The sequence below is a fragment of the Globicephala melas genome, chromosome 7 (genome assembly GCF_963455315.2).
Source record: "Globicephala melas chromosome 7, mGloMel1.2, whole genome shotgun sequence".
In the NCBI taxonomy this organism is placed as follows: Eukaryota; Metazoa; Chordata; class Mammalia; order Artiodactyla; family Delphinidae; genus Globicephala; species Globicephala melas.
In genome coordinates, this window is record NC_083320.1 from 20,745,345 (window position 1) to 20,889,523 (window position 144,179).

Below are 144,179 nucleotides of genomic sequence, written 5' to 3' on the forward strand. Positions count from 1 at the left end.
TGGAGAACGAGAGCCTTTGGTATCCCCTATTCTGCTGTTCGAGTCATCAACCCTCCCCGGCTCTTCCCCGGGGATCCTGAAGCCCGTGGCTCCACTGTTAGCATCTACTTGTCTGGGTGCCACCTGCCCTGCAGCCCCTCGGCCCTGGATAAACCTCCCCTTGTCACTCCTGCACAGCCCCACTGTGCCCTGCTGGAGAAAGTCCCAGCATCGTGTGGGCTGACACCGCCACAGAATCCCCAACCTCCAGATCCTGCCTGGGGAACCTCCCAGGTTCCCCAACACACTCTCACGTTCCTCCTCATACTGCCTTCTCGCTATCAGAGAAAACCAAGACCCGCCTCTGAGAGCGTCCTATCTTCTCATCCCAACCCCTATGGAGTCAACCTCCGTCATGTTCTCTCCCACCTCCCCCATCAGTCCTCCTCTGTTTCCAAGGGACAGTCCCCTTCCTTCTCTCTCCCTGCCTGCTGCTTCCCCATCTCCTCCATCAACCATCCCCTCTCCTGCTGTGTAGGCAACAGAGGAGAGGGAGAGAAGGGGATGGGTAGGAAAAGTATCTCTTTTTTTTTTTCACACACACACACTGTATTTTTTTTTTTTTTGCAGTACGCGGGCCTCTCACTGCTGTGGCCTCTCCCTCTGCGGAGCACAGGCTCCTGACGCGCAGGCTCAGCAGCCATGACTCACGGGCCCAGGCGCTCCGCGGCACGTGGGATCTTCCCAGACTGGGGCATGAACCCGCGTCCCCTGCATCGGCAGGCGGACTCTCAACCACTTCGCCACCAGGGAAGCCCTGTATTTTATTTTTACAAGAGGTAAGTGAACTGACACCAAGCATTGTAAATGGATGACCACAACAGAAGCAGCAATGATTGCAATTACCAAACACGAAACACACTCATACTATGTCATGATATTGACATTCAGTCCAGGGATCCTCCACTGTAACAGCTCCTTTACTTTGCAGTGAAAATTGATTTGTATATTTTTTGCCTCTGAGTCCTTGTGGGATTTTTTTTTTAATTCAAACAGAAAGTCACAAAAATTATAATCATCCTCATCAGTTCACTCAGTAATTAATTGTTTTTTCATCTTGATCTTTTGTTAGCACTTTTATGAATTCATCAGTTTTCCATTAGAGTTCTGAGAATACTTATTCATTCAGTTCAGCAGTATACTCAGTTACCAGAAACCTGTACTTGTCAGAGTCTGGAAGAGTATCTTGTGCTTAGAGCCGATGGGACTTGTTCATGAACTGGATGTCGGGATGAGGGGAAAGTTGAGGATATCTTCTCCACTCAAAGTCCCCCAGACAACTCAAGTTCAAGGTGTCCAAAACTGAACTCGTACTGTAAGCTCAGATACTTCACCTGTCTTATTTCACTTTATACCTTAAAAGCACCAGTTCAAAACCACGAACAAAATTTGAACTCATCTTCCCTCTTAAACTCTCCCCTCTTCATCTCCCCTCTCCATCTCTCGCCTCCCTTTGCTCTCTCAGAGAATGGCATCTACCCGATTGCCAAACCCAGCCCTCCTTAACCCCCAATGTCTAATAAGTCCCCACATCTCAGGAATAAGCGACTTCACCGACAGCTCTCCAATCTGACCGTTCTCAGCACCTGCCCTGCCCGGTTCAGACCACGCTCCCTTCTCACCTGGATCACTACAGTTTCTTCCTGCCGGGACCTTCCATCCCCACCCGTGTCCTCCATGCTAGACATCGCAGTCAGAGTTCACTTTCTAAAACACAGATCCAGTCATGTCGTCCTCTTCCTAAACTCCTTCCTTGACTCTTGAGAGCGTTTGGTCTTAAAATCCTTCATCAAGACACCCAAGGTCCTTCCTGGTGGGCCCTCCTCGCCCTGCACCTCCCATACCATAGGCAACCTCAGCCATCGGCAGGTCTCCACGTTTATTGTGTAGCTCATGCTGGCCCCTCTGTCTGAACCCCACCACACATGCGCCAGCGCGCGCGCGCACACACACACACACACACACACACACACACACAACACGCCTTTCCCCGAATTCCTATTTCCTCTTACAGTTCTGTCCTTACGTGCCTCCTGAGACAATTGTTCTCCTAATTGCACCAGGCATACCTCCGTTGTACGGCTGCTTCCCTTTACTAGAATGTCAGCCCCTTCAGGACAGGGACCATCATCTTTTTCACCTTCATATCCTAAAACCCTAACACTGAGCCCAGGATACAGTAGTAATTGCCTGTAGGCAGCACTTATCATACAACAGAAATGAGTTTATATTCTCAAAGCAATTCTTTGAGAGAGACATTATCTCAACATTTAAGGATGAAAACAAATGAGGTTCAGAGGTGAGAAATGTGTCCAGAGTCACATGTCACAAGCAGCAGCCTCCAGATTCTGTTCCAAGGCTGCCTCACCTCCTCCAAGCCCATGCTCCCAACTCTCCCATCACAGGTAGCCAGTATTCCAGACACATCTGACAAATGCGGTCGCTACAGCGGTGATTCTCCACATTCGGAAGGCATGAGAACAGGCAACCTAGGATAGGTCCCGTGGTGCGCAAGTTCAACAAGCATCCCCAGTTGACGCATTCTGGACTCTGGGACCACCTCTTAAGCAAATGACGCTTTGAGACAGTGTAAACTCAGTTTCCCATGCTGCCACACAGTGGCAGTAGAGCCGCAGTGTTTGTCCACGGCCCGTCCTAAACTAAAATTTAAACAGTTCCAGAAGGCGAGCCATCAGCTTGACATCGTCAAGATCCCTGCCCAGCCAACCATCATCCCACATGGGTGCAATTAAGCTTTGCCTCAGAAAAGGTTTCTAGGTCACAGTATACATCAGTCAGTGCGGTTCCTGTAGCCAGAGCCACAGCAGAAGTACTGATCACATACCCGGAAAATCCACCTCTTCAGAGGGCTTAGAGTACAAGAAGGCTGCAGGCAAGCGACATGGAAATGGGCAGGGAGACTGTGGCATCCTCAGGAGTACGCTGCAAAAATATTACAGAAAGGACTCAAGTGAGTTAGCAACCTTGGGGCATGGGGGTTGGCATGAGGGCTGACCCCAGCAGTGGCCCCATGATAATAGCCCCTTTCATTTGGTACACTCCTGTCGTTCTCAAAGCACATTCACATCTATTGTCTCACATTAATAATCACCCTGTTATCAATTGGGTGATATATCAACCCTGTTGAGGCTGAAATCATCCCCATTAAACAGATGAGGAAAACTGAGGCTCAGCGGCGAGTAACCTACCTCCAGGGCAATGGAATAGTAAGGGACAGAATTCAAACCCAGGTGTTCCGACTTCAGTATTCATTGCCTTACTCCTTGGCTTTGCACTAGAACCTTAATCAATCAATTAATGTTAGGAGAAAAAAAAAGAAAGAAAAAACGCCTGCAGTCCACTCCAGACCAATGAGATCAGAATTCCTGATGGTGGGGCATCAGCGTCAGCATGAAAATTGTTTTTAGTGCCCCAGTCAATTCAAATGTTAGCCAAGTTGAAAAGCACTGCCCTTGCTGGGAAAGGCAGCACAGCTGCCCCACCCAGGACAGCAGCCACCGGCTGCCGACTACGGCTGAGGGGATAGGAGAGGGACGGTGGGAATACCCATCAGTAGACAAAAGGAAATTCGTGTAGGGACTGGTGACCCCCAGGCTGCAGATCCAACCAGCGCCCAAAGCCCTCCAGGCTCTCCCCGAGCACCCGCCCTGCTTCCGCCCACAGGGGGCAGTGTAACTCAGGGCTGAGCAGCACCCCCTCTCTGGAGTTAGGGGCCCCAGCCCTGGGCGGTGGAGGTGGGGCACTTCCAGGGACCATTTCCTCATCTGTGAAGTGGAGCTAATAATAGCACCTCATTTGTGGATTCATGACCATTAACTGAATTAATGTACTTCCGGAGCGGCCAGCCACTAGCTACTGGCCCAGCCTAGATACTCTGAAAGGGGATGTCTGCTTTGGGGGACCTGCTTTTCTTCTTCAAGGAGTGAAACTCATCTCACCCCTGGTCCAGGCCCCAGGTATCCCTCTGCCTCTCCTGAGATGCTAAATGGACGGTCAGGAGGGAGGTGGACCAGGCAGAGCTGCCTCCGGTCCCCTCCTCCATGGCAGGAAGGGGTCAGATGCTACAGAAGAGGGGTGGCACCGTGAAACATGGGGCCAATGGGGCCGTGTGTGGACAGTGGGTCTGAAAGCACTGCACACTCCTTCCCCCATGCCCCCCCCCCGCAAAGTGAGGAGCCCCCTGGAATTGGCCAGGGCTGAAGGGGCCAACAGAACCAAGCGGGCAGAGCTCTCACACAGAACTGTGCTTCAGACCCACATCTGTGCCTCGTTCCCTAGTCCCTCCGCATTGGTCAACACGTGCTATTCTGGGGCCAGACAACTCCTCAGGCCCATCGGCGAGCAGGCCTGGATTCTCAGAGGTCACAACAGCCCCACTCCTTTTCCTTGGGGGCTGAGTAGATGTCTCCCCCTGGGCAAGGGAGTTCTCCTTGTTTCCCTGCTCCCTTTCTTCCTCTGCAGTGTCTTCTGATTGTGAGAGAGAGAAAGAGACACGGGCTCCACCCTTCCTCCCCCAGGGCCCACCCAAGGGCGGGAAGGTCGCTAGAGCCTCAGCTGGGAGTCCAGACTCCTAGGGCTGCAGTGGAGGCTTCCACCTGGATTCAGGACTTTTGAGTTTCCATAGCCCCTCTTCCTACCCCATCCATCTCATTGCTGTGTTATGAATGGAAAACCGAGACCATGCCTGTCCCACTTTCCCGTGAGTCCAGTCAAGGCTGGAGGGAAGGAGGCTGGTGAGCCTCGAGATCTCTTTCCCACGGGGGCCCCAAAGACTCAGGCAAAAGACACGTGCTTGATTTTTCCTTCCTTTAATCTTAAGCAAAAGAGACACAGGGGTTCAAAAATAAAAATTTCTTTTTTCCCTCTCCCAAACCTTTACCCCAGCTCCGCACTGCAACCACCCGCTTCCTGCCCAGCAGGGACTCGAGGAGGGAGGGTGCAGGCATCTCCAGCTGGGGAGGGGGAAGGCGGGGAGTGGGGGGGTTAGGGGGGGCGGGGGGGTGTGCTGAGCTCGGTGCTGGTCTCTTTCCAAATATAAATACACGTGTCAGAACTCCTGGAAAATCCTCCCTCCACCCACCACGCAAGCGCTCTCCTTGCTCTGCCAGCTTTGGAGAGGGGTGGGGGGCGGTGCCAGGCACCGGCGGCTGGCTGTAGGTTTACTGCATCCTCTGGGTGTGTAGCCCGCGAGCCCCCTGCTGCTCGTTGTAGAAGAGATGACACTCGGGGTCCCCCCGGATGGTTGGGGCCCCCTGGATCAGCTTCCCGGTGTTGGGGTTCACACACCAGCACTCCCCACGCTGCCCGTTCAGAGACATCTTGCACTGAGGAGAGAGAAGAGGACATAGAGGACACCCCGATAAAACGGAGGTCCCACCAAAATGCAGGCTCCGTTCATGAGGTCTGGGTGTGCCTGCAATTCTGCATGGCTAATAAGCTCCAACATGACTCACGCTGGTGCTGCTGGCCCAGGGACGTGCTCTGGCTATCAGCAAGGCTGCTGGGGATGCCTCGCGATGGAAAGACTCAGCCCCCATCCACGGGGAGGTCCCATCCAGCCAGGGACCCAGTGTACTGGAGTTCACTCGTAGTGTGAGGCGGAAAACGCACATGAAAGTCAGCGTTAGCTCGGGTCCTATTATGTGCTGGGCGTGGCGTGAGCAGTCATATACACTGCTCATTTACACTTCATATCTAACATACGCTCTTTTTTTTTTTTTTTTTTTTTTTTTTGTGGTACGCGGGCCTCTCACTGTTGTGGCCTCTTCCATTGCGGAGCACAGGTTCCGGACGCGCAGGCTCAGTGGCCATGGCTCATGGGCCCAGCTGCTCCGCGGCATGCGGGATCTTCCCAGCCCGGGGCACGAACCCGTGTCCCCTGCATCGGCAGGCGAACTCTCAACCACTGCGCCACCAGGGAAGCCCCTAACATACACTCATTTAATCCTCTCAACCACCTTGTGAAGTAGGTACCATTACTTTACCATTTTAAGGACGATCGGAAGGAAGTCCAGGTGGGTTCAGTAACTTGCCCAACATCACAGAGCTAGTAAGAGCCACAGCTGAGATGCCAAGCCAGGCATTCCCCTCCCAGGATCCCTGATCTTACCCATGAGCCAATTCCTCTTGCAAATCCCCGTTTACCCATAAGCTTCAGTAGAAAAGAAGATCACTATTTCTTCTTTTGAACTCCAAACGAAGTAGCTGGCTACATCTAGAGGGCAGGTGTACGAACCAATAGCTTTTAACGCTAGACTGCTATTTCAAAGGGCAAGATGCCTGGGCTGTGAAGGAGATGGGGAAGTGAGACCCCCACCCCCACCCCGGGGGATCAGCAGAGCCCCGTACCCCATCTCCTGGCTCTGCACACCCACCCTTTAAAAGTCAGTTCTGACTTCCCACTAGGACCACCAGGGGAGCCTCTGAAAAATCTGGTGCCCAGAAAGCACCCTAGACTCACAAAATCTGGATCTCTGGGGGTGAGCCCCAGGCATCTGTATTCTTTAAAGCTCCCTAGAGAAGCCCAGTGTGCAGCTGGGCTCAGACCCTCTGCTGGAGAACAGAATGGCCGGTGGAGTCCACACCATCTCAATCCTTCTCTCTGCCTTACATGAAATGCACACAGACTTTTTCTCCCTATACCAGGGATGAGCTGGAGGAAGTGAGCAGTGCACTAGGTGAAAGGACAACTGACCATGTTAAACAGCCACTAACAATCATCACTACAAACTCTATGTGGTTAGGTGAACAATATTAATAATAAGGGGAAATACGCATACACAGAATGGAAAGGGGAGGAAAAAGGACTCCCGGGTGTTTCACTTACACTTTCTACATTTTCTCTAATGTACTGATAACACTGTTCTGTTAACCGTTTCTAGAAATATTTCAAGTGGCGTTTCTCCACCCGATTCTCCATTCCCTGAGATACTTGAAAACCAGAGAGTCTACTTGGTCAACAATGGTTTAAATCAGTGATTCTGGAAATGCCGTCCACGGATCATCTGCGTCCTCTGAGAGCTGGTTAGAAACGCGAACTCTCAGATCCCGCTCGACCGTCTGAATGACAGTCTCTGGGGACGAGGTCCCAGAATCACCTGCAGGTGATTCTAACGCTCAATAAAATCAAGAAGCACTGGTGTGAGGCGCTATTTGTCCTCCAAGAGGCTCCCTCCTATCCTGGACACCAGGCGCTGCTGGCAGGTAAGCTGGGTACATGGAGTCAGGCTCTGACAAGCCTGAAGCCAAGAAGAGAAGCCCCGCCCCTGCCTTCCCTGGCCTGGCAGCTGGCATCCCCTCCCCTCTTGGCTGGCATCGCCACCCGCCTCCTCACAGAAGACTAGGTCTCCCGCTCAGAGGCTTACAGGTGATGGGGCAAGAACAAGACACACCCAGGGTCCGGGGCCAAGGAGATCCTCGCTCACCTGTTTGAGGTTGTACAGGCCATGCTTGTCACAGTTGGGGATGTGCAAGGAGTAGAGGTGCTCCAGGGGCCCCCGCTCGTCGGGAAGGCGCATGGTGGAGATCCGTTCCAGCACCTGGTCCAGTTCCTGCTGGCAGGGGGTCTGTGGGCACAGGCACGCAGAGAGGATGCTTAAGAGTGGGAACAGGCCCGTGATTCTTCTGAAGGGACTTTCCCAAGGCCACACAGCTAGCTAGTGGCACCAGGAACTTCTGACACCCAGCCCAGCAATCTACCTACCATATGGTTATGCTCCACCGCACCCCTAAAGAAAGCCACCTGCATATGAGTATTCCCTCCTCTCCTCCATCTGTGTCAACGGCTTTCAGGGGTCAAAATGGGAGCTACTTGCAAATACTGAATTCAAGTGGCTGCCTCTGGAGTATCTCTACACCCACCCGGTGGCCCAACCTCCATTCCCTTCCGTCAACCCAACCAGGGCCTAGACAGCAAAGCTGAGCTGGAAAGAAGAAGTGGGGTAGCTGAGTGAGGGCAGCTGCAACGCGAGTGGGCAACCTCGAGCGGATCCATCTATATCTCTAGCATCCATTGCTTTGCCTGTGTCCCAAAGCCAAGCAGAAACGTGGAGATTTTAGAAGGGACTTCAAGAACCCGTATGCAGAGCCCATTTCACAGTCAAAGATACTGAGCTCCCCCCACAAAGAGAAATTGATCAACCTGAAGGTCCCTGAATATGTCAGTGGCAGAATCAGAAAGGGAAGTGCTTTGCCCGCAGGCACACAGGACATGGATCTCATCGGGGGGCCCACATCCCCGCTTGCTGGGACACTCCCTTTACACGTCCTCCCACCCCTCCAACCAGACCCGACCCGTTCTGACCCTGGCAGGTGGCGGCCGCAGCTTCTTGGGCTCCTCCAGGCCGAGGTGATGTTTGCCACCCTTGCCCATCTGCCGGTGCTGTTCCGTGACCTTCTCCCGGAACACGGCCAGCTCCTTCATGCCCGACTTGAGGGGCTTCCGGCCAGCACCACCTCCACCTCCCAACAAGTTCATGTTCCCGTCCACGTGGTTCTCGACCAGGCCTCCCTCAGAGTGGTCCTCGCCATTGTCTGCAGAGAGAGGGAGGGAGGAAGAGCTGCAGGTCCAGTTTCCAGAGAGGTGGGCCCTCCAGGGACTATCTGGACCCCTGATAATGACAAGGAAGGAGATGACTAACATCTAAGCAGTGGTGCTAAGGGACTTATGTGGATGATCCATTTCGGTTTCACAGCAATGACGAGCACAACTAGTAACGTCCCCCAACTTCTAGACAGAGAAGCTGAGGCTCACGGAGGTCAATTTCTTGACCAAGATCACAATCCAGGATCTGAACGCAGGCTCTCTGACTCCAGAAAGATGCCTGGGTCACCTACTCTGCTCTGCCTCCACCCCAGGAGGTCAAGGGGGAGGATGCACGTGGGGGAGCAGAGGGGCACAAACGAAGGATGACCATGTAGGCAAGGCTCTCACCGGGGAACGGGGAACGTCCACCACTCTTCCTTGAAAGACCTCTGAGATTCACCCACCAATAACTCCCCCCCCCGTTTAAAGTCTTCATGATGTCTGGTCGGAAAAGGCATGGATCGGATGAGCTTTTAAAACTCATGCCGCAGAGATCACTGGGCCGTGCTGTGTCTGGCAGGGAAGTGAGGTGGAGAGCCGCGCTGACACCGGAACACAGCGTCCAGCCCCCGCCGCCATCACTCTTCATCTGCCCGTCTGCTTCCTCCTCTTGTTGCCCTGACGCTCCACTCCTATGGCCGCTACAGCACCATCCCGGGACCCTGATTTGTGTCCTGTCTATGCATGCTGCCCCACCCCCCATTACATCGAGAGCCCCCAGAACAGGAACGATGACCACGCTGTAGTTTCATCTTATCGCAGGGCGCGTAGCCTCACCCAGATGTCTGTCCACGGACCATCCACTGAGTCTTTCGACTTTCTTAAACCTCCAGCCAGCCGGCAATAGGGAACGGCTCCTACGGTGCACACAGCTCAGGTGGAGGGGCCCTGAGAGCACTCCTCCCCTCCCACGGTCTCATGCAGGCTTAGGCACGTCCAGCCAGGGAACAGAGTCAATGGTATGGAAGGGTCCTAACCAGGGAGACAATTTCTGGCAAGCTCTAGGTGGGCCGGGGTGCAAACAGCCCCCCGCAGACACGGCAGGGCCAACAGGGTCTCAGACCACACTGCCTGGGGCGGCCCCCTGCAGGGCTCAGGGAGCAGGCAGTGGGAGTTTCCAAACAAATCTTGCACATTTTCTCTTCCCCTCTAATGCACCTCCGAAAACTTACAGCCTGGATAACATACCCGAATGGCTTTTACAATATTTCTACACAAGGGTTTCAGGCGAGGCACCTAGTACTTGGCAGTCCTTTCAGAATTCAGGCAGTGTGGTAGGCTCTGGGGGTCGCTGTCCTGGGCATGCTATACGGTGTAAAGAGTTGGCCCTGACCTGTAAAAGGGGGGCCATGACACCCCCTCTGGATTGTGAGTTTCGGCGTTCACTCCCCCACCAGCGAAGGTGTGGGACCCTCTTCCGTGCCTTGGGGAGCCAGCGCCTGCATCCTCGGAGCACGCTCCAGCAGACTCTGGGGGACCAGGCACCAACGGGGTCCCTGGAAACGGAGGAGTTCAATAGAGGTTTACTCCCATCCCTTCCCTTTGCACTAGGCCTGATGCCTGGTCGGTTCTCACTAGCTGGAGCATCCTTTAGAACCAGGCACGTAATCTCCAGCCTGGCAAGTGCTGGATAGGAGGGCGGACTCGAATGGAATTCCAGCTCTGCCACTTTTTATACCAGCTGTATTTCTCCTACATATATATCCGCACTGTGCCTCTGTTTTGCTTAACCGTAAACTACTGGATAATAATAGTTCCTACTTTACAGAACTGCTGAGAGTATGTTATAGGTAAAGCCGTGAAGATACAGTGTGGAACGCAGAAACTCTATGTCCTGTTGGTGGTGATTACTTTGACGATGATGATGATGATGACGACAGCTGCCTCAGTGATCTGCTACCCCTGCCGTGTGGAACCCAATCAAGAAGCAGGAAGCAGAGGAAGATAAGCTTCTGAGCATCAGAACAGCAGACACCACATCCACGCATTGTGAAGCCGCGATGCTTTCCTCACAAGTCAAGGGAAGTCAGTGCACGAAGAACCTTGACGGTTCGCAGTAGCACTGGTCAGATAAGCCTGGTTTCTGCATGTCTGGTTTCCAAGGCCACCACAGAATAAAATCAACAAAATTAAAAGGAGAAAAAGGAAGGCACGTGGTCAGTGGCGAGGAGTATCAAATGGCAGAGACGAAAGAGGACAGTAAAAAAAACCAAACATAAGAGCTCCGGGGACATTTGGTGCACAGCAAACAACTCCACAGCCATTGATGACCCCTGAAAACTTCCACGTTGTGTGGCCTGAAACAAGACTAGTGTTGATAATACGACTTTGGGGCATCCAACAAGGAAAGGGGTAAACATGACAAGTATTCAGTATTAAGAAAGATATCTATCCAAAATTGCTAAACTTTAGAAAAATAATGGAAATATTTAAATGAGTAAGCCCTGTGAAACCCGGAAAATTTTTCTCTAGAATGGCTATTTCTCCAGGGGCTCCGGGTAGCCCAGATTTTATCATAAATAAACCAAGCGCAGATTAGATCCCGTTCCAGAAGCCCCAGCACCACCTGCAGGGGAAGGCTGATTTGAAGCATCTGCCACCGACTTGGGTGGGAGTCCTGATCTACCATGTTCTACATTCACCCGCCCCAAACTTCCCTCACCCACCCTGCCCTCCCCTTTCCGTCCCTGAAGCTGAAACAGCAGAAACCCAGAGGCCCCAAGAGAAGCAGTCCGGGTTCCCCGGCTCCGCTACCGGCCCGGTTCCCCTGAATGGGGACCAGCTGCAGCTTTCCCCTGGGACTGGTCAGGCAGCTGAGGCCAACCACGAAGATGATCCCACCTTCCCGGTTCAGATGCCAGAGGTAGAGGGCAGAAGGCTGAAGGAGAGGCTTGCGAGAGTCTGAGACAGACCTGGCAAATAAATAGGATGGGCTGATTCAGGTAACCCTCCATTCTGCTTAACATTAACCTTGAAGCATAAGGCAGATGTTGGCACAAATGGGTGGGGCGGGGGGGACTCATCTCCATCCTCACCATCAGTTCTGCCATTTCCATTTCTACAGGCTTCTCTGCTTCTCTGCACCTGGACCTGGTGACACAATTTCAGGCTCCCTGTCTTCATCCCTGCAGGTGCTGGCCCGGGGAACACAGGAGGAAGAGAGCAAGACGCCTAGAAAAGTCCTGCTTCCCCGGCTGCACTGGGAACCATGCAGGATCAAAGGGGGAAAACAATGGGGACCTCTGGGTTGCCCTCGCCCAGCCCCTCGTACCCGAGTTCACCCTGGGCACAACAAACCCATCCTCATCGTGCCCTGCTCAGCCTGCTTCCTGCCCACAGTGACAGAGAGCATCTATGGAGACCTCAACACCACTTCTGCACCCGACGCCCTGAGTTCTGCTCACAAAGTAATTAGACAAGGGCTCTGGGAATTTCCCACCATTTCTGGAACCATCCGCTCTGCTGTCACGAAGCCTGTGACTCTCAGAAGTTCACCGGGTTCCTCTCTTTTGGGGGCAGGTTTGCCCGCCTGCCCCGAGGCTTAAATTAAGACAGCCCGTCTCCACTGTGGCTGCAATTCCACGTTCTCAGGTTGAAACACAGCAGGATGGCCCACATTTAGTCCTCTTCAGGAACGTCTGGGAAGGCTCCACTCACCAGAACCCAATGCCTGGGACATTCTCAGGATCAGGGTCTCCCAACCCCAGCACTACTGTCTTTGGGACCAGAAGATTCTTTGTTAGGAGCTGTCCTGTGTAAGACGCTGTGTAAGACATCCTGGGCCTCTACCCACCAGATGCCAGCGGCACCCTCCCCGAGTTGCAACGATCGAACACGTCTCTGAACATTGCCAAATGGTCTCCAGTTGAAGACCACTGTTCGCAGTTAGGATTGATCCAGAGGCCTGAAGTTCCCGGCCCAGTGCTGAAGACTCCCAGCCTCACATAAAGCAGATCTGAGCTTTACTGTATCCCCCCCTCGGCTAAGACCCCTCCACCACTGTTCCATCACAAGGAACACTTCTGGCCTATGAGCCTTCCTTCTTGGTGGTGGTGGTGGGGACCCCAGAGGACTCTTAGCCTGCTGACCCCTCTTCCCTAACTCTCCCGGGCACTCGTACCACTGACAGGGGCCAAAGAAGCAGCCTTTGGATGAGCCCTAGAGGTCAGTCCACAGTTAACACTCAGAACCAGGCCCTCTGCAAGCTCTGGAAACACTGGATGGAAGAGAGGGGCACACAGATTCGTGCACGTTCAGGACGGCAGGCTCCAGGCAGGGCTGGTCTGTTCATCAGGCACAGAGGGCACGGTGCCCAGGGCCCTAGGAAATGTTTTCATTTCTTTTAAAATCAGAAGAAAAAAATAAACTTTTAGGTCAAAGCAAACGTCTTCATATAACACTGATACGTTTGCAGTTATAAAATACGATTTTCTAATTCTTCTGTGTTTGCCCCCAAAGACAAACATGTCTGCCCCCAAAAGTCATAATGCAGCCCCACTCCAGGTCCCAGAAGACAGGGCTCAAGTGGGCAGTCCTATCCCAGAAGGACAAAGGTGGCTTCCTGTCCTGAGATGTCCCTGACGGCTCTGAGCGGAAGGTCAGTTCGTCCACCCTCACGGAAGCCACCTGGGTTCAAGGGTATGTTTCATTCCATTCCTTTATCGATCTCATCGTTGCCGACGAAAGTGCCAATAAGATGAGGAAATCCATGGGCCTGGTCTGCTGACGCAGGTGCTGACACCCCACATCTTGAAGTCGAAGCGCAGGACAGGGAAACACAACTGTTGACTGGGTGGAGATCAGAAAGGACTGTAGGCTGAGAAGAGCCTCGATTCCTTGACTGATCCTATCCCCAGCCAAAGAGGTTCAGGGATTCAGCCTCCAAAGTCTGACTGCCTGGCTGAATCCTAGCTTTACCACTGAGCTGTGCAGCCCTGGATAACTTACTTAAGCTCTCTGTGCCTTCACTGCTCGTCCGTAAAACACGCACAAACAGGATCCACCTCCAGTGGGCGGCAGAGAGGATTCCGAGGGCTGCTGCGTGCATACGCAGTGCCGGCACGAGGGGCTCGCCCTCAGCTGCCTCGGGGAAGCACCCTCACGCTCTGCTGGACAAGGACATTATCACACGTTACCAAGCTCTGCCCATACGTTCCCTTATAGGTGTGACAGCGCAGTCCGCAGGAAAACATTCCACATGGAGAACTCCAGCTAGAGATGGAATTTGCCCTCAGAACAAAAATACCAAGTTGCATTTTTTTTTCTGCCTAGAAGAGTTCGGTGCAGAATAATATTTATTAAGCAACCACTTATGTATGCAGCTCCATGGGCTACAGTGCAAAGGTCACTCTAAGAGATGGTTCTTAGCAACCCAAATCACATAACTGGAAAAGCCTGCGGGCTTAGAGGTGACTGACAGGGACCTCCAAGATGCCTGAAGAGATGTCCCTGTAAGGATCAGTAAGCAGTAGCTGTTCCCTGCCTAGTGACCCAGGAAATGGGTCAACGCTGAAGAAGGGAGTTTCCCAATTATGTACAGAAGGTCAAGCTTTTCCAAAGACAAGTAGGGGAGATGATAGAGGGAGAGTAGAGTCTCCCTTGTGGGAGGCTTGAAGGGCGGGGAGAAGGCCCATCCTGCCGTAGGGGCACTGCCACACCTTCCCACCTTACACACCTGGAGGAGAGCTGAATGCGAGACAGATGGACCGAGAGGACACGGACGAGGTGTCCTATTTTACAGACAGCAAACCCAAGGCCCAGAAGGACCAGCACCTGGGTCCAAGAGGAGCACGCACAACCTCTCTGCTGTCATCAGAGGTGCTCCACGACTGGCCTGGGGTCCCTGCGCCGCCCTGTGACCCGGTCTTACTAAGCTAGCCAAGCAGGGCAGCTGGAGGGGGACAGTCGAGAGCAGAAAGATGCCTACTTCTGTGCACTGACACTCTGGCTTTAAAACTTAACTTTGGCACAGTCCTTTCCCCCGCAGTGTCACGTGGCTTGATTGTAGCACTGACAACCTTACTCAACGGATGAAGACCCTTTCTCTCATGAAACTTCACTTTCTCCTATTGCGATGCTCCGACCTCTGCTCCATTTGACAGTTGGCAACTCCTGATCTACCGGAGACCTTAGAGCACTCTGGGGAAAACAAGCCTTAAGAATCTAACAGCAACCACCTACCCCTTCCTGCTTATGGTGTGAAGCATCTGTCCTCATGCAGGCCTGGTGAGAAAAGGAGACCTCTTCCCAAAAGCATCACACATCTTCGTAAGAAGTTAATACATCTTTCTTTCTTCTTTTCTTTATTCTGAAGAAAGCCTAGCCATTTTCCAACCTTCTCCTCAGTCTATCTCATGATTATTTGGAAATCTAAGAGCTGAGGGCAACACAGAGATGATCTAACCCAACCCTAAACCCATCACTCCCTCCAGTGAACTCACCTCCTTCTTCCACAGGTAATAGCATTCCAGGCCCTCTGAGAATGGATTCCAAGTAACAGGCCAGGGGAATGCCAGCTGCTTTCCTGGTTCCACCCTGGCTGGGCACAGAACTCACATGGCTCCTTCTTTGTTGATTTCTCCCAAAATGCACTTAACCTTGACATATGTTGGGCAAAAGAATACATACTACCTACCATCTTCCTCCTCCCTCCAGGACGACTTCTCCACTAATATCCATGGCAGTGGGCAATTCATTCACAGACTCAAATGGGCAAAGAACCCCAGGAGTCAAGAGCCCTGAATTCCAATCCTGGCTTTGCCCCTGACAATTCACCCGTGATTCTGGCCAGACCCTTTAACCTTTCTGAGCTCTAACATCTTATGTCTGAAAAATGAGAATCATCACCCCACTGAGGTGAAGGCTGCTACTTAAATAGGCTACAGCATCAGTACCACTCCAACTCCCAATGTGCACAGAATCAGGCTTTAAAGAAATGTGCAGATGATCTAGTTCTTGAAAGAGTAACGAAAGGTGCATTTGTTTGGTAGAGGGGAAGGGCGGGTGATGCCTGGTCTGCAGAACGGCCAATGCATGGGGGGAAAGTGAGTTACAAAAGAGCTCTGCAGCTACATCTTCCGACATCTTTCTTCTAAAGCTTGATTCTGTTGATTGTATAAATGCCACATGTTGCTAAACATCAAAGCTCTCTGCCATCTGATGAAGTCCTTGGGCAAGGGTGGATTTGCCAAAATTACTTTAACTTTGCTTATAGAATTTAGGCAAAGGAAAGATGGGAGGAAGGAAGGCAAGAGAGAAGGGGGAGAGGGAAGGAGGAGAGAGGGAGGAAAGATAGGTAGAGTCTCATAACCGCCGTGCACGCATAGGTGAGGCAGGGTTCACGGGTAAGCGCACCAACACACAGGGGAAGCAGATGTTGTTGGAGAGGCTCTGAAGCCAGTCCCCTTGTGTGGCTGACTGCTCACTTAACTTCACCCGGCATATGGCCACTTTGGTCAACAGCACAAGCCACCCAGAAGCCAGGGTGGGTGATTCAGGCCTTGCTGGGAGGTGGGGGAGCGGGAGGACGTCGTCGGGGGCAGAAGTTAGAAACGGGTGGGGTAGGAAGGGGGCCTATTGGTTAATTTTCAGCTAAGGTTAAACCTGGAGTCCTTAGTCTTTCTGGGTGAGAGACATCATGTGCCCTCCTCCACCTGTTTTTAGCCTGTCACAGGCGGGCAGGCAGCAGGGGCCTCTTACACTGGAATCCTGAGTAGTACGTGCGTGGATGTCTCACGTGGTGGCATTCCAGCCCACCTAATGGCACTCCTGGACGGGCCATCTACGCCCTGCTGACACCCAGCTTCACTCCAAACTCCCTTCCCATTCTCTGAGCCCCTGCTCCCTGCTACGGAGCCAGCTAAGCAAACCTGACATCTCTCAGATGCCACCTCGTTCTGGGAAAAAACCCTTCGGCAACAGACCAGTAGCTCCTCAGTATGGTTTCTGAACAAAAGGTCTCCTCTCTGATGACACCCGCCGCCCACCCGTACGTAAGGAAATGGCTGCAAACAAGCGGCCTCCTCTGATGTTCTAGACCCATAGGTCCCACAGGTGATCACATCACACAAGGGCGGGAACTGGCCTTTCTCACCTTGAGACCATCTCCCTGCACCGACAGCTACCACGAGCCCATCACCTAGCTAAGGGCTGCAGAAGTGGGTAAAGTCTGTGGAGTGGGATGGCCAGTAGGCACCCAGCCCCATCCTCATACAGGGAAGGAACCGCTACTGGAGATAACGGCGACGGTGGACAACAGGAGGGCAGAGGGCCAACTACCTGCCACGCCACTCTGAGCCCTTTTTGGATTTCCTTTGGAACACAGGCTCTGGAGCTCAAAGCCTTGGCCATCCGGTTCTAGTGTGGCAAGAAGGGCATCACTGGCCGGAAAGCCAGAGGCCCAAGGTTCTGATCCTGACGTTACCGCCAGGTCTGGGATTCTGAATGATGCCAGGCTGGGTGTTTCAGATGTGCAGGCCCCGGTGTGCTCAGCTGTAAATTCAGAGAGTTAGACCAGGCAAACAGTTCCCAATTGTAGCTGTTCATCAGAAATCATCTGAAGAGCCTACGAAAAATAAAGTCCTACACTCCAGCCCCAGAGCTCCGGAGACAGCAAGCCTTGGGGCGGAGCGGGCAGGAGGGGTCAAGCACTCTGTACTTTTAACAACCACCTTCCAGCTCAGGGCCCCATTCCTCTGTGATTCCTGACTCGGTTTCCTGAAGAATTTCTTGGTGATGGGAGAAAAGGCTTCTATTCAAGAGATACGCCTTCACGTGTACACTTTGCAAAGACGAAGCCTCGTGAGCTCCTTGCACCCACTGACGTGCGGGTTCAGAAACAGACACATGTATATGCTTAGATGCACATACAGGGGCCCTCCTCGGCCAAGCATCATGGAGGTTTTCTAGAGCATCTCTCATCGCGGGGTCCCCCTCGAGTGACCAGAAAGTGCAGGGCCTCCCTGCCTCTGCACTCTCCAAAGGAGTGCTTCATAAAACACCAGGGTCATTCCTGGAATCGCCAAGACCTGGGAAGGGTCAGGGCTGAGGCAGACAGTTTGAGAAAACAAAAACATGCTCAAATTCAGCCACGGTCCTCTGGGGTTCTGCGAGCCAGTCTGTCCTTGAAGAGCCAGAGAAATTGATATCAAGATGGTCAACAGTACTATCAGCTTTTCCCTCCTTCCCGTGAGTCCCCAGCGTTTCTCGTCTGGTTCAGCTAAAGCCATCTGAGAACCTGGCAAGGGGACCTACCTGCCGAAGGCCCAAGTGAGTGGAGAGAGTGCTTTGGTGCAAACGTGGACCAAAGGCTTATGGGAAGAGTGTGCCTGACCCAGTAATTCTACTTCTCTCTGACATGTGCACAAAAACGTTCATTACAGGGCCTTCCCTGGTGGCGCAGTGGTTGAGAGTCCGCCTGCCGATGCAGGGGACGCGGGTTCGTGCCCCGGTCCGGGAAGATCCCACATGCCGCGGAGCGGCTGGGCCCGTGAGCCATGGCCGCTGAGCCTGCGCGTCCGGAGCCTGTGCTCTGTAACGGGAGGGGCCGCAACAGTGACAGGCCAACATACCGCCAAAAAAAAAAATATATATATAGCTCTGACCTGTGTCTATCAACATGGGTAGATCTCAAAACCTAAAGTGGACGGGGGAAAAAGTTGCAGAATGAAACCTTTTATGTACATTTTCCATTATCTCAGAGAATGACTCTGAAATATTGGTCATTCATTAGCAAACCTGTTTAGCTAAGAAAGAGAAACACTAAATAATGCTAGTGGTTGTTTCTGGGGAGGAGGGACAGGGAACAGGTGGCTGGTGGGGAGGGCCATCAGCGGAAGCTTAAAAAAAAGACTTGAAGTAAATATGACGACGAAATATTAACGTTCCCAGCTGTGGGCGGTAGACTGGCATTATTATGTCATTCTTAGTATTTCTTTGCATTTTTAAAGTTTTCTTTTAAAAGAAACTCCCTCCATCCACCTCTCACCCTCCTTGTCAAGCAGGGGTATCAGTAAATACGGGTGCCCCTTGAACCCCACTGGCTGGAGGACCAAATCACAGTGACATGGCCAACTTCAGTGGCACTCTCAGAGGCCAGGGTCACAAGAGCCACCTGCTGCCAGTCGGAGACTGACCACGGGCTCCCGGCCAGGTCTGTGCAGCATGAAGAACTGAGAAATGAGTCAGAGGAAAGACTCGAAGAGAGTGGAAGCGGGTCACAGGGTCAAGGAGGAGAAGATGCAGGAATCAATACTCAAGGGCCACTCATGCCCAAAGGAAGGGAAACAGCTGTTCTGGCTTCCTAAGGAGCAGGGAGGTAGCAGCCTTAAACCGAAATGGGAGAGATCCACGTTAGAAGCCACCCGAGTTTCAGAGGAAGAACTAAAATGAGTAACAAATTGCAGGTGGAAAAAAATTACACATCTTCCTCTGGTATCGTTCGGGAGGAAGGAGGATGGACAATATGGCCTCCAAGTGTCCAAAGGCCACTTGATTGAGTGGATGACGGGCATCCCTGGGCCAAGCACTCTTGTCATTGGACTCAGCTTCCTTCACAGCCCTGTAGCCTGAGTGCACTGGCACAAAGCCATGGGTCCATGCTTTTCCTTCCTCCTCCAAAGGAGGGAGCTTCTTGAAGACACAAACTTGTACTTAGCTTCCATAGAGTGTAAAACAAAGTACACATCATGAAAGGAGGGCAGGAAGGGAGACATTTTGTGTGCTCAATTTGCCTTTTTGGAAGAAAGAGATTGCGCTTTCGTCTTCCAAGACTGGAGATTCTTTTCCTTCTGTAACTTTATCCACCAGAGAGGGGTCCCATGATTTCACATCAAGATCTTCCCAAGAGCCTTGGTCAAAAGGCTAAAACAGCACCCGTTTACTTACATGACATGTATATACATCTCTACTGACTTGGTTTCTTCTTAGATAATATCCAACTTTTTCAAATGCTTTTCTTGCTCCCCTCCACGATCAAACAGCATGTGCTGTGGGAGAGGGATAGCTTGGGAGTTTGGGACTGACGTGTACACACTGATCTATTTAAAATAGATAACCAGGACTTCCCCGGTGACTCAGTGGTCAAGAATCCACCTGCTTATGCAGGGGACACAGGTTCAATCCCTGGTCGGGGAAGATCCCACATGCCATGGAGCAACTAAGCCCATGCGCCACAACTACTGAACCCACATGCCACAACTACTGAAGCTCGCGTGCCTAGAGCCCGTGCTCCGCAACAAGAGAAGCCACCGCAATGAGAAGTCTGCGCACTGCAACGAAGAGTAGCCCCCGCTCGCCGCAACTAGAGAAAGTCCGCTCGCAGCAACGAAGACCCAACACAGCCAAAAATTAATTAATTAATTAATTTTTGAAAAGGCTATCTGTATAAAAAAAAAATAGATAACCAGATTTCCCTGGCGGTCCAGTGGTTAAGACTCCATGTTTTCAATGCAGGGGGCGTGGGTTAGATCCCTGGTCGGGGAACTAAGCTCCCACATGCTGCATGGCACAGACAAAAAAGAAAATAGATAACCAACAAGGACCTACTGTATATGTACAGCACAGGGAACTCTGCTCAATACCCTGTAATAACCTAAATGGGAAAAGAATTTGGAAAAGAATAGATACATGTATATGTATAACTGAATCACTTTGCTGTACACCTGAAACTAATACAATATTGTTAATCGACTATACTCCAATATAAAATAAAAATTTTAAAAAAAAAGCATGTGCTACAGGTGGTATGATAACTGTATCTGTATAGAGTCAGTCTCATAGCTTGTACCTGTGCTCAATCAGTGTTTAAACATTAGAAAAGTTGACTATCCAAAGAGCATTCCACCGCTCCCTGGCCTAGAGTATCCTGTTATATTACTTCTTTTTTTTCATGTTTCTGGTCTCTCCCTCACCATCTAAGCCCCAGAGCAGCAAGAGTGGTTAGGAGAGAAGAAAGGCACTGAGCGAACAGAAGCATGAATTGGAGAGGAAGGCTACTTCCCTCTACCAGGACCCACATTCAAACAACTGTCCCTGCACTCAGCTCTGATGTCACCACGCAGACCAGCTCCCATGGACCATAAACACTGGGTCCCACTCACCTCTCTCCTTCCACCCTCTCCTTCTGCCAATTCTTCTCCATCCCCAGACGTCTCCCAGCTATCCCAGGCCTGACAAATGGAACCCAAAGGATGCAAAAAGAAACTGAAAACCTGCAAAGATGTCCAGGATTGCCGGCCACACTCTCAAACCAGCACAAGAAGTGTCTTGAATATAAATAAGTGTCTTTAAATAGGTCACCATGCTTTCTTTTCCTTCCACTAAAGGTTCACTAATTTTGTATGATATAAACCTGCAGCACATCAGTTGTCTTCCTTGGTTATGCTCTATTGGTTTAGAGGCAGCAAAGGAACCAGAGCTAACTAGCAGGGCCTCAAGTAAGAATCCTCCCCTCAAGGGGCATGCATGGACCTTGTTCCGAGGTCAGCCATGGCAGAACCACAATGAGGTCACGACTGCCCTCTGGAAATCCCTCCACCACTGACTCCATTCTGGGCTTTCCAAAGCAAAGGGCAGCTGTCCAGGTAAGCCACACCCTGTGGAAGCAGCCACACTTCCTTGCAGGATTCTTAAGTGCCCCTTCTTAATAAACCTGGCCAATCAGCAAACAGCTAAAAAACAAGCATTTGCCTTCTTCTGTTCTGTGTGTTGACATCAGAGGGAGAAGAGAGGGGAGAGGTATCACCATCAGTACGACTCACCTGATTCTCTGAGTTTCTAACCCTGTGCTAAGTGGTTTGCGTACAGAACGTTGTTTTATCATCAAGCAATCACACGAGGTTGATAATTTCTTATCTCCTCTCATGCTTGGCTAAGAAGCCATAGGGTATGAGGCCAGTGGCACAAAATCAAGCAGCAACAGCAGAGCCAAAACCAAATCCCAGGTGGTTTAACTCCATCGCTCTTAACCAACCAGAATGGCATTTGGGCATTTGGTATCCTGGTAAACTCCTGACCAAGACCTTGTAACCCCAGGGCTTCCTTTCTACTGTTCCCCATCACCTTGTCTCTCTTCCCATCTCCACAGGACCCTCCCTCATCTTCCCAGGGAAGGAAGCCATCAGTCATAAGCCAGCGGGCCCCCACCCAACCCCAAAAGCCCTTAGGATCCAGTAAACCCATTCCTCCCCCACCCCCCTTTATCTTGCCTGACACACCTCCTGCCGGTGTCTCTATAGAAACCACCCAGCCTTATCAGGCAATTGCAAGGGCAGGGCCCAGGGGAACTGTCATTTTCATTTTATCTTGGCCTCAGGCACTTTAGAAAGTAAGTTCCCAAAAAAAAAAAAAAAGAAAGAAAGAAAGTAAGTTCCCCATCCACAGGCAACTTGGCACCTCCATCCAGAAGTGGAGACAATAGACCTAAAAGAGACTTCCCGGGGAGTTGCATAAAGGAACATTTTTGAGAAGTTATGCCTTAATTACTACCTCCCAGGGAAAAGGAGCTTTTCCAAGCAGCAGTGTATAATTCACTGCTTCTCTGCATGTTTGAGTCTGATGGAATGGAGCTCTGGAACGAGAATCTGGAGACCCAGACTCCGTTCTGGTCCGTCCATTCTGGTCTGCACTTGCCTTGGCATTTGAACCTGAATACGGCCTTGATTTCTTCACCTGTCAAGTGGGGAGAATCTTGAGGCTAAAACAGCTAGAAAAAGCAAAAACCCTCAGTCAGACTTCCCTGGCGGTCCAGTGGTGAAGACTCCATGCTTCCAACGCAGGGGGCGCGGGTTAGATCCATGCTCAGGGAACTAAGATCCCACATGCCGCTCGGTGTGGCCAAAATATTTTAAAACAAAACAAAAAACGACAGGCATTTGGGTAGAAGTAGACAATATCTAGAAAAAAAGCAATTTTAATTATGCTTATGTATTTTGTCATTTACCCTTCGAGGCAGACCCTTTGCTCACTGCACCCCTACAATCCAACTCAGATCACTCCAGGTAGAAGGTCCCCATCTCCTCAACCCCTATCAGGAAGGAACCCCTGAGCCTCCCCCCTCCTCCCCAACTTACCAAGGCCTCCCCAGGCCAGTGCCCCTCCCCTCAGGGCTTCCTCACCCGCAGAGCTCAGTTCCTTGAATGAACACAGGCTGACACACCTACACCCGTCCACTAATTAGAAACCTCCCCAGGCTCTGCTCGGGGCCAACTTAACCAGGGCCTGTGGGCCAATTCCCCAGGCAGCAGCTGGAGGTTTGCCAGGCCCTGCTCCCTTCTCCCCAAACTTCACTCCTGCCCTGCCTCCCAAGAGCCAGGAAGAGATGTGGGGCTGGCGGCCAGAAGGGGCCCCAAGGGTTGCCAAATGCCCCCCTCCCCCCCACAAAAAAAAAGGGGAAAGGAAACAATTCCTCACTACAGTCGACTCTGTATTTCTTTCCGGGGGAGCCGGCTTTCTGAGCAAGGTCTCCCTCTGCGTCCTGACTGACACACAGGAGCTGAGCCAGCCCAGATCTTCCTTGGCTTTGTTAAGGAACAGGAGTGGCCCCAGAGGGGGAGGGGAGGGTCGAGGATCAGAAGCCAAGCAGGGGGAGGGACAGAGGGAGATGGTACATTTTCCAGTAGGAAAAAAAATCTCCTAGAGTCCATCCACTCTATTCGGAGTCCGGGAGAGGGTAAGGGAGGGGGCAGTTACTCTGGAACCTGAAAGCCAACACACTTCTCTGGACCCACCAACCCCTCTGTAAGGAGAGCTTTGCCTCTCCTCCCCCCTCTTCCCCCCACCACCAAGGTCCCCGGAGTTTACCGTCCACCCCAGATGCCCAGTGGCAAACGCTGTGCTTTGTCCCTATTGTCCCTGGTTTCACCACAAGCATCTGCTGACCCCTGAAGACTCAAGCATCCAGCTTCTCTGCTTCCTGGGGCCTCAACTCCATCAGATGCTTGACAACAGACAGTGTCATGTCATCGTGGCCGACGGGCCATTCAGAGGGCTTTCCGGGACCACAGGTGGAATCAGACATCAGGAAGAACCCCAGGGCCCAGAAGACACTTCCCCATGCCTGTTAAGAACCCCTCAGGCCCCACCCCACTGGGGAGTGAGGTCAACGCTGGAGACGGCGTAGTAAGAAAACATCGCTTTTTTGGATAGAACATCCAGTTTCTTTGCCAGGATCATGTTCAACTTTCTGGCACCCTAGGCCCAGACAGGATGGACCCGAAAGCCCACTTTCCTGGGGCAGGAAACGGGCACCATGGGGTCTTCACTGGCTGCACTGACAATACGACACAGCTCACCCGGCACATGCCGTGTACCAAACGTGTGAGTACACACTGGTTCTGACCCTCTTCTGCTAAAGCCTGGGTCCTAGCAGGTGTCCCGTGGAGGCCATCGGTGGAGGAAGGCGCTGCCCACCCCTGAAATGTGGCCTCAGGGATTCCCCAGTCCTCTGAGCTCCAGCAACTGGAGAGCTGGGTCCTAGAGGTCGGCTGGCAGGTGAGGGCAGGACTCAACTTCTGGGTGCCGGTGTTCCTCCTAATGTCCAATTCAACCTGTCCCATTTCTCAGTAGCAAGGCCAGCAAGAGTACCCAGGGTCAAACTCTGGGGCCCCCTCTGCCCCCTACAGTCCCTCCACCCCCGTTTGGCACTACAGTGAAGCTGCCAGAAGAATCTTGGTCAGCTCCAGATCCTCGCGCACGAGCCCTAAAGAGCATCACCTAACTTATCCGTAAAAAGTGCAAGCCCTGGACCTCAGGCCATCCGTTTATTGTCAACTGGGTTTATTCTGCATTGAAAATAGTTTCATTACCTTTTCCACAAACAGCTCCACTACAGTCTGTCTGTGAAAATGGGTCAGAGGTATGGATGCTGGAAATCAAGTGGCTTGTTACAGAAAAAAACAAAAAAACACCCAAGTGCGTAGACTTTTTACGTATTATCTACCTGTACACACACCACACGCACGCACACACACGCACAGATGTGACCCTATGAAGCTGGTGCTATCGATTCCTCATTTACAGATAAGGAAACTGAGGCTCAGAGAGAATTATCTCTTGCCTCAGGTGGCAAGTACGCGGTAGGAAACTGGGTTTTGAACCAAAGCCACTTCACACCAGGATGAGGCCCCTTAGCGCCTGGTACAACCTTCAGAGACAGGTGGCCCGCCTGACACAGCCAGTTCGGCCTTTGTTTTAAAGGCCGCCTAAGTGTCTGAGAGGAGACGTCGCTTGCCAAGATTAAGGCAGCTAAGAGAACCTACTACGTGCCAGGCATTCTGCTTTATCATAGCTGACCTCACATGTACCCCATTTGAGAAATACAATCACCCCGTTTCACCAAAAGATAAGACCCTGGCCCATCATCACTCAGGTTCTCAGAGACGGGCCTGCATTGGAACCCAGGTCAATCTTCCAGCAAAGGCCAGGCTGCTTCCACATTCATCCACTGCCCACCAGCTCCTCTCTCTAGAGGCCTGTCCTGGAACCCTTCTGCCCCTCCTGACTACTGCACGCTGGCCACTTCCATTTCTGAATTCCCCAAGTTCTAGGACTTGGGCCTCTCCAAAGAGTCAAGGGAATGCAAATAACTGAACGGTGGCCCAAGCATCACCTGCACGTGGCAGGTGTCCAGGAATAAACCTTCTGGCTGACGGGGATCAAAGGTTTTTTCTGCCAACAGCCCGCACTCACTTGCTTGGTCACAGAGGCAGAGGGGTACAGAGGAAAGGCGGCCAGGTTAGCCTCTCACCTCAGTACTTAGCTGCTCAGGTGGCCCCTCCATTGAGCCCCAGGGTCCACACCTGCGGAATGGAGGTAAATAGCCTCCCTTGCAGGGATGCTGTAAGACAGGAGACAAAGCAGGCAAAGAAGCAGTTCATACCAGGATGAGGACAGGCGGGAGGCTGCCTGCCACCTCAGCGAAATGCTGGCCAGAGACAGCAAGGAGAAGCAGAGGGGCTCCAAACATCTGCCAACCAGATCGCCAGCACCCTGGCACATTAGAAGTATAACCTCGCTCCCCTGCGCCTTGGTTTTGGCAGAAGCAGCCCTAGCAGGCACCCCCGCCCACGAAGCCCAGTCCCTACACTGCCAATCAACTGCCCTCCTCATTTAAGGGTCAGATTTGGTTCAAACACGCCAATCCCCAATCATCTACGTGGTCTCCATCTACTTGGATCCCTGAGGAAGGCCGGGCCAATCTACTTCCCATGTCACTTTCTCGAGCCCTGTCCACCTGCTTAGCAACCAGCCAGGTGTGCTAGAATTATAGTGGGAGAAGCATGGGAAAGAGAGAACGGTCCAGAGTGGGTTGTGAAGACAGGATGGAGAAAGCAGAGAAGGAAAAGGGGAGCTGGGAACACAGAGAAGAGAGAGACTAAAACTAAATGCAGTCCCTGGATATGCAGTCTCTTTAAAAAATAATGATAATGATAACCGAGCCTTGTTTTTTTTGGTACGGTTTTGTAGTATGTGAGGAGGACCAATAACAAAACCAAACATGGGCACAGCCTGTTCATTTTCTACTTCTCCCTCATTCCCTTTAGCAGCCCCTGCCCTGCCCACCCCTCCCCGCCTCGGATACTCCTGTCCTGCATTTCATTAGAACCACGAATTTTTGGAACCTGCTCATATCAGAACTTAGCAATTGTGTGTCCCATTTTCTACAGCAGAGAATAGCTAATCTAAGAACCGAGAAGCTAACCTGATAAATGGGCTAGAGAACAGTGATGCTCTCAAAGTCACCCTCAGTGTCTGACAGCTGGTGATTGAACACATCCCGACTCTGAGGCACCTTGCAGGCATTTCTGTAGAAATTCTTTCCCCCAAAGGAATGATGTGTCTGAAAAGTTTATTTTAAAGCTCACTGCTAAGGTAAGCTAATAATGAGAACCATCTAACCCTCCCTTTTCCCTTTGCCTGCCAGGAAACTCAAGGGTCCAATTAGGCCAAGAACCACTGCATAGATAGACCCTCATGTCCACAATAGATGGGTTTTTCTTTCCCCCTCTCCTCCACCACCTATTCTAATTCAGAGACTCCTTACCTCTGGTTTTGTTTTGGTAAGATCTTTTGACACTGTCAATAGGATTTTTTTTTTCTCAAAGCTTCCTCAAATATCTCATCAAAGGAACAGATGGGGTCATTATCACTACACACTGGGAACGATCTCCGTGAGCACTCTGGATGGGAGTGGAAGGTGAGCGGGGAGACTGCGGGCAAAGACTCCAACACTGCCTGCCTCTGCCTAGCTGGTTCGGGACCTGTGGAGTAACACCCTCCAGACCAGCCCTGCTTCCAAGGCCACAGCGCACAGAGCCACACCCTGCTTAATTCCTGTAGTCAAGGAACTACAGATCTCCGGTCTCCCCAGAGGGACCCAGAAGCAGCAGCCCTCCAGTCCCCCATCTCCCCTTCCAACACACTCAGGCAGAGCAGCTTAGCAGAGCTAGTTCTGGGTATTCTGTCTAGGGTGGGGGGTGGGGGAAGGTAGTGACGCTAGCAATCAGTGACAGTAGGTCCCACTCATTCCCCAAGACTATTTTACGACTTTGAACTCAGTATGCAAATTTATGCAAGACAAGATGCAAAGCAGCGCTCTGAGCCAGAAGTCCCGTTGCTTTTTCTCCCCCTTCTTTGAAGCTGCACTGAACCACTGTAAATCAGCCCTCGCCTCTGCCCCCCTTTATGCTCCCCCAGCAACTGCAGATGCAAAGCCTCCCCAGGCCCGCCCGCCCGCCCGCCCGCCGGCCGGCCCTGGGACTTTGAATGACTGCACATTTCTATAGCACCTTTATAAGTGCAGCGGGCCAGACGGCCACTTGGGCAGCTCCGCCCCTCGGCATAATCCCCGGCATTGTACACGGAAGGGAAGGAGGCAGGGGAGATGCTTGAGGGAGCCAGTCCGGCCCGGCCGAGGCCCTGAATTCTGAAAGGGCCCGGACTGGCCCAGGCCTGCTTCCTTCCCTTTCCCTAACATTTCTAGGCACTTCTGCTCACGCCACCACCCAACACACCCATGCATTTCTCAGGTCCAGACTTCACGCAGATCTTAGGGTCCCCCTCCTGTTTTTCTTCCAGGCCCACCCACTCTAAGCCCCCACCCCACAATCCGCGCCTCCGTCTGACTTCTGGGTTTCTTTGAACCACCAAGTCCCAGCCCATCACCCCCATGGGATGCAGGCTCAGCACCCGCTGATGTGCCCACCCCCACCCCCTGCATCCCAGCCATCCCCAGGAAGCCAGCAACACAGCCCCTGAGTCCAGGGAACAAAGACAAAAGAGCTAACAGCAAAGCCGGAACTGCTGGGGTTTGCTGCCTCGAAATAAGAGGGTATGTTTAAAATTCTCAAAAGCAACCTGCTCAAAGAGGAATGCAGGCTGGGATGGGGCTGGGGGGGGGGGGTCATTCTTCAGAGGGGGGAGGAGAAATGGGAGACGGGGAGGAGGCGGCAGCATTCAGTGCTAAGGTTCCATCGGGGCCACGTTCTTGTCGGCACACCCCACCCAACTCGGACCCCCGCAGTCCCCACGCAGCACCCCGATCCCCGCCCTGGCTCAAGACCCTCTCCTGCACAGGAGCCTCAAAACCCGCCCCTCTCTCTCTCCCCTGCACCCCAGCAAGCCCAGGCTTCTCTCCTCTTCACAGTGCCCCCGTCCCCTCAGCCCTCTTCACGCCTCCAACACCCCGCTCTTAGCACGTCTTTCCAGGGCACCCGCTCAGCTTCCGCCCACCCCCAACCTTGGTGTCCCCTCTTCCCAGTCTGGAGCACAGGAGAAAAATGCGGAAGGCGGCTGTCTGGCCGCTGGGAGCAGGCTGTGGAGGCAGCTGGGGCTGGCTGGCGGAAAGGAGTCCCATAACCAGGCAGAAAATCCACAGTGACATTCTTCCCATGAACTCACCCCATTGTCCCCGAGCTCCCCTGGCGACTCCAGGGAGGAGTGAATGGGAGAATTCCCAGCATCTGTTCCCTTCTGAAGACCCTAACCTGCCTCTGGGGGCTGGGAGGCAGGACAGTTGGTTTTCAGGCAGAGAGTGAGAGGAATGAAGAATGACAAAATGCCCCCAAACAAGTTTTTGGAGGGACACAGCCAGGCTAGGAAGGTTAGGAAGGACATGTGCTACGCACTTGGTTAAAACAGTCAGAATCCAAACGCTTCTATGAACGTGGAGGCCTTTTGAACAAAAGTTCACCCTGCTGAGGGAGATGTTTAGTTTGTCAGAGTTCAGCTCAGAAACCACAGTACCTTCCCGGTGGACCACGGGGTGCTGGGGGGCGAAGGAGGAGGAACGTGGGACTGGGGGGATGGGCACCCACAGTGAAAGGACCTTTGCTGAGTCTTTTCCCTTTTACTATTACTTTCTAAGAGAAGCTGGAGGAAAGGGTTAACTTCGAGGCAGGCTAGGGAGGGAAGCAAGCCGGAGTGAGAAGAAAGGGACTTGAGGGGTTCCGCTCAGAGGAAGCCCTAACTTGCTGTGCACTCAAGGTCAAAATGCGACAAAGAAAAGATTTCAACTCTGACCCCTAATTGTATTCCCAAGGAGAACAGGGAAAAAAAACAATAGCAGGCTGAAGGAAGGGGGGGCGGGGGGTGTCCGGGGCGGGAGGGGGCCAAGGACCGCAGAAGCTGACGAGCAAGCACGAATTTTTCACTTTTTCTTTTCTTTCTTTCCTTCTTTTTCTTTTTCCCTCTAAGTTTGAGAAACTTGCTTTTTAATCAACAGCAGCAGGCAGTGGACACATTTCACCACCGTCTCCAAGAGGAAAGAAAATAATTACAGCTTCCTCCAGACCACTGGGGCAGGAGGCTTTTGTAATTTAAAAAACAAAAGCGACAACAAAACAACAACAACAAAAAAAACCAACACGTGAGAGATCTTTATAGCCTGGTTGTGTCCCCAAAAAAACTTGTTTGGGGGTATGCGAGCTCCGTACGAAGAACCTCAGGGCCCCCATTCTATGGGACAGGAAGAGCTCCCTCAATTAGGATGGGGGCGGGGGGAGGGCAACACCTCGCTCCGGTAAGAGTAGTTGCGCCCCGGCCCAGGCATCCTCCTGCCAGACGCCCGGGGGCCCAGATGCTAAACTGAGCGGCCTGGCTGCCCCCGCCCCGGACCGCAGCCGGCGACCCGGCTTAAGTTACAGTGACTCAACGAATGGGGTCTCTTCCTCGCCTCCCAAACGTCCCTCTCTTATCGTTCCACCCGACATAAAAGCAAGAGCCTTCTTCGTCCTCTCTGAAATAGCAGCGTTCCTTTTTAATTTTCCCCCTAGGCAGCCCACCCTACAAAGTACCAACAAGTCCTTTCTTCTCACCTCACAATCCCAGAAAGAAGGGACCTCAAGGCGCCGCTGCCTTCTCCTAGCGCCCCCTTCTCACTAGAGGTCCCTGGTGTCACCGGTACCCGCCAGCCTCAGCCCCCGGCGGCGTCCTCCACCAGGACCTCTCCAGGAACCTTCGGTCGGCGGTCACCAGCTCAAGCTCCTACTCACACCGATCTGACCGACACCCTCCTCCCCAGGAAATCCCCCCTCCAAAAAAAGAAGTCAGTAGAAGTACATTCCACCGGGCAAGCCTATGGTAACAGGGATGCCTTCTCTCTCCCCATTTTTCCCCACCAAATTAGTAGCCAGGGATCTTCCGCACGCTCGAACTCCAGTTCCCCCCACCCCGGGCCTGACTTTCGGGTCCCCCCTCCCAACAATCGCCCAGAGCCGGTCCAGGACTCCGCTCTTCCTCCGCTAAAACGGTCTCTGAGGTTCCGCCACACATTCCTTCCCTCCAGAAGGGCCGCCAGCCAGGCTCCCCCGCTGCCCTCCAAGTTTCTCCGAACTAGTTGTCCCAACCAGCGTTACCTGCAACCTGCTCGGGGCTGGCGCTGTACTCGGCATCCCCGTGCTTTTCGCAAGTGCCCTCGCCGTGGACCAGCGCCCGCAGGGGCAGCTCGGAGCCCGGGTGGGGATAGCAGCGCAGCCCCTGGCCGCAGCGCGGGGTGTACACGCCGCACCGCTCGCCCTCCAGCCGGGCGCACACGGAGCAGCAGCCGCAGCCCGGCTCCCGGACCAGCTCGCAGGGCACGCGGGCGTCGCCGGCCGGCCCGGCCTCGGCGGCGGGCTGCGCGGCGGGCGGGGGCTTGCAGGCGGCCAGGCTCTCAGACGTGCAGGGCGGGCAGCGGAACAGCACCTCGGCGCGCGCCCCGCGGCCGCCGCCGCCCGCGCCCAGCAGCAGCAGCAGCAGCGGCGGCAGCAACGGCAGCGCGGGGCCGCCCAGTCTCGGCAGCATGTTGGCGGCGGTGAGCGCGACGGCGGCGAGCGAGCGGGCAGGTGGCACGGCCCAGCGAGCGCGGGAGCCGCCTCCTCCGCTTCTTTCTCCTCCCCCGCCGCCGCAGCCGGGTCCTAAAGGGCCCTGCTTCTCCCCGCCCCCTGCCTTCTCCCCTCCCCCTTTTGGAGACCACCCCCTTCCCCCGACACTCCCGCGCGCGGGCCTCTGCGTGCGCGCACGCCCACTCGCCCATCTCCACTTCCTTGCATGCTGCGTGGGTCCCCTACACCCCCTGGCCTCTCTCCCTCCACACCCTTGTACCCCGGGCTCCCTGACTCCTGGAGGATGAGAATAACTTGGGGGTTTGGGTAAGATTGGCGCGGGAGTGGACAAGAGTGGGTGCTTTTGTCTCCTGTTTTCGGTTCAATTCGGAAAGGCTTCGTTTGCGCGCCTCCCATGTGGCCGGCGCTGGACTCACTGCTGGAGGGAATGCAAAGGACGGCAGACATGACCTTCAAGTAGATTTCAGTCCCCTCCCAGCAATTCCCTCCATCCTCGGGTCCCACTGCTGTCATGTTGCTTGGGACAGTGACTTAGGAATCAGGAGGCTGTTCACATCCTCTAGATCAGCCTACCCCGAACAGCCCCTCTTAGGGACCATTTCAGTTTCTCAACCCTGCAAGCATTTGGTAACATATTAGTACCTGAAATGCAATTTCTGGACACTAAGAAACCTCCCTTCCTCTCCGCCTACTCTGCTCCACCTCCCCCCACAAATAGTCCCTTGGGGACCTGGGCCTCCAGCCACAGATCTCGAGGCATTTGCTGCAGGACAGAACACCCTGCTTCAGGGGTCTTACGTCAGATCAGCTTTCCAGGTGTAGGAGAATGTCCTGGGGTAATGTCATTTAGAGCTCTCTCCAATAAATGCAGATGGACAAGAATGGCCTCCCTTCATTGTTCAGATTGATTCTTTGATCCAAGCTGTCCCCAGCTCCAGGAAATTCCAGGCTGGACCCCACTTTAATCATCACCCACCTCCTGTGACCCTAACAAAGCTCCTTGTCAAAGAGACTCTCTTGGAGGGGGTTGGACCATTAATCTACCTCCAGCCCAAGTATAATTTCTCAACACCTCCGTGCCACCCTTCCCCCACCAGGGCTCTCCACTCCAGCTCTTTCTAACTTTAAAACTGAGAGCCATTTGATTCTACTGAATAGCAACTTACCAAGTGGCCACCTGGCCCTGAAGGTGAGCTAGATGCCCCAGGAAGGCAAGTTCCTGATCTTAAGGAGCTAACAATGTTATGGGTGAGAGTTTGGTGAAATGACAAATAACTGGCTGTCAGAGGCTTTGAGGAGGAGAAATATTTAGATGGTAAGGTGATGGGATTGCACGGGGAGGTCAGAGTTGAAATTGAAGCTTGGAATTCTACCAGGGGAAATGCAGGCACAGCAAGGGCATCCTGAGCAGAGGGACCAGCTAAGTCAAGGACCTGGAAATGGGAAAGCGAGGTTAGAGAGAGGAAGTCCACTTTGGCCAGCGGAGGCTTGGGGGCAGGGGGAGGACCGGCAGGAAATCCAGTTGACTTGTGTGGAGAGTTGGCTTCATTTAATTGAGCAGGGGGGTGCAGCATCCTTATTTGGGCAGAGGAGTGAAAGAGACAGAGCTGGACTTCTGGGAATCACTAGAGCTGTGTCTAGAGCAGATCAGACAGAACTAAGAGACAGGCATGAGGAGGCAGCCGGTCACTCCTCCTCTGTGTGCCCTGGCATACTGAGCCAGCTCAGTAACATTTGTTTCTGTTGGTCTCACCCACTAGAGTCTGAGCATCTGCAGAGTAGAGATACTCTAGCGTGATGCTGTCCAATAAAAATCTATTGCAAACCACAAACGTGAGCCACATGGGAAATTTTCAATTTTCTAGTAGTCACTTTAAAATATAGTAAAAAGAAATAGATGAAACCCATTTTAATATATACTTTATTTAACTTAATTTGTTCATATATACTTTGTTTAACTTAATTTGTTCAAAGTATCATTTCAAGGTGTAGTCAACATTAAAAATTATTAGTGAGAGATTTAACACTCCTTTTTTTCATACTAAACCCTGGAGCTCTGAGATGTATTCTATGCTTACCACATTTCGGTTTGAACTAGCCCAAATTCAAACACTCAATAGCCGTATGTGGCAAGTAGCTGCCATATTGGACAGGAAACAGGTCTAAAATATAGTGCCTGGCACCTAGTAGGCACTCAATAAATGTGTTGAATGAATGAATTAGTGAATGAATGAAAAGTACTATCGCTAGAAATACCCCTCACAGGGCACCGATCTCAGTCACCATTGCAATGCCCAGCAGCTGGGGATGAAAGGTAGGAATGAATCATGAATCTACTGAGAGGATACGAGAGGCATTCATTCATTCACTCATTCATTCATTCACTCGTTCATTCATTCGTTCAGAGATGCATTCTCCTTCCATCTCCTTTAAGGTTCTTGATCCTAAGGTTCTTCTCGTAAGCCAAGAACCAAGGAGATGAGCAGGCAAAGTAAGGCTAACTTGCAAATGCAAAGTGCTCAATGAGATTTTTCTTTCTCATGAGTCTGAAGATCCTACACCAATTCTTTTCTCTTCATTCCCTGGTTAAGAGTAACCCTCCTCCCTGTGTACACACATCCACTCACCAACAACAACCCCATCTTTTTCAAGTCCTTTCCTAACCACTCTGAGGTTCATAGTTCTACTCCAGAAAGGCCAGCAGCTGCTGAGGCTTCAATCACAGAACATCCTCAATGGATTGAAGTTTCGGGAAGAGGAGGGGCTTGACCAAGACCACAGGCGGGTTACTGGCTGGCCTGAGACTCCACCGTTTTGTTCATCACTGCAGGCCCAGGGCCTAGAACAGTGCCTGGTACAGAGAGGCTAGATAAATCTTGAATGAACCCAGGTTCTCAGCTTTTAGCCCCCTGCTTTGCCCACCATTCCTGGAGCATACCTTCCTTTACGTTTCTCATGAATTCTTCTGTGATGTCCTTTGGCCTGAGAGCCCTGTCTGTGCCGGGCACTAAGCAGTAAGGACTCGTTGAGAGATGGGGACAGGTTGAAACTGGTTTTCTCCCCTCCCCCTAATCCCTGCTTTTTCCATTTGAAAAGTGTTTCACAGACTCCACCCTCACAAGGTTTACCATAACTAAGTACCACCTGTACTATCATTTACATAATATTTTTTTAATGTAAGTCAATTTGCTTTTTTTTCCTTTTTTACTTAAAGCTATTTTTTTAATTTTATATCACTACCATAAATGGAAAGGCAGTATTGATGGCCACGTATAGATAGCAACAATAAAAATAAACAAAATGAAAACAAAACAACGTTATTGGGCTTCCCTGGTGGCGCAGTGGTTGAGAGTCCGCCTGCCGATGCAGGGGACACTGGTTCGTGCCCCTGTCCAGGAAGATCCCACATGCCGCTGAGCCTGCGCATCCGGAGCCTGTGCTCCGCAACGGGAGAGGCCACAAGGGTGAGAGGTCCGCGTACCGAAAAAAAAAAAAAAAAATCCACCTGCCAATGCAGGGGACACGGGTTTGAGCCCTGGTCTGGGAAGATCCCACATGCCGCAGAGCAACTAAGCCCCTGTGCCACAACTACTGAGCCCACGTGCCACAACCACTGAAGCCCGCGCTCCTAGAGCCCATGCTTCACAAGAGAAGCCACAGCAGTGAGAAGCCTGCACACCGCAATTAAGACCCAACACAGCCAAAAATAAATTAATTAATTTTTTTTTAAAAAAAGAAAGAAACGTTATTCAGTTCAAGTTGGATACTGTTGCTTACTGCAGCCTCTGAAGCTGATATACTCTTCTGGTTAACAAAAGATGAGCCAGAGAAGTTTTGTTGTTGTTTTTTTTTAAATTTTTGTCTGCATTGGGTCTTCACTGCTGCGCGTGGGCTTTCACAAGTTGCAGCGAGCACGGGCTTCTCATTGCAGTGGCCTCTCTTTGCTGCAGAGCATGGGCTCTAGGCACGCGGGCCTCCGTAGTTGTGGCACGTAGGCTCAGTAGTTGTGGCACACGGGCTTAGTTCCTCTGCGGCACGTGGGATCTTCCCAGACCAGGGCTCAAACCTGTGTCCCCTGCATTGACAGGTGGATTCTTAACCACTGTGCCACCAGGGAAGGCCCGAGCCAGAGAAGTATTAAATGCAAGCCAGACCCAAGCTGAAATTTTTCTCCATTAAGTCATCAGGAGATGGAGAAGAGTATTTTTAAAACATTTCATGGAAATGTAACATAGATGCAAAAAAGTACACATATCATAAATTTGAGGAACGTTCACAGATTGGCCAACCCCTGTAACCAGATGAAGAAAGAGAGCATTAACAGAACTCAGAAGACTCCCTTCTGGCTACCTCCCCACCAAGGGTCGCCATTATCCTTACTTCTACTAGCATGGATGAATTTTGCCCGTTTTTGCATTTCCCATGAATGAAAACATACAATACGTAGTCTTTTTGTCTCTGGCTTCTTTCGCTCAACATCAGGCTCGTGAAATTTGTCCATGATCTTGCATGTAGTTGTTCATGCCTTCTCCTGTTGAGGAGTGTGCCACGGTATGACTACACCACAGTTTATTTCTCCATTCTACTGGTGATGGCCATTTGGCTAGTTTCCGCTTTTTGACTCCTATGAACACAGCTGCTTCTAGTCTCCCAGAACATGTCATTTACTGAGTGTGGGCACACAGATCTGTGGCGTCCCTACCTAGACGTGGAATTTCTGGATCATGGAGTATCCCAGTGCTCAGCTTTAGTAGATCTAGCCAGAAAGTTGTGCCAAATAAATGTATGAACCTATACTCCTATCAACAGTTTATGAGGGGACTTCCTTGTGCGCTCCAGAGCCCGCGAGCCACAACTACTGAAGCCCACATGCCACAACTACTGAAGCCCACGTGCCACAACTACTGAAGCCCACAAGTCACAGCTACTGAAGCCCGCGAGCCACAACTACTGAAGCCCGCGAGCCACAAGTACTGAAGCCCGCGTGCCACAACTACTGAAGCCAACGAGCCACAACTAGTGAAGCCCACACGCCTAGAGCCTGTGCTCCACAACAAGAGAAGCCACCGCAATGAGAAGCCCATGCACCACAGTGAAGAGTAGCCCCCACTTGCCGCAACTAGAGAAAGCCCGCACACGGCAACGAAGACCCAATGCACCCAATAAATAAATAAATAAATAAATAAATTTTTTTATTGGAAAAAAAACGGTTTATGAGGGCTCCACTTGCTCCCCATCCTCACCAACACTTGGCATTTTCCGTCATATCTCAATGTACCCGTTCTGGCGGTACATAGTTGTATCTGATTGTGGTTTTATTTTGGAGTCCCCTGATGACTAAAGAAGCTGAGCATCTTTTTAGTGATAGAATAGGAGGAATTTTCAAAAGGAATTGTGTCATATAATGTGATGTAATGTCATGCCCATGTATCATAATTAAACATCTTGAGTAGCACCTAAAATCATCTTGCGTGCATGGGTTGCCACTTTTTTTTATTAGGGAGGTTTTAGTCTTAGCTGCTGTTTCAGCAGGAAGGGAAGAGAGAAAAGGTAGGAGTACTCCTTGAGCAGAGGAAGTGTCCTCTACCCTCTATCCATACCCCTGGGAGTTGCCTCAGAGCAGCGTCAGCCACCTCCTCTCTGGTACGGCCTGAAACAAACGAAACAGGCAAGAGGACCTCTGGCTTTTTTGATCCAATGGCTGGAAACTCGACCAAGCAATATGAAAACTGAAGAATGTGCTCTGAGAGGCCAAGGCTGCATGCTTTATGATGATTTCCCAGATGAGCCTCAGGTACCAGGGCAACAACTTGATCGGATCACCATCATCATCTTTGTCTTCAGAATGTCTTTACCAAATCCCTCTCCCCAGATGCTCGCTTAGGCTTTTGTGTAGCCCTGTCCTTTAGAAGTTACTGTATCAGGTTGGATGACTCTAAAGCGACCGAATGGAGAGGACACAAAGGAAAAGAATCAGATGAGAACATGAGCATTGGAGGCTGGTGGAGGAATTCAGAGAAAGGGCTCTGCAGCCAGGCTGTCTGCATTCGTGTCCAATTCCTCCCCTCCCTGGCTCCGTCATTTGGGGCAAGTTACTTCCCCTCTCTGAGCCTCAGTTTCCTCATCTCTAATAAGGAGGTGATAATAATTGTACCTGTTTCAGAGAACTGCTGCAAGGAGTGAATGAAATAATCAAGGTGAAGTCCTTAGCACTCTGCCTCTCATGCAGCCCTCGACAACAGATAGTTGTGCTACTATTACTACCTGCCGCTCATGAGGCTGAGAGTTCCCCAGTATGAGGTCAGAAAAGTGCCAAGTCCCTTCCACTAACACAGCCGGGAAGATGGCTGCAGGGGGAGGAATTCACCGGGCTTAACGGGAAGGGGTGGGGGGTGGTTCCCCGGTGTATAGTGAGGTGGGAGGGGTTAACCGGAGGCACAGAGCTTCCAGGAAGTGCACTGGAGAAAAACAAGGAAGAAAGAGAAGAAGACATCAGAGCATAGATGCCTTAGAGACCTGGAAGAAGGCATAGATCCAGAACCTTCTCCCTCTTGTAAGAAGGAGGCCCAGCAGATCTGCATGGCCAAAGCAACAGGTGATGACGTGCAATGACAAGAAGAAAAGAACAAAACGAAGAGCAGTAAATCTGTGCAAATACTTTGCCAGGTGTTCCTTCATTTCATTCTCATAAATGTCATAGGAAGCCCAGAGAGGCTGTGACCTATGTATGTTCACCCAAAGAGTATATAATAGAGCCAGATGTCAAACCCTTACCTCCCCACAACCCCAGGGGAGTCAAGAAACCAGAACTCAATTGAAAATCAGCTTCTGACTTCAAGGTGTGTGGCCCCAGTTGCCCCCTCTGCCCCTCATGGCCCATGATGCCTTTGTCCTGGACTGGTTACCTCTCACTGTGGAACGAACCATCCCAAAGCTTAAGTCTTAAAACAACTATGTGTATGATCAGCCATGGTTCTGTGGATTGGCCGGGCTCAGCTGGGTCATTGTCACATGGGCTCTTCCATGTGGATGTAGTAGACAGGGTCTGGGACTTGGGTCTGCCTGACTGAGCTGGGCATCCAACAGCGTTACTCACCGTCCTGGACAGTAGTTGAGCCGGATGGTCAACACCCTTCCTATGTCTTCTCCACATGGTCTGGGCTTCTCAGAGCAAACTCAAGAGTGGCTCAGTTTCAAGGGGGAGGGTCCCAAGGGCACGTGTTTCAAGAGGCCAGATGGAAGTTGCGAGGCATCGTAACATCCAGCAGTCCCACAGTATTACTTCCCCCGCCTTCTACTGGTCAAACAGTCACGGGGCCAGCCCTTCTTCAAGGAGGGTGAGAAGCGGCATGTGGGACAGAAGATGTCGTTCCGGCCCCCTCTGGAAAGCATGATGGACAGCCTCCGCCCCTTCTCACTGATGAGAACATCTGTACGTAAGCCAGGCTCTTACTCCAGTATCCTCTGCTTCTCAGACTCTCGGTCATTCCCTGGGGAGTGAGGGGCACTTCTGCTCTCCAGAGACAGGCTGATAGGGATAAAATGAATCAATGTCTTTCCTTCCACTGGGTTACCCACTCTATCCCAGCCTCCCAGGCTCACAGTTTTACAAAGAGCACAGCAGAGCTCCAAGCCTAAGGTAGAGGTGCTACCCATTAAACCATTCACAATATTTTCCTCCTTTTTGGGGAGGTCGTTGAGGTCAAGGTGTTGTGGAAATCCCTGATGGGTTTGGGACCTTGAGCCCCATTGCATATGAAGGAAGAGTGTTGAGCAGAGCACCCCTCAGCCTTCAAATCAGTGTTCAGGAAACTTTTTTAGTAAGAAAAAAACCCAACAACAACCACAAAACCCCTCGGTAAATATTTTAGGCGTGGCGGGCTTCATATGGTCTCTGTCACAACTACTCAACTCTGCCATCCCATCCCCAAAGCAGCCAAGGATGACATTCAAACAAACAAGTATGGCTGTGCTATGTTCCAATTACATTTTATTTACAAGAACAGATGGAAGCCAGAATGGGCCTGAGGTCTACAAGATGCTGACCCCTGCGCTAGGGCCTCCTTGATTCTAGAGAACAGGCTTTCAAAGGCTGTCAGGACCAGGAGATAATACAGACCCTAGAGTATTACTTCCCAGTCTGCCTCCAACTGACCGCCCATTGGAACATGCCTACATGGGAGCAGCAGGATGCCTGCTGGAAAGTCCCCTCTCCAGTGGTCCCCACTCCTTCCCAGAATCCCACAGTGAGGTGTCTGAGTCCCCAGCATCACCAGAAGACAATCTCAGTCCGGCACCTGGTCAGGGCCCGGCAGACCCGCCCTCCCCCCCACACACACCCCCCACAGTCATCTAGGACAAGCCTCAGAGCCGGACAGGGCACTCCCCGAGACTTCTTGGAGGAGGCAGGCGGGACAGGCGGCACCAGGAGGCAAGGCAGATGCCACAGACCCGATCGAGAGAGAACTGGCTTCCCTGAAAAGGTTTCAAGCAGGGTGCAGCATCTGTGAAAATTTTTTTTTTTTTTTTTTTTTTTTGCGGTACGTGGGCCTCTCACCGCTGTGGCCTCTCCCGTTGCGGAGCACAGGCTCAGCAGCCATGGCTCACGGGCCCAGCCGCTGCGCAGCATGTGGGATCTTCCCGGACCGGGGCACGAACCCGTGTCCCCCGCATCGGCAGGCGGACTCTCAACCACTGCGCCACCAGGGAAGCCCCATCTGTGAAAAATTTGAGCGGGGCTGCTGCCTCTATTAGATGGGCCTGCCCCCCTCCTATGGGCTGCAGCTTTTCTTTCGAGGAACAAGAATACATCTGTTTGGCGATACTCTATCTGGAATCGTTAAATAAACCTTTCAGGCCCTGGCAAACAACAGCCCATCTTATTCCGATGGGGGAGCTCCTGAAACACAGCAGACTTCTTAATCCTAAATCTGTCTGCAGGCCTCCCCTCTCCTCCCAGCAAATCCCTGCCGCCCCTACTCTCTGGCCCTCCGCTGGGAGAAAGATTGCTCACCCTTGCCTCCTTTGGCCCCTCTCAATGCGAACAGATTCTTGGCTTTGAGTCTTCACGTTTACTTTTAGTATTGTTGGACTTGCTTTTCCTCTCCCTCCCCGACTCTTCCCAGGGGGTCTCTCTCCCTCGCTTGCTCAGTGGATCGCAGTCACACAATCCTGTCTGAGCAAACTTGCTCAGGGCCTCACAATTATCTCATCTTCCCATTACCCCCACCCTCACCCCCTTGGGGCCACTGAGAACCAGGCAGAGCTAAACAAATAAAGGACGGGAGGGACCCAGCCAGCTTTTCCAAGGCCCTGGCCATGGGGAATTGCAGGCTCAGAGGCTCAGGCTCAGCTTGCCTTCTGCTCCCCAAGGGCACCAGCCGTCCCCATCATCACACACACACAAACTGAGCCCCTCCTACAGCTGAAACCCAAGTCCACCGCAAAGGCGTGTTGCAATGCGGGCTAAGGGATCTGTGTGTCCAGCTGAGCACACAGAGCTCACCCCGCCCCCCAGTCCTCTCCAGCTTCTCACACTGTCGCACACACTTCGTTGCCCTAACTCCCCTTTCCAGGAAATCTGTTGCCTCCGCGGGGAGTGAGGGAAAGCATGAAGTTGCTGTGGGCACGTTTGGGCTCTTACAAAATTGCTGCCGGGTGGTGGTGACACATGGGTTCGAACGTGCCCTTCTGCCCGCCCTCCACCTTCCCGCCCGGAGAGGACTGTACGGACCTGGTTTCTCCTTTGCTCTGTAATTAAAGCACAGCCTCTCCCCTCCAATCAGAAGCCGGCTGGTGAGAGGGCCACTGCTCAGCTGAGGTTGAGGGGGAAGGGAGGGAGATTTGAGTAGGGGAGGAAATGATGAAATCAGGCAGTCGGGAAACTAAGCCATTGAGGGGGTTGGAGGTAGCAAAGAATCATTCTCCAGGGGAAGAGGAGGACCCTCAATTCAGAGACTCTATACAGGCCAGCATGAGGATGCGGAAAGTTTCCTGGGGGACAAAGCCTCTCTTCTAATATGATTCTTGCTAATATGATTCTCGCTTCACTCCTGGTAGAGCACCTTCCTGAAGGCAAGGCCAATCCCATCTGACCCCATCCACTGCGCCGAACACCACCGTTCAGGAGTGGAGCTCTGTCCCAGCTATCCTAAGATCTGTGTTTTTGTGTCTTGCATCTGTCTCCTCCATCTCCCCGTGACACTGAGAGCTCTGTGAGGGCAGAGGCTGGCCTTCTCTGATTCCTGGGCAGTCCTCTCCTCCCACTACACACCCCTTCTATCTGGCTTTGCCCACAGTAGACGGAGATCATCCCATCCTCTCTACACGCCGACATGTGGGCAGCCTCAGCGAGTCCTCTTTGCATAAATGGAAGAACTGCAGCCTGAAGAAACGGAGCTCCTCCTCATTCAGGGTCATTGGACCGATCCATGGTTTCACTCCCCAAGCACCGGTCCCTTCACTTGGCACTCCTATCTCCTCGTCCTGGCTGTGGACAGGCAGTAAAACTCCACTGACAGGACCACTGCGGACAAAACTGAGACTAAACAGTGTTTCCCAAACATCAGTCCTTTGGGAACCTGCTTCTCATTTTTGCCCCATCTTTGAACAACCCCGATTATTATGTCTTTAATATTTATCTTTAAATCAACTCACTTATTTTTACATAAATAAAATACTGCAAGTAATAATATTTCTGAAAACACAGGTTTCATATGCTACTTTTCCTTTACACATGAAAACAAAACACAGAACTTAAAATATGTTCCTCGACATACACCTAAAACCAGCTTGTGTACCATACATTGGTACAAAATGTAGAAGGTATTTTAACCTTTGGGCCAGGTTAAGTATTTTAGGCAAGCCTCTGAGGTTCAGTTCCCTCCTCTATAAAATGGGAGTGAAAATGCCTTACTCTGCCTTCACGAGGGCGTCAATACCTCACGAAGGACAGTGGGCAGTATAAAAAGCTATCGAGTAGGAAGGGAATTTTCAATAGAAGCCACAGGCAGGAGAATGTCCCAAAATTTAATAAACATGGGAATTTTTTAAAGTATAAGTTGCTAAAAGAAGATAGAGAGTGCTGTACAAACTCAAAAGAACAGGAGCCCTGCACCAGATCCTGTGAAGGATACACAACAGAAATAGTAGAGAAATGTACAGGCTATTAAAAGAAATAATACACTCCCACACGAAAAACACAAATAAAAGAGCCTATTGAGAATTATAACCCTGATTAGGATCTGTTGAGCCACGAATGTGGAGCAAGGGGACGACGAGCCTCTGGATGGCTCGTGGTGAGCCCCACAGCCTAAACAGTGGGCTGGGAGGGCTTCCTGGAGGTGGTGTTAGAAATCAGAGCTCTGGCTCCTTGGTTGTGAGGGTGGAAGCCTTTTTCCCTCCCCCAACATCTCAACTCCACATCCCCCTCGGCTTTCTGCTATGGACAGCAGGTGCGTGTTGGAAACTACTTTTCTGGGAGCTGGTGGTTGTTGGCAGGACATCAGGGCCATCAGAGGCAGCAGTGCTGTCTCCCAGTGCTCAGCACCCTCTGTGGCTGAGTCCCCTCCACAACCCCCCACGCACTCCCTCACCCACAGCCTCCCGAGTGCACCTGGGAGGAAATCTTTCTGGCTGCTGCCTCCAAGGAAACTTGTCTTCCTCACTTTCTGTAGTGTTTCTCTCTCCTCTATGCAACTGTCAGAGCGCAACTATTTCTATCTCCTCTGCTGTTGTTCCTCTCTGCTACCCTGTAGCTTATCTTGGCATTGGTCTCTTTCTGCATTCCCTGCCTCTTTACCCCATCCTCGTTATCTTCATTAATATCATTTTCAGCCCCACGTCCACCCCCAGCAGGAGGTCTCTTTTTATGACCCAGCCCTTTATTCTATAGAAAAGAGGCCCCGGGACTTCCCTGGTGGTGCAGTGGTTAAGAATCGCCTGCCAATGCAGGGGACACGGGTTCGAGCCCTGGTCCGTGAAGATCCCACATGCCGCGGAGCAACTAAGCCCGTGCACCACAACTACCGAGCCTGCACTCTGGAGCCCGCGAGCCACAACAACTGAGCCCACGTGCCACAACTACTGAAGCCCGTGTGCCTAGAGCCCGCGCTCTGCAACAAGAGAAGCCACTGCAATGAGAAGCCCGCGCACCTCAAGGAAGAGTAGCCCCCGCTCGCCGCATGTAGAGAAAGTCCACGCTCAGCAACGAAGACCCAATGCAGCCAAGAATAAATAAATAAATTTTTAAGAAAAGAAAAGAGGCCCCGGGGACGCTGCTCTATTGTAATGATTATCAGTGGCCGTGGGACTCAAAGGTATGGTAGTCTGGGATTTGGGCGGAAGGGAAGGTTTAGAGTCACAGTTAATCCCCTGCCACCATTACACACACACACACACACACACACACACACACACACACACACACACACACACCCCGGAGCTGCAGTGTGGCATTGGGCATGTTGCCAATACTATCCAAATTGTGGCTCCTGCCCAAGAGCCGGAATGAAAAATCAATAGTTATTTCCATCCACATCTTTACCAAATAGTGAACAACCCGGAGACTCAGCCAAATGACCTCAGTTCCTGCTTTGGGCCCAGAATTCTGGTCTCTGGACCCTCAGTGTATAAAGGGGCGTTTGAGTTGTAACACCAAGGACTTCATAGCTTGAAACAACCAGGACAAGCACACCTACTTTAGAGGCGGTTCTATGGGGTCCCAGTGCCAGTTCTGCCCTGTCACACACCTGATGACTACAAGTCACCAAACTGCTGGAGCCTCAGTTTCCTCATCTGCAAAATGGAGTAAGCACACCTAGCTCGCGGGGCTTCTGTAAGGATCGAGTGGAATCACTCATGACGGCCTCTGGCAGGATGTCTGGTCCAAAGAACAGGTCCAACCGAATGTCTGCTGAACCTGAGTGGGGTCTTAACTGTGAGTGTCTTGCTTCTCGGAACAATCCCCTGACCGTGAAAACTTTGATCCAGAACACGGGATGCCTGGTAACCTTCAAGGCCACCTGTGTGCACCTGAGCCCCCTCCCTCCTCCCCTGCTGGCTGTAACGATTCTGAAGGCTCCACCCGCCAGAGCAGCCCCCTCTGGAGACCTTCACCTTGCAGGTGTGCCATCTGCTGCTGCCTGTCTACCCTGCCTGGTCCTAGCCATTTGGAACAGGACCTTCTCTCTGGAGGAAAATATTATTGTTTTTTTGGCCACTTGTTTGATCCTCCAGAGTCAATATTTGCAGAGATAAGCACAGTGTCCTGTAGCAGTGCAGTTGTTTATGACTCTGTCACCATCCCATTAGATTCCAGTCCCTTCTGGGCCACAGTGGGAGGCGAGGGTACATTTCAACAGCAGTGGGTCCCAAACTGCCTTGGCCAGGACATGGAAGAGGGGCTGGGGTCAGGCCGACCCCGACTTTCTCCACTAGATTATGAGGTCCCGGACTGGTCTTTTCTATCAAAATGAGATTTTCTGTTTTCACTTCATATAAAAATGCCTGGTGAGATTTTCCACCCAGACTGGAGAGCTTATTTCAAAGGATTTGACTTAAAATATAGGCTGTGAGGGGTATGCAAAATTTCCTTTGAAGTGGCCTGGAGGGAAGAGCACCCCCGAGGGCTGGGTGGGCAGCCGTTGTCTCTCGCAGCTACACATGAGATGCCACGGAAGGCCCGGATGACATCTGATTAGGACAGACACGCTACACATATTAAGCCATTGGGGACACAGAAGGCAAGCATGGTTTCAAACAAAGCCCCAGAGCAAAAGGCATGAGGCCGTGCAAAGTTACAATTGAACTGTTTCTCAGGTGGACAACTCTATATAATTATAAGAGAGTAGAAGCAGGGATTGATTAACCATGGTTAATGGTTTTCTGGAGAGACATGAGGAAGGCTGGCTAGCTAATAATAGTAATAACAACAGCAGTAGGAGGGAGGAGAAAGGAGGGGGGCAGGGGAGGGGGAGGGGAGGGGAGGCGTAGCTGGGTGGTCTGTTCTATACCAGTCTCTTAGCAAAGTGACTTACAAAAATAATCTCATTTAATTATCTTATTTAATTCTCACAACAACCCCACAAAGCTGTTCTTATCATCCCCACTTTTCACATAAGTAAAGTGAGACTCTGAGAGGTTAAAGTGATCTGTGCGAGGTCATACAGCTTGCAGAAAGCAGGTACCAGATGAGATTTGTTGACCTTGATCAAGGAACCTCCCAAAGATCCATTTTCGATAAACTCATCCTGTGTACGGAAGACAGCTGGCCCTATTATCCTGCCTTAGCCATTGCCTTGATCATTCTTCTTTCTTCCCTTTGAGACAATGGGATCCTTTGAATCCTTGGCCTGAACCCATGCTAGGCTCCAGGACAAGTTGGTCAAATGAGTCAAGATGTCTTTCTTAGCCACCCAGGGATCTGAGATTGACTTAAACCTGCCCTAAAGCACTTGCAAAGTTTGGAGACATGCGGGAATTTGGGAGCACCCGCTATGTACCAGGCACGGTCTTCGTTGTTTGGGATAAACCAGTGAACAAAGCAGACCACCCTTCCTGCCCTGGCAGAGCTCACCTGGGGAGGGAGCACAGGAGTTACTGGCAGACACAGTAGGGGATTTCTCCTTACGGCCTTCCTTTTAAGAAAGCTTGACTCAGCTCCAGTCTGCTCTCCACACTGCAGCCAGAGGGGATTCTGTTCCAAACACAATACGAGCAACTCAAATCCCTGCTCAGAAAGTGGTCTCCTGGGGGCTTCCCTGGTGGCGCAGTGGTTGGGAGTCCGCCTGCCGATGCAGAGGACGTGGGTTCGTGCCCCGGTCCGGGAAGATCCCACATGCCGCAGAGCGGCTGGGCCCGTGAGCCATGGCCACTGAGCCTGCGCGTCCGGAGCCTGTGCTCCGCAACGGGAGAGACCACAGCAGTGAGAGGCCCGCATACCGCAAAAAAAAAAAAAAAAAAAAAAAGTGGTCTCCTTTCACTCTTAGGAGAAAGACCCCCAAAAGCCTTAGACGGGCCGTCAAGGCCCTACATGGGGTCTCCACACATCTCCTGCCTCACTGCCCACTGAGGACCCTCCCTCTCTAACCGGTGCTTCCAGGCCCTTCCCTTTTTACCAGCCAGCAACTCCTTCAACTGTCTCCTCAGTCACCTCAGCCTCATGGAAGGCCTGCTCCCCCTGGTCAAACCCCTCCTTACAGACTCCCTGAGTACCCTGGACCTCTCTGTGGTGCTTCCCAGCATTACAGCTTCACACTGAGTCCGATAAGTATCTGATGACTGTCTGTCCCCACACTGGACTGTAAGCTCCTTGCGCACAGGACTGACAGTTGCACTCACCACCGTGTGCCCGGAACCTAGCCAGGGCCTGGTCCAACACAGTCTGCTGAATGAACGACCATTCCCTGCACCCCACCCTCCTAATCGTCTTCTCATCTGATCGGTGCAAACCTCCCTTTCCTAAAATGTGAACAGGCAGGGGGTCAAGAGCTGAGGGCAGGGCGCCCATGACACTTCAACCTCTAATTGGGATCTGAGGTCTCAGAGTATAGGTGCATATATTAGGACAAAGACAGAATGTTTGACCTCAGACATTCCAGGTCATATGGTCACGGCACCTGTGATGGAAAACAGACGCCACTGTAATGTGAAATCCTGGAGAAAGAACAGGGTGAAATGAGTCACCAGCCAAGCTTTATCTCTAGAAAAACGCTGAGCAGGAACCCTCCAGCCTCACGAAGCTTGGAGTCACACACCCGAGAGCTCTGTTCCGTATCACTGACTCACCTTTCATTGGGAAAGGGCAGGCCTGGGCCGCAACAGTTGCCTTCTAACTGGAGAAATAAGAGGCATCCCTTCACTTATTCATGCAGTTATCATGCATTGATTAGGGATATAAAAATAGACTAGACCCATGCAGTTCTTGTCCTCAAAGTTCTGCCACACAAACAGCGCAGGCAAGCAGGCTTTGTGGGACGACGGGTGAGGGCAATGGGACAGGCACCCACTTATCAGGGGAAGGGCTTCATGGAGGTGTTGAGGCTCAGGAATTGAGTCTAGAGACAGATAAGAATTGGGTTAAAAAAAAAAAAGGGCTTCCCCGGTGGCTCAGTGGTTGCGAGTCCGCCTGCCGATGCAGGGGACACGGGTTCATGCCCCGGTCTGGAAAGATCCCACATGCCGCGGAGCGGCTGGGCCCGGGAGCCATGGCCACTGGGCCTGCGCATCCGGAGCCTGTGCTCCACAACGGGAGAGGCCACAACAGTGAGAGGCCCGTGTACCGCAAAAAAAAAAAAAAGAATTGGGTTGGGCTGCAAAGGGCTTTCCAAGCCACTGGAATGGCACAGACAAAGGCATGGAGGTAGAGACAAAGGCTTGGGGTGTGGTGGGAACTGCTAGTGGTTTGGTATTGCTGGGAAGTCAAGGGTAAGACTGGAAATGGTGAGAACGGAGCTGGTGCAGGAAGGACGGACTGGGTCTTGGAGCAACTTTTAAGTCCTATGAAGAATCTTGAAACCTTTCGTGTCCAAATAAAGAAGCAGCATTGAGGGCTTTAAGCAGGAGAGTAAGATGGACAAAACTGCATTTTAGGTAGATCCCAATGTGGGGAGAAAGGGTTTGAAGGGGACCACAGAGAGGGAGAGAAGCCAGTCAGAAAGCTGTGGCTGTGTCGATAGAGAAGAGACAAGAGCATAGTCTCTTTTAAATTGTACTTACTTATTTATTTATTTAGGCTGTGCCGGATCTTCGTTGCGGCACTTGGGATCTTTTAGTTGTGGCATGTGGACTCTTAGTTGCAGCATGCATGTGGGATCTAGTTCCCCGACCAGGGATCGAAAGCTGGCCCCCTGCATTGGGAGTGCAGAGTCTTACCCACTGGACCGCCAGGGAAGTCCCAAGAGCATAGTCTTGAGTCGTAGGGGAGGCATGGGGGGAGGGGTTCAAGAAAGGTTAGGAATCTATACTCAGAAGAACTAGGGTATAATAGAAACGATAACCACACTTTCCAGTTCCTGAGTTCTTTCTACATGTTCGCCACTCTGGAGAGCTTTTTGTACATTTTGTAAGTTTTAATACTTGTCCAAGTAGGTAGAGAACTCGGGATGAATAAAGGCTTGGAGGCTCCTGGACCTGTGCAGACAGTAATGCCAACTGAACTGAGATTAGAGGAGAGGAATGAAGTAGGAGCTGGAGTACAGAGTAGAAATGAAAAAGAGCAGGTCCCAGTGATTAGTTAAGAGGAGAATTTTATTGGGGACTTTGGAAGAGAATAAGTTTGGACAAAAGTTTGCAAAGTCAAATGTTTCTGTGTACCAGAAAGCTAATGTAAGTAAGTTAAATAGGCAAAAGGCCAGACAGTCTGGAGTGGTGAGGACTGCAGCAAAGGGAGAGCCCACGTACTATCGAAAGAGGTCAACTGCTGCACAGCTCCAAATGCTGGTGGCCTTGCAGGAAGGAAGGTTCAAGGTAGCCAAACTGGCTGATTATCAAAGTGAAACCAGTTCTCCAGACTTTTGTGTGAATTCTCCCAATCTGAAAATATTGGTGATTAATTTAAAATTTGTAAAGGAAAAAAAAAACATTGTACAAAGCACCCCAACCTGCCTATAAGCTGGACGTGAGTCTGGGGTTGGCGATGTGAGCACTCTGGTGTTGACCACTTCATCTGGCAGTTCAGGGTCCCAGAGGCTTGCCAGCTTCCTGACAAAAGACCAAATGCCATTTGGAGAAGGAGAGGTCACATGTGGTAATGTCTCCTCCTCAACAAGTGCCGGGATCTGCACAGACATCCCTTCCTGGGGTGAGTAAGATCTGTTGCACTGTGAACAGGGATTGTCGGACATCGAGAACATCTTCAAGTTTCTAGAAGCTCAAGCAGCAAAGGTACATGCTTAGCACTTGTCAGGTAGGTGTGAGTGGGCTGCACTGCCTGTTGGAAATATGCCACCGTCTCCCGTTCATGTTTCCTGGGTCCATCCTCTGCTGTCCTTGCAGAGTTCCCATTTCAGTTCCTATTCTGTGATTCAGGTCTTATGACCCTTTCACTCTCCTCTTGATCCCTTCTCTTGGGACCCCAGTAGCTGTCCCTGGCTTCCTGCTCCACCCTGCCCTCCCTAACCATCCTCAGCTGTGAACCCACTGCTCTGGTCTGACCCGACAACCCAGGGGTCATTGTGTTGTCCTGTGATTTAAGACAGTGGGTCGGGCTGGAAACGTTTCCAAGTCTAGGGAGAGAACTTGAATCAGTAATCACTATAACAGCAAACAAAGAGTGGGAATAGAGCTACGTCCTCAGACAGCTCCAGAAAGAGGGTCGGTGGAGAGTGATCTTGGTGGTTGAATCAACTCTAGTCAAGAAGCCTCCAAGAATTAGGAACGGCTAGCACATGTGCCCCTCACTCTGTGCCAGGCAGTCTTGGGTGCTCCTACGCTGAACTCGGGGAATTTGAATTCTCCCAACTATCCCATGAGGTAGGAGCCATTTTTATCCCCACTTCACAGAGGAGAAACTGAGATCCTGGGAGAGAGGTTAAGTCACGTGCCTTAGGATGCGTCGCCTCTTTCCCATCCCAGACTCAGAGCCAGAGTCTGTGCTCTTAAACAGCGCTTCTCAAATTACCTCTAAGGGAAGACCAGTCCCCCCCCCCCCAATTCATCACAGACCTACTCCTGTAAAACACAATAATAAACGAATTACTAGAAAAACGATCATGCGCTTGGACGGTGCGGCAAGGCAAATTGCTCTAAAAGTTTCTGGATGCTTCAGTTTCTACACCTACCACGTCGAGATGCAGAGCAGTACTGGGCCACATGGGCTGAGGAATGCTAATCCACTTCCTATACCCTCGCTCATCCGCTGAGGATGCGAAGGAATGAGTGGGGCGCAAAAAAAAAAAAAAAATCACTTGTCTGGATTCCAAAGGCTGAGCTGTTAACCTCAGCGCTCACTCCAGCACTAGGGATGCAAGAGAGCCTCTCACCCCGTGTTCCTGGTTTGGGTGACTTAGGGCGGTGTGCCCCGCATTGTCCAGGGGTGAGGTTAGTTAGCTCCAAAGGGCCCTTCCAAAACCACAACGCTGGGATTCCGTCTCCTTCTGCAACAGGCCAGCTCAGCAGAAATGTTTGCAGGGCCAGCTGTTTTTGCTCCCGCATTCATTAATAAAAGTAGTGAATGCAGCCAGGGCCACCCTTTTCTTTCCTTTGTCATGTCCTGAAAGGGGGCAGGGAGGGAACAGGAGAGGCTGCAGACGCAGGGGACGTGCCAGACGTGCAACAGGAAGGGCTCGGAGATGAGGACTGAGAGGAAGGAAGGCAGGTGGGCGGATGGGGGACGGGCGGCGGGGCGGGGGGAGGGGCCGTGTGACAAAGGCGGAGAGACACGTGGAACCAGTTTCCCCAGGCAATGGGGTAGGGGTGCACCTGAGGACTGAAGAACACCTGGCAGTTTCTGGAACAGAGGAGGATTAAGAGCTGCTGAGAAAAATGGGGCTGGTGATAGAGCAGGGCTGGGTGGGATGGGGGGGCCTCCGAGGAACCGCTCATCTTACTGGGGACCTTCTTTTGATCCCTTTAGTCCTGGGGAGTGGATATTTCTCAGTCCATCAGTAGGCGGGGAGTGGGGGCGGGGCACACTCTGGGTATTTTATTCAGACTTTAAAGCAGGAAATTGGTTACAGAGGTGGTAGAAAGCTTCCCTGGGCTAGCGGGAGCATCAGTTGAAGGAGCAAAGATTCTCCAGCCAGAGCTCCCGCACGGAATACAAGACGCTGCTGAAGCTGAATTTCAGAGAAATAAATAACTTTGGGTATAAGAAGTTTAGTATATAATGTGTTAAATGCCACAGAATTGTACACGTTAAAATGGCAAATTCTATGTTATGTGTATTTTACCATAATAAAAATTGAATATAAAATGTTATTCCATTTATCTGAAACTCAAATTTCACCAGTGCCCTGCAGCTTATTAAATCTGGCCACCCTAGTCCCAGCAGGAGCTAAGACAATGCCAGGGGGCTTCCCACATGGAGCTGGGGCCACAGAGGAGAAACAGCTGCTGCTGCTGGTGGAAGAGAGAGACAGGAAGTAGAGGGAAAGGAGGAAAAATGATCTGGCCAGTGACCCCCAGTTCCTCCCTCCCAGCAGCCAAAGCGCCTTAGCAGCCCAAGGGCAAAGGAGTCTCAGAAATTCAAGAGCTGGGAAAGCTCTTAGCAAACTTGCAATTGTTTTAGCTGACCCAGGAAGGCCACCCAGTGACCACAGTTTTAATTTATCTGTGTCAATCAAAATAATAACAATGACAATGACGATGATGCAAGAGGCTGCAAATAAGAAAAGAACTTATTCGTGGTTTTAAAAATTGCAATTTGGAAGACACAGACCTGGGTAATTGCAAAAGAGTTCTGGGAAGAGAAAGAGTCAGGAGCTTATAGAGACAAAAAGCCGCAAGGTCCTTACTTACGAGTTGCCTGGCGAGAACCGTGATCGACTCTGACTCGAGTCAGGAAATATTTGTCCTTAAGGACTCATGAGCTGTTTTAGGGTGAGGGTCCAATAACTAGACAGGCTGTAGTGAGTTTCTGGCGGATGTTTTGGATGACTTAACATCAGATCAAAAGGTCAGATTCCATCCAGGCTGAGACATGCATAAGTCACACTTCCTTAATGGCCTCCCAGATCCATTTTAGAGCGCTCTCTTAGCAATACTAACTCCATTTTGATTTTCCTTTCACATTTCTCCCTTTTGGTTGAAATCTTTCCCTAGAAAGCATCAATGATCAACCACTTGGGTTTTGGGCATCAGTATGAACTCTGTCAGCACTGGGAAGGCTCGTTCCCAAGAGAGCTGTGTTCCAAGGAGCGGGGAGAGAGGGGGTTTGTGGGAGAGATCTGCTTATAGAGAGTTTACAGCCATATTTGAGCAACGAGGAGCTATCCACGAAGAGAGTCTCAGGCAGTGTTCAAAATAGGCATGGATCTCCATCAGGAGGAATCTTATAGGAGGGAGCAGTCACCTCCACATGTCAAGCTATCGTTATTTCTCTGGCGGGTGTCATAGCACAGTGGTGAAACACACAAGGCCTAAACAGTTTAACAACAACAAAGAGAGAACGATTAGAACAATGATTAGTACAACTAATTGCAATTTGGACGGCACTAAGCCAACAGACCAGAGGGGAGCCAGCTGAAGGAGATTTCTAGATGTCAAGGTTGAAGCATCTTTTGGCATTTGAGATGTCTTTGATGACGTCATCGAGTGTTTAGGTAAAGGGCAGTTTTAGTTCTCAATGACTCCAAATTAAAATGATGGGAGAAAAACTGGAAACGTTAGTTTGGAGAGTCGTAGATACTGGAAGAAATGAGAATTTAGGATCTAATCCAGTTTACAGGTAAATACCAAACCCCCAAAGAAAATGAAAGGCACTAGACCCTAATGTCCATGAAGGCATGACATTGAAACAATTTTTCTCTCTAAAAATCACCCTATTTACATCAAATATAGTCAAATTAAGACTGATTTGTTTGCAAAATAAGTATGGTTTCAATAAATGTGGCCTGATTATTTACATAAATGTAACAAGAATAGCAATTGCTCTTATAGGCTCTTTTAAATTTACTTTGCTGGAGTTTTTCATAAAAATATCAGATTGAACTTTTAAAGGCCTCTTGGGGCCAGGAAAGCGAAATCAAAGGACTTACCACCAGATTTCATCTGCAAGACCTATGGATTTATGTGAATTCCTCGCTTCTTGAGGTCCCCAACATATCTTGAGGTTCCTGCACGGGGCAGGAAGTGCCCTTCCTTACTCCCTGGTAAGGCTGCTGGGAACCTTGTAAGTAAGGTACCGGGCTGTTTTTCCATAGGTCTTCATTGGCTCCATAAAATCAATCTTAGCTCTTTAAAGCTTCTGGTGATATCTGAGCCTATGCATGTTTCTCTCAGACATTCCAGTCAAAATCTTGGTAACATAACCAAAGTTTCCAATTGTGTCTTGTTATAAGGAAAACAGATTCTAACTGAATTTACACAAATTACTATATTGCCATCAAAATAAGAATACTCACTAAGAGTTTCCAAATTCTGGAGGACTCAGGTAGGGAGAAAAAGATAAATGTTTCATCTTTATTTACAAAGGTACGGGGCTTCCCTGGTGGCGCAGTGGTTGGGAGTCCGCCTGCCGATGCAGGGGACACGGGTTCGTGCCCCGGTCCGGGAGGATCCCACATGCTGCTGGAGCGGTGAGCCATGGCCGTTGGGCCTAAGCGTCCAGAGCCTGTGCTCCCGGGCAGGGAGAGGCCGCGACGGTGAGAGGCCCGCATACCACAAAAAAACCCAAAACTCATTTACTTAATTAAATTCATTCCAATCTTAGCCAGTCCTGACCACAAATAAAATTCCTTTCCAAAGATTCCTTTTTTTTTTCCCATAAACCTTCTACAACTTTCTATATCCATTTTAGTTTGCCCCTTGTTCTCGTTCCCATTTAGAAATAGACAGATTTAGGACAAAATCACTTTCTATTCCCTTAACAAAATGCATTTTCATTTCTATACCTTTTCTTAAAAATTTCCATATATACAAAGGTGTTTTCCTTATTAATTTTAATTACATATATTAATTAGAATTTTAACACTTAGAAACCTTAATTTCTATTGAAAAGAAATAATCAATTATGAACTATCTTTTATATTAGCGTTCAATAGATTGGCAAACATAAATACATTTTATAGTCTCTAAAAACATGTGCTTTTTTATAGAAAATTTCTCAGCATGGCAACAAGCATATCTACTAATTGTCCCAAATATCTTTAGTTTCCCTGTAAAAGGAAGTCTATGTTTAGTCAATGCTTCTGTATCTTATTTTATTTGGGAACGATCTAAGTATTTAATAAATTTCCATCATTTACTTAATCTAGCAAAACTCTAAAGTTTCAAGTTACCAAAATGATCTGAGGAAACTTTTTTTTTTTTTTTTTTGCCCATGCCGTGTGAGATCTTAGTTCCCCAACCAGGGATTGAACTCGTGCCCCCTGCAGTGGATGCACGGAGTCCTAACCACTGGACCGCCAGAGAATTCCTGAAGGAACTATTTTTAGATAGACACATCATAAAACATAATTATTCATAAAGAGTTCACCTAAAAACTATCTCATTTACATTTACTTATTCTACTTATGAAAATATCATACCAGGTTATTTTTCTTGATGACAAATTCTGTAACAGAAATAATATGAACTTATTTGATTTTTAGTAAACCTAGGTACAATAAAAGTATTATACTTAATGTTGATAACTCTAAAGACATGTCTGTGTTAAGACAAAAAGCTTAAACTAGCTTTAATAGTGAATATTAGTTTAATACTAAATATTTCCCAGATTATGTGAACCTGAAATTCATTTGGATTAGTTTCTATTATCTTTCTGAGAATTTGTATAAGTGCTCATTTTCTTTAAGCCAATTCAATAAAGCTTCTTTACAAATTAATTTTGGCAATACTATCTAGAGGTAGAAACATGCTAAATATACAGCGTACACACATAGACATACGTACCTACAGATAGACACAGACAGAGAGGTCTTATAGTTTTCATTTTAAAACTTTAGTCGTGAATTAGGTACGATACAAAACTTACTAGTTTATTTATTTGGAATAAATTAAGTCTACTCATTCAAATGGCCTAAGCCTTTCATTCTTTTCATGGAGAAGACTTTTAAAATCTGTATTTGCCCTTGACAAGCAATTTTAAGGAGATTAGGCAAGAGAGTCCTTTTTGCAGTTTGAGTTTAAAAAAGGCCTCTTTTCCTTGTTTGTTTGTTTTTTTTTTTTTTGCTCAGTCATAAAAATTGGAGATGATCTAGAAGACCAGGTAGAACACTTACATCTCAAAGGCATGGGGAGAGAAATGCAAGCTCCCCTTAGAAGGACTTTTGTTCCTTTAAGGTCAAAACTTTGAAAAACAATCTTTTTTCAAAATGGCCATAATAATCATAGACATTTTTATCAGGCTATTGGTTGCATTGTTGCCTTCTGTAGGGGATGGCTCTCACTGTCATAAAAAGGAAGTTGAGAGAGAGATGGGTAATAAATTCACTCCCAACAGTCAACCTTCAGGTCATTGCTTTTCTTTTTTTCTCTTTTAAATTAATTATTTATTTATTTTGGCTGCGTGGGTCTTCATTGCTGCGCGTGGGCTTTCTCTAGTTGCAAAGATTGGGGGCTACTCTTCGTTGTGGCGCACGGGGCTTCTTATTGCGGTGGTTTCTCTTGTTGTGGAGCACGGGCTCTAGGTGCACGGGCTTCAGTAGTTGTGGCACGCAGGCTCAGTAGTTGTGGCTCATGGGCTTAGTTGCTTTGTGGCATGTGGGATCTTCCCGGACGAGGGATCGAACCCGTGTCCCCTGCATTGGCAGGTGGAATCCTAACCACTGCGCCACCAGGGAAGTCCCCAGGTCATTGCTTTTCAATCTATGGGTTACGAACCACTAGTGGGCTGTTAAATCACTTTAATAGGTATAATAGTACACATTTAACATAAATATTATAATTACACAACAAAAGACAGGTATGTAGGAAAAAAGGACGAAAATAATAGAAAATAGTGTATCACATGTAATAGTAAGGGTAAGTATTGCTCTGTGAAACTAGGGTTTCAGTTGTGTGTGTGTGTGCACATGTGTACACTGTTGCAATGTAAAATATATCTCTTATTGTGGGTCATGGTCAAAAAACTTTGAAACCACTGTTTTTGGTTAAATCACCATTCCTCATAATTCTACCCTTCCTAATTGTCAACACCCTTGCTCCTTCAGACCTCCAAACAAACACCACTTACTGTCTTCCTCACACACTCACCACTTCCTTTCCCTTCCTTTCCTCCTCGGGATCCCAGAGATACAGCCTTTCTCTGTCCCTGATCCCCAAGAGGCCCCGTTCCTCCCCTCCCAGCCCTGTTCCACTGTAGGACACCAGAAAAGTGCTTTGGGTACCAAACAAGTGGAAGACAGCAGAGTTGTCCCCGAATATCAGCGGTCCTGGGACCAGGAGAAGAGGAGGGTTAGTGAGGGGAGCTTTGGCTTTGTATAGTCAGAGCCCCGAGAAGAAACGGCAGAAGCAGGCTTTGGGTTCAGTTATGGAGGGGAGTATAGGTCAGGGTCTGCGTCACTTCGGAGGGAAAGACATTCCTGAGGGGGTGGTCGGGTTTACCTGGAGGGAGGAGGAAAAGGAAAGAATCTGGAAAGAACACCTGGAAGGGGAGTCACTGAGACAGTGAGGAGTCGAAGAGGTGCTCGAGACGGGAAGTAATACATGGAGCTGGTAGAGGAAAGACTGTGTCTCAGCGGGAGCAGGGCTCAGCCCGCAAGGCCGGCCAGGGTCTGCAGGAAGGAGTTTCCCTGGAGGCCTGGAGACCACCTCTGGCCTTGCAGGGCCCTCCTCCTTTTCCTCCCCTCCTTCCTCCATCTCCCTTTCCCCTTCCCCCTCTGCTAAGTGAAATAAATAACCCAGGTTGCTCAGGATTAAGCAGACTTAGCTTCAGCCATCATTACTTTAGCCACTGGCCCCTTGGCTTTGTTCATTCCAGCTTCCCGTCTGATAGCACTGAGGGATGCCCACTTTGCATGATAAAGACTGATGTCCAGGCTGGGCCCCTGCAGATGTCCAGGACACTCTTTAGCACAGCCCCCTCCTCCATCCCTCTTTTCCACCTAGTGTATTTGTCAGGTTGAGAGCAGAGAAAATTAACAGACCCTCTCCACCAGCTTGCCCAAACGCCAAGGCAAAGGGGAATGGTCTGTATCATCTAGAGTCTCATCCTTGAAAGCGTCTCAGTGGCTTAACTTTGGAGTCCCTGGCTGGGCTGGCAGGACGAGGGGCTCTAGGAGGTGCTAATTCAATCAGCTGATCCCTTTGCCTCAGTTCCCCCAAGAGAAAAGGTCTGAGAGTCCTATCACCTTGTACTCGGTTTGAACTTGGCCCTACGGCCACCCGTGTCACCTCCCCTCCATGAGTTCTGCTTCCTCATCTGTGCAAGTCGGGGCTCCTACTGAATGATATCTAACACCCTTTATCGAGAAACACTTCTGTTACAGGTGTTTCACAGGGTCGAGACAGGTAAAGGGAATGAGCAAAGCTTGCCACCCTGCCACAGGAAGTAGGATTGGATGAGGCAAATGGGTTTCAAGGGGCAGCTTGCTCTGTTTCAAGGGGCAGCTACTACTCCACTCTACTATTCTACTGCCAACAGAGAAGCTGAGAATCTGAGATTTTATGTGAAATCTCCAAAATTTTAAACATTGACACTAGTTTCAAAATTTTTAACCATCATTGCAGGCCAAGCATAAACATCTGCGAGCCTGACTCAGCCTGTCCGTACCAGTTGTCTGCCACGTCCAAATGGTTCTCGAACTTAAGCATGCATCGTAATCACCCCAAGGGCTTGTTAAAACATGGACTGTCGGTCCCCACCCAGAGTTTCCAATTCCATAAGTCTGGACTGGGGCCTGAGGAGCTACATTTCTAACAAGCTCCCAGGTGACGTTCCTGCCGCTGATCCAGGGAACATACTTTGAGAACAACAGCTCTACTCTATAGGAATAGTGACAGTATCCCATGTAATTCTTTACGTGACGCCAAAGCAGCTCTCATGAGGCGCTGTCAATATTTGAGGTCCCTATTTTGACAAGTAGAGTGAGGACGATCATGATGATGATGAAGATAGCAGCTAACTTCTTAAAATGCATCCTGCAAGTGGTAAGTATTTTACACGCATTATGGCCGTCGGTCTTCACAAAGGCCTCAGAGATCGGCATTATAAATAGCCCCTAATTACAGGTGAAAATAGCTAATATGTGGTGGATTTGAAGGCAGACAGTGAAACATCAGAGACCACCTTCCCCCAGTGAGGATTCACAGCCTTCTTACACACTCCATTACATATTCAGATCCTCTAGATCATACTTTTTATAGGTAGATCTCCATAAGTCAGAGCAAATTGTGTGTCAGTTAATCATTCATTCACTCAATGAATGTTTGAGCTTAACATATAACTGCAAGTCACGCTATATAAAGTGAACGTAACAAGCAAGGGAAAAGGATAGGAAGTGATGGGGGGAGGTGGGCAGGGCTATTTTAAGGTAAGCATTCAGGGAAGGCCTCTCCAAGTAGGTGACATTTGAACAGAGACTAAATGAAAGGAGGAAAAAGGAGTAGCAATACAAAGGCCCTGGGGTGGAAACAAGTGTGGCACATTCTAGGACCAGCAAGAAGACCAGTGAGGCTGAGAAGAGTGAACAGAGAAGAGGTTGGAGAACTGAGCAGGTACCCTAAAGGCCACATCAGGAGTCTGCCTGTTATTCCAAGTGTGATGGGGGAGCCGTGGGAGGGTTTTGAGTCAGAGACTGACCAGCTCTGATTAGGTTTGGACCAGGATCCCTCTGTTCACAGGGTGAAGACCAGACTGTGGGCAAGCAGGGGTGGAAAAAAACGGAGCTGGTGTCTAAATGACAAGATGCTCAGAGATGCCTGAGCCATGAGCTGCTGCAGCTTTTCTCAGCCTCGGTGGGTAGGGGAGAGAAATGGTGAGGGATGGAAGGAAATGGATGCCAGATGCAACATTAAAACTATCTGATAGGGGAGTTCCCTGGTGGTCCAGTGGTTAGGACTTGGTGCTTTCACTGCCATGGCCTGGGTTAAATCCCTGGTCAGAGAACAAAGATCCCACAAGCTGTGTGGCCAGGCCATAAAGAAAACTATCCGATAAATCATGGCATGGGAAGTTCTGCCTCCCTGATGGGGACCCAGGCAGAAAGGTGATGGCGCCACTTCTAAGGACACCAGCAACTCAGGTTTCCTGACTCCTGATCTCAGTACCTACAGCGTGACCCTGTTGGGGAGAAGAGGTGTCTGTGTGGGGTTTGGATCTATAGAAAGATGATTCCGGTCCTCAGACCCATCTCCTCTTAAGCCTGTCTAAAGTGATCAGAATTTCCCATTATGGGAGATGGAAATATTTAAAAACTGGATTGTGATGATGGTTGCACAATTGTATAAATTTACTAAAATTCATGGAACTTACTAGGGGGTGAACATAGTGGTATATAAGTCCTACTTCAATAAGGTTGTTTTAAAAAGAAAAAACATTGGCCCACAAGGGAATCATCCTTTGGACCTTGAACTTTTGAGAGTTTGTCTATCACTAAGTAGCCCACAGCACTTTAAAAATATACACGGTAACATCCACCTAATGGAATAACAACCATGGTGACTCATACTGTGCATGTAATTTCAATTTTATTATATGTGTGTGTGTGTGTGTGTGTGTGTGTGTGTGTGTGAGAGAGAGAGAGAGAGAGAGAGAGAGAGAGAGAACCCAGACCTTAATTCTAGGCTCTGGGATTGTTTTATTTCTGTTTTTTGTTCCCAGCTTTTGATTTTCCAAATTTTCTACAATGAATATTAATAGTAAAGATGTCCTATTAAACAGGTGAATGAAAATAAAACCCATATAAAATTGAGTTAGAAAAAAGGCCAGGGAATTCCCTGGTGGTCTAGTGGTTAGGACGTGACCCTTTCACTGCCATGGCCTGGGTTCAATCCCTCCCTGGGAACCAAGATCCCCCAAGCCCCACGGTGCCGCCAAAAAAAAAAAAAAAAAAAGGAAAAGAAGCCAGAAAATAGGTCATATGCAGTTATCATTGCCACACACTGTCTGTATGTGAGATCAGCAGGGGCAGAGACAAAGCAGAAAAGAGAAGGGGAAGAAAATAAGTTAAAATGTTAATCATGGAATCATAGGCGATTTCAACATTTTTCTCTTTGCCTGTCTCTGTTGTCTCATTTTTCCACCACGAACATGTATTATTTGCCTAATGAAAAGGAGACATAAAATCTCCTAAATCATTGGCACTATGATCTTACAGATTACTTTCTGCTTTTTCATGGACTATTTCATTCTTCTTTTTCCACTGTGAAGATTTAATTTCGTTCAAAAATTTCACAACTATTTATGGAATGCTTATTCCGTGCCAAGCACTGTCCTAGGCACGGCAGGAAATGGAAAGATTATTAAGGAATGATCAGGTCTCTTTTCCCAAGTAGGTCATCGGACCAGTCAGGAAGACAGATACGGATGCAAAGAACTATACCACTGCTCAGCATGGTCATGGGCGCAGAGATGGGAATATAAGGTGCAAGGAGAGTTCAGCTAATTAGTCAGCAAAACTGCTTTTCTTTTCTTAATTCTATTATTATTGCAAACACTTCTGTCAAAAGTGATCTCTCTTGCCTTACTAGCTTGCCAAGTACAGATCTCTGATGGCCTGAGCTATGTGAGTAGGTGGGACTTTTGTTAGGAGCTAATAGTGATTGGCTGTGTGCAGGGCTGTTTTTCATCCTCACAACTGCCTGGGCACAACGTGGGGGCACAGAAAGAACAGTACAGTTGCTAGAAGACCAGGCTCTATAGTTAAGCTGCTTGGATTCTAATTCTGCTTCTTCTGCTCCATAGTTACAGAACCTCCAGCAAGTACCTCAGTCTTTTCTTCTGTAAAATGGACATAATAACAGTACACACCTCACCGGGTCTGTGGCAAGCACTGAAAAACTCATCACGCACTCAGAACAGAGCCTGACACACTCTAGGATTTTATTTTATTTTATTTTATGCCATGCCATGCTATGCCACGCACGGCATGTGGGATCCTAGTTCCCCATGCAGGGATCAAACCCGTGTCCCCTGCATTGGAAGCATGGAGTCTCAACCACTGGACCACCAGGGAAGTCCCTAGTATTTTATGATGTTATATTTATGTTCCACCAAGTAAATATTCATACTATTTGGTATTACCTTTTTCATGCACTGCTTCAAATGTACCTAAAGACCCAATTTATGACAATGATTCAGCACTTTTTTTTTTTTTTTTTTTTTGCGGTACGCGGGCCTCTCACTGTTGTGGCCTCTCCCGTTGCGGAGCACAGGCCCCGGACGCACAGGCTCAGCGGCCATGGCTCACGGGCCCAGCCGCTCCGCGGCACGTGGGATCTTCCCGGACCGGGGCACGAACCCGTGTCCCCTGCATCGGCAGGCGGACCCTCAACCACTGCGCCACCAGGGAAGCCCGATTCAGCACTTTTGATCACCTACTGTGTACCCAATACTGTTCCCCCATGCGGGAAAAGCAAAGAGGAACAGACAGGACCCCACTCTGGAGCTGCTCACAGATCAGTGCGGGAGAGAGACCCAAATACAAATAACAGAACAGGGCTGGTAATTAGGACAGTAGTTGCCTAAAATGTCCTAAAGTCCCAGAAAACGTTTTTGTCTCTCTGTCTCTAATAGTTAAAATGTGGTTCCCATTACCATGTTTATGGCATTTGCTTGTGAAGGGAAGAAGGAAACGAACGTTCCTTGAATGTCTGGTGAGCGCCAGACGCGGTGGGACTGTCTATAACTGTGGGAGGCTCACCGTGTACCAGACACTGTGCTGAGGGCCACATAGGCTTATTCCCCTTTAATCCTATGAAGCAAGTATGATGATTATCCTCCTTTACACATAGGGAAATCAAGGTCTTTATCTCTGAGGTCAAGTAACTACCCTAGCTTATATTGCCAAGAAATGGCAGAGTCAGGATTCAAAATCAAGCCTGCGCCCTCGGCGATACGCTGTGTCTCCCCCCATGTGTTATTCTACACGGCATCTAATCTAATTCTCGTGGTAACTCTTGGAGGCAGATGCTACTATACCTACTTTTATACATGAGGAAACTGATGTTCCAAAAAATTAAATGCTTTGCCCAAGGTCAAAGAGTTAGTAAGTGACAGACCCAGGTGCCTCCAAAGCTGTGGTCTTTTCAAAGTTACTGTGCAGCCTCTCATTTCGCCCCGTGTGGATTAAAGTTGAATTTTCACCCAGGCCTGCAGGAGCACATCCTGGATTGGCATGTAGGAAACATGACTTCTCATCATGACTCTGCCTATTACCAGCACTGTGGCCTGGGACAAGTTGCCTTCCCTCTTGAGGCCTTCATGCCCTCATCTATCAAAAGATAATATAGGGTTCATACTTCCCAGGAGTTCCCAGAGGAATGTTATAGAAAGTAAGCTAATACCAGGCTCTGCTGGTATAAACCTAGGGTAGGAGGCTGGAGTGATGCCCAAGGAGGGAAGAGGGGAGAGTCTCTGAAGATAAACACTTCCACACTGTGTGCAGGAAAGGGGTCTCCATCCTGCCATCCGCCAGAGAGGGAAGTGCAGCCTGGCAAGTATACGACTTCATCAGGACGAACAGATGTTCTATTTCATCTTTGTCAACATCAGCAAACACACATGAATGCCATACATCAGAGTCTAGGGTTATACACAGTCCCTGCCTCATTGGAGAGGCAAGGCATAAGAAAGAAAGGAAAGAAAGAAAGAAAGAAAGAAAGAAAGAAAGAAAAAGAAAGAAAGAAAGAGAGAGAAAAAGAGAGAGAAAGAAAGAAAGAAAGAAAGAAAGAAAGAAAGAAAGAAAGAAAGAAAGAAAGAAAAAGAAAAAGAAAGAAAGAAAAAGAAAGGAAGGAAGGAAGGAAGACCAATGCCCATGGGAGTTTAGAGGAGGCAATAGGGATGGAAGAAAATGAGAAAGACTTTATAATGAGGATGGAATGGACCTGGATGAGGACTCGAGGAATGGCTCACATGAAAAAGAAGAGGAAATGAGGGCATCTTGGACTGAGGGAATTCTGGAAGGCAAGAATGGATAAAAATGGACATATTTTGAAGCTAATTAGTAGACCAGTTGCCTGAGGTGGTTAATTTGCAAGATGAGATGGAAAGCTAGAGGCCAGTTGTAGAGGACTTGAAATGCAAGGATTAGAAAACTGTTTTTATCCATTATCCTCAAAAAATGTTTAGCAGGAGAGTAATGTGATCACAACAGGGCTTTACAACATTATGTGGAGCCCAGTATGACAAACAGGTTAAAGTCCAGAAAAGATGAGCAGTTGAGAAAAATATGATAAGGCCAAGCAAAGATCAATGGATTTGGAAAATAAGGCACAATTGATGACCCTGGCATAGTGCTCCCAGAGTGACCTAGGTGGAAGCCAGGTCACAAAGGAGGGAGGACAGGGTAGCTAGCGCCAAAATGAAGATTAAGAGTATTACAATTCTACTGAGAAGCTTCCGAGTGAAGAGAAGGTCAGTAGCTTATGGGACAGGTTTGAGGAAATTTGGAGGGGGGGTCCCCAACAGGTTAAAGACAGAAAGGAAGGAGTTAGCAGAGAAAAGGAAGAAAGGTGCTAGAAGGAGCAGAGTGGGGGAAAGGACCACAAGGTGGAAAGGACTCCCAAGAAAAGGTAGACAGGAGTTGCCAGCTTTTCCCTCACCCTTCCCTCTCAAAGTTAAGATATATGGATATATTTGGAAGTTTTAAGGATACAGAGGTGAGTGGATGAGGTTATAGAGCTCTTCACATAAACTCAGCTGTCCTCAATGTTCTGCACACAATAGGAGATGTTATCAGCCGTGAGGGAGAGAGATGGTGTTTTGGTTTGGGTAACCCCAAAAGCAAACTCTGAGACAAGGATTTGAGACAAGTAGTTTATTTGGGAGTTGATTCCGTGAAGCAGCAGGAAGGGAGCAGATAAGTGAGACAGGGAAGGGAAAGTAGCCAGTAATGGATGTGTACGCTCAGGCTGGTGACTGCTGTGGGCGCTTCAAGCAGTGGAGAAGTCTGGGAATCAGCAGAGAACAGTTATCCTTCAGGAGAGGTGAGGGAGCCGGGGAATTTCTCTCCCAGCTCCCATCTGTCCGTGGTTTAGGGCTGCCTCCAAGGGCTACACACTGCAGACACATTAGTGGACTGTAGCGTGCACACTGGCAGAGAGGATGCCGGCAATTGGAAGCATGCCTGAAAAGGATACTAGCTGAGAAGATGTGGACCCAACACCAAGAAAGTCTGCTAGATGTAAACTATTATATATCGGATGGATAAACAACAAGGTCCTACTGGATAGCACAGGCAACTATATTCAATATCCTGTGATAAACCATAATGGAAAAGAATAGGAAAAAAAAGCATGTCTATATGTGTATAAGTGAGGCGCTTTGCTGTACAGCAGAGACTGGCGCAGCATTGTAAATCAACTCTACTTCAATTAAAAAATGAAGAACATCTGCTAAAAACGGGGGTAAGGAAAAACGTTCAAAATCGACAAAGTGAGGTGTGTCATAATGATTCTTCGGAGATACATAAAGGGAGTTCTCAGCGACAGTAAGAGTCAGTTCAGATTAAAGGGTGTGAATCTGGTAATGATCTAACAAAGCACAACTTGGGACCCAATCAGATTCCAGAAACACTTCACCGTCCGAGGGATGTTGACAGGGAACGCAGATGGTCAGGATGAGCTACGGCCAAGCATAGGCAGCAAAGGGCACAAAGTCAGGGGACAAAACCATTCCTAGTGCTGAAGACCCAGAAATGGGCTGGTTGCTGCGGCATCTAGACAGGATTTAGGGATGCAAAAGTAAATGCCACCGTGGACTTGAAGAACCGGAAATGGGAAATTATTGGTTGTGCTGCCCTCATTCAGCTGATGGAGGAGCTGAGAGGAACAGAGAGGGGAAGTGACTTGGACAATGTGGCACAGCTGGTGACTTTCCGTGCCAGGATCACAGCCCACATGCCCCACCATTGCCTTGGGCTGCTTTCCCTCGGGACAGATCCCAGTGATTATGAAAAGTTGAATCAGCAGATGGAGGGAAGCAATAAGCTAAAGAGGGTGTAATCAGAGCATGGTTGGAGCTGGAGCATCTGCCTGGTCGATGACAGTGGAGCAAAGTTATGGCCTTAAGGAGAAGGAGATGGTGTGGCTTTGCCATCAGGGCAGCCCTGGCTCCAGAGCTCTCACACAGGAGGGTGGGGGCAGTCTGATGGGAAGGAGATTTTGTGGATATGTCTTGCAGCTGTGTTTGCAAAGAAAGCAATGTTTTTTTCTTAGATTTTGGGGAGGTATTGGTGAAGATTACAGAGAATGAGCTAAAGCCCACTCCCTGCTTTCAACAAACCACCCCTTGGTGCTGTCATAGATCAAAATAATAGATGGATCATCAACACGGATGTCACAGAGATGTTGTGTGGAGGAAATGTTTGCCTTTGGCAATTTAGCTCTAGGGAATGAGCAATTTGTTTGGCTAGACACAGTGAAGATAAAGGTCATACTTTTGAGAATAAGACTACGGCCCATAAATCTTAAAAGCTGACCTGCTCAGTTTCACAGGACCCCAGAAGCCCACGTGTCTTTTCTACAACTTCCTGCACTGTTAAGACATGACGAGAAGATGCAAGTCTTACTCTCTAATAGGTTTGCCTCTTGCTCAGGATTGGGGGGAGGGTTCAGGGATGGGGCAGAGTGAGAAATTACCCAGGTGGGATCATGTGACAGTCATGCTTAGAAACAGTACATCCACTCAGTCTGTGGGCTGGGGGCTGAGAGCCCTGGCCCCACTCTGTTGGTCTCCTCCCTATGGCCTCTGTGACATTTAGGGGTGAGAGCAAGCTGCTAACCCAGGTTGGAAGGCTGCTGAAACCTTGTCTGGGATCTTCAGGGACCACGTTTCATACTGGAAGACACTGCTGGAGGTGATACGGAGTTGTCTGCATCAGGAATGGCCTCGGAAGTGAACAGCAGCAAAACAGGAAGAGTCTCTTAACAGAAGTGGGACCCTGAGGTGTTGCACTGAATTGATGCTTGCGATGTGACAAGGGTTCCAAGGTGAGAAAAGTGGATGAGACAAGACTTCAAGCGAAGAGGTATTTAATATGGACAACTGGTTTTCAACAAGGATTCTAAGACCATTCAATGGGGAAAGGACAGACTTTTCAACAAACGGTGCTGAGGAAACTGGACATCCACATGTAAAAGAATGAAGTTGGACCCTGACTTTACACCATATACAAAAATTAACTCAAGGGCTTCCCTGGTGGCACAGTGGTTGAGAGTCCACCTGCCGATGCAGGGGACACAGTTTCATGCCCTGGTCCAGGAAGATCCCGGGAAGATCCCACATGACGCGGAGCAGCTGGGTCCGTGAGCCATGGCTGCTGAGCCTGCGCATCCGGAGCCTGTGCTCTGCAACGGGGGAGGCCGCAGCAGTGAGAGGCCCGCGTACCGCAAAAAAAAAAAAAAAAAAAAAAAAAGTGGGCGGTGGCCCAGTTCCTGGAAATCCCCGCCCCTCCTTGAAATAGTTGGAATACTCCTCCCACTCATTAGCCTATGAAATTACCCACCCCTATAAAAACTGACAACCGCATACCCTGGGGCCACTCTTGCCTTCTTAGATGGACCACACTCTGTCTATGGAGTGTGTTTCTCTATAAATAAATCCACTTCTTACCTAAAAAAAAAAAAAAATCCTCAAGGTGGCACAGAATTGGAGAATGAACTTATGATTACCAGGAGTGAAGGGTGGGGGGAAGGGATAGTTAGGGAGTTTGAGATTGACATGTACACACTGCTATATTTAAAATAGATAACCAACAAGGACCTACTGTATAGCACAGGGAACTCTGCTCAATATTATGTAACAACCTAAATGGGAAAATGTATAAATGAATCACTTTGCTGTACACCTGAAACTATCACAACATTGTTAATCAACTATACTCCAATATATATTTAAAAAAAAAAAAGCGCTTCAAGGTGGTGTAATGGAAGGAATTAGAGACGGGGCAAGAACCACGCCAGGGAGTGGTGCGGGGCTGAGTGGGTTGAGGTTGGCATCGGACGGAGCTGGCTGGGGGATATTACCAATAGATTCTTCTTTTTAAGCAAATAGTCCCCAGGCTGGAAGGGGGCATCAGGACCACAGTTAAGTGTTGTCTCCACTGTGCTCCTCAGAGTGTGGCTGAAAGAAGCCTGTGGCGCCTCCCATGGGACGGTACCCGTGTCTCACAGGGACAGATGCTCTCCTTCTACTTCTTTGTGGGACTTCCTGTGGCCCCGGGTAAACCTCCCCATCCTTCCCCATCCTTCCCCATCTGCCTGTGATCAACCTCCAAAGGACACGACCGTGGTTCTAACTTGGCTTTTCATGTTCTCAGCTCTGGCTTTGGAAGTCGCCCAGAGGAAGGAGCGGGATTAAGGAGAAATGTTGATATGCACTGTGTTCCCCCAGAGCCATAATCAACTCCCGTGGCCAGCACTTCAACATATTTTGAGCTGTGGGATTTAGAGTAGAAGTTAATTTGGGAGATAGGAGCTTTTGTCCTTAAGGACTTTGCAGCTCCAGGAGAGAGTGTCATATTTTACCGCCGTGACAAATTGGAACAACAACAAAAAAGTGGTCTTTCCAAAGATGGGGTTAATTTACACACTAAGCAAAAAACTGAGATGAGTGTCAGGAAAATGAAAAAAAATGAGGAAAGCCAGCCGGGGCCCAGGCAGAAGTCAAGGTAATCTCTAGAACCTGCTTTGGCTTGTCAAAAATTCTACTTCGATGTGCTCCACGTCAATTGAGGTAAAAGGAGGTGGGGAAAATTCTTTCTCCTGCCATTGTGGGGACATAAAAGTCCTGCTAACCAATGAGCTTCCCCCAGACAGAAAACGTCGTGTTCCACCCTCTGGGGACCCCCAAGATGTCTGGCTTCAGCAGGGTATCACCCACTATGAGGAGAATGAATGATGGAGCCAATAAAAGAATAAGCTGAAAGAATGACTGGAGAAGCCACATTCCAGCCCACGCTTCACTGATAACGGTCATAAAATGAGGGACAAAGTGGCCTGGATTGTTATAGTATTTTGACTTTGTTTAACTTTGTGCAAACACTTTCTGTTTAGCTGGGATAATGGGAGTACTTGGACTGGTAATAAACAAATAAATGAGCAAAGAAATGATGTCTTACATTTGAAGTGATTTACAGTGTACAAGGCTATTAACGCACACATTTTTTCCATAGAGCCTGTTAACCACCTTGGGCACAGGCATGACAAAGAATACTTTCTCCTTTGACGAAACTGCAATTTAAGCAACTTCAGTAACTGCAATCACAGAGCTGAGAGTGAGAGCACAGATGTAAACCCAGAGCTCTGACTCTCAATGCTCCTTCTGACCTGGGGTCCTCGCTCTCAGGGGACCTACGCTCTGGAAAAATCATTCCACCATGTGTTCAGCCTGGTCGTCTCCTCAGAGAGCCTTCTTTTGCGATCCAGGTGTCCACCGGTAACATTTGGTTTTGTTTTGGGCAGGTTGTTAATTTCTTACAAATTGTGCAATTAAATGATGAAATGCGTAACTCAGGCATTTAGGTCTTCTCCCACACACAGAACCATCCATTTATCACATCTCTCCTGATGATCAGACATTCCCATTTTCATGTTTGCCCTTCCCGTGGTTGCCCTCTCCCCCACCGCGTGCGTCACTTCTCTGCGCGTTTCCCCTGACGCTGGTCTTCCATTCCGAATTGAAGCGTTTTGCCATGCCCTTTGCTGCCTCGCTCACTTCAAATGTCTGCCCCCCTCCTCCCTCTTTACTATTCCCCAAGGCCCTGGAGTTGCCTACCCATTCTTTCTTTCTACAGCTTTGGCCAGCTGGCCCCAGAAATCAATCAGTGGCCCTTTCGAGACCAGGCTAGCAGCTGTCACTCCCACCACGGAATTTAGGTAAGTTCCCCAGAGGCCGGTTAGTGCAAACATTTCGTGAGTCAGCTCTGCTGCACGGAATGCTCCCGTTTCCTGAAGTCTCCTGAAGCCTGGTCCATGTCTTTATCTGCTAAGCCATCGATTTCTACTCCATGAGTATGAATGCTCTTTTTTTCTTTCCTTTTTTTTTTTTCATTTAAAAAACTCACTGCGTGGTTTCCCAGGAAGCTTTTATAGCCTCCAAACACTCTGCCACCTTCTTCACCCTGCCCTTTCACAGATGTCTTTTGCCCATGTTTCTTGTTTTGCTTTGTTTTGTTTGTTTGTTTTTTTGCGGTACGCGGGCCTCTCACTGTCGTGGCCTCTCCTGTTGCGGAGCACAGGCTCCGGACGCGCAGGCTCAGCGGCCATGGCTCACGGGCCCAGCCGCTCCACGGCATGTGGGATCTTCCCGGATCGGGGCACGAACTCGCGTCCCCTGCATCGGCAGGCGGACTCTCAACCACTGCACCACCAGGGAAGCCCCTTTTGCCCATTTTTAATGTTTTCCTTCTCACTGTCATTTAGAGCTTTAACATTTCGGCCAGCTGCCCACGCCCTTAGCCTTCTTAGGTGATGTGCCTCTTACTGCCTAGTTTGGAGGCTGATGGGAGCTTCAGAGAACTTTCAGTCCAGAAATTCCTAACCCAGTGTCCTCGTGGGCCATCCATGGAGTCCTTGGGAAGCTGTGATGCTCGGAAGTTTCATGCAAAATGTGGAGGGTCTGGGCACTTTTCTGGGGAGAGAGTCCATAGATTCCCATGCTATCCTCAGAGATGGGATCATGGCTCAGGCCCCACCCCCGGTCCAGCCTCCTCATTTTACAGATGCATAAACAGATGCCCATTGTGAGTTAATGGCCGTGAGACAGGAGTTAGGTTTGGGGCCTCTCTCATCTGTGCTCTGCCTTATCTGTGTGGACTTTCCTGCCCCTGGAGGCTTCCCTAAACACTGTTCCTCCCTCCTAGATTTTTCTCCTTGGGTTTTTGCTTTTCCTCATGGGCACACTCATTGAGGACTCCCTTGCACTTATTCGGTACTCAAGGCTGGCTATTTAATTTGTGGGACCCAGAGCAAAATGAAGAATGGGGCCTGGCAGGGAGTAGGGAAGCCGATACCCCCTTCTTTTGGGCCAGCTGTCCCAGGGATTTTGACCTTGGTGCCAGGGTACCCTGTGTCCTGGAGGCAGGGTGGGCAAGATGCCCATGCCCAGGCGTACACGAACAAGTCCAGGCATCTCAAGCCAGGGAGGGCAGCCACACCTCCCCCGTGCGAGACACCACGGGGCCCAGGCCTGCCAGACTCCCATTGTCCCTGTACCCACACCAGGCCAGGGCGGATCAACAGTGGAGCTTGGCCATCCAACATGCTGGGCAGAGGGCGGCAGTCATATGGGGTGAGGGTGGGGAGGGGAGGCTAGACAGGGCCCAGGGGCCAGGACTCAGCCTCCTGTGTATGCTCCACTGTCCCACTTCACTTCATCTTCACTTCAAAGATGAAAGTGTTAAGAATCTCAAGATGGCAGCAGCAGAGCATTAAACCAAGTGTAGGTCCCTCTGCACCAGCCACAGCCCATGAAGCGCCTGGACAGCGTTTCACAGGTTGCAAAGCACATTCACATCCTTGCCTTTATTCTGACCTCTCAGTAGCCCTTTGAATTAATCAGATCAGGGGTCTTTCAGCCTCATTTTATAGGCAAAGACAAGACTCTAAGGTAATAGACAGAGCTTACACATGTGAATGCTGGTGTCAGTTCAGCTTCACCCCTCTGGGCCTTAGTTTCCTAATTTGCAAAGGGAGCTTATCACCCCTTCTTCAGGGTTGTTGTAGGATTACAACAAATATTGTATAAAATGCATTCCGTAGTACCAGATGCAGTCAGTGCTCAATATGTGGAAATATCCGTGTGCCCATTGTCCTATCTGGCTTCTCCCAAAATCTTGTTCATGAACATTTTCCTTTTTTTTTTTTTTTTTTTTTGCGATACGCGAGCCTCTCACTGTTGTGGCCCCTCCCGTTGCAGAGCACAGGCTCCGGACACACAGGCTCAGCGGCCATGGCTCACGCGCCCAGCCGCTCCGCGGCATGTGGGATCTTCCCGGACCAGGGCACGAACCCGCGTCCCCTGCATCGGCAGGCGGACTCTCAACCACTGCACCACCAGGGAAGCCTGAACCCTTTCCTTTTCACTAATTTTCATGAATACTTTTCACTAATGAACACTTCTCACTAATTTTCAATATGCACAAGCCATCTGTACCATTATTGGCATAATATTTTTATTTAAATCTACCTATGTTTTTATACTTTTTTACTAGTTAGTTTTATTCTAGTGTCATAAGTGAAAGACCAATAACACTCACCTTAAATAGAAGGTAGTCATAAAAATAAATTTATAGAAAATGATAATGGTATGAGACTCTCTCTTGATACCTTTGCTCGCTGAAAACTTAGAGCCCATATTTTCTCTTTGTTAAAAAGGGAAATTAGCAAGTATTAAAGATTTAGCCCCACCCTGAGACTTCTTTTTCATCTAATCTGCAGGGAATAATCTTGTCACTATTCCATTCAATGGTATTATGTGCCCTGCACATGGTAGAAAGAGGTGGAACCAACGGTCACCAGACATGTAGCACAATTGCAAAGATGAAAATCCCACACAAACCAATTCCAAATGTTTTTTATGGACACATGGATTGAAAGAATTCAAATCAGTTCCTTAATAGTGATTGCCTCTGAGGAGGGAGAGGAGAGGAAAAGGTTGTGGTCAAAGGGACTTTAACCATATTTGTAAAGTTTTAATTATTTTATCAAAAGCGCTTGAAACAAATAGGAAAATGTTCTTACAGTTGCCAATTCTGCATAATGAGAGCATGAATATTTAGTATTCTTCAGACTTTTATTTATTTTTTAAATTTCCCTAAAATTAAAAAAAAAAAAGAGAAAACAAAGAAAAAAAAGTTTGATCAGGCAAAATGCTCCCAGATAAGGTTGCTAGAAAGGATTGAAAATTCTTTGGTAAGTAAGGGACTGTATTACTTTGCAAGGCTGCCGTAATCAAATACCACACACTGGGTGGCTTACACAACAGAAATTCATTTTCTCACAGTTCTGGAGGCTGGAAGTCCAAGATCAAGGTGGCAGCAGGTTCGGTTTCCTCTGAGGGCTCTCTCCTTGGCTTGCAGATGGCTGCCTTCTCACTATGTCTTCACATGGACTTCCCTCCATGCATGTCTGAGTCCTAATCTCTTCTTCTTATAATGACACAGGCAGATTGGATTAGGGCTCACTCTAATGACCTCATTTGAACTTAATTACCTCTTTAAAGACTCTTTCCAAATACAGTCACATTCTGAGGTACTGTGTGTTAGGACTTCAACGTATGAATTTGGAGGATACAGTTCAACCCATATCAGGGACCTTTAACTGATGACCCCTGCCAACCTACCTTATCATCCAGGAGTCTCTTATCACCACCCTTCACTGACTCTGCTGCCTTCCCCTCCTCTTTCCAATGTCCTGGACATCCAGCCAGGGTTTCCTGACTGCCCCACTGCCTGTACCTTATTTTTTTTTTAATTGAGGTATAGTTGATGTACAATATTATGTAAGTTTCAAGTGTACAGCAAAGTGATTCACAGTTTTTAAGGTTATATTCCATTTATAGTTGTTATAAAATATTGGTTATACCTGCACCTTCTTGAGCCTTCCTGTCATTGACTCCTCTTCCTCCAGGCAGCCTACTGAGGACCACCTGTCCTCCTCACCCTAGCTCAGCCCCTTTGAGTCCACACCCATCTTTGGATTCTCCACTCAGGAGCCCAGTGGTATGGCATCCCAGACTGAAACTCTGCAGCTTCACCCAGCTCAAACTAACTACTCATGGACAACACATGCAAGACATTTTCCCTGCCTCAGGTCTAGCCACTGAATGTCCACACCCCTCTTCCTGTCTGCCTTCTTGAGATGTGTCTGCAGTGAGTATGTCTGTGGCATTCCCTTGCCCATTCCTGTCTCTGTAGTTCTTATCATTTTTATTTATTTATTTTTGGATGCGTTGGGTCTTCGTTGCTACGCACGGGCTTTCTCTAGTTGTGGCAAGCGGGGGCTACTCTTCATTGTGGTGCACGGGCTTCTTGTTACAGTGGCTTCTCTTGTTGTGAAGCACAGGCTCTAGCTGTGCGGGCTTCAGTAGTTGTGTCACGCGGGCTCAGTAGTTGTGGTGCACGTGCTTAGTTGCTCCATGGCATGTGGGATCTTCCCGGACCAGGGCTCAAACCCGTGTCCCCTGCATTGGCAGGTGGATTCTTAGCCACTGTGAGACCATGGAAGCGCTCTTATCATTTTCAAGTCACAAATTGTAGCAATAAGCATCCAATCAAGAGAACAGAAGCCTCCCTAGACAGTTAGACAGAGGGAATTTAATATAGGGAATTGCTTACACAGGGGTTGGGAGAGCTGAGGATCTGGATGGGACATGGGTGAGAGATGTGAACGTGGAGGCCCTTGTGAGTAAGGGTGACGCCCTAGTGATAGTGGAGCAGCAAGATAGAAAGCACTTGGGTCCAATGCTCCATGGAACCGCCACGCTAGCTCTGAACTATGTGAGCCCAGGCTGTTAAGTGGAAGAAAAACGACCTTCTATTATGTTGAAGCCACTGTTGCTTGGAGTCTCTGTTAGGGTAGCCAAGCTCATATCCAGCAAATGCATCTCTTTTTATGTTGCCTCTTTGGGGGCAGATTGCAGAGCCCTTTTCCTTCCCTGAGGAGACAGAGCTGTAGCCTTGGCCTTGCCATCTGAAATACATTTAGACACACTCTTTATACTCAAATGACTGCTGGAACTTGGGTGACCAGCTGTCTATGGTTGCCCAGGAATAAGAGATTTTGTAGAGATGGAATTTTCAAATAGAGAGAGTCCCAGGCAAACCGAGGTAAGTGGGTCACCCTACCTTCTTGTACTTGTAGCACCTGCCAGAGTCCCAGCGGCATCCTCCCCTCCCAGGTCCAAACCACAGTGCAGGCTGCCGCCCTCACTGAGTCTGGTTGCCTCCCAGTGTCCCTTTGAACAAGACCCAGCAAGTACTTCTGTGTCCACTGCTTCATTCCCAAAGAGAATAAACACCTCTCCAACCTCAGCCTGCCGAAGAGAATCACCAGAGTTCTTCCAGCAGCCTTGGCCCTTTGCACCTGAGGCTTTTTCCAAAATAAATTCAGTTTCTCTGGATCCGAGGCTCATGTTGCATTCCTTGCTTCTAGGAATTTCCCTGACCATAAGTCAAGTCTCTGGTCTCACCTCAAGTAGTTGAGAGTGGGGTTCTCCCACCACACAGTCCTTGCTGAGCTGTTCTGCACAACCTCTCGGAAGGGGGACCTCCCAGTGAGGGCATCCTCCTCAGCAGGGCCCTTCTCTCATCCTGCTTTCATCTGGGGCACAGCTGACTGGACTGGAAAGAGCAGTAGATTGAGTTCAGATCCCTGTGTTTGGAAGCCTGCCTCTGCCTCTGTTCTAATACTGGGCAGGTTGCCCCACCTTGCAGGGCCTCACTTTCCCATCCCATCCCATAATAAGGTATGATCATAGGCTGAAAAATTACCCCCCAAAAGATATCCACATCCTAATCCCTGGAACCTGTAAATGTTACTGTATTTGGAAAAAGGTTTCTGCAGATGCGATTAAGGAATTTAAAATGAGGAAATTATCCTGGATTATCCAGGTGGGCCATAAATGCCATCACAAAGGTCCTTAGGAGAGGGAGGTAGAGGGAAATTTCACAGACAGAAGAAGAAGGGGCAATGTGACCACGGAGGCAAAGATTAGAGTGATGCAGCCACAAGTCCAGAAATGCTGGAAGCCACTGGAGTCTGAAAAAGTCAAGAAACAGATTCTCCCCTAGGGCTCCCGAGGGAGCACACCCTGCTGTTATGGGCTGTACTTGTGCTACAAGTACAAGAAGGTAGGGTGACCCACTTACCTCGGTTTGCCTGGGACTCTCCCTATTTGAAAATTCCATCTCTACAAAATCCCTTATTCCTGGGCAACCATAGACAGCTGGTCACCCAAGTCTCAACCCCAGTACCTCAGAATATAACCATATTTGGAAATAAGGTTTTTAAAGAGGTGGCTGAGTTAAAATGAGGCTGTTAGGATGGGGCCCTGATCCAATACGACTGGTGTCCTTATTAGAAGAGAAAAGGACGCCAGGGACTCACACACGCACAGAGGAGGGACCATGCGAGGATCCAGCAAGAGGGCCGCCATCTCCAAGTCAAAGAGAGAGGCCTCAGCAGAAGCTAACCTTTCTAGCATCTTGATCTGGACTTCCAGCCTCCAGATTGTAAAAAAGTAAATTTCTGTCATCTTAAGCCACCAGCTTTGTGGTACTTTATCATGGCAGCCCCAGGAAGTTAACCCAGTTAGATGGTGACACCTAACTCATAGGCTTGTTCTAAGATCAAGGAGATCACGAGGTGTGCCTGCTGGGGTGTGGGCGAGTACTCACTCCACCTTAGTGGCGTCCGAGTTCTCCTCTCACGGAGACTGGTCTGCATGTTCACTCCTCTGCCCAAGCAGAAGTCAAAGGGGGGAAAAAAAAAAAACAGCCATAGTGGCTCTTTTTTTTTCTTCTTCCTTTTTTTGGGTGCCTGTTTCCCACCTCACCATTCCATCTTCCTTCAGTGAACTCCATCACCCACCAGGACTCCACAAACAGCTGATAATTGCCTGTATACATATCTGTCTTGCCACCACTTAATAGCAATGACAATAGCTAACATTTATGGGCTTCTGTATATAGTCAGGCACTGTGCTAAGTGCTTTTGCTAAATTACATCATTTAAGGCTCTGAGTGTCCCTTTAATATGGGACACTATTATTGTTCCAACTTGACAGATAGGGACACCAAGACACAGAATGGTTAAAGAGTTTGCCCAAGGAAGTGGCAGAGCTGGGAGGCAAACCCAGGTTGTCAGCGCTCAAGCCTACACCCTCACCCCTGTTAAACCACAGGAGGGCAAGGATCCACCCTCTCTTAGTTAATGTTAACGCTCCACCCTGCACTTGACACAGAATTTGGACTCAGCGAAGGCTGCCTGGCCAGCTGGCTGGCTGAATGAATGAATGAATGAATGAATGACACTTGCCATATGCCAAGAAGATGCTCTCCAGGGCTCTGCTCTGTCCAATTTCTCTTTAGCTTGACTCTGCCGCTATTGCTGCTGCAGCCCTGACCATCAGCCATCCTGCGTGGCCCGTGCCCACATCACCCTCTCTCTGCTCTCGGCCTCTTTCATCCCGGAGCTTAGAGAACCTGAGCTGAGGCATCAGCCCCTGCTGCCCCTCCCTCCCCATCACTCAGTAGTGTCCTTGTCTCCTCCTCCCAGGGACCTCTACTCACCTATGTGGACAGAAAGACTGGAATTCCCAAAAGCCTAGTGAGAGAGGTCTGAATTCAAAAGGATTACAGAAATTGCAGGGGCCCATTATACTCGCCCAAAGCCACAGAAAACTGGGTGTTATTTTTGACTTCAGATCTGGTTTTCCTTCCAACATACCAAGTCAGTAAGAAAAAAGAGACAAGATGGGGTGTCAGAGCCTGGTTTCAATTCTTACCAGCTGTGTATTGCTAGGTACGTTATATAAATTCCCTAAACTTGAGTTCCTTGGCCTACAAACTGGGAGATAAGACTGTTTACTCTGCTTTACAGTTTGTGCCCGTTACAGGAGTCACCTAGCCAGGCTCTCCTGGGCCTACGTCACTGAGACAATCCTGGGAGAGAGGACGCAATTCCAGAACCGCATATTTCAGTAATTAACCCGTCTAGACTTTGATCAGTCTCACTCCAACTGCTGATCCAGGCCCTTTGGGGGAACAGGCTAGTTTCCTACAAATAATGGGGAGGGATCTCAAAAACCTTGATTCCACATCAGTGGTTGCTGCATCTGCCCCTGGATGAGAACCAGAAAAATGCAGGGAATGTAGCAGCTCACCTGAATAATTCCATCCCTGAGTAAAACTCCAGAACTTTGGAGTTCTCCAGAACTTTCCTGACCTTGGAGTCAGGAAAATATTTACCTGGCAATTGTATCCTAACTCATTCAGTTGTCTCTCCTTTGTGATGTGTACCTAATCACTATGGAAAATAATCTCTTCTCTAAACTATGTATTTCATAATTTAACCCATACCAGAAATGTGCTCCCATATTTTCTAAATATTTTAAAACACATTTGAATGAAAGAAAACAATGCTTTCAACAGAGATCTGCAATAATGTTTTCATTGAACGCAAGACAAGCCAGCCCTGATGTCATCATTGCAAACCCCTAGAGCAGAGTTTCTCAACAACGGCACTATTGACATTTTGGACCAGATAATTCTTTGTTTGGGGGGCTGTCCTGTGCATCATAGAATATTTGGCAGCATCCCTGGCCTCTACCCACTAGATGCTAGTAGCACCTCTCTTCCATCATGACCATAAAAAAGGCTGCAGATGTTGACAAATGTGCTCTCAGGGACAAAATTATCCCCAGTTGAGAACCACGGTCCTAGAGAAAGAGACCTGGCCTGGGGACTCTCTTTGCCCTACCCTACCTGAAATTAAGTACTTTATAAGAATGCTTTTTGAAAACACTGATAAATTAAAGGTAGGAATAAGAGTTGGGTGAGCAGTGCAGAAGACCTAAATAGACATTTCTCCAAAGAAGACATACAGATGGCCAATAGACACCTGAAAAGAATGCTCAATATAGCCAATTATTAGAGAAGGCAAATCAAAACTACAGTGAGGTATCACCTCACACTGGTCATAATGACCATTATCAAAAAGTCTCCAAATAATAAATGCTGGAGAGAGTGTGGAGGAAAAGGAACCCTCCTACACTCTTGGTGGGAATGTAAAATGGTACAGCCACTGTGGAGAACAGTATGGAGTTTCCTTAAAAACTAAAAATAGAGTTACATATGATCCTGCAGTCCCACTCCTGGGCATATATCCAGAGAAAACTATAATTCAAAAAGACACATGTGCCCCAATGTTCACTGAAGCACTATTTACAATAACCAAGACATGGAAGCAACCTAAATGTCCATCGACAGATGAATGGATACAGAAGATGTGGTACATATATACAATGGAATATTACTTAATCATAAAAAAAGAATGAAATAATGCCATTTGCAGCAACATGGATGGACCTAGAGATGATCATACTAAGTGAAGTAAGCCAGAAAGAGAAAGACAAATATCATATGATATTGCTTATATATAGAATCTAAAAAATAGCACAAGTAAACTTATATAGAAAACAGAAATAGACCCACAAACATAGAAAACAAACTTATGGTTACCAAAGGGGATGGCAGAGTGAGGGGAAGGATAAATTAGGAGGTTGGGATTTACAGATACACACTATTATATATAAAATGGATAACCAGCAAGAAACTACTGTATTGCATGGGGAGCTATACTTAATATTTCTTAATTTCTTTTCCCTATAAGGGAAAAGAATCTGAAAAAGAATATATATATATATATATATATATATATATATATATATATATATATATATAACTGGATCACTGTGCTGTACACCTGAAACTAATACATCATTGTAAATCAACTATATTTCATTTAAAAAATGGAAAAAGATTTTAAAATTTTAAAAAAGATTTGGGTGAGCAGGGAAGGAAATATATATTATACTCTTCGATTATACAAAATGTGCACATCTTAACAGACCATTTACAAAGTTGGTTTCTGGAACATGATGCATAGTAGATTCTTCCTGGGATTCCAATATTTAGTTAGACACGTATGGCAATACTGCAAAGTGGATGGTTTGTGAGTTCATGTACTTCCTTAAAAATGGCAGCGTTCCCAGATGTGTCCTCCCCCAATAAGTGTTTGTTCTTACTCAGTTTCTCTGCAGAAAAAGGAAAGTTTCCACTGTAGAAAGTCCTCCGCAACTTGTTAAAATTTATAGAGAATATGGTGAAGCTACAGTGTGTATAAACAGGGTGTGCAAAGCTTGGGGGAGGGCGGGAGGGCCTCCACACTTGATATGCTGGCACTGGGAGCTACATTTGGCACCACGATATGCTTGAATCTCCTGGCAGTTGAAAGTGATGCCTTGGAATAACTGATTCAGTGGGAAGAAGCTTGGACTCCCTGTTTTGGTCCCTCTTGGCTCCAATATTCTAGGATCTGACAGTTGCCTTATGTGGTCGATTGTTACCATATGGCTACTAAGGAGTCATGCCTCCCTGGGGCCCACTTCTCTTTTGCTGGGTCACTTTACAGAGTCTTCCATCGGGAAGTAGAGTCTATTTTCCCACTCCTTGAACCTGGCCTCATAACTTGCATTGACCAATAGAATACAGGGGAAGTAATACTATGAGACCTTCTGGGTTAGTCCTTAAGAGACCTTGCAGGTTTTGCTTTCACTCTCTTGGGTCACTGCCATGGGCATGTAAGAACACAGACCAGTCTCCTTGAGGATTAAAGACCATATGGAGAGAGAGGCCCAGCCTTTTCTGTTACTGCAGCCAAGCCCAGGGATTTGCAGACATGCTACTCATGGGACCTCCCTGTGAAGACCCACCCAGTGAACCCACAGAACTGTGAGAACTAGTAAATGGTACTAGTTTTAAGCCACTGAATTTTAGAGCAGTTTGTTCACAGCAGTAGATAACTGAGCATCTTCTCAAAAGATTGTTTTTAAGAAGCAACTTGTGAACTATCTCCTACGTGTACATCATTATCAGCAGGACACTCCTAATGTTGGAGCTTTTCTCTCAAACTAGAACAGACTTTTAGGCTTTTTCTTTTTTCTCTGTTTCAGGAGCCATGTCTTCATGTCTGTATTCATTCACTCTCTTCTGTCGTTAGCCTGGGTCCTGAAGGGATACAAGGAAGACATGAGACAAAGTTCCCTTTAACCTCTAGTCTGGGAGGAGCAACTCTCATGTGAAAACACAGGGCTTTCATCTCTGGAGAAACTGAAGCTTGTTTAGGCTGCTAAGGCAAAACAAGTAGTATTCCATTGTATATAGGTACCACATCTTCTTTATCCGTTCATCTGTCGATGGACACTTAGGTTGTTTCCACATCTTGGCTATTATGAATACGGATAGTGCTGCTATGGACATAGGGGTCCATGTATCTTTTTGGATTAGAGTTTTATCTGGATATACGCCCAGGAGTGGGATTGCTGGATCATACGATAATTCTATTTTTAGTTTTCTGAGCAACCTCTATACTGTTTTCCATAGTGGCTATACTAACTTACATTCCCACCAACAGTGTAGGAGGGTTCCCTTTTCTCTGCACCCTCTCCAGCATTTATTGTTTGTAGACTTCTTTGATGATGGCCATTCTGACTGGTGTGAGGTTGCACCTCATTGTAGTTTTGATTTGCATTTCTCTAATAATTAGCGATGCTGAGCATCTTTTCATGCGCCTGTTGGCCATCTGTATGTCTTCTTTGGAGAAATGTCTATTTAGGTCTTCTGCCCATTTTTCAATCGCGTTGTTTGGTTTTTTGTTTTGAGTTGTATGAGCTGTTTGTATACTTTGGAAATTAAGCCCTTGTCAGTTGCATCATTTGCAAATATTTTCTCCCATTCCATAAGTTGTCTTATTGGTTTTTTTTATGGTTTCCTTTGCTACTTCAATTTTTAAAAATAAAATAAAAAATAAATGCAGGGGAAAGAAAAGAAAACATCTTCAGGAAGGAAGAAGCCCTCTTTGACAGCACAATCAACAGTGTGTAGATGCAGGACAACAACACGTATAATCAGTCATCACTAAGAATCCACTGTAGTTTTGTCTTTTTCTGCTTCACCTTTTTTTTCGTCTTTGCTTTATCTCTAATTTCTGTTCAAAGAAGTTTAGAATAGAATTGTTCTAACACATCCTATTTCCTAAGTATCAACAAAAGGAAACAGATAAAAGTCACAGAGACTTTCTGAGTTATTCACCAACTGATGGCTCATCTTCAGTCCAACAGACAGAAGGTCAGAGGGCCAACATGTATCAATACAACCTTGGTATATTTCCTGATTCTATTACTTTTTCTTCATAGAGCATAATAGAACTCAACCGCAAGAATCAGAGAAGGATAGATTATCTTATGAGAAACACAATCTCCAATTCCAAAGATACTTGAAAGGACTGCATATTGCAGGGCCCTCCCTATTGAATTATTATCTGAACAAGTTGGAGTGTCTGTTAAGGACAATGGGTGGATAGTTTCTTGCCAGAGCAAATTAGAGGGCTCACTCAATCCCATTGCCATCGACCTGGTTTTACTTTCCTGGACTTGGTACAGTCCTAGGAAGAAGTTGAATTTGTTGATTAGTTTTGCTGCAGGGAGAGGCTTAGCATCAGTGAAGATCATTGGTATTTGGTAGGTGCCCACTTGATCTCTAATCAGTTGTGTGTAATTCTCCCACTTAGGGATGCATTTGGCAATTCATTCACATAGGCAATTTCAAAAGGATAAAGTCCCGTTTAAAATCAGAAAGAAAAAAAAGAGCACTGTAGTGGCACACAAACCTTCTTTTGCCCAATGTAATCTATTAGCATCACAAGTATTAGCTACAACGGTGTTTCTAGCTAATACAAAGCTAATGTGTGATGAGTACTTGCTCTTCATCCCCTGACGTCACGCACACACACTCACACACATCCAAACTGCTCCAAGCTCAGTTTTGAACACGTTGAGATGTCCGTTACTCATCCAAGTGGCGATGTTGAGTAGGAGGGGGGATTTACAAGTCAGGAGCTCTGGAGAGAAGACTGAGCTAGAGGTAAAAATCAAGGGATGTAAAGAGAATGATGTAGTAGAATTTAACGCATTAGCCTTACCGTACCTCACAATTTTTGCTGCATCACTAAACATGCTCTCTTGTTCAGCTAACATTTTTTTGCTCATAACGAGACTTTCTTGATGAATAAAGTAGTGTGTTACAGGAAACTATATTCAATATCCTGTAATAAACCATAATGGAAAAGAACATGAAAAGGAATATATATGTAAAATGTATAACTGCATCACTTTGCTGTACAGCAGAAATTAACACAACACTGTAAATCAACTAGACTTCAATAAAATAATTTTTTTTTTAATCGAGGGATGGGTCATCCACATATTGAGGGCCTACTGAGTGCTCAGTGCAACAACACAGCACGGTGTAGTAGTCAGAAGACGAGGCTCCAGAGCTGGCTGTGTCTATGTAACTGGTGACCATGAACATGACCCTTCCCCCGTCTGAGACTCCACGTCCCCATCGGTAGAATAAAGGGGTGAGATGAGATGATCTTTAAGGTTCCTTCTAGCAAAATACGTTTGTGATTTTAGGATTCTAATCGCTAAAGTGTTCCCTACCCTTAAAGAGTGTACTCTGCTGCCAAGATGAGCTGATCGACCAGCCGAACAGTCATGGAAGCACAAGGACAACAGAGCAGCGACCTTCTGCCCAGAAGTCAGCCTAGCAGTGGGAACAATAGCATTACTGTGCATGGGAATAGTCAGGAAGATTTCTTGGAGGATGGGCTGGAGGCCTGGGAAGCTCTGGATTGGAGGAAAAGGAGGAAACTCGGTTGCATATTTTGAAAATGGAGTGAGTGAAGCACAGAGAAGAAGGGCATGTTATTCAAAAGGGTTTAACTGAAGAGCGTTGCATAAAAAGAACCATTTACAACAGATATGGGCAAAGATCAGGGAACCACGAAGGGATGGTGAAGCACCCAGGGTTTAGCAACAGTGAGGAAGCAGTGTCACGCTGTTGGGGTCGGGGAGAGAATCCTGTTTCCAGAGCCTGGGCAGAGCTAGAGTGCTGCAAGAGGGGCCGTCTGACAAGGGCAACAGCCGCGAAGATTGCAAGGCAGGAAGGGAGCAGGGCAATAAATGCTCCATCTTCTCCCTCTCCTTCTGCTTTTGGGTCTCCAACCAGTGCCTCCCGAACATTGGAAAACCCCAACAGAAGGCCAGGGCAACGGAGTCTGGGTGACGTAGTTCACAGAGGTCAGCATCCCAGGGCATGGAGCAGAACAGAGAGAGGCAGATGATGAATCTGGCGGGGGGAGGAGGGCAGACGAAGAATAATGAGCACACAAGATATCTAGAGGAGAAGAGTGCAGTATGAATTCTTTCCAAGAAGGCTTTCTTTTCCTCTGTCCAAACATGAAATTTGCTCTGAGTCTCAGTATTCCTGATTGTGAAATGGGCCATGCCTATGTCCTAGGGTGGTAATGAGGAGTCTATGGTATGCCACATGGAAGGGCCAAGCACAGGGCCTGGTCCACATTGGAGGCTCCATGTATGTTAGTTACTTTCCTCTTTTCTGCACATGCCTACGTGGCCCTTTGACCAGATTACCTCTCCAGGTCTGAGTCTCCAAGTGATTTAATAAGTTGCATATGTCTCCCTCCATCGATCTATTTATTTATTCATTCATTCAGTGAGTGTTTATTTACTGAGCATCAGGTGTGATTGCTGTAGATTGTACGGTGGACAAAGCGGATATGTTCCCTGCCCCTTTTCCTCCCTTCCTCTCAGAACTGTCCCCGTCTCTTTGATTTGGGTCCCTAGTTCTCTCCTGATTCTCACTGATTTTATATCTTCAACATCTCTCTATCACACACTCTAACAGAATTGTGAGAACAGCCCTAGGAGGAAAACTCCCTTGTTTTTACCTGGAGAAGCTGCTACTTAACTTTTCCAGGGACATGAGCCCAACGAGCACAAGAAGACAGAAGAGTAGTTGGCTTAGTTCTGACCATGGGTCTGCGCCAGAATCAGCTACACAGCCATGCGTGCAAGAGAGAAGGATCCACCAAGAGAAACAGGGATGGAAAGATATTGACAGCGCGGAGACTTTCTGAACTGTCATAAGAACACCATGAGTCTGGGGGCGTGTCCAGAGGTCACACGATCCAGAGAAACTCTTAACTTAGTCTCGTTCCCGGCCCTCTGTGATGCTGTTTATTGCCTTGCGATTCTAGCAATCTGTGACTATTCAAAGTACCACCCTCTCTCCAGGACTCAGTGTTTTGATCTGTAACATGAAGAGGTTGGACCAGATGACTTCTAAGTTCCCACAGAAGAGTCTAGCTCAGATGCTTTGAGTCTATGGCTGTGGAAGGCTAATGAGAACTTTAGAGCCGATTTTATGGTTTTGGATGTTCTGCAACTGCAATCATTTTCAAGAAGGTTGAAGATTCTGCAGTCTGGGTAATTGTCCTTCTGAGCTCCCACCCAGTCTATCCTGGAAAAGAGCCTACACAATTATCTTTCCCCCAGGGGGCTTTAGGTAGGCCTCCAGTTATGCAAACACTGCAAAGAGAGTGTGAATCAGAGAGCAAGTGCTAATTGGTGCACTGGCGTCTGAGCCCAAGGACTGGCTTGGTCCCTAAAGGGTGTGGCTGAACGGGACGTTTAGTCACTTTGGCTATCAAAAGAATCAAACTGAACTCGATGAGAAGCTGAACCTGGAGAATACAAATAAATAATCACAGTAATAATCACTCTTTACCGAATGCTTACAATATGCCAGACACTGCGTTAAGTACTCAGCAAGAACCTCATTTAATCTTTACAACCCTCTGGGGTAGTTACTATTATTATTCCCAGGATACAGATGGCAAACTGAAGTTTAAAGGCTTAAGTAACTTGCCCCAAGTCCCTCAGCTATTAAGTGAGGGATCTGGATCTGGGATTGAAACCCAGGTCTGTCTGACTCTGAGATCCCTGAGTAAGTACCCGCTCTGCTCTCTGAGCCCCAGTGTATTTGGAAAAGCTTTAGTTCATCATGTCTGCCTCTGAGGGATGGCTCAGTAGGACCACAATGTTCCTGATTTAAAGACCTTTGGGACAAACTTTGCAGATTTTCTGTATTCATTACCCCATCTCTGGCTGTGTTAATGTCTCAGCCACCCCTCCTTGCCCTGTTTCCAGAGGTCTCTGGGCCACGTTAACATGTCTATTTACAAAGTCACTGGCTCCACACTCTCTAGCTGTTTCGTCTGGTGTCATGTCTAAATCCTTTGGGAGGTTGCAGGAGGGGAGACAGCCAGTTGGGCTGAAGGGCAAAGACCAGGCAGAGGAATATCCAAAAATGTGATACACACGCTCTTTTTGCTACCCATAGGAAGCTTCGAAACGCATCTTGATACAGAGGTGATGAACATGGGCTTTGGAGTCAGCTAGACCTGGGTTCTGGTGGTAGTTCTAAAGCTTCTTCCAAGTTATATCCTCTCTCTGAGCCTCAGCTCCCTCATCTGCACAATGAGGTAGGAAGAAGTCCATCCAAGGTTATTTTTGGCACTCCTGGAGATGGCGCATCTGCAGGGTTTAGCACAGCGCCTACCACACACAATAAATGCTCCAAAGTGGAGAATGCTCTCATTGGCTGCCAGCTAGTTCCTTCTCACTTACGCCATGCTGGGTGAACAGTGCCATGTCTTTTCTGACAGGTTCAGAAGTGTGCTGTTTTTGGAACTCTCTTCAGACGTTGCTCCCTTTCCCATTTTGTGAGCAGAAATAGGTCCAAGGGCTTTGAGAAGTATGATTAATTAAGCACCAACAATGCTTTGATATGTACAGAGCACCAAAGCAAGCATGGGGGAACACACTAATCATGGAGTAGAGCATCCAGCTGAAGAGATAAGACCAATGCCCACGAAAGAACTAGGCTGTAAGAATACAGGACTGCATCACTCAACACTCTGCTGGTACAGAGAACAAATGCTGAAGTTGCTTAAGACTCAACTAATGGCTCATCCAAATCTGACAGATCTTTATCAGAGGCTCTAGGGAGCTCAGGAATCTCATACTCAGTTAAAACACAAATAACCTGTGAGAGTCAGGATCCTATTGCTGGTACTCAGCGTGGGTGTCCTTGCACCGGCAGCGGCAATGATTTGTGTGTGGGTTGCTCTTTCCATTTCCAGAGGGCAGAGCTCATGTTTGGGCTAGTAGGGTGTTTCCCACTCAATAAACAAAATGTGGCCACAACAGGATTGGGGCAAAACGGTGAAGGGAAAGATCACTGAACTAGAGGTCAGGGGACCTGGGTCCTAATTCCATCATGACCACTAACTCCTTGTATGACCTTGAACAGGTCCCTTGCCCTTCTATTTATAACTTATGAGAGAGGTAGTCAGATACGGATTTTGAATTGTATTCCCTGTTACCCTAGGTTTTCTAGAAATTCTGGAGCTTCAAGGGCACCAGTGGGACAAGAGGACAAAGGAGTGATAATTTGGGATTCTATGCAATCCCCCACTTATCTTTCCCTACCTTCAACCAGAACAGCCCCCACTTTTTACACACTGAGGTTCTACAGTAGCCTTCTTGGAAAATCATCTAACTTGTCTCCCTCCACCAAGTTCCTTCTCCATACAGGTCAGCTGAGTCCCAGAGAAGTAAAGCAACTTGACCAAGGTCATCCAGTAAGTGGCAGCGATGGTACTAAAGTCTCTTTTCTGATAACACTGACAATTATTTGGCTGTCCAGGGATAAATGTCACTCCCCATATCCTGTAGATTTGGAAGATATATGGCTCCTAAATTCTGAAAAGGGGCAAGCTGAAGGGAAGGCAGTGAGTAGGGGTTGGGAATCCATCGGCAAAGACACCCGAGTGCCAGCTCTGACAAAGTCCACCTGAAGTCTGGGCAACGTCCAATGGAGAAGCTGACACAGGATTGGGTCATTGATGACTCCACTCCCTGTTGACAAAGAAGGGGACCCCAGCCAAAGCAAAGAGACCCATTGGTCACTGAGGTCTTTCTAGAGTGCTTGTCAGCTTCTTCACCCTGTACCTCCTTAGTCCCTGTCCCAGAAGTCAATATGGCCGCAATCAAAGTTTCTTTACCCTTATTTTTATCAATTAATAGACATTAATTTTTAAAGAAAAAATGAGTGGACAGTACAGAGAGCTCCCATATACCCCCTTTCTACTCTTGGGTTTGTGTGGTACATTTGTTATAATTGATGAACCAATACTGACACATCATTATTTGCATTAGAGGTCACTCTTTGAGTTGTACATTCTCTGAGTTTTGACGAACGCATAATGTCATATATCCATCATTACAGTATCATACAGCATAGTTTCACTGCCCTAAAAATCCCCTGTACTACACTGATTGGTCCCTCCCCTCTCTCTCGAACTTCTGGCAACTACTGGTCTTCTTACTGACTCTATAGTTTTGTCTTTTCCAGGAGTCATATAGTTGGAATCATACAGTATGTAGCCTTTTCATACTGGCTTCTTTCACTAAGCAATATGCATTTAAGTGTCCTCTGTCAACCAAATAATAATAACAATGCAAGAGGCTGCAAGTAAAATAGTTTATTTGGGAGTCTTGAGAATTGCAATTTGGAAGACACAGATTCAGGTAACTCTAAAAGAGTGTTCCAGGGAAGAGAAAGCGTGAGGGGCTTATAAAGACAGAAAGCCATGAGGCTGTTAAAATGTGCCTGGCGAGAACTGTGATTGACCCTGATGAGTCAGAAAGTATTTGTCCTTAAGGACTCATGAGGTGTTTTAAGGTGGGGGGTCTGATAAATAGACAGAGTGTCACAGGTTGTTTTAGAGTAAGTGTCCGATAAGTATCTTGAGTTTCTGGCAGATGTTCTGGATGACTCTATCAGGTCAAAACATCAGATTCCATTCAGACTGAGACGTGCGTAAGTCACACTTCCTTACTGGCTTGCCAGCTCCATTTTAGAGAGCTCTCTTAGCAATACCAACTCCATTTTAACTCTCCTTCCACACCCCCATGTCTTTGCGTGGTTTGATAGGTCTTTTTTTTTTTAACACTGAATAATATTCCAGTGTATGGGTGTACGATGTAACACAGTTTATTTATCTATTTACCTATTGAAGGACATCTTGTTCACTTTAAATTTTGGCAATATGAATAAAGATGTTATAACCATTCGTGTGCAGGTTTTTGTGTGGACATAACTTTTCTACTCATTTGGGTAAATACCTAGGAGTGTGACTGCTGGATCATATGCTAAGAGACTGTTTATTTTTATAAGAAGCTACCAAACTGTCTTCCAAAGTGGCTGTCCCATTTCGCACTCCCACTGTCATAGTGTTTTTTTTTTGTCATAGTATTTTAATTGGCTATTAAAGGTTGTTCCAAGTAAAGAAAAAATTTTAAACTCTAAATTATTAGCATGAATTTTACTGTTCATTTTTATATTGTACAATGCCAGTTTTAAATGCAACTATGAAAACATTCACTTATATGCACAATCACCGAAATTACACAATTTGTATTTTGTAGCTTGTACATGCATATGTATTTCATTCTCACCAAAAGTGTAGAAACACTGCACAAAACTAACTCAAATGGTTTTGATATGTGCACACTCTACCAAAACTCTCTACCTTCAACTTAATAAGCAATAGGACTCAAAAGACAAGGAACTATTCGTTGCCCTGTCCTTTTCCTTCTGTCATCATTACAGCATAAATGGGGAAGTAACAGGAGTAAGAAAGATTCCTCCATTGTCCTGTTCCCTAGAATTACCATTGCCTTCTTTCTGCCTTTAAAGCAAGTTGATTGGAATGGAAAGCATAGTTTTTCAGGGCAGTCAGCCCTGTATGGAATTCTGATGTTCAGTGAGACTCAAAGCACCCAGCTTTCGTAGCACACTTATACTCATTTTGAGTGGCACTGAACTGCCACACATGGTGTCCACTGGAATTCAGTGCTCCTGGGGTATCCCAAATGCTCTGTGTGAAAGGGGCAGCGAGGAATGGAGGACACACATGTTGCACAGATCTGCTCTGCTCATGGGCAGGCTCCATTGTCCTATCCATCTTCACTCACAAAATCTAAGTTCATGGATAAAATCATTGTAAACTTCAAGATGGCTAGCAGAGCACTGAACCAAGCACAGAGCCCTTCAGTGCGTGGGGCTTGGTGAGACTACACAGGTTGAGCATCCATGAACCTGGCCCTGAGTTTCCTTGAGAACGTTCTGCTCCATTCAGGTCATAGCTCTGTCCTGATACTCTGTTGTATCAACCCCTTTCCCTCCTTTGTTTCCAGGAGGTCATAGGAACAGAGCTCTTCCTCCTATCAGCTGCCTGATGTTCAAACCAGAAACCTGAACGTCATTCCATATCCTCTCTCTCCCTCAAAGTCCACATTCCATCACCAACTCCTATCAATGCCCCTGTGGAAGCATCTCGTGACTCCTCCCATCTCCCGTCTCCACCGCTGCCACCAGGTTCTTCCTACAACCACTGCAATAGCTGCCTGATGGATCTCCTTGCTCCCACCTCTTCCTTCAAGTGGAACCCCAGACAGCAACCAGAGTGAGCTTGCTAAGAATAAAATCGAGTCAGGTTGCTTTCCTGCATAAAATCCTTTGACGGCCCCCCAGAGTCCTCAAGATCAAACACTATTCTGACCATGGCTTCTAGACTCTCTCTGGTCTGCCTCCTGCTAACACTTCTCACTGTTCACCTCTTGTTTTTGGCGCTCCAGAAAGTTGAACAATGCACAATTCTTTGAATATATCTTGCTTTTTCCTTCCTTCAGCTATTCTTACTCATTCCTCTCAAGCCTCAGTTATGTCTCCCCCTACCATATCTATTATCACCCCCATCATATAACACTTTCAGAGACACATCACAATGACTTATTTGCATCTCTCACTAGACTCTAAGCTCCCGAGAGTACAGGGATCTTGTCTGAATCACTATAGTGTCCCTAGTACATTGAGTGCAGAGTCATCACTCCATAAAAATGTGTCAAAAGAATAAGCTCTCCCTGGGCCAGCTGTGGCCTCTTGTCACAAGTGAGATAAAAGCTCCTGAGTGGGTGATGGGGTGAGTCAAGTGGTACCCAGCCCATCTCCTCATTTGCCTGAGGCCAGCCTTGGCTAATTCATACACATTCCTTGAAAGGCTGTGTGTGATTCTTTATGGGGGTTTCCAAATGCTTAGCAACTTTCCATTTGTTAACAGCAAGCCAAGAAGCTAAAGGCCAGAGGGAATTACTAACCTGTATGTGAAATCAAGACTTTCAGGGACATCCCCTTGTTTGGCCCAATCCAGAGTTTTTCCAAGCAGGGCACACCTAATCTGACACAGCAATAGAGAGGGAAAGAAAGGAGGGTAATTTATGTCATTTCCATCAGAAAATGTCAACACTGCACACAGAATGGTTAATCCAGAATGAAATAGCAAACATTTGCTCAAAATTGATTTAACGCTTTTCTCAAAGCACCTCAGACTGTTGCAAAACCTCTCTGGGCTATTAAAAAAAAAGAAAAGAAAGAAAGAAAAAACAAAACAAAAAAACCCAGCAGTTTGGAGTTGGGAACAAAGAGTCCCAGAATAGTTGTGTTTCCACACCACAGTCACAGCAAAACAACCCTTTTGAAAATGCTTTTTAATTAACAAGTTTATTTACTTGTCTCATTGGGTCCTTGCAACAAGGCAAGAGTTCCTTGCAGCGTTTGATACCAAGTCCAAATCCTCTGCCTGCTTTTGAGGTCATCCTCGATCTCAGTCTCTGACTCTACCCACTCTCTGTCTCACGTTTGCGGGGCCCTGCGTTATGCAGGCTCCACTCCTAGGATACATGTTCTAGGAACACCCATGCTCACGTGGTCTTCATGGCTTCTCAGGGGCACACTCTGCTACAATGGATCTCACCTGGTCTTTTCTCTCTGGTTCCTCTTATAAAATTTGCCATTGGTGTTTTGCAGTTTTGCTGTGGTGTTTTTGTTTTTATAGAAATTTTATTTATTTATTCATTCATTTATTTATTGGGGGCTGCATTGGGTCTTCGTTGCTGTGCGTGGGCTCTCTCTGTGGTGCTCGGGTTTCTCATTGCGGTGGCTTCTCTTGTTGCGGAGCACAGGCTCTAGGCACGTGGGCTTCAGTGGTTGTGGCACGCGGGCTCAGTAGTTGTGGCTCGCGGGCTCTAGAGCTCAGGCTCAGCAGTTGTGGTGCATGGGCTTTGTTGCTCCGTGGCATGTGGGATCTTCCCGGACCAAGGATCTAACCCGTGTCCCCTGCATTGGCAGGCAGATTCTTAACCACTGCACCACCAGGGAAGTCCCCAGAACATTTGGTTTTATTTCTCTACTTTGGGGTTTGGTGTGATTCCTGAATCTAAACATTCTTATCTTTCATCAATTTTCAGGCATCTTCCCTTCAAACATGGCCTCACCCCATTCTCTCAATTTTCTGGAAGTTACTTCTATTAGTTATATGGGAGACTTTCTCATTTTCTCCTCCATGTCGCCTGATATCTAGTTCATAGTTTCCATCTCTGGGCTCCCTCTGGATAATTTCCTAGATTTACCTCCAAGTTCAATACTTCTTTCTTCAGCTCTGTCTAATCTACTATTTAGTTTCTTCACTGAGTTTTAAATTTTAATGAGTATTTTTTTTATATCAAAGTACTATTTGTTTTATTTTTTAAGTCTGCCTTATTTTGTTCACTTTCTAGATATGTATTATATTTTTGAAGGCTTACATTATGCTATTAGTCATGTTAACATGCTTAGTTTGTGGTCTCCTAGGATGGTTCCGTAATCTAAGGTTCTGGGAAGGCGAGTCCTGCTGTTCGTTGGATCTGTGCACTCCAGCTCACGGTTTTCCCTTGTGTGTTGTGTGATTTTGGATTGTGAGCTCATCTTCAACAGGGCTTTAATCTGGAGAAACCAGTATCATCAAAGTGTTTGCTTGTAACAGAGTATCTTTCGCCCAGACCAAATTTTATGTCATTTCTTAGCCCAGGGGTTTCTAGGTTGTACAGGAACTATTTATTCAAACCCCAAACCCACTAAAGGCTCATGCCAGTGGTTTTGAATTCTTAAGGGAGACATTTTCTCCTCCTGACCTAGAGCTCAGTTCAATATAAACAGGCTTTCTTCCCATTTTTTTTAATGCTAGAGATTGACTATTTCTGGTCTACAATTGTTTAAAGGATGTTGTCCTTCCACGGTCTTGGCTTTATGTGGAAGTCTCAGTGCCAACACTCCACCTCCCAGAGGCTCAAGATCTTGTTTCTTGTCCCTGAACAGTATGAAAACCCAAACCTCTGTGTAAATAAAACCAGCTCTCACACCAGCACCACTCCTCCACCCCATGGTAACTGCGAAGGACAGCCCACGGGCTTACTTTTCTAACTTTCAGTTCCCTCTTGGTTTCTGGCTTCTGGAGGCTTTCCGTACGCTCAGCCTTGTTAATAACAGGTAGTATTTCTTGTATGTAAGCACTACACACCATGCTAAGTGCTTACACATATTAGCTTATTTAACTCCAGTAGTACCTCTTGAGGTAGGTACTGTTATTATCAGTCTCATTTTCGTATAAGAAAATCGAGGCACAGAGAAGCAGAGTAACTTGCCCAAGGTCTAATGGCTAGTAAGTGAAGAAGCTCAGATCGAAACTTAGGCAACCTGGCTTCAGAGCCTGTGTCCTTCGTCACTGCTCTACCTGCTTTCTTATTTAGGATATGTAGGTGTTTTTGTATTGGGAAACTATTTTGACTTCATATTGCATTTTCACACTGTTTTTCCCCAAACTAAGTGAAGAGTAACTGCGTGAATTGACGTGATTTCTGTCAAACAGACAGGCAGCCTGGCGATTTCTACCAGCTGGTCTCATAAAGTTGAAGCCTATATCTTGGGGGAGAAGCTAAAGTCCAAGCTCTGTCATGGGTACTTCTGCTCACTCAAAGTAAGTGACTTGGATTTGGGGAAATTTTAGTCCATCACCGTCATCAGGGACTTTGGAGACAGGCTTTTCCAAGGCTTGAGCCATGGACCATCTGCATCAGAATAAATCCAAGATACTTCTTAAAAATGCAGATTTTGAGACCCTACCATAAACCTATTGAGTCAGAATTCCTAGGGCTGGGCCCAGGAATATGCCTTCTAAAAGCAATCTCTCCATCAGGTTCTCATCCTAATGATCACTGGAGTTTGAGAACCACTGTTCAGCATTCGCTTTGGAGGCCGACCTGGGTCTACGTTCCTTCTCCAGACGTGGCCATGACAGGCACACCAAAGCCCCTTTACCTTCCTTTCATGATCTGGGACCACAGATTTAGTGCACAGGTGAGAAAGCAAGCCCACAGAAGATGGCTCTCTGTTAGGCTCCATTGCACCTGGGTTCCTCCCGGCACACCAAGCACCACCCTGCGGTATAATTAATTGTTGTGATGGCTGGTCTTTCTTCCCACATAATCTGTGCAAATAGAAAATATTCCTCAGTCAGCTTTATGTTCCCAGTGCAAACCATGGTACTGACATGTGGCCATCACTCAGTGTTTGTGGAATGGATGGGTAAGTTGATTTGAATTGCCAAAGAGCCACCTGTTAATCAATGATAACTTGACGGCTAGAGCCCAGGTGTTACTTTTCCCAGGAAGGCTTTAAATCTTCCAACCCTGTCATCCCAGCAGCAATTTCTCTCCCATTCTTTTAGAGGAAGATGGGATTTCCCTTTTTTTTTTTTTTGGCCAAAAGCAGGTGAGAGGTATGGGACAGCCACTCAGTCCTTCTGCCGAATCTCACTGTGACACAAGGATTGCTGTCCAGGTGCCTCACTGGCAGGGGAGTGAGGGCAGACCTTTTAAAGGCTGTGATGTGGGAATCAGTCAGAAGTGTTGTAGCCCAGGCAATGATGTAAAGGGCTCAGCAGCCTCCAGACAAAACCTTCATGCTTGCTGGTGCTGGAAGGCAGGGAAGCTGGGCTGAGGTGCTGATAAGCTCCCACCATCTTCCTCCTCCAAACGTGACCCTCTGACTTGCAGGCTTGCTCCCTTATGTCTGCAATTCTAGTGAAGGCTGGCAAGGAGGCCCTGTGTCAGGGGAACTAACGCTTTTCCCCGTCAACACTCCCAGCCCACTGATGTCTCTCTGAGGGACCTCAATCCACACACCTTTCCTTACACTAGGGTTTGCCCCAAAAACTCAGTCCTGAGTTTAGCCAGCGTGCTTAGGCTTGCTCTTCTGGGAAGAGGAGAAGGAGTCCGCTGAAGTCTCCCAGTTTGTTTTTGTGTGAAACGTTCTGTTCTAGCTCTTTCTATGTGCCAGGCACTGTCACTGTCTGGGTTCCTCTGACGTTACTGAGATAAACAGAACTTGGACCCCACCCTGACTGTTCAGATGGAAGACAGACATTCACACACACACTTAACACACCCTTTGCCAGCTCATCATTTTCAGGGGACATTTCAGGCCTCACCCTCTCCTGCCTGAACAACTTTCACCATTTGATGTCTCTCTGAGGGAGTCACATCCTGGGTGGTGCTGTTTTAGTGTTCACAGGGCCTACGTGACAAGAGGCACTGAAGCTCTGGAGGTGACCTGCATGCTTCAGGGCCACAGAATCCCAGGCCTCCCCACAGAGCATCCCTGCGCAGGAATCTAGAAACAGCAAGAACACTCCCAATTCCCTCGCAAGTCTCACTCCTGCTCTGTCTGTCTGCAGTCTCTTCACCTCCCTTCTGTCACCTCTGACTCACACGTGACTGTATGTCTCAGTTTTCACTAATCAGGAAGCCTCTTGCGATGCTGTTACTGGGCTGTTGGCAGGAATGGAGAATTCTCAGCGGTTATCAATTTCCCTCCCCCCATCCCCACAAAATCTCCAGGGGATTAAGGAGGGTGGTGGGTCCCAAAACACTGGGACACCAAACATCAAGGGGTCTCCCTAGCAGTTTCCTGTCCTCTGTCCACGGACACTGTTTATTTGTCTGTTCAGATGTATTCATTTAAGACAAAAGGGAAGGTACTGGCTCAGGTGTGAGCTGAAAACTCCAGCATGGAGCTGAGGCATGATGTAGAGACATTAATTATTTCCCCAGGCCCCAATTTCTCTCTCCTCATCTCTCAGGTCTGCTAACTCTGGTTGGCTCCGTCTTAGACCTGTTCTCCCCTGGGCTGGCAAGGTGGCCAAGCCGTCGGAGAACCACACCCCCCTCACCTCTAGTCCAATTCCAATGGAAGTGCCCGGACTGGTTCTCACTGGCTCTAACTGGTCTGGATTTCGTCATATGACCACCCTGAACCTATTACCATTGTCAGGAAAATGCAGTTCACCCACTGGCCAGACCTGAGCTTCCTGTTACACCCTCTTGGGGGTGGAGTCAGCTCCACCAGGACCACACAGACTGGAATAGAAGTGGAAGTAGAGAAAATGAAGGCAAATGTTTGTTACGACTAATACTTTGAGCACCATAAACACTTCACATGCGGTTATGTTGCTTGGCACCTACCTCTAAGGTACCTATACTGAATGATGAGAAAACCCAAATTTTACCCCAAATGGTGGAGAAGGGGTGTGAACCCAGCTCTTCCTGGTTTCAGAGCCATTCTCATTCCATTTTGCCTATAAATCACTCCATCTTACAAACCACTCAAGCTTGAAAATCCTGTCTTCTGGCACCTCTCTTTCTCTCTTATCCCCCACATCCAAGTGTCGTCAGATCCTGTTGTTTCTCCTTCCCCCCGCCCCCCTGCACATAGGCTCTACTCCATCTGTCTTGGCCCTGCCAGCCCGCTGCCCCTGCCCCAGGTGGCCTTCACCACCTTTCTCCGAATAAAGACAGTAGCTTCCTAAGGGATCCTGGAGTCCCTACCACAGGACCCCACAGTGATGAGCTCAGACCGGACACAGTTCATAGACCTGCCTCATTTAGCCTGTTTTTTTTTCTGAACCAACATTTTTTAATTGGTGGAAGATTCCTCAAAGTTAATTATTATTTTCAGCGTCTCTTAAAAATTGGAAGATCTAGAAAGCTTTTAGGCAAGTTTTTAAAATTTCTCTGAGCTCAGTTTTCCCATCTAAAGTGGAGATAGTAATACCTACCTGATAGGGTTGCTGCGGTGCTCACGTGTGGACCCGTACAGAGAACGTAGGCTCAAATGGGCTCCCGTGGCATTCCTAATTATGAAAATAATCGCCTGGATTCCTGTAGCAACTTTCTCTAGATACCCAAATGGCTCTCATCTGTGTGGTCTCCATGAGCCTTGCGACAGTCCTGTGAGAGGGTTAAGAGCAGCTCTGGACACCACTATGTGAAAAGAAAAAGTACGATACTGGGACACTATGACTTTTCTAACACCATGCCATCAGGTAGAACCAGGACTAACCATTGTGTCCAATGCATTATCCAGGAAACTTTGCCAAATCATATTTTATAAACATTCTTACAATGTTTACAAGATGTAAACATCTTACAATGCTTACAGAAGAGGTTCAGATGAGAGAGAAGCAAGACGAGTCGTTTGTTCTACCTGCGACTAGCCACCAAGGGGAAGTTACAAAATCTTCTCTGAGGCTGAAGGATTTAGGGGTACTAACCATGCAAATCGTGCTCCTGCTGGGAAAACAGCATGTCTACCAGCACACCATTCATCTAACCAAATGACGTAATCAGTTTTACCGTTAGAGTCATCAGGTATGATTATTGGTGAGAACAGCATTATAAAATACTTTGAAGCCATTAAAAAACAATGAGGCGGGCTTCCCTGGTGGCGCAGTGGTTGAGAGTCCGCCTGCCGATGCAGGGGACGCGGGTTCGTGCCCTGGTCCGGGAAGATCCCACATGCCGCAGAGCGGCTGGGCCCGTGAGCCATGGCCACTGGGCCTGCGCATCCAGAGCCTGTGCTCCGCAACGGGAGAGGCCACAACAGTGAGAGGCCCGCGTACCGCAAAAAAAAAACAAAACAAAACATGAGGCAGATCTATCTCTATGTACTGAGATATGGTTTACTAAAAAAGTGGAGAGCAATTAAAAAAAGGGAAGATCTGTCAATATTAAACCTGCATCTCTCCATACTAATGATGCGTAAAGCTGCACGGCAGCTGCCTGCCTTAGAAAGGGCATCCACGCTTCTGTTTGCCCACCTCCTCTTATTGTTCTTATTTTTTTTAAAGTAAAATTTAAATATTAGGAGAAGTACTATATCCACAGATTTTAAAGTCTGAAAGTACAAACAGGGATACAGTGAACCGTCTCCTTTCAACTCCTATCCCACAGCCAAACAGCTCCTCTCTTGTAGCCTTGCAGAGATGTTCTGTACATACACAACCAAATACACACACATATATGTATTCATACTTTTTCCCTTTTCTTTACAAAAATGGTAACTCACTAAACTCTTTGTTCTTTACCTTGCATTTTCTCTTAACAGTGTCTCTTGGAGATTATTTTGTATCTGTACAAAAGAGAGCTTTCTCGTTGTTGCTTTTTTTTGTTGTAGTATTTGTTTGTTTGGTTTGGTTGGGGGGGATTGTTTGTTTTTGTTTTTGTTTTACTGCTGGATAGAATTCCATTCTATGGATGTACCATGGTGTATTTAACCAACACCCTACTGGTGGACTTAGGGGATAATTCTGATCATTTGCTATTATAAACATTTCTATAACAAATAATCATCTACAAATGGTACCTCACACGTTAATAAGAATAAATTCTAGAAGCAGAATTGCAGGGTCAAAGAGTAGATGCTAAAATGAAGCTTTTAATCACAAGGGACAAAACATGATATCAGAAAGATTAAAGATGGTCTTGCTATACTTGCTACACTACACTGACTGACCCACTTGATATCTTGCATTATCTCTTCCACCATACAATAAGTTCAAGCAAGGCAAAAATCTGTCTGTCTTATTTATCATTGCATCTTAGAACATAGTGTCAATAAATAGTCGCTAAAGGAAGGGAGAGAGGAAGGAAGAGTATATTTTATTTTTTTGGCTGCGCTGCATGGCATGTGGGATTTTAGTTCCCTGACCAGGGATCGAACCCATGCCCCCTGCATTGGAAGCACAGAGTCTTAACCACTGGATAGCCAAGGAAGCCCAGAAGAGTTATTTTAAATAGAGGCTAGTCCTTGGGTACGGTGACCCCAGAGAGGTCCTGCTTACCCAAAGACCCTGATTTTTATGACCTAATGAAATAAGAAACCATCAGACTCCCTAAAAAGTCTCCAAAGTACACCAGAGGGAAAAATAAGAGAAACTCAACACCAGGGTCAGGCCATAGGAGAGTGAACATATTTCCTTCTGAGACAAGGAGCTGTGTTAGATGCTGCTCTCCTAGTTGGCCCGAGTGAGAACAATATTGTGGATGCCAGACTCACTATTCCAGGAAGGGAAGAGCTGAGCTGGAGATAGAAAGATGGTCCATCAGGGGAAAAGATAATCAACCCTCTGGCCTCATTTTAGTTTTAACTAGATCCACATTTGCTCTCCAGTTTGACAGAATGATGTTGACAAATGCCTTTTGTTTTCATCCAGATACTCCCCAGATGGTTTCAGGAGTCCCTGAGCGGTATGTTTTGGCACAAATCTACCCATAGGATCTTCAAGAAAGCTCATCCCTAAGCAAATTCAATAAAACAAAATGAACAAGCTGCTAGCTAGAATTTTCTCCAAACCCAGCGTTAAGGCCTGATGCATTTTTCAAACATGGAAGCCACCAGTAGGCCCACAGTAAAACTTGTTGAATCTTATGAATGCGTGAAGGCAGAGCGTTGAAGGTGTCACAAGATGACACTAAGGGTTTGAGAACTTCCTCCCTCCCAATCCAGTAAAGCCAAGTTTGGGAGGAGGAAGGAGAATAAGAAGGAGTAGGGGGGAGAGCGGGCAGGAGAGACGTGGTCCTGACTGCAGAGACGGGGATGAGCCTGGGAGGGAAGCAGGAGGGCAGTGAGGCAGAAGTCTTCCACACTCTGGTTCAGAGAGAGAGAGAAAGAGAAAGAGGAAGGGCAAGGAAGGGAGGAGATGGGAGGAGAGGAGGGCAGAAGACAGAGGAGAAGAGAAGAGAAAGGGAGCGAGGAGAGGAGAGGAGATCTGGGGGCACATGAAGACCTGCTGGGCTCCCCAGGTACCGTCTCCCCAAGCTGGGAAGAGCGAACACCTAAATACCCGCAAACCTCCTTCATGGAAAAGGCAGGTCTTCCTGGAGGAAGACCACAGAGTCCATGAGAGGCTGCCTCCTGGGAGGTTATGGAAACAGGGGCTGCGGGCAGGCCAACTGGAGAGGCGTTTCGGCGACGGTTTGCCCTGGTATGTGAAAAATTTTTCCTGCTTAGATAGTTGGCAAACATTTTAGAGGCAAAATGGAATTTATTAACAGAAAATATTTGTCAAGGATTATTCCTTCCCCCTCCCTCTGTTCTTTTCTTTCTTTCCTTTCTTTCTCTCTCTCTCTCTTTTTTTTCTTCCTCTTCTCAGGGTGGAGGACTTCATCAGCCAGATTCTTTCATCTTCCTTTGTGGTTCGGATCTATAAGCCTGGCTTGAAGGAAGAGAGAGATGGCTTTAGGGGAAATGCTCACCCCCCACCCCCAATAGGATAGCTTCCTCCTCTACACACAGGTGTCAGCTTTCTGCCCGGAAGAGCTTGGACTGACATGGAATCGTCTTTCCAGAGGAATTCCTTCTGTTTCCCCCTGGCATGGGCTTGAAGCACCCCCAGAATTGCATCTGAATCTATAATTGCTATCAGTGCTGTGGCTTTTATCTTTTTGAACCTCCATTTCTTCAGGAGGAAAATGAGGGGAGAATAATACTTAGCTCTTGCCATTGTTGTGAAGAGGAAATGATAAGGTATATGTTAAGTGTCTGGTACAGGGTCTGGCCCAGAGTAAAAACCTCAGTGGATGGTAGCTCTGCTCCTTCTGATAAAGGACAGAGACCCTAGTGGCAACCTGCTCACAGGGTTAATCAATTTAGACCTAGAATATGGTGCTTTGGGTATCAGTTAATAAAGGAGAGGTGACACTCAGCCTTGATGAAACCTACACTTAACCAGAGGTAGCAAAAATGGACAATGTTTATTGAAAGTTTACTAAGAACCAAGTGTTCTAAAACTTTACAGTATTATTTAACCCACCCAAGTACCCTCCTATTTTCCCAAGGCTAATAGTATTAAAGTGGCTGAACCAGCACTGAACACAGACCATCTTCTTCCCCAAACTACTTTCTTAACCGTAATGGATGTTGCATCGAGGTAGCAATGAAAGGGAAACACGGAATCATATTTTTGTGGATTGAACAGGCTTGCAGATCAGCTTTTCCAGATCTGTTTTGAGGAGGAGGGAAATGAAGCCCAGAGACAGGAAATTCTCACTCAGGGCCATGTAGCTGGTGATGGTGGAGCCAGGAGCAGAAGCCCGGCTTCTGGAATTTCGGGTCAGTGTAATGCCACCTAGAAAGAGAGGACCAGCAGAATCTGCTGCAAGGGAGAGACTGCTGGCTAGCCACATTGCTCTTGAGAACTGCGGGTCTTGACTTAGATCCCCAAATGGGAATTTAATCTAAATTGAACCCACCCCAAACCACGTTTTATCAAGCACCTTGACTGAGTGCTTGCTGTGAGGGGGACACCCAGGCGGGCAGATACCATGGGGGAGACGGAGGCGGAGGACCCCTCATTTGTGGGACTGGGAACAGGCTCTGGTCCATGTTATGCTCATCTCTGATGAGCTGGAATGTGGCAGCTGCAGGGACATGACTCCAGAAACCGTTGTTAGGCTCTGGGTGGAGACGCAGAGGAAGAGGGACCTGTGGGGAACAGCGGTCAGGAAAGACTCATTCGCAATGACCCTAGGAAACGACAGGCAGGGCGTCATTGTTTCCCGTCTACGCAGAGCCCAGCCACACCTGTACACACGGGTACAGCCATACCAGTTCTTAAAATATTGAAAACATCCTGTACCACTTGGTAAACAGCCAGTACCCTGAGCCCCACTAGGGATTGGGCCACCCCATTCTCTCTCCTGGCCCCTTCATACCTCCCTCCAGTCCAGCAACTAAAGAGTTAACACTTGCCCGAGCAGAGGTCCTTGGAGCGCAGACTCCTGCCTTCGAGCTGGCTCTCTGTGAAGACTGGTCTAGGACTAAGCTCATTCTCACTGTTTTTAAATAGTTTGAATGTCACCTCCAGATGAAACTACCCAAATGGAATGAGGCATCTAACAGAGCCACATGGGGTCCATCTGGGATGGCTCCTCGGAGGACAAACCTTGCAAAGGAAATCTGAAGGGGTAAGAGATGCAATTTAGTGGCTGGGAGAGTGAGGGATTGGACAAAATCTCTGATTGAGGGGCACTCCTCCTGCGCATGCTGGGGCTTAAACACAGGGTTCAGGCGCCCTGCACATCCCTCTGCCCTTAACCACCCTCTGGGCCCCTCCCCTGTGATGGACCCTGAGGGCGGGCCTAGCAGCCAGTGGCCGCATTATTAATACTCCTTGATCTGCCCGACTCCCCGTTGTTTCCCTGCCAGCTGCGCCCTCCCTCTCCTCTTTGCTCCTGGACAACATGTGCTGGAAGAATGCGGGTCAGAACAGCCACAGAGGGCTCCCAGCAGCTCCTGAAATCCTCTGCCCGGCAGGGGCCTCCAGAGGTTATCTAGGCAGAGTCGAGGATAGAAGACTTTCACTGGGATGCAGATGCTTTTCAGGGAAAGAGGTTCGATAACTTCTGGGGGATGGTGTCCTATATCTTGTAACAGTTGGGAAAGGGCTCCTTAAGGCTTTATCTCAGTCCCTTCTATTCAAAGGGAGAAAGAGTGAATTGGAACAGGGAGGAAGGGAGAGGAGGGAAGGGCCAAAGCCCATCCCCTCCCCCTATCATGCTATGGAAATGGAGAAACCAGATGGCAGCTCATTTCACTGGCTCTGGAGCTGGACAGCCCTGGGTTCACCTCCGGGCTCTCTCCTTACCAGCTGTCTGACTCCGACAGGTTATCTAACCTCCCAGGACCCAGTTTCCTCATCTATAAAATTGGAATAATAATAACTCAGGGTCCTTGTAAGGATGAAATGAGGCAATGGATGGAAAGCATCTACCCATGTGACTACTGTTAGTTCCCTTCTCTTCCTTCCTCATATTAAGTTGGGCAAGAAGACAAAAACTGTCTCCCTAGCCATTGAAATATTCATAAAATAAGCTTAGGAGTTCTTTCTGCCAGCTACATATTTTCTCGCATATCTTCACCTGGTCTTTTCTTTCCTCGGGTTCCCCATCCCTCCCTGGTCATCTCCTGGGAATAAAAGAGTAAGAGATGCCCAGACAGTCAGAAGATGGTTCCTGAAGCCAAGCAGAGATTTCAGAAGGGACAGTTTCTACCGTTTTGTACTGCATACCAGGAGCCTCTCCAATGTTCATAGTGTTTAACCTGGAACTTCACTTCCAGGAATCAAAGTGAAAACATTTGAAGATTTAAAGATTCAAAGATTTACGTAGAAGGGTATGAGATATGTGTGTGTATACACACACACGTATGTCTGACACATATATTTACTTGACGTTTAGGTTGTGATATACATATGATGTGATATATATATATATATAAACATAAGCTAAATGTCAGGTAAATGCTAAACAAATTAAATAAGTAAATAAATAAAAAAATAAATATATTTTTTTATGCTAGAACATTATCAAGCCATTAAAAATTAGGTTTGGTGCACCCCAATGTTTATAGCAGCATTATTTACAAGTGTTAAGATATGGAAGCAACCTAAGTGTCCATCAACAGATGAATGGATAAAGAAGATGTGGTATGTGTATACACACATACACACACACACACACACACACACACACACACACACACACCAATGGAATACTACTCAGCCATGAAAAAGAATGAAAATTGCAACAACACAAATGGACTTGGAAGGTATTATGTTTAGTGAAATAAGTCAGACAAAGAAAGACAAATACTGTATGATATCATGTATATGTGGAATCTAAAAAACACAACAAACCAGTGCATATAACAAAAAAGAAGCAAACTGACAGATATAGAGAACAAACTAGCTGTTACCAGTGGGGAGAAGGAAGGAGGGAGGGACAAGACAGGGGTAGGGGACTGAGGTACAAGCTACTATGTATAAAATAAATAAGCTACAAAGATATATTGTACAGCACAGAGAACATAGCCAATATTTTACAGTAACTATAAATGGAGTACAAACTAAAAATTGTGAATCGCTATGTTGTACACCTGAAACATATAATATTGCAAATCAACTACACCTCAATTTTAAAAAAAGGAAAAATACACTGGAGCAAAAACAAATAGGTTTGGGAAAATATTTAGTGAGAGAGAGAGACTCTTAAAATATAAAGCACAGTGAAAAGTCAAGACACATACTGTATTCATGGCACGATCTCAAATATTCAAGAGATGTTTGAGTGCAGACAAAAGGCTGCAAGGAAATTCACCAGAATATAAATTCTGGTCAACTCTGAGTATTGGAAGGAAAAGTGAGGTTTATTTCCTTCATTACAAAAGTAATCCATGTCACTGTAGAAAATTTGAAAAATGCAGAATGGGATAACCAGAAAAGGTTGATTTCAATTTTTAAGTATCTTTAAAAAGAATGGGTGGTTTCCAATGAACCCACCAAAAACAGCAGTCAAAATCATCAGCTCCTCTACTACCTGCTACCCACCCCCAGTGTTTGTAACACTATCCTCCATACACACCTACACACACGCACACACACATGCACCGACCCCTGCCTACACATATGCACACACATGCATGCACAGAACACACCTGAGATTCCCACCTAGGCATGTGGTCAAGTCCCTTGGGGTTGTTGCAGGAGCCCGAGGCTAAGGAGAAAGTGTCTGCTGGAAGGATGGAAGAGAAAAAATAAGAGGAAGTGGGCGTGGGGCTTGTGAGGGAGGAGTGAAATGAGAAGGGAGGGGGAGTGGACTTCTAGGAATAAAATTCCTGCAAATCACCATCTTCGTTCAGAAAGATGAGCTGAGTTTTTCCAGGGAAAGGAGAGTCCACAGGATGGTTGGGGTGGCAGTTGTTTTAAGAAAAATAGAAGCAACTGGTCTGGAAGGACTTGAGGGGCTTTTGCTCCCCAGCACCAGGGGCGCCAGTGTTCTGTTGTCCCTTAACAAACCACCCCCCACGACTTAGCGACTCTACGAGCAACAAGCATTTATCGTGCTCAGGTACCTGCAATTTGGGCGGGGCCGGATGGGAGCAGCTCACCTCTGCTCCACGTTCTGTCTGCTGGGCTCGCTGGACTGGGGGTTTCCAGGACGGCTCACTCACGGGGCTGGCACCTTGGCACTGGGTGTTCAGCCAGGGCCACGGGCCCGGAGCCTCGCTTCCTCCCCACGTGGGTCTCTCCTCCTCACAGGCCGCTTTGGCTCCCACTCGGCACAGTGGCTGGCTTCCAAGAGCGAGCATCCCAGGAGACAGGAAGTGGCAGCTGCCCGTTTCTGAAGACCTGGACCCAGATATGGGCACAACGCCTCGTCTACTGTATTCTTTCGTCAAATGGTCACAAGGGCAGATTCAAGGGGAAGGGAGACAGATCCCGCCTCTCAAGAAGCGGAGGGTCAAAGGATTTGGGAACTGTGTTTTTAAGTTTCTACAGAGGGCGACAGATAAGATCAGTTCTCAAGGGGTTCATCCAGACCAAGCTGTTTACAGCATCACGGCACTCATGAAGGGTGGATGGGATAAGAATCTGTGGGGTGAGCAACGTTGCATCATATCCATAAAGAAGCAGCCTGCTCTGGCCTGGGAAAGGAAAGTCCAGTTTTTTTTGTGATCTGCTTCCCAGCTCCCACAGCATGGACCTCTGCAGTCTCTGGTCTCCACCGCTCCTCCACCCATCCCTAATGACTTTGAACAGCCTCAAGATGGTCCTCAGGGCTGTGACTCCTCAGAGCCAGCTCTAGAAGCCACAGAATGGCAGGGACCACTCAGGTGTCCCTGACAGGAGAATCAGGCCACTTTCTCTCCATGGGAAGAAGGAGGGGACCTGGCAAGGGGGAGGAGGGAGCTAGTTGTGCTTCATCGAATCAGTGTGCAGCCCTGGGGAGCTGCTCTTCTCGTGGGACTTTAACTCCTGTAAGTCTCTGAGAAGGGACCTCACAGACAGAGTCCAGCCCTCATACTCAGACGACAGTGAGGCTTAGGACAGGGCAGAGGCTGCCTGGAAAAGCAGGACTAGAAGCCAGTTCTCCTGACCCCAAGCCCAGCGACCTCCTCACCAGCCCGTCTCTCAGGGCACATTCATTCCCTACTATGGAGTTTCTACTGTAAGCAAGGCACACACCCGCCAAGGAGCTCATTTTTGTTGAGAAGATGTTTCCAATCCAGCACCTCCACCCAGAAACCCCTGAGAGGGCATCTAAACATGTCCTCTAAGGAGGCCAGGAGCCGAGGAGAGATCTGCAAAGCCAAGGCAATCTGCTTCCCACTCCTGAGCTCACCACCACCACCCGACCCACCAAGAGTGAGACTTCTCCAAAGTCACCAGTGCCGTCTTAATGGCGGGAACTGTGCTTTCTATGACATGACGTAGCCAAGGTTGATACGCCGTAAAAACCATGCTTCCGGTGAATTAGACAAAAAGGATGATGCAGTTACAGCAGGCTCCTTATGCCCCCTCCGCATACACCGCACACACACACACACACACACACACACACACACACACACACCCCGCCCCCTAGGCCCCATGCCCAGGGTAAGAATGCAGCCCTGGTGGGGATTTTGCTAGCTCACTTGAGTATTGTGGCTGGCAAACTGGTGGCAAGACCGGCACTTGAGTCTGGGCGTCTGGGCACGAAAGCCAGGAGTGTTAGAATTCTCCTACAGTCATATAGCACACCCTACCAGGTCACTGCACATGGCTGTGCAAGTCGTAACCTGCCTCCGGACGCCCAGAGGAAGGGGCAAGTGAAGGCTGAAATTCTGCTGGGGACTGACTTGCCCAGACATGCCACAGGCAGCAGGGCCCCTGTGCCCCTCACCCTTCCCCAGGCAGACTCCACCCTCCCAATATTTTTGGTTGAATAAACCATTTAACAAATAGTTATTGAATATCAATTGTGTGCTGGGAACTGTTACAGACACTGGGAATAAAATGAAAAAACCAGGCAAACAAAGTCCCTACTCCTGGGAAGCCGTCACCTCCGGGAAGAGACAGGAGAAAGTCAGGGCTTGTGAATGCTATCAGAACAGCAAAGTGGAGAGGCTGTGGCAGGCGCTGGGGGCGCTGCTTTAGACACCCTAGTCTGGGAAAATTCTGCAGAGCTGATGTTTGAGCCGGGACCTGAGTCAGGGAGCCACGAGGAGATAAGGTAGAAAGGAGACCCACCCAAGCTGAGGGGGAGGCAGGCATCAACGCCCCAAGGCGGGGGCTCTTGGTATGCGAGGCTGGAAGGAGGTGAGTAATGGGAAGAGAAGTAGAAAATGAACCTGCGGAAGTAACTAATGAGGGCTCCTGCTCTCTCTGTGCTGGTGAAGAAGATGTAACCGGCACTTATTTAGGGCTGACTCTGTGTCAGGTACCAATCTCACTCAATTCTCAAAACCGCCCTAGGTGGGCACACTCAGAAACCCCTAAGAGGGCATCTAAACATTTCCTCTAACAAGGCCAGGAGCCGAGGAGAGATCTGCAAAGCCAAGGCAATCTGCTTCCCATTCCTGAGCTCACCACCACCACCCGACCCACCAAGAGTGAGACTTCTCCAAAGTCACCAGTGCCATCTTTCCTAAAGGTGGGGACTGCACTTTCTATGACATGATGTAGCCAAGGGTGATACACCATAACAACTCAGCCTAAATCCCCAGCCACCGGATCCTGTACTCACCCTGTCGGGACATGAGAAAGGATTTGGGGAGCGTTGCCACTTAAGACAAAATTTGCTTTCCCTTCCAATTCTGAAGATTCAAGACGTATTTTCCATCCACTTAATAGAGAAAACCTTCTCAAAAGAGAAAAGCTTCCTTTCAGTCTTCCTCCATTCCTCTTTTTCTTCCTTTGTTTCCTTTTCCCTTTATATGTCTTCCTCATTTGTGCTCAAGTTCCCTCTCCCTCTCTCTCTCCCTCTCTCTTTATCTATCTCTCCTTTTTCTTCACAATCTAAAGCAATGGAATATTCTTCTTACGGGGTCATGGGGGAATTTCTGACATCTGGGAGCCTGGATGACGTATATGTATTTACACTATATATTGAGTTCTAGCTCAAGAATTTGCTGCTCCTTTGATTACAGTCTAAAAAGATGCAAGGTCAGGAACACCAGCCTTGAGAGACACACTTCCAGCTATCACAGCCTCGTCTCTGGTGGTTCAGTTCAGAAGTGACATCAGACATCCCTGGACGATTTCTTACCAGGCAAAAATTTTAGAAAAACCATGCTTCCGAAAAAATAATTAGGACATTTAAAAAAAGACATCAATCATAAAACTTGCTCCTAACTTCTCTGAACAAAAATTAGCATTGGAAGAGGTCAATCTGGGATTTCAATTTTCGAGGTGGGATTAAAAGAAACGCATATATGGGTTTAATGCTAACAGTGATTCTGAATGCACATCAGCTTCACGTGTCAACTTGTTTTTCTGATCCAATGCATTTATGAGTGCCCTATGCCCCACCTGAGAATAGAGACATGGAGTCGTGAAAGACGCTTTGTTTTCAGGCAACACTGGTTTCTAATCCTGACTCGGCCACTTTCCAGCTGTGGATGTAAAAATACTTCTCTGAGCTTCAGTTTCCTCATCTATAAAACAAGAGACAAAAAACATCCAACTCTTAGGGTTGAAAAGATTCAATGAGATGATGTCTGAAAGCCCTGGATAAACGTTAATTTGCCTCATTCCCACATCCTTGCCCTGGGTGCAGAGAGAGGTGATTCAAACAGGTATTGCACTCTTACCATCAAGAAGATTACAGCCTTGTTGAAAAGACAATGCTTAGTAATATGACATAAACTGCCAAATTGGTGCGAAGTTGGAAAGAATTAGCACACAAACAGTAAGGGCATGAAGGGGATGACCCGACTGGGAATGCTTCACAGAAGAAATGGGCCTTGAAGAATTGGTGGTTTGGAGCAGAACTGAAGCTGGCATTTCAGGCCCAGGTGTGGAGGGAAGAATCAAACTAACATGCTTGTGGGAGAGACAAGACGAGACTGACCAGAGAAGAGAAGCCATGGAAGGGAGCCACACAAAATGATTCATCAGGAGAAGGGCAAGGGCATGATGTGGAGACGCCGGGAAGCCAGGCAGAGGCAGGTGGGCATGACTTCATCGGAAATGGGGTTAATTGTAGGTTCTGATATCATGAGAGCAGAGTCTGATGGAAGGGAGAGCTAAGGGCCTCCTGTCTCCCCTGACAAGAGGCCTGCAGTAGGAGCCAGTAGGAGAATCACCCACACAGGGGGGAATGGCGAGGTTCACCATGGCATAGATGTTGGGGGTAAAGGGGAGGAGGAGATGACTCCTGCCATAAGTCAGGAAAGCAGGGGGAGTACACTGACAACACGGAGACTAAGAAGTTACGGAGGGGGTTGCCTGAAGGAGAAAGCCCCGTGGTTGATGTTGTTTATGTAAGAGCCCTCCAGGCGGATGTCTCCAGGGTCTGGTTCCGTTTCTACTGAATGCTACCCCTCCTCTCACTTTCTTCCAGCATCATGTTTTCTAAAACCTCAGCTGAATTCATCTCTAGGTCTGCCTGGAGGCAGGAAGTTATGCAAGCTGTCCAGAGGTAACCAGAGGTATGCTCAACACCTGCGTTGCCTAAGTCTTTGTTGGGTCCCTGATGCAGTCAGCTAGCAGGTCCCCCTGATGTTGTATTCAGACCCCCTCACCTTTTTTTTTTTTTAATTTATTTATTTTTGGCTGCGTTGGGTTCTCGTTGCTGCGCACGGGCTTTCTCTAGTTGCGGCGAGCGGGGGCTACTCTTTGTTGTGGTGCGTGGGCTGCTCATTGCGTTGGCTTCTCTTGTTGCAGAGCACGGGCTCTAGGCGCATGGGCTTCAGTTGTTGTGGCACGTGGGCTCAGCAGTTGTGGCTCGCAGGCTCAGCAGCTGTGGCGCAGGGGCTTTGTTGCTCCACGGTGTGCGGGATCTTCCTGGACCAGGGCTCGAACCCGTGTCCCCTGCATTGGCAGGCAGATTCTTAACCACTGTGCCACCAGGGAAGCCCTCCCTCACCTTTTTGCAGAAGAAAAATAAGAGTTTCTGGAAAGGCTGTGACTCCATATCAGGCAGAATATCATGACTTAAGGGGAGTCGATGCCATAGAGAATCTCAGAATCCTGAGGTAACCTGGAGATGTTCTTTATGGGTTCTTGGTAATAGTCTTCCTCGATTATGTGCATTCCAACTACCTCCTCCTAGCTGGTAACGTGTCTTTTCTCTTTCTGTAAGGTACCCTTTGATGAATGGTCACGGGTACCTCGCGTGGATCCTCCGGTCCGTGCATCCTGCCTCCAGGCAAGCCCACCCTTACCTGCTGCAGTTCCCCATGGCTTCAGCTGGCAGGGCTGTGTGGGATTCTGGGCACCGGCAGAGCAAGCAGGCCCGGAGGCAGCCAGCATGAGGAATTGAGGAAGGGAGTTCCAGATGGAAGCAGCAGAGTGTGAAGATGCTTGACTGAAGGCCAGCCCCGGGGCGGGGGGAGAGGTGCGGGGGCTTGGAATGCCCTAAAAGGTTCCAGACCAGTGGAGAAAGGCTGCTAGGAAAGGCTGAGAGCATCGGCACGCAGACCCAAAGGAACGTCTGGTATTCAGTCCCTATGTTAATAAGATCTGGGGAATTACAGACTCCCCAGGATTGAAATCACCCTCACCCTGAAATTCTCATGCCCACCCTCAAGCCTCCTGCCAAGATGACCAAAGCGGTGTTTCCCAAAAAGAGGTGGAAATCTGCCACAACTCTTATGGGTCATTCCTTCAACTCCCCCGAATACTTCTATTGCCTTCTATGAAATGTCGAGAAGGATAGGAAATCCAACTTCAGATTTTTCTGGACAATTAGAAGGAAACAGGTAAAAGCAGAGGAAATGATTTACATCAATTACAACGAAATGAATAAACGTTAGAGAACAGAAAGAACTTCTCAGGAGTCTGAGAGGGTGTGAGGTACAGACCATAGTCTCAAAAGTGAGTTTCCGCATTCTTTTATGGAAGAGACAACCACACTGGGCCTCGGATCCCTCATCTATCAAATGGGGAGACCATTCCCTGCCTTGTCTTACTTGATATTGCAAAGAGTAAAGTCCACTTGAGATGCTATAGACCTTAACATCTTCAAAGGAAGTTTCTTATGACTTCTGCAAAGTAGAGGCTTATGAACCGTGAGGTTATCCAACCAAGGAGATGGGAAAATGAGGGCCCTTCTCCCCTAGATCATCTTCCAGAAGCACTAGATGGGTAAATGGGGCCAGAACCATCTGTAACATGCTACCAGACTGTGCTTATCCTTTCAGTTGCCAGATGATAACCTATCCTGCTTTCAGATGATAACCTATTTTCTTCCCACCAAAGCAATCATGACTTGACCACTCCCGGGACTTGGTGATCCCGCGTACTCCAAGACCACTTCCCACCTGCCTCCATCAGAGCTCCCAAGTAGCAGGTGCAGACTCCTTCTGGAACCAGGGACCGGCCACATGCCCAAGTGGAGGCAGAGAGAGAACATGAGGAAAGCCTGAAATACCGTCTCAACCTATGGCTTTCAACTGCAGCTGAGGGAACCCCAGAGTCCCGGGGAGGTATTTCAGTAGGCCAGGACTAGTTTTGGGTCTCCCACCCCTAGCTCAATCACAGTAGCTCTGATGGTATTGGTCTTATCTATTGGGGTTCCACATACGCTTTTGTTCACTAAAGGGGTTCTGTGACTCTAGAAATGTTTATAAAACTTTGTCTGCACTAATATATTTTATAGGTAAAGAAACCAAAGCCTAGAGTGTGAATTAACTGTACTCAAGACTTCTTTAGAATCAGATACCAAATCCAACAGAAGAATTTTATTGGGGAAAGTGTCTATGCTGCCGACCCCAAACTAAGGTAACATGCCCATGAGTCCCATCTATCCTTATATTCTTGCTGTTTCTTCAGCTCTCCCCATTCCCTCAACTCCTAAGCACTTCTCGGACAGGTAGAGATGCTATTTAGGAAAATGTTCCCTATGTATCCTCCCTCTGGGGCACTGCAGACCTTCCCCTCAGCTCTGTTTTGTGCATCCTCCATCACTAACACTCCGTACTGTTGGTAGATTAGGCTATGAACACCTTGAGGGCAGGGACCAGGTCTAATTCCACAAATCTGTATAGTCTCCACGTTAGGGACAGTGCCAGTAACTCAGGAGAAGCTCAATAGATGGTGGAAGGAAGGAAGGAAGGAAGGAAGGAAGGAAGGAAGGAAGGAAGGGAGGAAGGAGGGAGGGAAGGAACTTCTGCACAGACATAATCTCTTGGTTTCTCTTCCCTAAGCAAGCTAACCTCCTCCACAGTTTTGGTTTTTTTTTCTTCTGGGTTACAGAGGGCAAATGCTGTAAATTCTCTCTAAGGGAAAAGCTGGGCAGATGTACTTGGGAACATTTAAAAAACTAGGTTGGCATTGGAAAGGAAACAGCCAATATATTTAGCTACCCATGGCACGCCAAGGCCTTATTGAGACAGAAATAAGCACTGTAGGAGGAATCTCAATTAAATATTTTTCTAAGCAGTCAGTTCTGGGCTTTGCCTGAACATGGGTATAGAGCTGGGGCAAAGCATAGGACAGGAAACCCAGAGGACTCTGAGTGGGGCTTCTGAATCATCTTGGGGCTCAGCTGCTTGCAATGTAAAGCTAGTGACCCCAGGGATAGGGGCCTGCCCTACTTCCATGGTCCAAAGAGCGGGATACCTTCCTTTTACGCACTTTCCAGAATCCCTGCAATGGAGGGACCCAGCATCTCCTCCACACCTATTCTTAAGTGGCACCATGTCTCTGAAATATTCTTCCTACAAGTGCTACCCAATTTTCCCAAAGCCTTTTCCATTCGTTAACACTCTCTAAGAGTCTTGCCTTATCGAGAAATAAGGTTCCTGGAATGACCTGAGTGGAAGCAATGACAATTTGCGCATGGAACTCCACACGCATCCTGCTTATCTTTGTTCAAATAGGCAGTACATCAATCCAGAGGCACAAGGATGACCGTCCCAGACTGACTGGGATGTGAGGATGGGCTCTCAGGCTAGGCAGGGTGAGGATGAAAGAGGGTACCTGGTGGTGGCATAGGCCATAGGCAATCCAGTACGGAAGCCAGATCTGTCTGCCAAAGTACACACATGTGAATAATAACAAGTATCTTTCCTTTTTCATATTTGGGATCATACTGTTTTGAAAACAGCTTTTTTCACTTAAAAACGTATCCTCAACATTTTCCCATGTCATTGAGTATTCTTCTACGACATGATTTTTAACATCTATATCACATGCTCTCATTTGGAAGTCAGACTTTATTTAGCCAACCTCCAGCTGTTAAGCATTTAGATCGTTTCCTGTTATTATAACGCTAAAATGAGCACCCCCAGGGCGCAGCCTTGTGTTCATTTCTAATCATTTCAAGAGGCAGAATGGCCTAGTGGTTAAGAAGGGCCTTGCAACTGTTCTCTCCGAATCTCAATCCCTCAGTCGTTGGACCTTGCTCAAATGTCAGGACCTCTCTGGCCTCATTTTCTTTATTTGTAAAACGAAAATTTACTCGTAAAAAGAATGAATAGTACTGACCTCATAAGATTGTCCTGAGGATTAAGTAAATTAATAAATGTAAAGTGCTTAAAAAAATGCTATCCTTAGCATAGGGTACTCTGCTCAGTATTCTGAAATAACCTAAATGGGAAAAGAATTTGGAAAAGAATAGATACGCATATTTGTATAGGTGAATCACTTTGCTGTACACCTGAAGCTAACACAACATTGTTAATCAACTCTACTCCAATATAAAATAAAAATTAAAAGAAAAAGAATGCTATCCTTGATGCTGTGTTGTTGGTTGAGAAAGTACTCAATAAACTTTAATTATTATCTCTTTTGGGTTATATTCTTTGACAAAGAATTTCTGCATCAGCAATTTTATAATTTTAGGGCCTTCAACCCCAATCCCCTGGTTCTCTCTCTTTTTTTCTGGGTCTCCTCTTACACCTCTGGTCTTTCTTCCATGTCTTTTGTTACACCCCTGTCCCTGGGACCAAGTAATGCTGAACATTTCCTCAGGTCCAGACCTCAGCAGCGTCCTTCTCTTTCACCACATCCTTGTCTTGGAGGTGTCAGCCAGTCCACGCCCTCAGCTTTCTCATACCTGTAGGTCTCACTCATCACTAATGTCCCAATCCTATGCTTCTTGCCTGCTTTGGGGTAACCATGGGATCCAGTGCTGGCCAAAAAGTCATGAGGGCGTTTGCTGGGGATCTTCTGGAGACATTATCCTAACTCTTAAGAAGGAGACACAAGGTTTTCTGACCTTTTTTCCCCTGGACTATGCCATGTCTGAAGTCTGATGTCTAGGATGTGCAGCCTGAGGAGGGGAGGCCTCAGTGTTGGTTGAATGATGTCATCAAGGATCCAGACTCTCTTGTCTCTCTGCTCATCCTCTTCCACGTGCTGGTTTCTTCCAAGCAGCAAGTTGGCTGTAGCAGTCCCAGTCATCACGTTCCAGGCACAGCGACAACCAGAGGAACAGAGAGACTGCCCTTTCCCGTGGCCATTAGGAGTGCAAGAAGCTTTCCCATAGGCTGCCCAGTAGCCCCCTGTTCCCGCCTCATTAGCTGGAATTGTGTCACACGGCCTTTCTTGAACCAACTAATGGCAAAGGACATAAGGAGCCCAATCCGGGCAAGCCTAGACCTGGGAGAGGGGTCATCGTCCTGAGACAGCAATGATGCTCCTGGCAGCATCTCTACTGTCTCCTCTGTCCACTGGAAGTGCTGTCAAGATGAAGGACTTCCATGTAAGGCTCAAGAGACCTGCGTTCGGGTCCTGGCAAAATGGGCAGCTAGCTGGGTGACTTAGAACAAGTCACTTAACTTCTCTGGGTCAGTGTGCTCATCGGTAAAGTAGGAAGAGTAACGCTGTCTTCCTGTTGTAAGAATCCAAGGAGAATACGTAAGACAGCACTTTGTGAGCTTCAAGTTGTTCTATAAATGTAAATAAAGTGTATGAATTTTAAGGGGCTGTCTTCCTTCTTTATGAATCTACTCTCTTAGGCAACAGAGCTCTATAGCCAGCAGCCAACTCAGGGAGTCAGGAATCTGTCTCCTTCCTCTTGGCCACTCGCTTGGGCTGCCTCACCTTGTGACCCACTGTTGTATCAGCAACCCCACCACGGGTCATCTGTCCATCTCCACTCCCATAACCACAGGCCTTTTTTGGACTGGAGAGTCTTTTTTTTTTTTTTTTGGCTGTGCCGCGCAGCATGTAGGATCTTAGCTCCCCGACCAGGGATTGAACACCGCCCCCTGCAGTGGAAGCAAGGAGTCTTAACCACTGGACCACCAGGGAAGTCCCTGGACTGGAGAGTCTTTAGGGAAGAAAAATGTCCTGCTTATTTCAGATGCCCAGGTCTGTGTGCCTCAAATCTCACTGTCAGAGGGCTGGAATGTTGCATTTCAGCTCTAGCTGTCTTGCTTTTGAACCAGTATCCTGAGATCTGTAAAGGCCAGACAGGAAGGTTTTAGAAAGTAGCTGTTCAAAGCATAGGCTCCAGAATCAGGCGGTCTCTGAGTTAGAATATGGACCTCAATGCTCAGTAACTGGTTGATCTAAGCAAATCACTTAGCCTCTGAACTTCAGTTTCCCCATTTTTAAAATGAGGCTGTGAAAGTCTGCTTCATAAGGCTGCTCTTAGATAAGATGAAACATGTAAACCGCTTAGCACTGGTTTGTACCTGGCATATAGCTAGAACTCAACAAGCAGCAGCTAGGCTTTCTAGTCTATTTATAACAACTGTTGGGGAAAACTCATTCTAGCTCCTCTCCAGCCCTTGAGGAGGTAGAAGCCTTGGAAAGCGGAGAAGGAGATGTAGGTTCCAGTCCTGGTGCTACCGCCATGAACTGTGTGGCCTTGGTCACCCCATTTCTCTCTCAGCTTCCGTTTCCTGATCCGCGAAGTGGTGCGAGCTACACGGAGCGACTCGCAGGCTCCTCCTTATGCCACATGCTCACGAGCTTATTTTTGTGGCTTCCATGTTCTTCCATGGCAAGACTTCCAGAGTCTCCTTCTGTCCATCTGATTTTCAGCATTGGCTCCCGGGACCGTCTGTGTCCCGGAATTTGGTCCAGGGTGCTCACCATTTTCGGGTGTAGACACTGCATCTCCAGATCGGTGTCGCTGCTGCCCTTTGGCTTCTATCTAGGGCTCCTCCTGGGTTTCCTGGAGGAGAAGCCATCCTCACCCACTGCCCACCCCCCGCCCCAAGCTTCTGTGTCCTTTCACTTTCTTGACTCCTGCCAAAATTCCTGGCTCCCTAAGCCAGGTAAGAAAGCGGTTTAGTTCGACCCAACCTGGCAATTTCTCAGAACCTCCCCTGCCTCTGGCACATTCCTTGTGTTTGGGCAGAACCCAGAAAGCTAGAGAATTCTTCTCCCTCCTTAGCGTGGGTCCCCGTGTTGGCATGCCAACAGTCCCAAATATTTAAAGCAATCATGAAAATGAGCTCAGAGTCCCATGCCAGAGCCTTGAAAGGAATTAGGCTAAAAACAGGACAAAGGAAGAGGTGAGGCCAAACGGAAGACGCCATGAAAGGCACTGCCCAGCCTGCCCGGGGCCCAGCGCCCTACTCACTGGCTTCATTCATCTGCAGCCAGGCCCTGTACTGAGCACCAGCGATGCAAAGTTAAATGCATCATCATCCCTACCCTCGAGGAGCAACAAGTTCAGCCAGGGAAGCTATACAAACACACAATCAGCTACGGAGTGGTAAGTAGGGGCAAGAGACCACCAAAGGCACAATGGAGCCACCAAGGAAGGGGGCATCATCTCTGCCAGGGAGGTCAGCAAGGCATCTCCCAGAGCATTGGCTCAGGCCTGCCTTAGGACAGGCGTTCTCCAGGGGACAAGGCAGAAGATGTGCTTCCAGGCAGAGGGGAAACGGCAGATGCCAACGCGCTGGAGCCTGAGACAGGGTGGAGGAGAGGGAGAAAGGGCTCATGCATAACTGCTTTGTAAACTGTAAAAACGTCTCCACTGGGCATGTTTATGCACATGTAATGCACAGGACAGAGAACAAAATTAGCCTTACGATTTAATATTTTTTTAAATGTTGACAGGGATTGATATATATACACTAATATGTATAAAATGGGTAACTAATAAGAACCTGCTGTATAAAAAAATAAATAAAATTAAATTAAAAAAATAAATAAATAAAATGTTGACAGAGATGTACACTTGGCTGCACGTAGACAGAAGGAAGGTCTTGAGCAGAAAGCCTTTATCAGAAGGGCCTTGGAGTGCAAGCCAAGCATTGTGCATGTGTAGGGAGAGTGGCAGGGCTGCGTGTCCACAGAGCAGCACCTTTCCCGTGATGAATCCAGGGAGACTGAGCCCCTGCTGGAGGGGAGGTGGGATTTCCCAGGTCACTTGTGTGATGGAAGAGAGTCAGCTTGGCAAACTGGGAGAGCTGGCAGGCCTCCAGGCCCCTGGCACTGTGCAGGGAAGGTGCCAAGGTCAAAAGCAGATGCCTGAGTGAGCTGTGATTAAGGGAGCTCCAGAAGGAGATGGGAGAGGTGGGGCAGGCCCAGTGCCTCCCTCCTGCCAGGCTGCTTCCAAGTCCTCACAGCAGGTGTGGGGAGTAGCTTTGATCTGAATCTTGGTGTGCTGGGCAGCCATGGGGAAGCCTCTTTTGGAAAGAAATGAGCAAAATGAAAATGACACAAGTGATATGATCGTCAGGTGCTGTAAAAAAGGACAGTTATGACCAAGACATCTGCTAATAACACTGGTGCTGTTAGCATCATCATCTTTATTTATTTAAATGGTTCTAACGGTTACTAAGCACCTACTATAATGCACGCTATGTTAAGCCTTAGAGCCGTCTTCACAACGACTTCAAGAGATCAGTATCCTTACTAATCCCATTTTACAAAGGAGGACATATCTCCTCGGAAGCCTAAATGAAGGTCCAGGATGCCCTGAAACCGGGCAGCGTGCATTTAAAAAGTGTTAAGTGTTGGAGGTTGACTTGTGTCCTACCTCCCAAATTCATATGTTGAATTCCTAACCCCTAGTACCTCAGAATGTGGCTATATTTGGAGATGCGGTCTTTAAAGAAGTAATTGAGTTAAAATGAGATCATTAAGGTGGGCCCTAATCCAATATGACTGGTGCCTGATAAGAAGAGGAGATTAGGCCACAGACAGGTACAAAGGGAAAACCATCTGAAGACACAGGGAGCAGATGGCCGTCTACAAGCCCAAGAGAAAGGCCTCAGAAAAAACCAAACCTGTCAACACTTCGTTCCTGGACTACCAGCCTCCAGAATTGTAAGATACTAAATTTCTGTTCTTTAAGCCACCCAGGCAGTCCAAGCAGACTAAAACAGGGAGCAGGGGCCCAGGAATACCTTAAAGGAACGAGGCAGATCAAGAATGCAGGGAGCATGTGGTGCCCATGAAGGGGAACCGACCACCACAAGCCTTTGCCTTGCCCTTGGCTGTAGGGAACCTAAGGACATCTCAGCATCCTCAGCTGAGCGCTGAGGCTTTGCAGTTGTGCAGCAACAGTGCCACTGATGGGTGTCTTCCTTGACAAGATCAGGGCTTGAAATCAATGGGATGAAAACTGAAGTTTAAAGAGATTAAAACACTAGCTCTAAAACAAAGCAAAGACATCATAATCTTTCCTTTATATACCTTTATACACCAGACCTCCAGGAGAGGTGAGGTCAAGGGGGCTGAACAATATTTCTACTTGCTTGAGAAGCAAAACTGGTGCCACAGCGGAATTCACATTCTCACCTGAAACAGACCAGAGCCCAGAGGATGGACCCTCATGAGAAACACCACTAGGATTGGTCAGTAACTAGGTCAGCAGTCACTGTGTCTGGGTTCTTGAATTCTTCGAAGCAAATTAATCATTAAAAGGAAGAGACTTCCCTGGTGGCGCAGTGGTTGAGAGTCCGCCTGCCGATGCAGGGGACATGGGTTCGTGCCCTGGTCCGGGAAGATCCCACATGCCGCAGAGCTGCTAGGCCCGTGAGCCATGGCGGCTGAGCCTGCGCGTCCGGAGCCTGTGCTCCGCAACGGGAGACGCCACAACAGTGAGAGGCCCGCGTACCGCAAAAAAAAAAAAAAAAAAAAAGGAAGAGACGAAAATGTAGTGTTGAAGTTTGGTTAAACTAAATTTGGTCTAGTCAGAGAGTGGAGTGGGGAAGAGGGTTTCAGGAATTCAATCAGCCCCCGATGCAGCTGTTGTAAAGACCCAAATTGCCCTGGAATCTGCAGTCAATATGGAAATTACCAGAAGGAATGGGGGATCCAGGTTACAGGGTGGGGAAGATGGAGATGGAGGAGTCAGGGAGAGGCATCTGAAACTTTTAAGAAAGCTGGATTTCTAGGCTTCCCTGGTGGCGCAGTGGTTGAGAGTCTGCCTGCTGATGCAGGGGACACGGGTTCGTGCCCCGGTCCGGGAAGATCTCGGGAAGATCCCACATGCCACGGAGCGGCTGGGCCCATGAGCCATGGCTGCTGAGCCTGTGCGTCCGGAGCCTGTGCTCCGCAACGGGAGAGGCCACAACAATGAGAGGTCTGCGTACCGCAAAAAAGAAAAAGAAAAGAAAGCTGGATTTCTGTGTTGAGAATAGACTTTAGTTATTTATTTTTTTTTGGCCAAGCCACGAGGCATGCAGTATCTTAGTTCCCTGACCAGGGATTAAACCCGTGCCCCCTGCAGTGGAAGCATGGAGTCCTAACCACCGGACCGCCAGGGAAGTCCCGAGAGTAGACTTTAAAGTAGGTACAGGCTACTTGCACAAGGAGAAGGCTAGCCAAAGAAACTAGGAGGAGGTACTTTGCCAACTGGGCTCTGAAGGAAGAAGGATCTGGAGCTTAAAGGACAGAGGAAGGTGCTTTTTCCCTTGAGAATGTGAGAGAGAAACTCAAGAAGTTTCAGCGGCAGGAAGTCCTCAATGAAGCGATTAAAACTGGAAGGGGAGCCTTGGGCAGCAACTGGGAGGGGGGTGTGTGTGTGTGTGTGTGTGTGTGTCCCGGGACTTTTTTTTTTTGCAGTGCCACACTGCATGCGGGACCTTAGTTTGCCGACCAGGGATCAAACCCGAGCACCCTGCAGTGGAAGCGTGGAGTCCTAACCACTGGACTGCCAGGGATTTCCCTGTGTCCTGGGACTTTAACGGGGAGGATCACTTGGTCAGACATCTTTGGTGAGAAGTGGCGCTAACTAACAGAGACAGAGCTGACAGTAGTGGGGTGTGGAGTGAGCCAGGAGAATTCAGCAGGCGCCTTCCTGGGCAAAGGGGGAGCGGGGAGAAAGGGTCGTAAAAGAGGCCTGCTGGATTTTCAATCAGACCTGGAGTGTCAAGTTGCAGCTCAAGTGATATCCAAATGTCTCGCATTTCTATTTGATCATTTCCACACTTGACTTCCAGCAAGCAGAGCTCACCATCTGCACAATGTCATGCCAAAGAAAGAAAACCCGAGAGGAAATTGCACTCCAGCGCAGCATAATCGGCCCGATACGCCTGGGATATTAGCTGACACATGTGTGTCTTCACTTATCTAAGTATTAACATCTTGACTGCTTCGAAGCAGGACGTTTCCCATTTGGTCTGGCCGAGAGGCAGCTCCAAAATCAGCCGTGAAGTGGCAGCTTTCCGGTCGCGCTGAACTCCTCTCCCCGGCTCCTAAATCATATTTCTCCCCAGTCACTGCAGATGATTCTCATGTGTTGACAGGTTATACGTTTCAAGACAAGACACCAGCAGGAGTCCGGGTCTGAGCAAGAACCAAACAGTGCAGCAGGGAGGCAACGTGAGATGGATGCTAAGTGACAGGGGCAGGAGGGGACCTGCCCGCTCTTCCCAGCCGGCTCTCTTCTTGGCCCTGCTGACGTGTCCTCTGCAGCCCATGGGCACAGTGGCCCATCTCAAACAAGTCACGTAAACTCGTCAAACCTTAGTTTCTTCCTACGAAAAGCAGGCTCAGCAATGCCTACCTTGTAGGGCAGTAGGAGAAGCTCCAAACACAGCACCTGGCACACAATATCCACAACATCAAGAAATGCTTCGCAAATAATACTAATAGTGAACGCTCGGGACTTCCCTGGCAGTCCAGTAGTTAGGGCTCCTCGCTTCCACGGAAGGGGGCGAGGGTTCGATCCCTGGTCGGGGAACTAAGATCCCGCAAGCCAAATGGCGCGGCCAAAATAAAAACTAACCGTGAACGCTTATATCATGCTTACTACATGCCAGGAATGGTCTTCATTTATATGTCTGATTTAATCCTCCACAACCCTGGAAGCCAAATTCCATTATTATCTCCACTTTACAGAGGAGAACGGTAAGGCACAGAGGGGTTCTGTAACTTGTGCATGGTCACAGGGCTGGTAGATCTGGGGTTCAAAGTCAGGCAGTCTGGCTCCAGAGGCTAGGTGTGAATAGATAAACGAGTGAATTAACCAGCTGGTGTACTGGTGTACAGATGGACAAAGAACGTGGATCCCCAAGGACTTCAGGAAGCGGCAGGTTATCTAAGCAGCACATTGATGACTTGCAGTCTGGAAGGTCCCATCCCAGCCCCATGGCGCTTAGGAATGCCGGTTAATCATCTAATGTTGCTGTGTAGTGGCCTCACCGACTCCAAGCTAGAGGTGAAGGCTATCTCCCTTACTGAGGCAGGGATAGTACATGCTATAATCTGGAAAGTTAGAACTGGAAAGGACCCAGAGATCCTTTCCAGTTCTAATTGGACATTTGAGGGAACTCAAGAGACAGGAAGTGACGGGCCCAGGGTCACGCAGTACCTGCTGAGACAGGACCCGCATCCATGCCCAGTGCTGTTTTCACTACACCATATGGCCTCTTCTTCATGCCAGGAAAGTCCTATCTGACTACCTGGTCTTTTGTTGCAAAAACTCCTATACATCCTGGCTCCTCCCTCACCTCTTCAGAGCAGTTTCTCAGCATTATCTGAGATGCTGTGTTCCGGGCTTGAAGTCCTCAGAATGTCTGCCGAATGAAACATAACTCAAATTTTAGGTTGTGCGGTTTTTTTTCAGTCGACATGAGCGATCCCCCACTCTCCATTTCTACCCAGAACTTCTGAAGCTTATTTAGAATGGCAGTCAGCACAGGCTCTTTACAAAAGCTGTAACCCCTGCTTCTGGTTCCAATGAACTCATCCTGCTTGTGTCCAGTTCACTCCGACTGAATGCGTGCTCACTGAGCACCGATTTTGTGCGGGGCTCAGGGTGCAGCAGGAGCGGAAAGATGAGCTTGGCCCAGTTCCTGCCATTAAGATGGGTATCTCTTTAGGAGGGAGATAAGATGTAAACCCAAACAACCATAAATCAAAACAGCCTGTGGAATAAACCTTCCAGGGAGGCAACCCTCTTTCCCATTTACTGAGTGCCAGGACCTCTGCTACATGCTTTCTGTACATATGCTAATCTCATTTCTATAACCCCACAGGAGGGGATTACTTCCCCATTTGATAAATGGAAAATGGAGTCAGAGAGACTGTTAAGGTACTTGCCAAATGTCGCACCCTGATGAGCTGAGGATGGAGAATCACACCCAGGTCTGGCTGATGTGGGAGCGAGAACCTGACCCACTGCCCTCAAGTGGCTCAAGCCCAGAAAGTCCACTCTGGCTGTGCCAGTTGGGGAACAGCAAGTGGCCCATTTGGCCGAGGAGGATGCACACCAGTGTCCGGTTCGCTCTGTGCGTCGGTGCAGCTTCCTGAGCCTTCAGGCAGAGGAGAGGCAAAGCCTGATGATGTCACCAGACTTACATAAATAGAAACTTCTTGCAACAAAAGAAGAACTTTCCATTGTGAAACAATCTGCCATGTATTCATGTGTTCAACTCTTCTTCAAAAAAGCTTGCTTTTTTTGTCTGTCATTGCTCTTCCGTCTTTCAGATAGGACTTTCCTGGCATGAAGAAGAGGCCATATGGTGTAGTGAAAACAGCACTGGGCATGGATGCGGGTCCTGTCTCAGCAGGTACTGCGTGACCCTGGGCCCGTCACTTCCTGTCTCTTGAGTTCCCTCAAATGTCCAATGAGAATGGGAAAGGATCTCTGGGTCCTTTCCAGTTCTAACTTTCCAGATTATAGCATGCACTATCCCTGCCTCAGTAAGGGAGATAGCCTTCACCTCTAGCTTGGAGTCGGTGAGGCCACTACACAGCAACATTAGATGATTAACCGGCATTCCTAAGCGCCATGGGGCTGGGATGGGACCTTCCAGACTGCAAGTCATCTCAATGCTTTCTGCTATGATGAGGAATCCATTTCTTTCGCTGAGATCCGCCCCCCGGAAGACGCAGCACCAAAATAAAACATAGGTATGGGGGCTTCCCTGGTGGCGCAGTGGTTGAGAGTCCGCCTGCCGATGCAGGGGACGCGGGTTCATGCCCAGGTATGGGAAGATCCCACATGCCGTGGAGCGGCTGGGCCCGTGAGCCATGGCCGCTGAGCCTGTGCGTCCGGAGCCTGTGCTCCGCAACGGGAGAGGCCACAACGTACCACAAAAAAAAAAAAAAAAAAGATCACTGTTAATCAAAGAAAACCAGACATCTCAAGTTAATGAATTTAGCGCTTTTCTATGTATGGGAAGATACAAAGTCTGGGCTCATTGAAATCACTCCTTTGATATGCACCTCAGGTATCTGGGGCCAGTATTCTGCACTCTCTCATCCTGAGTCTCCTCAGGGTGAACTGGCAGGGGAGGCTGCAGCATCCTCTTTCCCTCCTGAGGTCCCTCATAGCTCACCGTCAGGGCAGCTGTAATGTGGTGGTTTGATGGCTGCAACATCCTTTGTTTACCGATACGGCAGGCGATATTTTAGTTCACACTCACAACTCTCATGACTAGTTTTCTTATGAGTGATAAACACAATAATGGTAACCTCCACCTACAGAGGACTTCAAATAGTCCACATCAAGTTCTTCACGCCCTCTACCTCATGTCATGCTCACTGAGCTAGGCATCATTATCCCTATTTGAGGGAAAGGAAACTGAGGCTCCAAGAGACGACATCATCTGCCAAAGGTCCGATGGCAAGCGTACATCTGAGCTGGGGTTTGACCCCAAGACTGTCTGACTCCCAAGTCCATGGTCTAAGCTCAGGGGCTGAAAAAGCTCCTCCCACTGTCTGGCCCTGTGCCTGTTTCTATATGGCCATCGAGCAAAGAAGCGTTTTTACACTTTTAAATAGTTGGGAAAAAAATCAAAAGGAGACGTGTTTTTGACACATGAAAATTATATGATTCCAATTTCTGTGTCCACAAATAAAACTTTATTAGAACGCAGCTACATCATTTCATGTATGTACTGTCTGGCTGCTTTTGTGCTATAACGGCAGTGTTGGAGTATTTTCAGGCGAGACTATTTGTCCTTTAAAGGTTAACTATCTACTACCTGGCTCTTTACGGAAAGAGTTTGCTGAGCCCTGCTCAATGCCATGCTACCTCTCAAAGATAAACTTCCTGCAAAGAAAACATCCCTTCCCACAAAAGTACCGTTATAGAAAGGGCACCCGCTCCTGCAGCTATCAACACTGCAGCTATCAACATTGGTCCTAGATTCTGCCTTTCCCTATGCCAAGCCAGCTCTGGGTTCTCACAGCTATCACCAGCTCCCGGTGCAATTCGAAAGGCAGAGCTGGGGGCAGCGTCTGGACTCTGCCAGGCAGGGACAGGCCGGAGCAAGCCTGGAAGGAGTGGGAAAGGGATTCAGACACAGAAGTCAGCCCGACTTCTTTAATACCTTCGCCCCCTTGATTCGCAGTTTCCTGCCACATCTTGTTCAGCTGTGAACGTGCCCAGGCGCCAAGCAGGGACAGGCGGGCCAGGACCGATGAAAGCACAGGGGCCCCGTGCCTCACAACATTTCAGCGGGCTCCCACCCTGGAGGAGGATAGAGGCCCAGCTCGGAGGCGCCTCTCTGGGGAGCCTCAGCCTATTCCGTGAGATGAGAGCTTGGCCTGACCGCTCTATCCCCAACCTGACCCACGCACCTGCGAAAAGCAGGCCTCTCCTTCGCGCTGCATACCGCTCTGGGGGAGTCTGTAACACCCTCTGCCCTTCCATTGCCCCCCTGGGGGGTGAGGTCCAAAGAGCAGATTTTGCTCTCTGTGGCACTCCTTCGTTCAATAGGACATTTGAGCACCAGCTACGTCCACCTCTGTAGAGATACGAAGGGAGTAAACGCAACGGAGGAGATTTCTGTTTGCTTCAGGACACGGATGCACCAGATGGAGAAGCTACAGAACAATCCGGGCAAATTCAGACCCCTGTACCAATGCTGAGTGCCAGCTGTATATCTGGCACGCTCCAAGTGCCTTCACATCCATGCTTTCACTTACGCCTCAAAACATTCCTGTGGCCCAGGCATCCTCACATCCATTTTACAGATAAGGAAAATGAGAATCTCAGAGTTTGCCTGATCAAATGGCTGTTAAGAGGTGAAGCTAGGCTTTCCATGCAGGTCTCACTGGTTCTAAAACATGTGCATCTTTGAAAAACGGGGCTACCTCCACGGCATGCAGCTGGGTGCCTGAGTGGGTGCAGCCTGGCGAAGGAAAAAAGTCTTTTTTTTTTCTTTTTGGTCACGAGGTTTGTGGGATCTTAGTTCCCTGACCAGGGATTGAACCCGGGCCTCCTGCAGTGAGAACACCGAGTCCTAACCACTGGACCACCAGGGAATTTTGAGAAAAAAAAAGTCTTAATTGAACCCTTATATAGCAGCTGAAAGAGCACTGGACCAGCAATCAAAAATTCTTCTAGACCCAGCTCTGCCTTTTAATGAGCGATACGCCCCCGGGTGAGATTTTTTTTTTTTTTCATCCTTGGGTCTCAGGGGATGAGTGAAACTACAGTGGAGAAGCTGGACCAAGTGATCTCAAAGCACTACCCACCTTCATTGCTTCTCTCTGTACCTGCTTCACAGGTGCTGCACTTTGGCACAGGATTCATCATTTAGCTCTGGCCGTGAGTCACAAGGCTCAACCCTAGTGCCTGTATCAAAACCTTAAAAAGACAGAGAAGCCCTCAAAAAACTCAGATAGTTGAGCTATATGGGCTCATTTGGCAATGAGAAGGGAGTGGAAACGGTGTGATGGGGGCAGGGCAGGGGGCAGAATTGTAACCGTATGTCTTTTTCTATTGCCTTTGAATTTTCCCTCCCTCCCCCCAACCTTTTAACTTTTTTTTGTTTGTTTTTTTTTTTAATTTTTGGCTGTGTTGGGTCTTCATTTCTGTGCGAGGGCTTTCTCTAGTTGCAGCGAGCGGGGTCCACTCTTCATCGCGGTGCGCGGGCCTCTCACTTGTCGCGGCCTCTCTTGTTGCGGAGCACAGGCTCCAGACGCGCAGGCTCAGTAGCGTGGCTCACGGGCCTAGTTGCTCCGCGGCATGTGGGATCTTCCCAGACCAGGGCTCGAACCCGTGTCCCCTGCATTGGCAGGCAGATTCTCAACCACTGCACCACCAGGGAAGCCTCTTTTAACTTTCTGAATCATGTAAAGGTAGTACTCATTCAAAAAATAAATTGAAAAATGAACAAAAGGAGTTGATTTACAGAAAATGATTAACTCAAATACTATCGAGGTGAAATGTGGATATGACAGCAGTCATGAAGGTCCTGTGCAAACGACTGTCACAGAGAAGCTCTGCCCCCCTCTGTCAGCAGCCTGCCTGCCAATTGTGCCTTGGTCTGCTTCCTAGTAACTGACTGATTGATTATTGATCACCCTTTAAATCTTACGGGCTGAACATAAAGTGGTAAGAGAAGAAAAAACACAGCAAGACAATTCACAGATTTTTAGACGGAGAAGCAGCTGAGAGAGCTTCTAACTCAGCGCCCTCACCAAACAAAAATTGTTGGGGATGGAAGGCTCAAGGCTTGTCAAGGCTCGTTGGCAGGACTAAGACGTCCCTAAGCCCTGGGCCCTTGTTCTTCTGGAGGCTCTATCTCCCAGCAAGCATGTCTAAATGCACCTGCATTGAATACATGTTGTTCGTATAATCTCTAAAGCATAATTCTAATTTTGCTTTTGAAGTGGTTTGACTCTTTTATTTTTTTTATTCTTTTTTAAAATTTTTATTATTTATTTTTGGCTGCATTGGGTCTTCGTTGCTGCACGCGGGCTTTCTCTAGTTGCAGCAAGCGGGGGCTACTCTTCGTTGCAGAGCGTGGGCTTCTCATTGCGGTGGCTTCTCTTGTTGCAGAGCACAGGCTCTAGGCGCACGGGCTTCAGTAGTTGTGGCACGCGGGCTCAGTAGCTGTGGCTCGTGGGCTTCATTGCTCCGCGGCATGTGGGATCTTCCAGGACCAGGGCTCGAAGCTGTGTCCCCCGCATTGGCAGGCGGATTCTTAACCACTGCGCCACCAGGGAAGCCATGGTTTGACTCTTAGTAATGTAAAATTTATGGTTGCTTATGATTCCTGAGTATTTGAATAATTGTGTTCCCTGGGATTCCGGCAAAAAACTAAAACCTCAATAAAAGTTGTTTTCCTAGGAACATTCTAAATCTAAATTTCATACTTAATGAAGGTGACATAAGGAGAAGTTTTAATTAAACGTATATTAACTTTGATCTTGCAATTTCCTTTGGTATCATCTTTGTTCATGACTTAAAAGTTTCCTAATGCCTGCAAAGCTCCTAAGTAACAGGCACTGTGAACTGGTGGCAGCAGAGGTAGGAACCCACTCCCACTACCTCCCAAACCACTGTACCCTCTGAGAACACCAGTCCTTCAAAGGGAGAACTCCCACCACTGGCACTGACAAACAGAGCCCGTCTCCTACCCACTCCCACCTACACGGATGCTGCTAATAGTGGAGGTGATGGGAGCCAAAGGGGTCTATCCCCCCGCCCCCATTCCTGAAATAACCTGCTGTGGAAGGGGCTGTCCCTCCCTCTTTCAGCACCTCCCTCCCATCAGCCCTTCCGGCAACTCCATAAATCATCAAGGCTCTGCACAAAATTCTCTTACAAGGTTTCCCAGAAAGAATCACTATTAAGTAAAAAAAAAAAAAAAGGGAAGGGTGGTGCTTCTTAGAGGTTGACCCAGGCATGAGGAGAAAGAAACCAAGAATGTAAGTTGGGGACTGCAAGCTGATGCCTACCAGGTTTTGTTTTCAATAACAGAGTTCTCAGGCTGCCTCTTTTTCATTTCCATTTGAAGTTGGAGGGGTGGGGAAGGGGGAGAGCTTTGGAGTGGGGTTTGGTGCTGAGAATATACATACAAATGAAGATGAGTCAAGGCTGGAAGCATCCAGATGACCAGGATGAAAAGCTCCCCGGGCATAGAGTCACAACTTCTGTTCTCTTTAGGGACCCAAGAGATGACTGCAGGGCAACACAAAGAGTCTGAATGTGTCTGGTTTTTTTGTTTGTTTGTTTTTGTTTTTGCGGTACGGTCCTCTCACTGTCGTGGCCTCTCCCATTGCGGAGCACAGGCTCCAGACGCGTAGGCTCAGCGGCCATGGCTCACGGGCCCAGCCGCTCTGCGGCATGCGGGATCCTCCCGGACCGGGGCACGAACCCGTGTCCCCTGCATTGGCAGGCAGACTCTCAACCACTGCACCACCAGGGAAGCCCTGAATCTGTCTGTTTTAACAGGATGTGGCAGCCCAGGGACTGCTATGTAACTGCCCCTACTCCTATACCTCAAAAAGCACACAGGAGACAGAGGCACCCAATTAGATATGCATTTATTGTCCTTGGTATGTACAAGTGTCAATGCATTATTCATCACCCGCATCTTTTATCCACTTAATTAAATCCTGTACTTGCTCAGTGCTTAGCCTGCGTCCCTCCAACACAGGCCCCGTGAGGTCCCAGAAAGCACTGGTCTTAGCTTAGTCCATGCAAATGTAATAACATTAACAGCTAAAACTCATGGGCTTTTTTCTTGTGCCAGGCATTTTGCTAAGCACTCCATTCATATCTCATTTAAATCTCAGAGTACCACACTGAGATAGGGATCGTCATTATCTCTATTTTACAGGTGGGAAAACTGAGGTCTGGAGAAATTAAATATCTTCCAAGAGCCAATTAGCTAGGGTCAGAAAAACCCAGGTAGTCTGGCTCAAGCCACTCTTTGAACCAGTCCCCTTCACGGCCTTATTAACTGACTTCTGACTGTTATTTCAGGTTTGCTGGTGACCTGTGCTCATGCTCACTACAGGCTAAGACTAAAAACCCTCTACTGGGGTTTCCCTCATGGCGCAGTGGTTGAGAGTCCGCCTGCCAATGCAGGAGACACGGGTTCGAGCCCTGGTCTGGGAAGATCCCACATGCCACGGAGCAACTAAGCCCGTGTGCCACGACTACTGAGCCTGTGCCCTAGAGCCTTCAAGCCACAGCTACTGAAGCCCACGCACCTAGAGCCCGTGCTCCGCAACAACAGAAGCCACCACAATGAGAACCCGCACACAGCAACGAAGACCCAACGCAGCCATAAATAAGTAAACAAATAAATAATAAAATTGTAAAGAAAACCTCTATTGGCCTCGGAGTGGTCACTCCTAAAGCACCTGTTCTCAGGGGCTCCATGTCTCCGCTCTAACTCCACCTCACTCCCCCACGGCACTCTCCCACCATGCAGCCGGCACTAGGTTAGCTTTGCACACCCTCTCTCCTTTGAGCCTCACAGCCCCCCTATGAGGTGGGCAGGGCAGGCCTTTTATCCCCACGCAACACAGGGAACTGGGCATAACAGGGATGGAGAGACTTGTCAAAGGGCACTGCAAGCATTTGCTACAGTTGGAATTCTAGCCCAGTTTTCTAGAGCCAAAGCCACCTCCTATTGCTGGTACTACATCTCAAGGTCATGATGAAGAAGGGAAGGAGACTCTCTAGGGTCCTTGGGTCTATGGCTTGTCCTCCTCTCACCGGAGGTCAGAAAATAGCTCTCTGGGATTCTCCAGAATGACTGACAACGGTGATTCCTTCCCAGTTAAGACTCTCCCCTTAATTATCTGTTCCTTCGGGTTATGCAGTTCCCCAAACTGGTCTTATGCTCAAAGCACAAATGTGCCCCAGGGGAGAGTAACACAGTAGCTTCCTAATTCTTTCATGTTGAGAGAGTTCACAATCCCTTTGCGACAGAAAGGAGCCCACCGAGCTAAAAGTGAGGCAAGGTGACGGGTAAGGGAGACAGCAGAAGGGAGGTGGGGCCCATAAGTCATAGAAAACTCCTTTAGAGTTTTGCCAAAGTTGGTCCAGCACACTGCAGACAGACTGCTGAGTTCAGGGACTGGGAGAAGGAGGCCTCTGTCTTCTCTTTGATCTTCTCTTCTGCTCTCTCTCCCTCACACTCATACTTGTTGATCTGGTGGTGTTAAAGCATGCCAGGATTCAAGAGGGGGTTCAGGTGATCAGGGTGGGGTTCACGGGGCTTTCTTGAAGGAAAGTCAGAGGCAGTCTGGTTGTTCATGAGGCAAACTATTCACCAGGGTCTTTAGAGTCAAAGGAATAATCCCAAAGACTAAATTCTCAAAGAAGTTCATTTTTCAGCACAGCTAACTTACCAGTTACCTTATGTGACCTTGGGCAGATGGCCTATCCTCTCCAAACTCAGTTTCCTCAACTGCAAAATGAGGCTAGAAGAGACCGACCTCCTCAGGATTGGGTGAAGATCAAATGAGATAATCTAAGTTCTTTGTCAACTCTAAGCCAACAGAGAGATGTCATTATTCCTCATTCACTAATCACCTTTACCCCTAATTGGCTATTGTACACAAAGTGAGTACCAGAATCTGCCATTAAATTGTTTTATTGGAAGAGATAAAAAGGCAACACAAACTGAAAAAAAGGTTAGCAGAAGAGAGCAGACAGTCCTGGACTGAAGTCAGCGGCAGCCTTGACGAGGAAATGGCAAGTTCTCTAACCTTTGCACCACACCTCCAAGGGCATTGGCCCCTGACTCACAGGTAACACAAATATTTTTTACTCCAATGTATTTCTTCGTTCAATACACTCATCCCGCTTTCCCTGGGTCCTCTCCACATTTATCAATATTATGACTGCCTTGTAAATAGTAACCTGAGTGTGATAAAAATATCACAGTCACTTATTTAGAACGCCAGCTTCTGGGTTCCATACCTAGAGACTCTGGGGTGAGCCTCACAATGGGTGACCCCAGACCCATTCTTTCAGACCCTCTGCATCGGTTTAGTTAAGTCCCAAAGGGCACAGACTTGTCATTTAACTACCCAGAATATCGTCAGTGCCCAACACTCAGAAATGATGCTTGCTAATAAACAAGAAACACCAGGAAGTCTGAACACTTGCTTCTTAAAAGATGTAACACTTTGTCCCCAGTATCATTTCACAACTTCAACCAGTTGCATAATTCCCACCCCTCCTTAAGAATGAAATTCCAGCCACGTCAGTTTTCCTGTAGTGAACTTTTCTGACACCCCCAGCCTGGATTAAGTGGCCCTCCGTTGTGATTCCACAGCTCCCAGACCAGACCAGCACTTACCTTATATTCTAGTTGTCAACTTAACTGTTAATCTTCCCCCCACTAGCAAAAAGTCTGCCCCCTTCCCTGAGGACAAGTGCTGTGTCCCCTTCTCTCTTGTGTTTCCACAATCTAGACTGGTGATCGGCACTAAATCAGCAGTCGTTAATGAAATGAACCACAAAGGGTATGGAATGGGATGGGACAGGTGATATAAACACTTTGGAATGGAAGAGGGATGAGAACCCTCTGTGATGTCCTAGTAGCTGTGCTTTGAACATCTTGGAGGAAGCCACAAGAGAAATGGAGGGGACGCCCCAGGCCACAGAGGAGGATGTGCCTCCCCTGGGTGCAGGGTCTGCTCCAGTTACTTTCCTCTCTGAAGTTGCTGCCTTGCTGTGTGAGAAATGTGCCACCAAAGCAGAAAGGCTGCCTGCTCTTGCCGGCAGACTTTTACATAGAGATGGAGATCACGTACTGGAGAAGTGGTAGGCAGGGCGGGGGCTTCCTCTGGGGGAGGCCAGGATGAGGAGGTGTGGCCTCATTGTGTGGCTCTGGACTCGGGTTTGCAGCCCCAGGTCACAGGGAATTTTGTTCATTTTATCCTACTAATCCTCACAACAGGCACACCTCAGCCCCCTAAGAAAGGAGCAAGGCATAAGAATTTTCCCTAGTGGAAGCCCAACTCCTTTCGTAGAATGACATTGGAGGAACACACACAGATTTCCCATATCTTGAGCCCAGTGAGAACCTGCAAGGGACCTGCGTCCATCTCCCTTCTTCTGTTAGGCAGAAAGGCTGTTTTGAGAAGACACTTTCATTCTGTCTTGATGACCTGGCTCTAGAGATTGAAAAGAGCTCGAGTCCAACTGGCGTGAAAAGAAACTGCTTCCTTCAGAAGAGCAGAAAGGCCAAACTAAGGGCCTCCAGAGTCTCTCAGCCAGAGGGCAGTAATGAAGCTCTCACCCATCAATCTGTCCCCAGAACAATCCTGACCTCCTTCCAAGGCTCTTGCAGATTCAATCCTGGGGTCTTGTCATGGAAAGAGCCCAGAAGTAGACTCCTGGCTCTGTCATTATCTAGTTGTACGACTGGGCAAGCCACTTCACTTCTCTGGATCTGCACCTCCTTCTCTGTGAACGATGGATTTGGATGAGACAACCTCTAAGTATGCTCCCAGCAGTATGATTCCAGGATGCCATGGGGTCTATGGTTCTGGGACCATATTGGCATAACTGTCTTGCCTGACCATTAGCAAGAATGGCATCATTGGTTTACCTCCTCCCATCCACTCCACCCTCCCTAAGTGTTACTGGAAGACTGGTGTCTCTTAACTTCTGTCCCTCTACCTACCTTCCAGCCACATCTAACTCTCCTCCTGTCCCCACTACCAGTGTGTACAACCTGTGGAGGGGAAGTACAGATGGATGCCGCCAAAGGTCATCAGCCACTTTGTTTTGACCCTCAGCAGCTCTGGCAAAGGACACGGCAGAATTGCTGTTGGGGTGTTTATGAGGATTTCACTCACCTGCCTTCTCATCTTCCGTTAGCTGACTGAGTTCACAGAGATTTGGTTCCATTTTGGCATCCCTAAGAGGAGAGTTGAAGCATGAGAGGGACAAGATGGATTTTTTTTAGGGCCCTAAGCAATATGATGTGAGTAAGCCCTCATGTTTTTCAACGAGAAAGAGTTCTACCAACGGCTGATGGTCAATGACATCAGCAAATCAACCCCCTGCTCAGGCTCCTCTGATCACAACTCCAGTGCCCCCCATTCAGATGCTCTTCACCATGCCTTCCTTTGGGCAACTAAATTCTTACTCCCTCCCCTGCAGGGGAGTGTCCTGCAGTACTCCCCTCTACCCCCAGCTGATCTGGTCCCTAACTCATTGGTGCTGACTCAAAGAAAAGCAGACCCCTCAGGCGGCCGGAGGGTGGACCTGGGCCAGAGCCTGCAGGAGTGGGCAGGAGGGCAAGCAGAGGCGGGAAACCCATCAATCAGCCTGTCACCAAGTCTTTGCCGATCCCCTCCCCCACTCCCTACCGGGACTTGGTCCCATGCCGAGCTGCACAGTGGGGTCCCAGAGAAGGAAGGGGAGAAGACAGGAGTCTTTATTTTGTAGCAGCTGAAGATGTAAAGATGGAGCTCATTCTTTTTGGGGGTCCATCCCCAAGTGTGCTAACCCACCGTCACTCACAGGAGGAAGGTCTGAGTACTGCCGGTAAAGGCTGCCACGGTGGAGTTTAGGGAAAGGGGCAGCCAGGGTAGAGTTTTGAATCAGTATTTGCAAAGTTTTAGACATAAGAGTGAGATAATGTCAGTTGTTTATAAGAAAGAGAGGAGGCAAATGGAAAGTATGAGCAGAGTTTAACGCCCTCAAATCGACACCCTTGGTGCTACCATTGCCACCGCCCCCCCTCCCTTTCTCTCCTACAGGCTTGCTGGGTACGGGGTAACTCCTCTGAGTTAAAGCACTGTGTTTTTAAAATGTCCCTGCTAAAATGAATCAACTATGCTACTCTGAGAATGCCTTTTTAACCCTGTTAGTACCCAGGATTGCATTTGCAGAGAGGGAATACAGGCCCATAAAAGATTCAGGGGCACAGAAAAGTGACTTTGGGATGAGGAGGATAGACTTTAGAACCGCAGAGCCCTAAGCAGTGAAATCGTGACTCAATGACTTAACCTTGTGTAACTGAACTAGGGGCAGTGAGTCAACTCCTTTGAGGCTTAGTTTCCCCATCTAGTGAAGAGGAGTAAAGCAGAAACCTCCACGGGGCCTCGGTCGGAGAGGCACAATACTAGCACTGCATAGGCGCTCTGATACACAGGCACTGAGTAAAGACGAGAATGGGGAGAAATGAGCTCGTGGGCAGGGAGCGCCAGACAAAACGGCACTTTCTCGTCCTTCTGAGGCCAGGCTTGACGAGCAAAACGTATCCAGGGCTCCCTCTGCTGTCCATTCTTTACACCCATCTTCCTGTATCAGATACAAAGTGCCCAGGGTCCTGAGCCTGGGGCGCAGAATGGGCTCGTGCCCTAATTTAATCAGTGGAGTCCTGTTTGCACTTTGTTAACGTTATTTCTTGAAAACTTTCTTTCCTTTCCATTCTGCTGTTCCTTCCCTAATTTTATGCCTTTGTCTCATGCCTAGGTTGGCCCTCCCATCACCAATATCCTTCACAATATATCACTCTCAAAAAACCTCAGTCTCTTTATCTGTAAAAAGAAAATGTTCTCTGAAGTTGAAGCCAGTAAAATAACAGAGTTAAAGTTCGATAACGGAACTTCTAGGTTCAAAGTTCATCCTTTTTCCACATTATCACGTCTCTCTGAAGTGTGTGACCTTAAACATAACATTTAACTTCCCTAAGCTTTTTCCTCGTCTGTAAAATGGAGGAAACAATTGTACTCATCCCATGAGCCTGGTGTGAGGAGAAAGGGTGACAATGAAGGAGCAAAGGAGAATCGACAACAGAAACAGCACAGTCAATACTTGCTATGGTCCTAAACCACAGTGCGTTCAAGTAACTGGAGCAAGTTAGGTGCTTACAGTGGAAACAGAACATGAAAACAGATAAGACTGGAAAGGTAAACAGGAGTCAAGTCATGAAGAGCGTTGGAAAATATGGTCCCACAGTCAGCCAGTGCAGGCTGTCGTGAGGATTACATGAGTTTATACGGGTCAAGCCCTTAGAACACAGTCAGGCTCCCCACAAGGCGCATGTGTTAGGTATTCCTGATAAAACCCTCCCGCTGCTAATCACGACTTAAAACAAAAGCAGGGAAATTTGTGAGCAGAACAGCCTTGAGTCGATGAGTTAAGGAATAGCTGCTTGAAGGAGAAAAGACTTAGAAAAAAGAACATCAGGAAAGAGAAGTGAAGACCCACATCAACCCTGTAATACTGGCCTTTGAATTTTAACAAATTACATCATTTCATGTGCATGTGTGCACACTCATGCACACACTCACACACACACAGCTCCCTCTCAACAGAGAGAAGCCCCTCTCCTACTGGCTCCCTTTCAAGCTACACCTCCACTCAGCAACCTGTTGGCTCTGCCCAGTGGTAGCACCATTAGGGCATCTCCCTGCGTCAGTGTAATCTTTTGACCTACTTCTGGGGGGCCATGCTCCCACTTAGGTTCACCCACTGGTTTGTGTCTTCATTGCTCTAGTTACTCAATTGGAAAGCCCAGTGTTTTTGACAGTGCATTTATTTAATACTTTCCTCCTGTACTGACCTTCTGAAAGGGAAAAAAAAATTCTTGAAGACTCTGAAAATGTGCTTAGAGACCTGAACACCCTAAGTTTGACAAATGCTTGATAAATAAAATCTTATTCAATTAAATGCATTATCACTACAGAAGAGTTTTGTTTTTACAACTGGTAAAAATAGTTTTTAGTATTATTAACAAAATGAAAATACTAAATTAAAATGTTCTCTTCAAACTAGCAAACCCTAGAAAATACACCCAAGCTCATCTTAAATATATATTAGTGGGTTGTTTGTCCCAAAAGACCTGTAATTATTCAATCCTTTGGTCTCTTTCTTTACTTAGTCTGCTTGGTCACATGATGACATTATGGAAATTTAAAAATAACTTAATACTTACTAAACTTTAATTTTACACAAGCGCTTAACCATTTTATATATGCCCTCAAGATGAATCTTCCAAACCTTACACTTCATTGCCAGGCTATGTTCCTTCCTTGTGGTTATATTGTATCACCCCCTAGCGTTACATATGATGCTTGCAGCCAATACATGATGTCAAATCTCTGATTTACTGAAGGAATGAATAATTCCTTCAGTAGATAAGTACTTTCTTGATTTATAGATCAGGTTTCCAAAGAATATATGTAAATCCGTTGGGTTCCAACGCCAAAGTGCACTATATAAATCTTCAAAAACATCTAGGGAACTAGTGACCATACCATGATACCTTACGAAAGTTGTTTTCCAAAGTCACTGCACAAAACATATGGTGAATATAGTGTTATAAGATCAACAATGATTATTCTGTTATCCCCTGCTGACATTTCTAGAGATACATCAATGTTTAATGTCAATCCAGGAAAATGCAGCAGCTGGCTTCAGTAATAGAGAACAAAACCATAGACAAAGAGATGGCTCTAGTTCCACTTAAAAGGTTAATTTCTGGGCTTCCCTGGTGGCGCAGTGGTTGAGAGTCCGCCTGCCGATGCAGGAGACATGGGTTCATGCCTCGGTCCGGGAAGATCCCACATGCCGCGGAAAGACTAGGCCCGTGAGCCATGGCCGCTGAGCCTGTGCGCCCCGCAACGGGAGAGGCCACAACAGTGAGAGGCCCGCATACCACAAAAAAAAAAAAAAAGGTTAATTTCTTTTAATGATTAGCATCTATTACTATTATATCTTGAGCTGCTGAAATAGTTCTCGATATTTTTTAGTTTAATTAACATGTTTTCTAGCTTATAATGACTCCAGCTTGCTGGGTTTTCTTGTTCATTGGCATTGACTTTGTAGAATTTATCAGTTCTCCTTATTTCCTCTAAATTCTTCTATTAATTCTTCAGTGTGCTCCTCAAGAACATCTTCAGAGCCATCCCCACCTATTTATCTAGTGTTTCCTATCTTCATCATGGCCCAGAAATGCTAAAAAATCATGCACACATTTTTTCTGTTTAACAATATAAATGTTCCTATTTGTTTCTAGCAATGCTTTTCTGCCTTGAAGTCCACTTTGTTAAATATTAATACTGCTTTTGTTTCATGGATTAGTGTTTTCAGGTTATATCCTTTTTTATCCCTTTACTTTAAACCTTTCTGTATCTTTATGCTTTTAGTGTGTCTGTATCTGATTCTTTAGGTCTTTCTTTAATCTTTATATTTTGTGTATGTAATCCAATTTGACGATCTTTATCTTTTAACTGAAGCCTTTAGTCTGTTTATATGTAACGTTATTACTGATACATAAATACATACACGTGTGTATTTATGTATATGCTTAAATCTACCATCTTACTACGTACTGTCCTACTAGTTCTTTTCCTATCCCTTCTGATTGTTTAATTCTATTTCTACTGCGTTAATTTGTTATACATTATTTTCTATTCTTTTAATGATTACCAGAGATTACAACATATACTTGATTTGTAGTTTGACCTCTTCCAGAACAATCCAAGAACCTTAGAACATTTTAGCACTATTTACCCTTTCTCAAACTATATGCTGTTGCTATAATACATTTTAGTATTACCCCCAAACTTATTACTGCTACTATTTATACAGTCTATATTCACTTGTACTTACCTATTTCTCCTTTTTTGTTGACTTTCATTACATTTCATTTTGTTGACTTTCATTTTCAAGTCTTAGATTAGTTACTTTCTGTCCAATAGGTGGACCTGCGATAATAAATTGTTTTGTTTGAAATTGTCTTTATTTCACCTTCATGTTTTAAGAATATGGTCACTGAGTATAGAATTTGAAGAGCTTTGAAGATATAAATCTATTGTCTTACAGAGTCTATTGTTAAGAAGTTGACTGCCTTAGTGCTGCTCCTTTTTTTCTACTAGCTGCTTTTAAGATATTCCTTTTGTCTCTGGTATTCATACTACTATGATATTCTTAGGTGTGATTTTCTTTGTACTTATTTTGCCTAAGGCTTACAGGGAGATTCTTGAATATGTGGCTTGATATTTCTTTATTGATTTGGGAAAATTCTTACCCATTATCATCCCTCCTCTTTCTCCTTCTGGAACTCGTTACACACTTGTTATTAGAACTCTTCACTTTATTTCCTATGTTTCTTACACTTGTTCATACCTTTCCATTGTTTTTTGTGCTTCTGGATATTTTCTTTTGATTTCCCTTTCTAGCCACAGATTCTCTCTTAATCTGCATCTAATTTGATGTTAAATTCATCCATGGAATTCTAATTTTAGCTACTAAATTTTTTACTACAACAATTGTTTTGTGTGTTTTTTGGTAATAAAATTCTTAGTCTTGTCTTTTATTACCTTGTTCATATTATGTAGTTATTTTAAAGTCAATGTCTGATATTATTTGGATACTCTCTGGATCTGTTTCCATTGTTTATTGTTTCTCTTGGTTTTTTTTAAAAATTTTTTTTTTTGCCGTACGTGGGCCTCTCACTGTTGTGGCCTCTCCCGTTGCGGAGCACAGGCTCCGGACGCGCAGGCTCAGCGGCCATGGCTCACGGGCCCAGCCGCTCCGCGGCATGTGGGATCTGCCCAGACCGGGGCACGAACCCGTGTCCCCTGCATCGGCAGGGAGACTCTCAAGCACTGCGCCACCAGGGAAGCCCCTCTCTTGGTTTTTAAAATCAAACTATCTTGTCTCCTTGTACACTTGGTTATTTTTACTTGGGTGCCAGATATCATATATTAAAAAGTATAGAGATAATTGAAGTTTAGAATATCTTTTCTTTTTCTAGAGAGTATTTACATTTGCTTCTTGTAGGCAGCTAGGGCACTAGGAATTCTAAATTAACTAAATCCAATCATGGGTTAAGATGATTCAGAACTCATCTTCAGTCCCAGTGAGGACTTTTTTCTTGCTCACTTCTACTCCCAGTGTGTAGCCTGCTGGAGGAGTTTTACTCCATACTGGGATCTCACCAAATCAAAGGAAGAGCTAATATCCAGGCAAGAACCTGCAACTTCAGGGAATCTTAGAGGCAAAAATTCATGATCTGTCTCTTAGGGTATTTCCATTAAAAGACTCAATTCCAGCTAACCACCTCTCTCTGTGTGTGACTCTGCCCAATTTATAAATTCCCAAAAGAATAATTTGTTTGATCAATTATATCAGTTTGTATTATGTGACCAAGGGAAAGGATCCTGCTATTGGTAGCCCCACCATAACCAAATGGAATGAAAAAGGTAAGTTGCTCAAAGGAAGAGATTTGGGGAGACAAAAATGTCTTATTATGGAACATAAGAAAGAGTAAGGAATCAGAGATCACAAAAGATGGAGAACGAATTTGGAGGAGAATATGATTTCAGCTCTAGAAATGTCGAAACAGGTTTCTGTGAAACATCTGATTTGGTCAGGGTGCCAGCAGAAAACAGATGGGACACTAAAATGGGGTGACTGAGGAGAGCTGAATAAAGGGACTAAGGCCAACAATGGATGAAGCCTTCAAGGACTAGTAACAATGGGGAGTCATTACCACCCTAGGCCTTCAGGAATAAGGGGAGAGTGGTTACTAAATCTCAGAAAGAGCAGCTGTAAATACAGGAAAAGAGCCACCTAAGAGAGCTGAAGCCTTCAGCAGAAGGTCTACCTGAACCAACTCTGCCAAGGAGGAACAGAGGAAATAAATATCATGATTCTGCTTTCTTCTCATCTGCCAAGTCTTCTGCTGGTGCCTCCCATTTATTGAACCTAACCAGAAGCCAGAGAACAAGAAAACACATTGCTACAGCCCATACAAGGCAGAGAATCTCCTGGAGCAGAGGTGGGTGGTAAAGATGATGTATCTGGAGAGACTCCCTTTTCTGCGTGTTGCTTCAGTGGCATAAAGAACCCAAAATGATCAAAGAATTGCCTCAAGATTTCAATTTAAATAGAACCAAGACTGTGTTCCCTGGAAGAAGCATTTCTTCCTTAGGCACTGAGACCTCTAAACTCATCAAATTCAAGGTCACAAAGCAAGGGAAACAAAAAACGCCTTCAGCGGGTCAACTGGCGTTAATTCTCAGTGGTGTAAGTCCCACTTCGATCCCTTGATTTCTTGACCTGTGCATCCTATGGGGGAGAAAGCACCATATACTGTTAGGTTTAAGGCACATACTGTATCTCCTAAAACGGTACCTAACCTCACAGAAAGTTACCGCCCAGCTGATCCTATAACCGAGCCTTTGGCAAACCATTAAGTCTATCGAGCAAACTGTCTCTGGATAACGGGGCACATGGTAAAACAACAGATTTCCGTGAGTGTGAGCCAACTGCTGCAATTCCTTTACTTCCTTCACTGTCAGAGACTACATACATCACTGTACGGGATATCACAGTGAGGAATTAGGCGTTCTGCAAGTCCATGAACATTGATGCTGGCAGACACGTTGTAGGCAAGAAAGACAAATCCACACCTGTAATACACATCTATCCCTAATTAGACAAACTGCTATCCTCTGCGTGATGGAAGGCATCTAATATAATCACTTGGCCAAGTGGCACCCCTAGGGAATGGTGTCACTTTAGCTCAGCACTGGCCTCTTGCAGCCTCTTGCAGTTCACCACTCAGCAGAGGCAACAGTGTCATCCTCGGTAAGGGGAGATCCATCTTTCTGAGCTCATACACAGGCTCAGTCGCCACTATCATGATTGTTTTGTTCACGGGCCTACTGAGCAAGCACCGAAGTGGTGACTGGGGAAAATTGCTGACATCCACAGAATGGGTTATTTATCTGCTTAGTGAAAACAATACCCATAATGGATGCTTCCTTGTAGGCATTTACATGGGATACACAGATCATCAATTCTGTACTCAAAGAATTGTCTACAAATTTGTCCTTGCAACATTCCTGTCACCAATCTTTGATTCTTATTCTTTCCAGCTCCAGCTGGTTAAGTCTAGACTCTGGAGCAGGTTTAAGTTGTAGTCCAAGTCACTCTGCCACTCAGTCTCTACAATCTAGCAAAGGGAACATTCCACTTTAGAAGGCTGCTGTACACTTATAATTTTACAATTTATACAATTTATAATTTTATGGACCAGGTAACAGATGGGCAGTTTCACATGCACAGAAACTCTATGTTCTGTGTTCAGGCATTCTACCAGTAGCAAACAAGAGCTCCTTTTCAAATGGATAAGAGATGTTAGAAGCCTCTAACTCCAAACCCTTAGTGCATGTGACCCTTCTTTTAGAGCATCACAGAGCACCTCTACCACTAACACTTCCAATCTATTGGGATTTGCTAGGTCATAGATGAGATGGCAGTAACTTGGATTATGACTTGGATCTGTTCCAAAGTCCTTTCTCCAGTCGCCACTCAAAACTGATTGCCTTACAGGTTACTCAGTAAATGGGACAGAGAAGCACACCCAAATGTGATGTTTTGTCCCCCAAATCCAAACAGATCCAATAAATATCAAGCCCCCTTCTTAAGTAGGGGTGGTCTAAAGTGAAGAAACTTGTCCGTCACTTTAGATAGGCAGGGTGACCTAAATCACTGTATGCATGTCGAAGGCATGTTCACAATACTTCCTGATCTCTCTTGGTCCAGTTATTTCATCAGTGTAATGGATCACTCTGATATTGTGTGAGACGTGATCAAGATCCATCAGCATTATGACAGAGAACACGTGAGTTGCTGGCCCTGAAGTAAAACAATGAAAGTATACTGCTGTCCCTGTAACGTGAAGGCAAACTAATTTTGATTACTTTGCATATAGGGATGAGGGGAAACATATGTTAGGTTAATAGCATGCCAGGGCCAGAGGTGTTGCTTTCCTCCAATACAGAACTACATTTGGAATCACATTGAGATTGGTTATGACCAAGACCATTGCTCGTGACAATTTCAGTTGTTCAGTCTTACCATTAATCTGATTCCCCAGGGATTCCTTTTGGTTTACTATCTTGGTATATGTTTTAGGTGCAGGGGGAGGGGAGGAGGCAGAGGAGTACAATTCTAGGTTTGTGCTTGACTTTTCCAAAACTAAGAGCCTTCCCTCCGTTGGCCAAGGGATGAATGAAAGTTAATTCACCAGCTACTAAGTATTATCTAGTCCCATTCTACATTCTGGGAGTGGGGTAAAAACCCCAGGATGGGAGGCAGCATTCCACACTACCCACTGATGACTCAATCCAAGATAGCATCTGACTTCCGTAAGCTCCTGTTCTGATCATAGTCAATGGCCTCAGGTTTCCACGCGGAAGAACTGAGGCACAATTTACAGTGTATACTTGTAGCCTAGTTGTAATGTTCTTCAGTGAGTTGCAATTTGCAAGGTGGTTTGAAGGACAAAATGCAAGAAGTGTTACTTTTAAACTAGACGGTTTGTAAGTTTAGAATACAATTCCAGTAATAAGTTTTATGTTATGGATACTTGCCCTTCTAAAATTATAGCCAATCTGATTTCCTCTTGGAGATTTTTCTTGTCATGTGTAGTTTTGATCAGACGGTTGACTAAGGTGCCAAGGGACAGAAATGTAACCTCAACTAAGCCAACTGGACCCTCTCTTCAGGTTTTTAATTCCAGAATAATGCCCAAAAGAAACAAAGGGGGCTTCCCTGGTGGCGCAGTGGTTGAGAATCCGCCTGCCAATGCAGAGGACATGGGTTCGAGCCCTGGTCTGGGAAGATCCCACATGCCCCAGAGCAACAAAGCCTGTGCACCACAACTACTGAGCCTGCGCTCTAGAGCCCGCGAGCCACAACCACTGAAGCCTGTGCGCCTAGAGCCCGTGCTCTGCGACAAGAAGCCACCGCAATGAGAAGCCTGCACACCGCAACAAAGAGTAGCCACCGCTCAATGCAACTAAAGAAAGCCAGTGCAACGAAGACCCAATGCAGCCATAAATAAATAAATTTATTAAAAAAAGAAATAAAGGGGACTGTCTCTCAGCTCCTCCACTGATAACTGTGAAGATGCCCTGGTTTCTTCATCTTACAAACCTAGTCTTTCTCTTCTAGCCTGTGAAGCACTCAATTATGCTCCAGTAAATCTCTCTTCTGCTTTAGTTAGCTTGAGTCAGTCTCCTACATGCAACCAAAAAACTAACTGAAACAGGCAGGAATTGGGGCAGCGCTGTGATCCTGGCAGGAGTCCATGAACGTTTTCCAAAGCTTAGTGCTTTCCCTTAGTGTATCTGTGCCATTTGATTCAAATTCTCTAAAAAGAAATGATTGGAGGAATTCCCTGGCAGTCCAGTGGTTAGGACGCTTTGCTCTCACTGCCAAGTGCCCAGGTTCCATCCCTGGTTGGGGAGCTAAGATCCTGCATGCCACAAGGCACGGCCAAAATATATATATATATATATATATATATATATATATGTGATCGGTTCCATTTACTCTATAATTTGTCCATCCCTTTTCAATAGTGCTTGGGGAAATTCTTTTATGATTCATGTGCAAAAAGCAGCCAAACCATAACTTACTTTCTCCACAGCCTGGAGTAAGCTAAAGAAAGACTAATCTACAATTAGAATAAAATACTAGGTGAAACACCTGGAAAAGTTATTGTTTCTTGATCCTTAGCAAAAATATACCTAGAATGTAACCCCTGACAGATCCACATGACAACTTCACAGATAAAACCACAAGCAGATGGGATGCAGCAGAGTAAAACAAACCTTCTCCTTACAAGGAACTGCACAAAAGCCCAAAGAATTTTAGCTGCAGAGTACTCCGGATTATGGGTATGTCACATTGTCTCACACACACACACACACACACACACACACACACACACACACACGCGGCATATTAGCTTCCTGTATCAAAAAATCTTGCTTTAGCTCTTCTTTTCCCTGGGATCAAAAATGTACTTCATAAAAGCTTCTCAGCCCAAACCTCACATCTCTTCCTCCTTCCCCAACATCGTAACTCATCCTCTTGTCACAGGCAGTTTCCCTCCTGATTCCACCTCTTTTCTACTGAAATACAGCACCACTATCTCCAAACTTAGCACTCTTTCCCTCTCCAAGATCCAGTTAGTGAGTGTTCTAAAGCCAATTTTACCTAATTTGTTGTTTGAGGGGGAAACTAGTATATCCTTTCTACAAATGAGGAAATTGAAGAAACAGAGTAAACTTGTCCAAGGTCACTAGCTAGTAAGAAATTTAAACTCCTACTTCTGACTCTAGAATCCATGTTTTTAACCACTATTCTACATTTTCTTGTTCTTGTCCTTGTCCTAATTTTGTTCCCAAATTAAATTTTGGGAACATTTTGCAGATTTCAGGTAAAGAAAAATTAGCATTTGATTGAAACTGCCTTATGTAATTACTTTACACTTTTATCACATAAACCAGGAGTTTGTAAATGTTTAATGAGCCAAGCTGTTTCACCCCTGCTAGCAAACTTAAAGAGCAGTGATCATATCTTGCCCTTATTTCAGGGAGTGGTCAATGCACACTGGTTTAATGTACGGTCTCTATCTTCAATTAACCCCCTTCTTCACTGGCTGAACCCACAAATACACCTTAAGTTCTCTGGTGTCAGCCATACCTCCCACACTCCTTGATACGCCTTCTCAAGGGTCCTGGCTTACAGAGCTGACGGTGGCATGGCATTAACTTGACCCCTGACTCATTTTGACTCACGTATCCCAAAACATATACTCAAAGTTTCCCTTCCCTGTTGTTGAATTCTGGCCCAAAGTGCTATCAACAAAAAATGGCTTTTGGTTTTCCAGAGGGAGACCGTTAACAGTGAAATTTTTAAAACTCTGTACAGATTGCTTGGCTCTGGTTCTACTCCCAAACTGATGTTATTTCCAATCTTAACTGAGTCCTCCCACAATTCCTTCTTAGCCCATTTTGGTCCCAAAATTCAGTCTCTAGTCCTCGTCTCTCGCTAATAATCCTTTGAAACAAAGCTCAAGTATCCTCAGCCCTCACCTACACACCCAAAACAAAACTTGCAATTAGATGTGTTCCTGTTTGGGCTTTCTGGTGACCTGTATACACACAAATAGCATTGGGTTGGCCCAAAAAGTTCATTTGGGTTTTCCCGTAACATCCTTAGGAAATATTTAGAATACAATGAGTTGGCCTGTAAGCTTAGAGTCTAGTGAGGAACACAGGCATTACTCTTTATACCCTGATGCAAAGTCAATTAAACAGCTTAGAAAAACAAAGGCTCAGAAAACCACTGTAAAACCAAGCCAAAGGGTGGGGAAGCAGATTACAAAGGGACACACTCTTGAGCCCAAAAAACAAGGCAGCCTAGTACAGTGAGAAAGCATGGATTAGGGGTCAGAAACCTAATTTCCAGCCCTACCCCTACCAGTTGCCTCCTGTAGTCTTGGAAACGTCACTGTTTTTTTTCTTATGAATTTATTTATTTTTGGCTGTGTTGAGTCTTCGTGGTTGTGTGTGGGCTCTCTCTAGTTGCG

At 47.7% G+C, this 144,179-nt stretch overlaps 1 protein-coding gene across 4 annotated transcripts; it reads right to left on the bottom strand.

Annotated features, from left to right (window-relative positions):
- Window positions 1–5,070: 5,070 nt before the first annotated feature.
- Window positions 5,071–103,279, bottom strand: IGFBP2 (insulin like growth factor binding protein 2). Of its 4 annotated transcripts, none has more exons than XM_060301873.1 (4): window positions 103,210–103,279; window positions 8,363–8,592; window positions 7,485–7,625; window positions 5,071–5,384 (listed from the first exon to the last, which is right to left on the bottom strand). In XM_060301873.1, exons 2-4 carry the CDS (start codon window positions 8,534–8,536, stop codon window positions 5,220–5,222), a joined length of 480 nt encoding a protein of 159 aa, XP_060157856.1. In that variant the 5' UTR covers window positions 8,537–8,592; window positions 103,210–103,279; the 3' UTR covers window positions 5,071–5,219. The 4 variants fall into 4 exon arrangements, with proteins under 4 accessions (XP_060157856.1, XP_060157855.1, XP_030708457.1 ...); XM_060301872.2 differs by lacking the exon at window positions 103,210–103,279 and adding an exon at window positions 89,651–89,705; XM_030852597.3 differs by lacking the exon at window positions 103,210–103,279 and adding an exon at window positions 30,496–30,992.
- Window positions 103,280–144,179: the final 40,900 nt, after the last annotated feature.

Coding starts and splice junctions, on each gene's coding strand:
- IGFBP2 (XM_030852597.3), bottom strand. CDS start 30,922: ATGCTGCCGAGACTGGGCGGCCCCGCGCTGCCGTTGCTGCCGCCGCTG. Junction 8,593..30,495: donor CAGCCCCGAGCAGGTTGCAG/GTAACGCTGGTT, acceptor CTCTCTCTGCAG/ACAATGGCGAGGACCACTCT. Junction 7,626..8,362: donor TGCGGCCGCCACCTGCCAGG/GTCAGAACGGGT, acceptor CTGTGCCCACAG/ACCCCCTGCCAGCAGGAACT.